Source organism: Schistocerca cancellata, chromosome 6 (genome assembly GCF_023864275.1).
Source record: "Schistocerca cancellata isolate TAMUIC-IGC-003103 chromosome 6, iqSchCanc2.1, whole genome shotgun sequence".
Classification (NCBI taxonomy): domain Eukaryota; kingdom Metazoa; phylum Arthropoda; class Insecta; order Orthoptera; family Acrididae; genus Schistocerca; species Schistocerca cancellata.
The window spans coordinates 337,161,696-337,305,874 of NC_064631.1; the positions used below are offsets into that span (position 1 = coordinate 337,161,696).

At 41.6% G+C, this 144,179-nt stretch overlaps 1 protein-coding gene across 1 annotated transcript; it reads left to right on the forward strand.

Annotated features, from left to right (window-relative positions):
* Window positions 1–99,372: 99,372 nt before the first annotated feature.
* Window positions 99,373–100,953, forward strand: LOC126088316 (uncharacterized). Its single transcript, XM_049906446.1, has 2 exons — window positions 99,373–99,436; window positions 100,484–100,953. The coding sequence occupies exons 1-2, from the start codon at window positions 99,373–99,375 to the stop codon at window positions 100,951–100,953; spliced, it is 534 nt and encodes a 177-aa protein (XP_049762403.1).
* The last annotated feature ends 43,226 nt before the right edge of the window (window positions 100,954–144,179 follow it).

Genomic DNA, 144,179 nt, shown 5'->3' on the forward strand with positions numbered 1-144,179 from the left:
TGAAGTTTTAACTCGTCCGAAATGTTCCCAGTGACTGGTGGTCTCTCCATTACACAGGCTGTTATCCCGTGTTACTGCTATTTCTTAGATTGGTTCGTGACGTGCCTTTTCATGAGAAAAATAAACGTCCATATGCGGCTACTGCAAGATAGCTTGCTCAAGATCATCACATCTATCGGCAATTCAACACGTATGGGACATGATGAAGCGGTAACTCACTCATCCTCCAGAGTCTGCACGAACCATTGCTGAATTTCAATATAAAGTTCAAAGTATTGGGGAAAATTTAGCGCAAGGTGCTATTCGGCACCTATAAAATCATTTACATATGTGAATTACACGGCTGTGTTGCCGTAGAGTGGGGTACGTTGTGTACTGATGCGGCAGTGAGACATATCAGCACGTCTCTGTGTATCGATATCAGAGAGTCCTGTTTTAAGTGTGTTGTGGGTGGTTATATGTGTCTGGGACGGAAGTGCGGCAGTGTTAACTGGTGATGGTTGCTGGTGTGGGCTTTCAGTCTGGAGTCGGCCTACAAATGGAAAAGGGAGCACATGGTCCATTGGAGTGTCTTGAGTAGAAGACAGGTTGTTTACTGGAATTGTGACCTTTACTGTGAGCAATGAGGGAAGCCCTGTGTCGTGCACATTGGGTGCAGGCTATTTAGCTTGTCTCTCTCTTCGCTGATGCGTGCGTGCAGTACGTTGGATGTAGTGGCAGTATTAAATGCAGGCTCTCCCCCTGTCATTGCTTCGGTGCTATGAACCAAATAAGACGCCTAGATGATGGACGCTGCGGACTCACTGATCATGGGTGTTAGATGTCTTCAATCCATTTCCTCGCTGCTGGGTGGAGGGGTACAAGCTACGCCTGTCACTCCCTGCTGGTGTCGATGCTAAGGCTGTGATATTAGAAAGGTGCTCAGCTGCGACTCCAAAAGGTCGATCAAGTGTTTTGTCACCCATTTGGGTCCGTTCGGCGTTGTTTTTATCTGGTATATTTGATGTGATGGTTTTCTACTTTTCTGAGTAATTTTTAAAATTTCATTTTAAAAGGTTACTGACAAGGTGCGGAAATTAGTTAGCCTTTGTTGCACTAATGGCCCGTATGTAACGATAGCTTTTAGGAGGAGGACGAAAAGACGTTCCACGTTCCAGTGTGACTGTAGAATTCTTTTTTTGACTGTGTAAGTATTCTTAGGGAACTTGCATAACAATGCATGTCGTTTGCGGTTTATCAGGAGAACCATGTTCTAAAATTTTAGTCATCTATGCATTATCAGTTTGCACTGGCATACCTTTCGCTAATTACTTTAAGTATGATCGTTATGCAGTACAGTAAACGAAGCAACGGCCAGGATCATTTGTTACTCCACCCCAATTCTATCTAAACAAAACTATGATTACTGTGACATGCCTGAAAGCATTAATTTTTCCTTCGTAAGACGTGCCTGTTGCAAGGATATTGCTTTTTTCGTCATTCAAACGACACTTCGCTTTACTGTGACGAAATAACGAACTGTTTCGCTATTACTAAAGCATACAGTAATTGTTATAAAACGATATACGTTTAAGAAACATTTCATTTCAATAAATTAAAGCCAAGAATGGTGGGCGTCATCTGCAAAGTGACATCAACCATTAATCTTTTTTTTATTATTTTCCTCTGCTAGTTACCTTTGTGAGAATTACAAATACAGCAGTTTAGCTGTCGATACGAACTGTCTCTTATTTAAATCATTAACAATGGGTGACATTTTTATATGGTTTATTTGCTTGTGTGATACCGGACACTAGCACTATACGGCACTGTGGTCTCTTGTCGCCGCCGATCTCGCGCTAGGCAGGAAAGACTGTACAAACAGCTGTCAAAACCGGTTCTTCGTGCAACAAAAACTTGTAACTTCAAAAATTAAAAAAAATACATGTATTGTGTCTTAACAGCTGACATTTTGATACTGTATTTCTTTCTTTGTTTGACAAGTCGGAATGGACCATTGGAGCATTCCCTTGTCATTGGTGTGCACTCGGTACCGCTTCCGTATGGATGTTGTGACGTAACTGGCACTGAATGCAGACTGGCTGCCTGTCATACTTCTGTGCCGTGCACCAAATACGACGCCCTGATGGACGATGCGGACTCACCCGTAAAGGATGCAAGGTGCCGGTTTGCCACTTGTTCGCTGCTGTGTGTGAGGTACGGCACCAGGGTACATGCTGCGGCTGCCTCGTTCCTGTTGGTGTGGATGCTAAGCTGATAGCATCAGAACAGCATGGTGTTCAGCTGCGGCTACAAGAGGACAATCATGTGTGCGAGCGACATTGTTTTGTCGCCCGTTGTGGTTCGTATGGCGCTGTGTTTCTTTTTTTTCTTAAAGTCTTTATTTTTATGTTTTTCTAGTTCACTGAGTTGTGTCAGTCTTGCATACCGCGCTGGAGTTCTTGTTAACGTGTGCATCTCAGTGCGTGGGGCTTGGATAAAAATGAGTTCCCTTTTTGGAATATGAAACTTCTTTTCTTGTTTGCCCCTGTTGGTTGTAGTTACTGTTTAGCTTTGCTTGTCGTTTGTCTACCTCACTCTGTAAATATGTGCTGCAACGGACTTCTGTGTTTTATTGAGATGATAATTTCTGAAGATTCCCGCTATTTCATTACCGTTAAACATTTACTGCTCTGATAGCACTGATGTCTATAACATAGTTCCATATATGTGAAGCTATCGATGTCTGGTTGGTACCGTTCGATTCTGTAAGGTTTAGCGCACCAGTTGCACTAAGGTTAATCAAATTGATGTACATTAGTTATACATGTTTTTATTCTGTAATGGTTTTACGTGAAAACTTGTTTTAAGGAATTTAGTGACTGCTTGTAAAATCCTTTCACGAACCACAAGCAGATAGTATCACTGGTTGGGAAGTCGCAGTAACAAAAAACTTAATTATTTGTCACGGCAGTCTTTGTTTTTACATTCATCATTTGCTTTCTGTTTTGTCATCAACTTTGGCGAATCATTCTGCCTTAACACTATGCATGTCTGAGTTCTGTTATGTTTTGAGCATAATGTGCGAGAGACATCATAGTCACACCTATTTTTCTATCAGTTGTAAGGTCAAGTATTCATTTTCTTATGCTTAAATGTTGTAAAGTATATGTCGTTATGAAGCTGTGTTGTTAATATTCCTCGTCGTACTTTCAAATGTGATGTGTACTTTTAGGTTAAACTGTTGTCATCGGACAGGGTGAAATTCCCGTTACAATTATGCCTAATATTCAGATCTGGTCTTTATCAATACATGATGAACTGAAATTTATGCACTAGAACCACCAGTAACATCCTCCCCACCACTCCCACGATCACCACCTTCTCAGTCTGAACACCTTTTATTGTGACGTGTATGTATCATTTGGTCTGAATTTGTTATGATGAACTACGTGTCACAACAGTTTTCAGTAGAATAACTTTGCGGGTGTTGAAATCTTTCTCAAAAATATAGTTTTCAGAATAAGACATACCGCATGGTAAAAGCGGTAAGAAAGCAAATGAACTTCATTTACTCAGTAACTGGCCACCGGCGTCCATGAGCCCTTGGCATCGAAACAGAAAATTACACTGGAGAATCTTCGACATTATGACGAAGGAGTTCGGGTTCAACCTGCAAAAACATGTGTCATGATTATATCCGAGCTACGGACGAAAAGAAGCATCGCTGTTTCTGTGCTGTGTAACTTTTCATCAACTTTGCGATGTGATTAACTTACAAAGGACTCAGTATCTTTAAAACAATAACACCTTATCAATTATCACTACTTTAAACTAAGTACAAGTACAGCGTGAGGAACTCAGGTTGGTGGGGTTGGACCGATTGATGACCTCTCTGTTTCGTCCCCTCCCCCAACCAATCTAGGTGGGCTTGTACATTGTGTATCTTAATATAGAAAAACTAGAATATAATGTGAGTGCTAATTAGTTTGGATACTGCAATGGAATGGGACCATAAAAGCCTTAATTGCAGTGTATATTTTGACAAAGAAAGGCCAAGCTACGAAAGAAGTTGTAGTGTTGGAATTCATTATTTGCGAAAACCCTTTTGACAAAATACGACACGATAACCTGGTAACGTTACTGGCACAACGTCAATTCTACCAGCAGATTATTAGAATAACTGATTTATTATACTGAAAACAGACTGTCATTATCACGTGCGATGGAGAAAAGTCTGAAGACATTCCGATAACTCGAGAACTAAGGCAAGGACGTGTGTTTCCTCCTCCTATTAAACTATTATTCGAAGCCAATCTTTTGAAATAGAAACTGGTATGAAAGTGAGTGGAAAAGTGAATAATATTGTACGTCATACTGTTGACACACTAGTACTAACAGCGAACATAACACAGATACAGACAGTAAGGAATTGATACTGTCAACAACTTTGGTCTCAAAATGAATTTTAAATAAAATAATTACATGATTTTTAGCATCATAGGGTTGCACTGTTAACACCTTACCCATTGAAAACCAAAATATAAATACCGTGGCATTTGGGTCAATGCTAAACTGGATCAGACTCCGGAAATGACGAGTAGAATCAACCAAGCTTGGGAAATTGTTTTTAAGATGAGATTTTTTACAAACCACAATTTAAATTTGCAAGTAACATTCCGAATGATTAAGTCTTACGTAGTCCCAGTATTCTTGCATGGTATGGAAACATGACCACATAATAAGGCAACAATGAAGAATATTGAGGCACCGGGAACGTAGCTATATCGACGAACGCTAAAAATATCCTGGAGGGTAATAGTTACCGATGAAGAAGGTCTAAGGAAAATTAATATGAATTAGGAACTGGGAACAGTTTCAAAACCTAAAGCCTAGATGATTCTGGCCATGTAATCAGTGGAGAAAAGTACAGTACTCTAACACTGATAACCGAAGAAAGAGATGTAGGGAAAAGATTATGTTTCAAATGGCTCTGAGCACTATGGGACTTAACTTCTGAGATCATCAGTCCCCTAGAGTTTAGAACTACTTAAACCTAACTACTTAAACCTAACTAACACACACAGCGATGACCGAGGCAGGATTCGAACCTGCGACCGTAGCGACCGTGCAGTTCCAGACTGTAGCGTCTAGAACCGCTCGGCCACCCTGACCGGCCAGAATAGATTAGTACAAAGAAGACGAACACCGTGGCCTAGGTGTCTGAGAGAGTGATTCGTATCAACTTTCCTGCATCTGCTGCGATCTGAAAAGTCAATGCCGGCCGGAGTGGCCGATCGGTTCTAGGCGCTACAGTCTGGAACCGCTCGACCGCTACGGCCACGGGTTCGAATCCTGCCTCGGCCATGGATGTGAGTGTTGTCCTTGTTAGTTAGGTTTAAGTAGTTCTAAGTTCTAGGGGACTGATGACCACAGCAGTTAACTTCCATAGTGCTCAGAGCCATTTTTATTTTTTTTTTTTTTTTTTTTGCAAAGCCAAAAATAAGGTAAGCAACGATTCTTGACGTTTTCCCTGCGTAATGAGTATTCCACGAAGTTCCTAGATTGCAGGTAGGTGGCGTCGACACCTTGCAACGATATATCGGCTTACAATCACTTCGCCTTGTTCGCGTGAATAATTTACTTTGCCTGATGTGCAAAGTTAGTGCACGCTACAAAGAAAAATTAAGAAGATTATTTATCACTCACACCAATCTCTAGAAGTTTAGGCGGCATCCGATACGAATGATGTGATTTACTGGTTTATAACACTGCCACATGGGAATGAATTACTTGATTAAGTTCGTGCTGGCAAATCTTGCGCAGCGCAACCTTAATTTGGTCCAAGGTAATTGCAGGTGGGTAATTAATTGTCACTTTGGCGCGCACGCCACGCCCGGCTCGGCGCCATCGGCCGGCCGGGGCTGCGCGTGATCTCGCCGGGCAGCGCAATGGCAGAGGCAGAGGCAGAGGCGCGGCCGGCTCCTAATGAGAAACCAGTGGAGCTGCAGCGCGCGCCCCGCGCCAGCTGGCTCCGGTCTGTTTTGACAAACGGCGGCCGTTCTTTGCAAAATTACGTGGCGGATGCTCATTATTGTTCCTTCATTATCGCGAAATGATGCATGCTGCTCGACTAATGAGCGGAAGTAGGCCCTTACGCCGTAAATATCGGATTATATTAGTGACGAAAGGAGGTGCTGTAAATTCCAATCCTGAGGAACACCGTTATTTTTTCTTACTCCTTTCAGTTTTCGTCACATCATTAAAAATGAATAAAGAAGTTTCGGGTGGAAGTTAAAGAATTGATAGTCCTCGGCCAAAGCTTCAGTTTCGGCCTTCTTATTATAGCGTCTCAATAATTATAGATATTCTTTTGCTTTCATAGTTTATGGTATGAACCGAATTCTCTATCTTTTACTGCAGTTCATTCGAAATGTTTACACGGAAAATTTGTCTTTAGTTACGAGGTAACATTAAATGCCATCGCGGCTTGAAACAGGTACGTCTCTATATTAATTCCCATATGGCTCTAATATGTATCAGCGAATTTTTAGTGATTGAAGATGACAGAAAACATCTTGTGCTCTTTTAACCACATTAATCTCACGTCATATGAGTTGCGGGAATCGCATTGCTTTTCTTTGACGAAAGCCGCCGTTAACTTTGACTAGTTCCTTGCGTAAACCATATACATTGCGGTATGTTTAAATTCGAAGCTGCATTGACATTTTCACTGTTTAGGGCTTGCATTTATATTTTCTCTTCATTACTGATTGTGTTGAAACGTTTTTGCTAGGTGTGGACATGATTTTAGGTTTGGAATTGTGTAAGGATTATAATGAAAAAGTTGATTCACGAAATATTCCTTTCTATGAAAATTGGACAAGTAATTGGTATTTCTTATAAATAAGAACGTAAATACAAAATTATGCATCTACAACTACATGAAAAGCCTGCCTTTCACTCACAACTGCCTTGCACATGTTTAAAAAAACTATTCAGACACTATTATTCTACTATTCCACTCTCCAATAGCAGACAGGTAACAAGAACACCTAAGTCTTCCTGTGCGAGCTCTCATTTCACGTATTATACGTATTACCAAAGTAATTTCAACATACGTAGGTGCAAGTCAAGAATACATTTTCGCATTCAGACCAGACTGTTGGTGATTCATATTTCTTGAAATGAATCGTTTAACGTTACGAGTGTGTGAGCGACTTATTCGTCCACCTATGGCCGATACTGAGGAGAGAGGAATTTCCTTGCTTGCCTGGGCTTGAGACGATGGGACGAGGACGCCCCATTGCTGACACAGGCGAGCGCAGGTGCAGAGACAATGGGTGCCTCGCCTGAAATGGGTAAATCCTAGAGCTGGGTATTTGGACAGCTGATACTCGATTTGCATTTGTGCAGAATATGTTCCAGGAAATGGCTTAGTGCCAGACACTCTTAAAGATGGCCAAGTTGCAGCTCTGCGAGGTTTGACATGAACTACACATGAAATAGTAATGTAAATCTGAATACATTTGCGATCTCAGAAAAATGAGGTGCATCCAGTGACACAACAATATCTCAGTACAGAACTTAGTATCTCATATCGAACAAACATATTCACAATGACCCTCTGAATTAACAAGTTTTAATTGCTTAATGCGATTTCATCAAATGTTACTCTGATGACAGCATTGTCCAATAGCTATCATATCTGAAATCTACGTATCTGTATCTTCTTATTTCTCGATCGATTGCGATCTCTTTTATTATGCAAAAATTTCTCAAAGCGGTGGTTTCTATTCATTTATACAGCAAACGAAAACAGCGTCAATACCTGCCCATGTATTGTCACACTTTTGCTCTTATTTAATGAACAGTTTACTACTTTGTCAGTAACTTTATATCAGTGTTGATTCCAAGATCTGTTAAAAAACTAATTTAAAAGTGGTCAGTCACAAGTGTTAGCAGACATCAAAGTACGAAAGAGAACCAAAAGACACTTCTGTCAAGATGGCATAAATAATTGTTTAAATAATATTTAACGACAATTCGTTGTCCTTTATCGTGAGCACACTTCCGGTGGAATACTGGCGAATTTACTTGTGGACAAACCTATATTTATAGTATTTATAACATTTATTGTGTTTAGAACTTTTTTATAAAAATATTGCTGTAATAGATAAAATTAGTTCGAGAAGTGGTCAATATGAGTGAAATCATCTTTATAACAGTATACGAGTATTTTTCGTTGGAACAGCCTTCAGCCAGTGGAAAAACATACAGTATGGGAATACTATGGGAGTCTAGGGAGACTGGAACATTTCGAGTTATAGCTCCAGGAAGCGATTATAGGCATTTAATGGCGAATGCTAGAAGAAGGCAGACCTGCTTGAGGTAATATTCATCATTCTTTGTGCAGGTACCTGATTCTTCGCGATGAATGTCTGCTATCATGCTATAACTTCTGAAGGAACTTTATATTGGGGAGGCTTGAATGTCCTCCACAGAAGAACTAACTTTTGCCACTTGGTTTTGCGGAACTGAGAATAGACAGGGAATGACATGTCCGTTAATTCGTCAATCATATTTTGAGGTGCTGAATCTTTCGTATATTTTGATAACGAAATAGTTTTGCGAGTCTTTGATCAGTATATAGTTTGGGGATTTCGCTAACATTCTCGTATCGCTATCACGATAACTATACTTCGTTTGATATGGATATTTTTTATCTGCATTTTAAATGAATACTGTGGGACCACTCTCCATTTACTTGGGATGTCCTTTTTCGAATAAACATTATTCAACGTAATTCTGTGTCAACTATATCAGTTAGAGACATTACATCAGAAACCTTGTTAGCGAATTAATTTTTAGTTCTAAGTTTGTATTTCTATGTATTTTATTAATTCGCATTCTAGCCAATGCAAACACTATTTGACTGCACGGTCACAGCTACTGATTTCACATCATATGGTCGTGCAAGACCATCTGTATGATGTCCTACACAGATAACTTGTCATCTGCAAACCAGATGTTGTGAATGTTAACTTTATCAGCGAATTAACACATACTTTAATTACAGAAAACGTGGTTTTGGTGTGGCAAAATATACTGCGCATATATTTCGTTATTACTTAGGTTTTGTTCTGACTGATCCTTCTTCTTTCACGTTCAGAGGGCACTGCACACACATATTGAATCTACTTTATGTAATTTCGGATTACCAACGCCTTTTCCCTTCACAAAACGCGGTGTACTCGATGCTGTAGTGCGTCCTAACCCCATTGGTGTTCATTTTTGAGTCTGGCGCAGAATTTTAATTTTGTTTACATTAATCCCTCTTTATATATATATATATATATATATATATATATATATATATATATATATATATATATATATATATAATATGGAGCTTAGATACACATGTACACACTATATATATATATTATTGGTGTTTTGCCCTTAAAGAGCGCATTTGGACTAAACTACATGGCTAGTTCTTTTTGCTGCCTTCCTTGCTCCCAAACTTCCCTCATTCACTCGCTGTGTTCCTATTTCCGGTCCTCTGTCCATGCTTCTTGTCGGCTTTGTGTCTTCGGCTTCATCTTGATTGCCTTTTTGGTTGCCCATATTTCTTTCATCCTCCGGCTGTGATCTTACTTGCGTTCTTCGGTCCATTTTACGCCTGTTCGTTTGTCACAATGTATCTCACGTAGTTTACTTTCCTTAATGATGTTTCTGAATTTTATTCTGTCGTTTATTGTGTCTGCTGTTATGTTGAGTTGGTTCAGGTCGTTTTTTACCTCTGCCACCCATTTGTTGTTTCTAGTGGTTACCCAGTCAACGATCTGTTTGGTCAGCCTGTGTGATGGCATTCTGTATAGGTGTCCATAGAATTGTAGTCTGCGTTTTCTAGTCTTTTCTGTGATTGTTTCCGTATGTTTTTATAGTTCCTCTGTAGGTTTCTTGATCCATATTCCATTGTTGTTAGTTGCGCCAAATATTTTCCTAAGTATTTTACGTTCTAATTTTTCTAGTTGTCTGATACGTGTATGCCCTAGGATTAGTGTGGTCTCTGCCGCATATAGTGCCTCGAGGAGCACCACCGTGTCGTAGTGGCGTAATTTGGCTTTTTGTGAGATAGACTTCTTGTTGTAATGATTCCACACTACTTTGTATGCCTTGTCCAGTTTAGTCTTTCTTTCTTCGTTTGAGTCTCTGTTATGTCCACTCATTTGTAGTGTTTCACCGAGGTATATGAAATTTGCCGTTTTGTAAATCGTGCCATACTTTGTGTTCAGAGATGAGAGTTTCTTTGTGCTCATAAAATGTGTCTTTTCGTAAGAGATCTGTAGTCCAGTTTTGGAAGCGATTTCGTGCAGTTTTTCAATAGCGTCTTTTGTTTCCTTTATACCTTTCGTGACAATCGCCAAATCGTCTGCAAAAGCCAGGCATTTAATCTGTAGGTTTCCTAAGGTTATCTCCTGTTGTGATGTGTCCCATTTTTTATTACCTTATCTAACACCAGATTGAAAAGGAGAGGTGAGAGGCCATCGCCTTGTCGGACACCTGTGCGAATTTCTAAGGGCTCTGATAGTTCCCCACAGAACTCTACTTTGGAGGTCGTGTTGGTTAAAGTTTGCTCTATGATAGCCCGTGTTTTTTTGTCTACTTTGTATTCTGCTAGAATTTTGAAGAGAGTTTTCCGGTCGATGGAGTCGTACGCCTTTTTGAAGTCGACGAAGGTAATGATCAGGTTCTGTTTGTGTTGTAAAATCATTTTCAGGTTCCAAATTTGTTCTGCACAAGACCGCCCTTTACGGAAGCCTGCTTGGTATTCCCCAATCAAGTGGTCGGCCTGGCATTCTAGTCTGTTCAGTAAAGCTTTAGAGAGGATCTTGTATGTGACCGGTAGTAGGGATATTCCTCTGTAGTTGTTCGGGTCAGTCTTGTCACCCTTTTTGTGTAGTGGGTGTATCAGGGCAGTTTTCCAGTCGTCAGGAATTTTCATGGTCTTCCAGATATCTTCGGAGATCCTGTGGATGTCTTTGGTGAGTTCTGGGTCTTGTAACTTCCAGATTTCCGCGATGATGCCGTCTTTTCCTGGTGCTCTACGATTCTTGAGTGACTTGATTATTTCTTTAACTTCTTCTAGGGTTGGAGGTTCACTATCTGGATTGTACGTGCTCGTTTCTGTCATCATTTCTATCATGGGGGGGGGGGTCCGTGTTGAGCAGTTTTTCAAAGTACTTTGCCAGAATGTCACAATTGTTTTTAGTATTGGTTTCGAGGGTTCCATCCGGTCTTCTGAAGCACAAGTTGTGTGGTTGATATCCAGTCATATTTTCTCTGAACGTTCTGTAGAAGTTTCTTTTATTGTTCTTCGTGAAGTCCGATTCTATCTCCGTCAGTCGCCGTTTATCATACTGTCGTTTTTCACTGCGAATGATTTTGCTTGATTGCTTCTGTGTTTGCAAGAAGTTCATCCAATTATCTTGGGATTTATGGCTACTAATTTTTTTCCATGCACTGATTCGTTGGTCAATAGCTTGGTCACATGTGTGGTTCTACCAACAGTGTTTCCTAGTGCGTGGTGCTTGTGCTAGTTTCATGGCCTCTCGGATTCTTCGTGAAAGTTGTGTCCAGTCTGTCGTTTACTCAATTTTAATTTTGTGGAATATTTGTGTCTGGTTTAAAGTAAGGTATTCTGGATCTGGTGTAACAATTTTGTTCTTCTGGAGCTTTTTCTTGACCAAAAGACGAATCCTGATCTGTAGTAGGTGGTGGTCTGAGTCGAAGTAGCCTTCACATGTGTCTATGTTCAAAATTTCTTTTTGTGAGTCTTTCTGGACTATTACGTGCTCGATTTGTAGTTCTTGCTTTCCGCTGGGGAATTTCCATTTGGTAAGTTTTCATGATGGTTTCTTGAATTTTTTTTGACATAATGGCGAGGTCGTGGCTTTTGCAAAAGTCTATCAGGTGTTTTCCGTTTTTGTTGGTGTCCTTGTGTGCAGTATGTTTTCTTGTGGTATGTCTGTATATCTTTTATTTTCCGAGTTTAGCGTTGAAGTCTCCCAGTATTATTTTGACTCTATGTGCAGGAATTTTTCTGATAGTTTCTTCCAGCGTCGTCCAGAAGTTATCAATTTCGTCCAGGTTTTTCCTGTTGTAGTCATTAGTCGGTGCATGTGCGTTGATTATTGTGTAGGATTTGTTGGCTGATTTCACTGTGATGGTGCTGATTCTTTAGTTTGGTGACGAAAAGTCGATTATGATGTCCGTGATGAACCTGTGTACTGCAACTCCTGTGCCAAAAAGCCGTAGGTTTTTCAGTTGTCTCGATGGTTTTTCTTTGTATATTCTGAAATTCTCCGTGTTGAAATGGTCGTCGTCTGTGAATCGTGTTTCTTGCAGTGCACATATTTTGATTTGAAATTTTTCCAGAGTGTCTGTCAGTTGTTTCATCTTTCCTGTCTTCATCAGTGTGTTCACGTTGAGTCTGCCGATGTAGTGTCTGCGTTTGATCTTGAGGGAGTTTGAGAAGCTCCGATTCTTCTCATGATGTCCGTGAGCCCCCGGAATCCGATGTTCACGACGATCCCAGTCTATTGACTGAAGCCCGGGGTAATGAGATTTTTCTCGTTGTTCCATCATGATGTTTAGTAGTTGGATGTATGGCATGCTGCGGAGTACGACCTGACTTTCCAGATCAGGGGGTTGGTTGAGGCCGCCACTGACATGTGGAGCAGACGCCTTTTATAGCCGCCCACTGTGGGAACAGACGCTACTAGTAGTTTTGGTCCGCCCCGAGTATTTCATTTCCTCGGTACCATCTATATCTAGGAGGCATTCCCCTATCCGCCACCTGGGGAGGCGCTCGGTTGCGGGTCTACTAACCGCCCCGATATATATATTGACTACACGAAAATGCAATATATATATCGAGTGATCCATTTGTAGTGACCAGGCCAAATATCAGAAGAAATATGCCTCAAACGAAAAAACTACAAAGAACGAAACTCGTCTAGCTTGAAGGGGGAAACCAGATGGCACTATAATTGGCTCACTAGATGGCACTGACATAAGTCAAACGGATATCAACTGCGTTTTTTTAAAATAGGAACCCCCACTTTTTATTACACATTCGTGTAGTACGTAAAGAAATATGCATGTTTTAGTTGGACCACTTTTGTCGCTTTGTGATAGATGGCGCTGTAATAGTCACAAACGTATAAGTACGTGGTATCACGTAACATTCCGCCAGTGCGGACGATATTTGCTTCGTGATACATTACCCATGTAAAAATGGACCGTTTACCAATTGCGGAAAAGGACGATATCGTGTTGATGTATGGCTATTGTGATCAAAATGCCCAACGGGCGTGTGCTATGTATGCTGCTCCGTATCCTGGACGACATCATCCAAGTGTCCGGACCGTTCGCCGTATAGTTACGTTATTTACGGAAACTGGAAGTGTTCAGCCGCATGTGAAACGTCAAGCACGACCTGCAACAAATGATGATGCCCAAGTAGGTGTTTTAGGTAATCCGCACATCAGTAGCAGACAAACTGCGCGAGAATATGGAATCACAAAAACGTAGGTGTTGAGAATGCTACATCAACATCGATTGCACCCGTAACATATTTCTATGCACCAGGAGTTGCATGGCGACGACTTCGAACGCCGTGTAGAGTTCTGCCTCTGGGTACAAGAGAAATTACGGGACGATGACAGATTTTTTGTACGCGTTCTATTTAGCGACGAAACGTAAACCGGTAACGTAAACCGGCATAATATCACTATTGGGCAACGGAAAATCCACGATTGCTGTGACAAGTGGAACATCAGCGACCTTGGCGGGCTAATGTGTGGTGCGGCATTATGGGAGGAAGGATAATTAGCCCCCATTTTATCGATGGCCATCTAAGTGGTGCAATGTATGCTGATTTTCTACGTAGTATTCTACCGATGTTACTACAAGATGTTTCACTGTATGACAGAACGGCGATGTGCTTCCAACACGATGAATGTCCGGCACACATCTTGCGTGCGGTTGAAGCGGTATTGAATAGCATATTTCATGACAGGTGGATTGGTCGTCGAAGCACCATACCATGGTCCACACGTTCACCGGATCTGACGTCCCCGGATTTCTTTCTGTGGGGAAAATTGAAGGATATTTGCTATCGTGATCCACCGACAACGCCTGACAACATGCGTCAGCGCATTGTCAACGCATGTGCGAACATTACGGAAGGCCAACTACTCGCTGTTGAGAGGAATGTCGTTAAACGTATTGCCAAAAGCATTGAGGTTGACGGACATCATTTTCAGCATTTATTGCATTAATGTGGTATTTACAGGTAATCACTCTGTAACAGCATGCGTTCTCAGAAATGATAAGTTCACAAAGGTACATGTATCACATTGGAACAACCGAAATAAAACGTTCAAACGTACCTACATTCTGTATTTTAATTTAAAAAACCTAGTTGTTACCAACTGTTCGTCTAAAATTGTATGCCATATGTTTGTGACTATTACAGCGCCATCTATCACGAAGCGAAAAAGGTAGTTCAACTAAAACATTCATATTTCTTTACGTACTACACGAATATGTAATTAAAAATGGGGTTTCCTATTTTAAAAAAACGCCTTGATATCCGTTTGACCTATTGCAGCGCCATCTAGCGGGCCAAACATAGCGTCATCTGGTTTCGTTCTTTGTAGTTTTCTCGTTTGACGCTTATTTCGTGAGATATTTGGCCCGGTCACGATCAATGGACGACCCTATATATATATATATATATATATATATATATATATATATATATATATATATATATTACATGTGTGTACATGTATATTTAAGCTCCATATGTATGGTGCGGCATTATGGGAGGAAGGATAATTATCCCCCATTTTATCGATGGCCATCGAAGTGGTGCAATGTATGCTGATTTTCTACGTAATTTTCTACCGATGTTACTACAAGATGTTTCACTGCATGACAGAATGGTGATGTGCTTCCAACACGATGGATGTCCGGCACACATCTTGCGTGCGGTTGAAGCTGTATTGAATAGCATATTTCATGACAGGTGTGTGTGTATCTACGCTCCTTAGCTGTTTGTGTAGCCTTTTCTGTAAAGTTCCTCTAATGTGTTAAATAATGTGCCTTACAGAATGCAGTGTATTTCTTTAAAACTTGTTTGCCTTCTGATAATGCCTTCTGCAAGCGGAAATTATCTTCTATTGTTAGATTTTGGTATAGGCTGTGCCTGGGTTTCACTATTTTTAAATCCGTGGCTGTTATGGTTCGATGCCACTTACGGGTTATTAGGCGGTCAGCAAATGTGCTATTGGTGCTGTTACTTTTTAGGACTCTGAGGTGTTTTGAGTATCTTGTTTTGAATTGCCTACATGTTTGTCCTACTGATTGGGAAGGGTTGCATGTGAATACACTTGTGATCTGTTGAATTTATCTGTGGTTGTCTCCTGTGTTCTGAGTTTTTTCATGTTGGTGTTGTATGTCCTGTAGCCTATGTGAAATCCATGTTTCTTCAGTATGTTGCCGATTCAGTGTACAGTTTCGCTATTGTAGGTGAGTATATGCCATTTTGTTTCGTGTGTGTGTTGTTGTACTTTGTACGTGGTCATTATTAGTGTGTTGTTTTGTTCTGTATTGTGTAAGGTTTTGTGTGTATGGTACGTTCGGTCTTTTTTCCGTTTACATATATTTTGGTGTAATCTCTCTATCATATAGGGTTTGTAACCAGTTTCCTTGTTTTATTATGGTTACCTATCTTTTGTCATTCTGTTTCCTTATGAGTGTTCTGTTCAATCTGAAGCTTCCGTTCTTGTGTGCTATTGGATGTTTCTGTGGATTTTGAATGGTAGTGCTTGAGGTTGTTGGTGTCCTCAATACTATGAAGTCAAGGGTGTTGTTCGGTTTTCATATGGTGAGATCGAGAAAATTTAGTGTGTTGTTCGTTCCTGTTTCTAATGCGAGGTGAATTTTTGGGTGTCAGTTGTTTATTTCACTGTGTAACTTTTGTATGTGTATATAACGGTAACAGTATATAACATTGTTTATTTTGTTTTATTATATGCATGAAAATCTCGTTCTCTTAATTATTTATGAATATGTTGGCCAGGAGGCCACTGATTGGTGATCCCATTAGCAGTCCTTCCATGTTGGTAATAAAATTCTTTGTTGAACATAAAGAAATTTTGTGCTGTTATGGTCTTAAGTACGGTTGCTATTTCATTAATGTGTGAGGCTGGTGTATTTCCTTGTTGTTTTAGTCTTTGTATGATGATGTTAATTGTATCATTTATTGGAATGCAAGTGTACATTGATGTGACATCAAATGATGATTGCTGTGTCTGAGGTGTCTATGTTCTTGTTACTGTGTTTTCTAGGTTACTATTGTTTTCAAAAGTGTATATTTTCTTTAGTGATGTCTGTATCTTGGCTAGATGGTATTATAGATCATTTTTGAAGTTGATGCTTCGGTTTAAAGGGGTATGTCATTTGTTCACCTTTGGTAAGGATTTAGAGTGGGTGCCTTTGAATTTTTTTGTAATTCTTTTTATTTGGTCTTTTGGGAATATATTTAGATGTTCCTCAGCATCTGTTGAATGTTTCTCTGGTACCTTGCTGTTCTAAAAGCCACTAAAACATTTGAAGGAGCACACACACACACACACACACACACACACACACTCCACACAAACACACACACACACACACACACACACACACACACACACACACTCCACACAAACACACACACACACACACACACACACACACACACACACACACACACACGCACGCACGCGCGCGCGCCCACACACGCGCGCGCACACACACACACAGACACACACACACGCACACAGACACACACACACGCACACGCACACAAATACACAATGGGAGAGAGAGATAACAGTGCACAAAATTCAAATTCTGAGCCACTCTGGAACAAATGAAGGCTGGCAGGGTTAGGAAACACAACAACAGCGAGTACACCGTGGTTAGTGAAGTGAAAAGGCATTGTTAAACCGAAATTACGAAGTACATTTAAAACCAGTGTGTAGTGATCTGAAAACACGAAATAAGAAGGATCAATCACAACAAAATGTGAGTGATAACAAAATATATGCGCAAAACATTTTGCCACACCAAAATCTTGTTTTCTAAAATCATGCGATGTGTTAACTCGCTGATAAAACTCACATTCACAACGTTTGGTTTGCAGGTGACAAGCTATCAGTGCAGAACACTATAGAGATGGTTCTGCGAAACCATAGAATGTAAAATCAAGGTAAGAACAAAAACGAGGATAACTGTCTTTAAGCCTCATTTTGTTGGATCAGTTGCAACCTGATATATGATGACTTTTTACAGTTTGTCAATAAACAAAACCATAGATGACGAAACATGCTTGAGTAACAAGAAAAATAGTGTTTAGCATAAAAGACAGAACATATATCCAATAATTTTAATTGCAAACACGGAAAAAATACAAGACCAGCAAATCCTAAAGATGAATATTAGTTGTGAATGTTGTTTGACATATTATTTACATTCAACTGCTATGGCCTGGTCCTCCCACATAGCAGCTGATTATACTGACTCCAAACTATGGTACAACTTAGTATTTTTCATGTGTGGGTTTATCATTACCACATTTCGTGGCGACATTTATTTCGGATCTTCTGACAGGTCCGATGAGGCCCGAGACCAATTTGCTTGCGCGAGCCCCTTCATCTCAGAGTAGGACTTACACCCTACATCCTCAGTTACTTGTTGCATCTATTCCAATCTCTGTATCCCCTCTAGTATCGCCGAAGTTATCTCCGCATTTCTTAACACATATCCTTCCCAACTTCTTTAGGTAAGCGTTTTACATATGTTCCTGTCTTCGCCGATTTTGCGAGAACCTCCTCATTACTTACCAATCCACCTAATTCTCGACGTCCTTGCAACGCCTGGATTTTTTCCGACTTTCCCCTCTGTTTACGAATCACAACCATACAACGCTGTGCTCCAATCGTACATTCTCAGAAATTTTTTCACGAGGTTAACGCCGAAGATTAAAACAGGCAGATTTATCTTGTTAATAAATGCCCTTTTTGTTATTATGTCTCTGCTTCGTTTGTCAAGCGCTATTTTGCTTCCAAGGTAAAATAATACCTTTTATTTTGTCTATGGTGTGGTACCTGTTGTTCTTCACTTTCACTTATGTTAGAAATGTTATCAGCGTTTCTTATCAGAGATAGTTTCACCCTGTAGTTTGCTCTCTCTCTGGAACCTTTCTTTTATTTCCGTCATTGCAGTTTCGATGTATGTTTTGCAGGGGTGAAACATTACATTTTTGTGTGACATTCTTTTTGAGCCGAGCACATCGTTTCCTGTATTACATTCTTATTGTTTTCTCTTCATTCATTCTCTGTATCTGAATCGTATTTCACTCAAAACTTAGAACATTTTGCATAACTGTACACCGTCGAACAATGTTTCCGGGTAGAATAAACTGATGTTTCTGTATTACTCTTGAATGTTGCTTCTATAATCATCCGCAACGTGAGAACAGTCCATCTGATACCCTTTCCTCCTCGCAAGCGAAACTTATCGTCATGTAACAAATCCCATTTTTCCACATTCTTCTGTATATTATTGCTGTCAGCCAACTTGGATGCACGAGTCGTTAAAATGATTGGGCGACAGCTGTCGCACTTACCTATTCTCGCTAGATTCGTAGTTGTGCAGATGATATTTTTCTGGTAATCTGACAGTACGTCTCCAGACTCATATGTTCCACTACCCAAATTCAACAGTCGCTTGGTTGTCATTTCCTCCAATGTTTTCAGAAACTCGAAGGGAGTATTATTTGTTACTTTTGCCTTATTTGAGTGCAAGTCTTCAAGAGCTGTTTTAAACTCTGCCTCTGTTACTGGATCCCCTATGTCTTTCACATCGACTCCCATTTCTTCCTAAAACACGCGACCAGAGAAGTCCTCACCCTTGTAGAACCTTCAATATAACTATTAGGCCTCTTCTCAGCGTCCCCTGCGCTTCACAGCGGATTTCTTATTGTACTCTTATTGTTGGCGCCGTTGCTTTTTGTCTCCTTTCGACGGTAATTTCTTTTCAGAATTCTCCACATTTTTCCAGCAGCCATTTCGCATTAGCTTCATTTTAGTTCCTGCTCATTTCATTTGTAAACGACATATATTTCTGTATTCCTGAATTTCAGTGAACATTTTTTTGCTTACTTCTTTCGTTGGCCAGTTGAAGTATTTCTTCTGTTGCGCTAGGTGTTTTTGCAGTTGTCTCCCTTGTACGTATGTTCATTCGTACAACTTCTGTGAATACCCTTTTTAGAGATGTTCATTCCTCTTCAACGGCACTGCCTTTTGTGTCATTCATTGTTGCAGTATCTTCACGGTCAGTCTTCAACACCACCTCGTCAGTCCTCGTTACTTTAGTGTCTCACGTCGTTGCACACTGATTCTCCGGCACTACTCTCTTAAATTTCAATCTTCTCTTCAAGGTCACTAAATTGTTATTCAAGTCTGCATCTGCTTCTTGGCGCACGTTGCAGCTCTTAAATTCCAATCTGCTCTTCAAGGTCACTAAATTGTTATTCAAGTCTATATCTGCTCCTTGGCGCACGTTGCAGTGCAGTGTCTTATTTAGGAACCTCTGTCTGATCGTGAAGTAATCCATTTGGAATCTTCCCATACCTACAAAGTATTCCTCCTCTTCCAGTAATTTCTTAAAAGTGTACTCGCTACTTCTAACTAATTTATTTTACTCTTCCCTTTTCTTAAGTTTTTCTTGCTACAAAGGACACAGACTGTCATATCCTTTACCCTTTCAGTAACACTGATAGAAAATGCGAGGACCACTCGGAGATTGAATCTCGGATTTTTCGAAGTTTGGTCTCACACTGATCCGCCTTACCATCAGGGGAAAGTATTACAATGTAAATAAATAGTGTATGAACAGTGGTTAATATTAATAAATTTAATTTGATGTTTGATTCGAGTCTTGACTTGGAGATACACCTATAATGTTCACGCGCCTGTTATACAGGATACTTTGCAATTTCTATTGCATTATAAACAATAACATTGCGGCGTGGTGGACAAGTCTAAGCTGATCTGCTCCTTTATTTAGAAATATTAATTCAGCGGAGAAAAGGTCATAGCTGTTGCATAGTGTTGTTAGTTTCTGTTGCCACAACAATAATCTTCAGATCACACTACTGCCGTGGCATTAAATTAAAAAGTTGTAGTATGTCCAAACAGGCGAGATCAAAATTTAAAGTATCTTCAGCCGAGTAAATATTTCTAAAATAAATCATGTTATTTATGTTAGAGATTTTTAAATAATACTTCGTAGGCAAAACTATGCATGTTGTCATTTGACCGTAAACAGTCTGTTTTAAAGTCATAAGGGCAACAAAATGGTCCTGCGTTACTAACGCTCGTGTGTGAGACTGAAGTTTATTAAATAATCATCGGTATGGTGAGTAAACTTCTTAAGTTTTCTCGTGGTGTATACTACAGGATTTTTGTTCTCTTGGTAGCTACACAGCCGCAGGAAGATCTGGTTACATCGGTGGTACATGCAAGGAAATGATTTGCTGTACACCGGGAATATTTGATCCAATATATCGGAATTTTATGAACAAATACAGTTTGTGGAATCAACGTGGTCTGTGTCATAATGAGCAGTTACTGCGGTTGGTCTGTGAATATTATAATTTTTTAGAGACGCGATTTAGTTACGGGTTTCCTTGAACACGGATATAGACGATTTCCAGTAATTCATTCGCGTGTAAATCTTGTATCAAAACCTGCTGTATTACAATGTACTTACTGAACAAAATTCATTATATTCTGGTAACGGTATATTCTGGAAGAATCATCATCCCGTTCATAACTGCAGAGAAATGTCAAATAACTACATAACAGTGAAGCAAGGTTGATCATGTAATGTACAATACAAACACACAAGATCCATTATATTTCACAGTTAATCACATAAATGTTAGCAGTAAGTACAGAAATGAAGAAAGAAAATAGAAAGGGGCGGAAGTAGATTTGTGGCAGGCTGTTTACATAAGTAACCTCAGGATTTTGTACATCCTGATGTGAATACACTTAACATCACAATATCTCATCGTAACCATTCACTGCACCAGCAGGTAATTTGCTTTGTAGAGACACTACCCACCACATACTTCGTTACAGATGGTGGAAGTCTCACAACTCACACAGCAAACGTGAATTTGCTTACAAACATACATGCGCCATGGAGCATTCTGTAGACCAGTGCGCCGTACATGCCAAGCAGTTACGTAACATGCAAAGCCAGACAGCGGCGGGCATGCCATCTCCTCGTATCACGCGGAGTGACGTCAAATAGCGTCCGTGAACCACCACCTTGCACAGGCTGACATAGCGGTGATGTTGCATTGCATGCTGACACCTTGCAAGTAATACCAAGACACCAGACAGGAGTATCATGCGAAGAAAGAAATAATAACTTGCAGCGCTCCCACCATTGTTCACATAAATATCATCACACGTAACATAATTTTAAACTGTACAAAAAGGTAATTTTATGCTCTATGGGAGGATTCTCAACGAATCTATTACACATTTTTACTCATAATAACACTTCAATGAATTCCTAGAGGAGAGGAAGTTTTGAAAATCATCACAATTTGTTATCGTCTAACAATATACTGAAAGGTGGCTACACTGAGCCACAGCGCCAAAAATCGCGCCAGAGAGTATTGTTCCGCCGCCTCCACTGGTAGTGATTATTGAGACGTAGCGGCAGGCAGTTCTTGCCGAGAAGTTGTGGTGGACACTGCTTGTAGCTGAAGTCAGAGTGAGATGCGGTAGTGGAGAGTGTTGTTCCATGTTTTATGCAGTGGTTTGATGGGAGAGATGATGATGTTCTAATGGGGATATTGTAATGGTCAGAGTGCATTTCGTCAATATATATGGAGGTATTTTCTTTTATTCTTTTATTCTTTCAGTGACCTGAATAATGTGTCATTACAGGTTCAGTCAACAAAGCATCTGGTGTGTGTTCTTGTATTAGAGTGTAATTTTGGTTTTCTTGCACAATTATAGTATTTGTAATTTTCTTTTATCACGTCAGTATAATTGGTATTTAAAAATTCTTGTCTTGTTGAAGAAGAACCGTGCCAGATGTGCGTTGAGTCATACTACCACATACAGAACAGCTACACTTGTGCTTTGTTGGCTTCGTAGATTTTATAGTTGCTGGGGACTTAATTAATTAATTGTATTAACTGAAATTTTCATTTCATTCTTTGTTGTTGTTCTATGCAGTCAGATAGCGTAATAATACTACTCAGGGCCATCCGTTTACGAGACTTGCGTAATCGGACATACAGCTACTAAAAATATTTGCATTCATATTTAATTTTAATTTAGCCCCCATGCACGTGGCGACCGCTGCTTCGGATCGTCCCTTGGAATTCTTCTGATTGTAAAAATAGTAGACAGTAGTATTGTTGTAGTAATTTGTAGTTTAGTAATTGTAGTCTATTTTGCATGTGTAGATTGGTAATTGTCATTCTTCTATTGTTCGTTAATCGTGTTTGAAGGAAGCATTTCGTGTGATTGATATTGTTGGTGATAAAGTGTCATTGTGTGTAATTTTCATATAGTGACGAGTTTTGTATATTTTGTAAATGATTACGCGATCAATGAAAAAGGCAAAAATGATGAATAGTGAGAATAACGAAATTGTTGACATGGCGAACTCGCCAACACAGGACAACAGTATGATGGATAATGAAGTGGAAAACAATGTAATAATTCGGGAAAATAGTCCGGAACCATTTCAAAATTTTTCTCAATCAGAAAATTCACAGAATCCGAGATTAACGATAGAGGATTCTGAAATAGTATCGAACAGAGATAGCCTTACAGCTATGCAGAAGGAAGTTAGTTTTGTGGGAAATGTTAGGGGCGAAAAGAATTTCGAACAACTTAACACGGAGCAGTTGATGAGTGCAATACTAAATTTGGGATCTCGGTTAGAATCACAAATGGGAACAATGGGATCACAGATACGATCTGAATTTAAAACAGAGATAGGTACAATTAAAACAGAGATGGGAACACAAATAGGAACAATTAAAACAGAGATGGAAACAATGGAAACACGGTTAGACTCACGAATAGGGACATGTTTCAAAAATATGAAAGATGAATTAAAGAAAGAAATTAGAGAAGAAGTACAACCGATTTTGAATGCTCACAATAATAGATTAATTGCAGTAGAGATTAGACAAAAGGAACAGGATAGAGAACAGGAAGAAAGAGATCGCGCGATAGTACAAAAATTTTCAGAATTAAATTTACAACGTGCACAAGATAAGGAAGAAATATTTGAGAGAATCGAGGTATCCGTACCGAATGACAGATTAAATAACCTAACACAACAGTATGAACAGTTAGCTACTAAATGTGTTAATACTGAAACGCGAGTCGCGACACTTACGGAAGACGTAAATAAACAGAAAGAAAAAATAGGTGACTTAGCGGAAAGAGTTGAGGAGATTGCAGATAAATTGACAAGTCTTAGTTTAAATGGGGACAGAGATTCAGATGACACAGCTCCATTGCCATTTTCAGAAACCGAAGAGTACCAGAGCATAAATAAACATGTCGAAAATCAGGGAAAATTTAATGAACGCGTGAAAAGGGAATTTGAGGCATTAAAAAAGCAAGTCAAACAAATTGAAGGCGAAATCGTAGGAAAAGACGGCAAAAGAAATTTAGAATCACAGATACCAGAGGGTTTTGAAGAAAATAATTTGTTTCATTTACGGGATGCAACAAGAGAGCGCCAGGCGCGCGGACTTGACAATAATCGACATTGGGACTGGGACAGACGCGGTAGGTCTTTGTCGCCACGAGGCGAAAACTTTGACTATAAACACTTTTTGACTGTTCGGAAATTTAAGATCTTCCGCAATTCTAAGAATGACATACATCCATGTGCATGGTTAGATCAATTTATGTACGCACTCCCACCAAATTGGCCATTAAGTCACAAACTGGAATTTATGTGTGGATATTTAGAAAACGAACCGGCGACGCGGATGCGCGCACTCATTAGAGATTGTAATAATCTGAATGATTTTTATCATGCATTTCTATCGGCATATTGGTCCGAAAACACGCAAGACAGAGTCAAACACAGTCTTATCATGCAGCGTAATTTCAAACAGCCTGAATTCCGCACGCCAGCGGAATATTTTGAAGACATGATTCGAAAGAATCAGTTCCTTTCCAACCCTTATAGCCCGACTGAATTAATTCGCATTTGTTTAACTAAGCTGCCACAATCCATAAGACAAATTGCTTTAGCCGGAAGATGTAAAGACGACATTGAGACCTTTAAGACTTTGTTGCAAGAACTTGAGAATGATAACGATGACGGCACTTCTTGTAACTTTTTCAGTAACAGTAATTACAATAGATTTTCAGAGAAAAGGGATAGTGATCGGAACGGGCGTTATATGGGGAACTTTGAGAATGACAGACGTAACAGACAGGACAATAGATACCAGCCTTATGACAATAACAGACGTTCTAACAGAAATTACACAGACAATTATAATAATGGTAATTCCTACCGGAATGATCAATCATACGGAAACAGTAATCGGTATCATCAAGACAGAAATTATTCATACAGTAATAGAAATTCTTACTACAGAAATAACCAGGGTAGTAGATAAAACAATAATTTCAGAAGTGACAGTCGAAATTACACAAGAAGTAGTTATGCAGACAGACAGGAAAACAGATATTTTAATAACAGACACAACCAAGAATTTATATCTAACAGACAGGAGGGACCTAACTGGCATCCTCCACGTGACAGAACTTCAGAGAGACAAGTGCAAATCGTAGAAATGGATCCGCGGAATGACGCGAATACTCAAAGACGTGACGCAAACAATCGACAATGACTTGCAGCTTCGGCTTCTGGCAGCAATATAGACGGTTCAGAAAGTAATGACACTACGACTTTACACTACGTACGCCTGGAAGACATGAGAGACATTTTGTTAGACGAAAAGGAAAATAATGTAGACGCATTTTTACATCCTGTTATTGAAGTATGTGTGGGTAAGAATAAGTTCACTGCAGTTTTAGATTCTGGGAGCCCATTGAATGTCATTAGTGAATCAGTTTTTCGTATTTGTGAAAGAACTATTGCCTGTCCTGTGTTATCTATTTCTAAAACTACAATTCGAGGAGCGATTTCTGGAAAGGGTGTAGAAGTTAAACAACAGACCAACCTAAATTTCAATTGTCAAGGATACGAATTTTCTGCTAATTTTATTATTGTTCCATTACTCAGTACACAAATTATATTAGGTATGGAGTTTCTTAACGCACATAAGGCAATTTTGAACTTTAAAGAAGGAAGTGTGAACTTGACTGTTGCCGGAATGCCGAAATGTTTGAAATTTTTCGAGTGTTTAACAAGATCTGAGTCAGATACAAAATGTTTAAGGTTTCTTACTTCTGATGTTTTCGTTGAGCATTATGACGACAATGTGTTTATTCATGACAATGACAATAGATACAGCGACGCGATGGATGATATAATTAATAGCGAAGAATTAATTAATGAAAAGGTTAAGAAAGCTGAAGTGCCAGATGACGTTGCAAGAGAAGAGCTGCACCACATTTTGACTTCACATGCTACAGTATTTAGTCATCACACGGGAACTATACAAGGCTTACAATATTTATTTAAAGTAAAAGAACACACACCATTTCGCGGGAAAACGTACGCTATTCCTTTGGCTTACAGAGACAAGGTTAAGAATGAACTTCAGTACATGTTCGATCAGGGCATTATTGAGCCTGCAGTCAGTCCTTATACTAGCCCATTACACGTTGTTCTTAAAAAGGATGGGTCAATTCGTTTGGTTCTGGATTCCAGACAGATAAATAATATCATCATTCCTGAAACTGACCGTCCACAAAATTTAGATGAACTTCTTCAACATTTTCATGGAATTAAAGTTTTATCCACGATTGATATGCGCGCAAGTTTTTGGCAAATAGAACTCCACCCTGATTGTAGAAAATATACTGCCTTTTTAGCCTTTGGTAACTGTTACCAGTTTCGGAAATTATCGTTTGGACTTACTGTATCTTCAGCAGCATTCATTCGCAGCTTAAATGAAATTTTACCTGTTTATCTTCGTGACAATATTACTTCATATGTTGACGACATTCTTATTGCTAAACATTCTTGGAGTGAGCACAACAAAATTTTGGATTCATTATTACGTATTTTTGCAAGAGTTGGCATTACAGTTAACTTAGAAAAATCTGAATTTGGTCGTTCTCAGGTGAAATTTCTCGGTCACATTATTTCTACAGAAGGTATTCTTCCTGATCCAGAAAAATTAGACGCTATTCGTAATTATGCTGTTCCTACCACAAAACGTGATGTTCGTAGTTTCCTTGGTGTCTGTAATTTTCTTAGACGCTTTGTTAGATTGGACAATTTGGCCACACCTCGTTTATGTGAACTATCCGGAAAGAAATCTAATTGGTGTTGGGATGAGGAAGCTCAGTCAGAATTTGAACAACTTCGTGATGCCTTAGTTGCTGCCCCACTTCTTTCACACCCGGATTTATCTAAAGATTTTTGTTTGGCGACGGACTCATCATACAAAGGCCTAGGTGCACATTTATTTCAAGAGATAGAAGAAAACGGCGTTGTAGTACAAAGGACTATTGCATTTGGAAGTCGTGTTCTTTCTAAATCAGAAAAGAATTATTCGATTACGGAACTTGAAGCTTTGGCTGTTGTTTGGGCTTTTACAAAATTTCGCACGTTTTTGTTTGGCAGACATACTAAGGTTTACACCGATCATCGAGCTCTGGAATTTCTTATGTCAACAAAATTAACTCACGGCAGATTGTCACGATGGGCGTTGTACCTACAGGAATTTGATTTTAGTATTGTTTACATACAGGGTTCTTCAAATATTGTTGCTGATGCTTTATCACGTGCACCTATGGGCTTGAAACAAAGTGCTGAAGAGGACTGCAAGGAAAACAATTATTGTTTGATGTATATTCAAGGTGTTGCGTTTGAGAACTTTATTTCGTCTTCGCTCCAGGACATTGCTAAGGAGCAAAATAAGGATCCAATCTGGAAGGACATTAAGGAGAAGTGGAGGAGAAAGGAAAGCGTAGCGGTTAGACAGCATTATTTAGTTCGCAATGACATTCTTTTTAAACGAAAATCGGTCGACAACTCTGTTTGGTTAGTTTGTATTCCTGATGAGTGGGTTAATAAGCTGATTTGGTATACGCATTTCAGTTATGCACACTTTGGTCCCAGAAAATGCTTTCATAAACTACGAGAAAATTGCTACTTCAATAATATGGAAAAACGTATTCGATTTGTTCTTGCCAAATGCAAATTATGTCAAAGGGCTAAGCCGCCGACAGTTTCTCACAGAGCACCGTTGTTTCCTATCATTCCAGCGAAATTAAAGGACATGGCTGCAGTTGATTTGTTCGGTCCAGTGGTTCGATCTACTAATGGTTTTGCGTACATTTTCGTAGCAGTGGAGTTGACATCAAAATATGTGTGTTTTACACCGTTACGCAAAGCAACAGCTCGTTCAGTATCTAATGCTTTCATTAACCATTTTCTTAAAGAAGTAGGTCAAGTTGATAAGGTTATATCAGATAATGGATCACAGTTTCGTTCTAAAATTTGGCTTCGTACTCTACGGCGTCGTAAAATTAAACCAATTTTCATTTAACTTTTTCACCCTCAATCTAACGCTTCAGAGAGATGGATGAAGGAAATCAATAAATTGTGTCGTCTTTATTGTCATCAGAATCACAGAACTTGGGATCAGTATCTTCATATTTTTCAAAACATTCTGAATGAACTTCCTAACGACTCAACTTCTTTACCACCTATACTGATATTAAAAAACAAAGCACTGACAAATCGCATTTCTGAAATCGTTCCTTTTCCGCCTACACGGAAACTGCGGCATTCTGAAGTTGTCAACCTGGCTCTACAAAATATTGCATCTGCGGCTGCTAGAAGAGAGAAATCAGCTAAGCGTCCTGGTCATTTAAAAATCTTGTCAGCTGGTCAGAAGGTGTTAATTAAGGCTCATCGTTTGTCTCACAAAGGAAAAGGCTTGTGTCGGAAATTTTTTCTGCTTTATAACGGTCCATATAGAATTCGCAAAATTATTCTTGATAACACTGTCGAAGTAGAAACTCTTAAATCACGACGCTCTAAGGGAATACATCATATATCTAACGTTAAAATTTTTGTGGAATGATATACTTTTAAAAAATTTTTGTAGAATGACATACTTTTGAGAAACTAACAGTTGTATGTAAACACACGGAGAGTACAAGGATACCGCGCTGTGTTTTGGCGGCGGCATATACTCAAAGCAACAGTCAAGTCTGCGCGCCGCACAAGGCACTCGTTGACCGCAAACAATCACTTCCTACGTCACGCGCCTACAGCTGATCGAGCGCTCAGTGCGAATGCACTGACAGCCGTAAATAAATACACAGTCTAATTTCTCCGACTAAATTCAGTATAAAGCTATAGTGACTTGATGAATTCTGTTATTAACATTCAGTATGTTTCAGGATACGGTTCTCTAAAATATTTAAGAACTTCAGGTAAATTCTGTGCGTGTCCGACGTTAAGACGACTTGCTATCGAGAAAATTTCAGGAAAAATGTCATTTCGAAGAAGAAAGTAATAAACTAAAAAGGTAATTATTAATTGAGTTTATTTTTCAGGTAACATATTTCCACTTAGGTACGTACTTTAGACGTAATTTGCTGCTCGTGATTACGTGATTCATACTTTGTGCTAAATTTCATGTTCTATGAAATTACTTGTGAAGCGACGTGCTTGCATACGTTAACTGATTTTGACAATGATTATTAATGAACTGGATTGTTACTTGTGTATATTATGCATCGCTTGGCTGCACTGCTTTTTCACTGATGTCATATTTTTAATTATGTGCCTGCTGTGCCTATTTATTTAAATTATAATTATCACCTGATTAATTGTGCTGATGTGGTTAGGTATGTAAGTTATACTTTGTGATTTATCTGCTTGCGCCTTCATGTTTACTTATTAAGATACGATGCTAATGACCTGTTTAGTACGTAAGATATATGTTTACTGCTATGCGTATGGATTGCACATTTACACATTTCTGCTTGTTGTCATAACTATACTTTAATTTGGTATATAGCAATGCTGATGTACAGTGTACGGACATAGAGTTTAGGTTACACTATGGTACTAGTTACAGATTGTTCGCTTGGCAGAGCCTCGTTGTAAGAATTGTGCTGCATCCACTTGTTGACATTCTGTTCACTACTGGTATATTTACTCGCTATTGCTTGCCTTGCTTACGCTCAGTGCCTTATATTTGTAAGATAAGAAAATGAACTGCTATAATTCGACGAACGACATTAGTACAAGAAACTTAATAGAAGTCACATGAGCTGGAGGTTTTATGAAAGCTGTATAAATGTATGCCAATAGGAAGGAATCTAACGACATGACATACCAACACAGTTATTACACTGCATTTTTCGTGAGCAACTGAGATAGGAAGTGACACTTGACAGAAGAAATACTCCACATGTTTGCTTCTGTTTGCCATAATTCTTGAAGTGGTGTACACACTGTGAAATATTATGATCATTCACACTCCGTAATCGTACTTAATTACTGAGAGTTATTCGAGCTAAGTCTGTTAGAGGTCATGTATGCATTCTTTGTTTATAATTCATAATGAGTAGAAGATTTTGGTCAGATGGATTACACAGAGGTTGTGTGTTGACAGTATGTCTTTGGATTGTATGGGATGAGGAGGTTTGCATTAGGATTTTATCTGTACTCGATCGAGGAGACTGACTAGAGGAAAGAGTTGTTATGGAAGTGAAATGATACTGGCAATAAGGTTTATATGTATCGATGTATTGAAGAGGTATTATTGAGGTATTGAGATTATATGAAGTTGATTGGAGTTTTGGTGTATAAGAGGTAAAGTAAGTGAGGTGCATATTTTTTTTGTTTTTTATTTTGTTGGTCTATATGGTACAAGGAGGATGAAGATAGCAGACTAGAACACTAAAATGGAAGGAAGATTGTCTACACACACTTTGTTAAATCACTAAGCAGTATGTACTTTTTTTTTTTGAGAGAGGAAGTTGCATATCTTGGCACACTGACAGTTGTTCAGCAACCGTACATTTTTATTTGGCTTGGCAAACATTGGTCTTGACATGATGACTATGACGTTGACTTAACTATTATTGACTGTTATACATTGCTGTCACTACTACTTGATACACATGATGAACATGAAATTTTGACAGAAGTGGATTCACACAGTTAACACAATTCAATTACACAGTAGTACTTAATGTGGATGAAAGATGAGTGAGTGTGTTTTGAGTGTTTTCCTTTCCTAATCCTACCCACCTATCTCCTAAATATTATTTTATTTGTTTGTAGTGGCTTGCACTGACACCCATAAATATTATAGGTTTACTGATGTTTGTGTATTTGTAATAGTAATATGACAATTATCTGATATCATTTGTGCGTTTGTTATGATTTATATGTTTACTGTAAGAGCATTGTAAAAGCATTTGTATGTGCATTCAAACTATTGTTCATGCTTGAACTGTCTGATTAGTGATGGTGAAATTATGGACTGTTACTTGTACTTTTTCTACATGATTGGTGCCACTAGGACATGTTTAATTTCTGCTAATGAACTGTGTGATCAGTGATAGTGAATATGATGGACTGCTCTCTGCATCTGCTCATCATTGCTGGGTGCAACTGATGGAACTGCCTTTATTGAAATGATGTCACTTCCTGCTCTCTGCACCTACTCAACAATACTGGGTGCACAGATGGAGCTACTTCTATGGAAATAATGTCATTTGTCGGTGTCTGCACCTACTCAACAATGCTGGGTGCCACTGATGAACTGCTTCTACTGAGAAATGTGACTTGTTGCTGTGTGTACCTCTTCAACATTGCTGGGTACCACAGATGGAACTGCTTCTACTGAAATGATGTTACTTCTTGCTGTCTGCACCTACTCAACATTGCTGGGTGCCACTGATGGACTGCTTCTACTGAAATGATGTCACCTGTTGGAGTCTGCACCTGTTCCACAATGCTGGGTGCCACTGATGGACTGCTTCTACTGAAATGATGTGACCTGTTGGAGTCTGCACCTGTTCCACAATGCTGGGTGCCACTGATGGAACTGCTTCTACTGAAATGGTGTCACTTGTTGCTGTAGCACCTGTTCAACATTACTGGGTGCCACTGATGGAACTGCTTCTACTGACATAATGTCACTTGATGGTGTCGCACCTACTCAACATTGCTGGGTGCCACTGATGGACTGCTTCTACTGAAATGATGTCACCTGTTGGAGTCTGCACCTACTCAACATTGCTGGGTGCTACTGCTGGAACTGTCAACCACTTGTTGTGTAAACATTTTATGTGAATATTTGTATAAACTGATTTTTTGTGTATTACTGTTTGTGAAAAGTTATGAGACTCGTACCTGTACATATTCGTCATTGCTGACGCTATTGATTGAACTGTTTAACCACATAATACTTGTGTAAACTATTATGTAAAGTCACATGTATGAAAGAATTTGTATTGCTTAGTGTATTTTGTATATTAGGCTATTGAAAGGTCAGTGCAAAGCCAAAATTTTATCTAGTTATATGATATTTACGTATTAATATTATCTTTTATTTTTGTCTGTATTTTTTTTGACGAATTTGGTGGTATTTTCACCAACAATGCTGGCAAAAATACCACCAAATTCTAGCCCGTGGAGGAAGGGCATATGAAAGGTGGCTACACTGAGCCACAGCGCCAAAAATCGCGCCAGAGAGTATTGTTCCGCCGCCTCCACTGGTAGTGATTATTGAGACGTAGCGGCAGGCAGTTCTTGCCGAGAAGTTGTGGTGGACACTGCTTGTAGCTGAAGTCAGAGTGAGATGCGGTAGTGGAGAGTGTTGTTCCATGTTTTATGCAGTGGTTTGATGGGAGAGATGATGATGTTCTAATGGGGATATTGTAATGGTCAGAGTGCATTTCGTCAATATATATGGAGGTATTTTCTTTTATTCTTTTATTCTTTCAGTGACCTGAATAATGTGTCATTACAGGTTCAGTCAACAAAGCATCTGGTGTGTGTTCTTGTATTAGAGTGTAATTTTGGTTTTCTTGCACAATTATAGTATTTGTAATTTTCTTTTATCACGTCAGTATAATTGGTATTTAAAAATTCTTGTCTTGTTGAAGAAGAACCGTGCCAGATGTGCGTTGAGTCATACTACCACATACAGAACAGCTACACTTGTGCTTTGTTGGTTTCGTAGGTTTTATAGTTGCTGGGGGCTTAATTAATTAATTGTATTAACTGAAATTTTCATTTCATTCTTTGTTGTTGTTTCATGCAGTCAGATTGCGTACTAAAACTAGTCAGGCAAGCCGTTTACGAAACAGCGTAATCGGACATACAGCAACGAACGAAAAAAAATATTTTCATTAATATTTAATTAGCGACAGAAAATTAAAAAAGTATTTGCATTGCATTCTCATATCTTTATTTTAATTAAGCACCCATGCAATACCTAAAGTTTTCCCTTGCGATTCGACCTGGCAAGATGTACGTAAAACATACCACGGTAGACTACTACCTTTCGGAAACAACCACTTGCCCGGATTCTCTCAGCTACATGCAGCAGCTTCTGGATGGTGTTCACAGGCATGGACCTCTTCCTGCTACTGCATCCCTTCCTTCAGCATGTTATCCTCATCTGCCAGTAGCCTGGACAGCCAACAGGAAACTGTGCCAACCATGGAATACTTCGTTTGCGTTTGGTACTGGTGGAAACGGCTATCGTTGTATCAACAGCCACCAAAAAATGACGTGCCATCGACACCTACCCACTAATTTCATTACTGCATGTTCATAGGTGAGTTACTTACCACATGCCATAACGGTTGGTAAAAGTCACAAACACAGAAGATGGTCATTTGCAGTAAAATCTTTGAGAACTTCATACAGCTTTCCTCGGGACTATTCCTCAATTTGGTATTTAAATGAGTATAAGCACATACTTTTTGTAATTATTAACTAAAGTTCTCATTAATTTTTAGCTTGTAACTCAAACTAAAACATCTGTTACGTGCAGATAAATTTTTATCTTTTTCAATGTGAAGTTTAGTCTCCTGCAGTCTTGTAATGGGCACTGACCCACCACTAAGTTTTGCCATAAACTTTTACTTTGCATTTAATGAGGCCTTCCCCTTCTGTAATCGGGTATGCAAACGACTGATCACATGAGCCTGAGCAGATCAAAAAATCAAATCAGTCGTTCCTGAAATTAACTAATTAGTGCGCAACGTGTAATTTAAGTTCGTCTGACAAATGACTTGCTCCACCTACTTCCTACGTAAATTTTCAATTAACATAGTAAAATTGTGTAAGATAACGAAGATAACGAAATCTACCATTAAATTCTGAATAACTTACAGTACACAAATGAAATTAATTCTGATTTCGTTCACAACTGGAGAAACTCTTAATTAAGTACTTTGTAATCAGAGCAGTAATTATTATGTAGTTCATTATAACAAATTTGTGCCAGTGAAATAGTTCACATATGAGAACAACAGATTCACTTCACTAAAAAAAAATCGTCTAATGGCGTTAAATAACTATGAAAAATTCAAATTTACTGCCAGACTTGATTATCGAATGTAATAGTTAGAAAAAAGAGATAAATAACTGGTACAAAACAGCTAAATAGTGAGCTCTCTCTGTTACAGTGAACATTCGGGAACATCACACTATCGTTACCTACATATGCAAAATTGACTAACTTCTCAAACAGAGCTATCACTATTTTTAACAATTCAGAGTTTTATGCAGAAAATAAAAAATAATCAAAAATCTGCGCCATTTCAAAGTCGAAAAGCGAGCTACCGAACAAACAACATAAATACTTTTCTCAAAGTTTTCCATTTTTATTGCATCCAAATTATTTTTATACTCTTTCATATTTATTTAAAATTGTAGTAATTTTAACTGTCTTTGATTGATATATTGAACAAACATTACTGATTAACCTGTATCAACTTTGAAGGCTACCTATTGCTTTTCTGATTGACATGATTCTATGATAATGGTAAACGAGCAGGATCATGGCTCAGGCAACAATGACTGGTTTTAATGACAAAAAAAATGGTTCAAATGGCTCTGAGCACTATGGGACTTAACATCTGAGGTCATCAGTCCCCTAGAACTTAGAACTACTTAAACCTAACTAACCTAAGGACATCACACACATCCATGCCCGAGGCAGGATTCGAACCTGCGACCGTAGCAGTCTCGCGGTTCCGGACTGAGCGCCTAGAACCGCTAGACCACCGCGGCCGGCTTTAATGACAAAACTGAGGAGTTAGAGACTTACGTAGCTACCGTTATTTATCTGTTCTTAAAGAAATTCATTACATATGCATTACAACATTTCTACGTTAATCCCAATATGAATATTCTTACAGATTGTCGAGCCGGTCGAAATAACGACATCGGTGTATGCGACAATGCTCCATTAGTTTCAGTCATTATGAGAATAGTCTACTTAATTGCAGGCGATTTTGGGCAGCCTCTAGGTGCTATTTGGAGCTTAATTCACCAGTCCACCTAAGTCGCTCCAGCTGTATCTCGTAAAATATGATTAGGCTTTAAATTGACCAATGTGTATATATACATATACACATCCACTCTGTATCGTGGCTGGTAATTGAATGCTGAGCGCACCTACTGCGACATTAACAAAGCCATAGGCGTTGGCGCCATTACAGTTTACTCTCCTGCAAATACAAAAACACCTATCCTTACCAACATGAGCCAATGTAATAATAATGTACGTAAACTTAAAAAGATTGTTTAAAAATAAATTTGGAAAATACTTATTTTTTTTACTCATGTGTAAAATCTCCAAAATTACAGAAAAGAAATTTTTGTTTGTTTATATTTGAGCAAAATATGGAAAACCGGTCATGTCACTGTGATAGTGTTACAATAGATGAAAACTGCACGCTAGCATCTTACTTTCTGTAGTGAAAATATTTATTTTAAATTCTTTCATCCGTACCAAAGAGCCTGTTAGGAAGAATGATCCCAACATTCACCTGACGTTATAGGAAAAGCACTGATTTATTTGTCCTTCCTTTGCCACGCAAAAGACCAGTGAGGACACGAACTTGTATCATGTTGCTCGTTATACGGCTTCTGTATTCATCGGTTGTCCCGTGAAGTAATATGCCTGGCCCTGCCTCTGTGTGTGCGGCACACGGGTAACAGAAACGACGGAGATTTAAACGTCTTTGGTCCGGAAACCAGGCTTGGAGGGGTTCCCCTTATCCGACCTGCGAGGCGGCCGTTAAAAGATACGACACGACAGCGCTCGGCCCCGTCCTTAATCTCAGAGATTTTCCGCTTGTAATCCAGAAGTTTGCTGAAACAAGTCTCTTTTATTTAGTCTCGGTCCAGATTGCACGCTGTGGAATAATGAATGCAAACTCTTAAGCCGCTTAAGAATGCAATGCCGCCCCAGCGGTACTTAATTCTCTGCCGCCTGCCATTTCAGGTCTCAGGGCATTTATTTTAGCGCATGCAAGCTTGACGCTGTTTAGCTGTCACTCTACTCGTAATTTTTTTTAAAAAAATGTTAAAAAGCACATTATGGAATGGTGCACAACTACAGGGCATACGTGAGAGGAGAATATCGGGATTTATAATAAAAGCATAGGAATTCGGCGTAGTTACCATCAAATGAAATTGCGTGAATAATAATTTTAACCCTTCATGTAAATAACAGTAACAGTAACATTATGTGTCTTCTGGCAAAATTGTTCTAATCTATAAATATAGCTGAACAAATACAAATGTACTTGAGAAGTGGAACAGTGGAACAACGACTTGCAGGACGAGGCCTACAAACTTTTTTTTTTACATCATTTCACCTTCAAAACTATGTCAAAGCATTGGCAAAGCATTGATATGAAGAGGAATTAATGTATCTTACTAATGCCTTCCATTAATGCAAAAATTGAAAAGACGCATAGGCTACGAATGAGGATGCAATTGTAGCTAAGAAAATCAAAACCAAAGACATAGATTGTACCCAAATTATAGTCATGAATAGAGGCACAGCCATAAACTGAAAAAGTAAATAGACAGAAGCAAGATCTGAAAGAGCATGTATTGCGTATGTCACCTCAGACAAATCCTGGAGAAACGATGGAATACAATCACATGGAAAGAAGAAGTGTGGGAAGGTCGAGGAGGAGATAGTGTAGCTGGAAGTGACCACAGGTTTTAGTCTTGATTGGCAGAAGAATAAGAAGAAGACGGTACCTTGCACTGTGATCAAGCACGTTCCAAGACCCTGGTTGTAAAAGTAACTGGTTATTTTTATTCCGATACTTGTGGGGGATCTCAATCCTCTTCTAAGTTTATCAGAGACACCACAATAATGTCACCTTTGGTTTAACAGCTGTATCAGGAAACTGAATGTAATTTTGTATAACAAATAGATGCAGCAACCATCTTGACGCCACGAACAACAGCAAACCAACGCCGATGAAGATATTTCCAGTATCACCCCAAGATTGCAAGCAAAAGAAAGATGAAGAGATACAGAAAGCAGCAAGAGGATACTGAACTGGTAACTCAGCGTGGGAAGGGGACTGAAAACCTTATAATCACGGGGACTGGCAATCGGATGTAGAAGAAAGACTAATGCCTTCTGCAGTAAATTTCACATGCGAATCTTTCAAGAGTCACAATGAGACACCTTCCAAAGGTTCCGGCTAATTACATCACGGCCAGACAGAATTTCCGAAATCGGAAACTAGATTGCAAGGCAGCCTGAGATCGTAGTTTAGTGATGAAAGTCAGACTCAAGTTTAAGAGAATCATCCAGAAAAATCATTGTGGAAGCAAGTGGAATACTGAGGTACTGAGGAATGATTAGACGCGTGTGAGGTGCACTAAGGATATAGACTCTGTGATAAGGAATACCAGGGTAGGCATTTCATCTGAAGAGTAATGTACTTCTCCAAAAAGAAGAACCTCAGATGTTGGACAAACCAATACACACTCCTGGAAATGGAAAAAAGAACACATTGACACCGGTGTGTCAGACCCACCATACTTGCTCCGGACACTGCGAGAGGGCTGTACAAGCAATGATCACACGCACGGCACAGCGGACACACCAGGAACCGCGGTGTTGGCCGTCGAATGGCGCTAGCTGCGCAGCATTTGTGCACCGCCGCCGTCAGTGTCAGCCAGTTTGCCGTGGCATACGGAGCTCCATCGCAGTCTTTAACACTGGTAGCATGCCGCGACAGCGTGGACGTGAACCGTATGTGCAGTTGACGGACTTTGAGCGAGGGCGTATAGTGGGCATGCGGGAGGCCGGGTGGACGTACCGCCGAATTGCTCAACACGTGGGGCGTGAGGTCTTCACAGTACATCGATGTTGTCGCCAGTGGTCGGCGGAAGGTGCACGTGCCCGTCGACCTGGGACCGGACCGCAGCGACGCACGGATGCACGCCAAGACCGTAGGATCCTACGCAGTGCCGTAGGGGACCGCACCGCCACTTCCCAGCAAATTAGGGACACTGTTGCTCCTGGGGTATCGGCGAGGACCATTCGCAACCGTCTCGATGAAGCTGGGCTACGGTCCCGCACACCGTTAGGCCGTCTTCCGCTCACGCCCCAACATCGTGCAGCCCGCCTCCAGTGGTGTCGCGACAGGCGTGAATGGAGGGACGAATGGAGACGTGTCGTCTTCAGCGATGAGAGTCGCTTCTGCCTTGGTGCCAATGATGGTCGTATGCGTGTTTGGCGCTGTGCAGGTGAGCGCCACAATCAGGACTGCATACGACCGAGGCACACAGGGCCAACACCCGGCATCATGGTGTGGGGAGCGATCTCCTACACTGGCCGTACACCACTGGTGATCGTCGAGGGGACACTGAATAGTGCACGGCACATCCAAACCGTCATCGAACCCATCGTTCTACCATTGCTAGACCGGCAAGGGAACTTGCTGTTCCAACAGGACAATGCGCGTCCGCATGTATCCCGTGCCACCCAACGTGCTCTAGAAGGTGTAAGTCAACTACCCTGGCCAGCAAGATCTCCGGATCTGTCCCCCATTGAGCATGTTTGGGACTGGATGAAGTGTCGTCTCACGCGGTCTGCACGTCCAGCACGAACGCTGGTCCAACTGAGGCGCCAGGTGGAAATGGCATGGCAAGCCATTCCACAGGACTACATCCAGCATCTCTACGATCGTCTCCATGGGAGAATAGCAGCCTGCATTGCTGCGAAAGGTGGATATACACTGTACTAGTGCCGACATTGTGCATGCTCTGTTGCCTGTGTCTATGTGCCTGTGGTTCTGTCAGTGTGATCATGTGATGTATCTGACCCCAGGAATGTGTCAATAAAGTTTCCCCTTCCTGGGACAATGAATTCACGGTGATCTTATTTCAATTTCCAGGAGTGTAGGTACAAGGAAGGCCACTGTGAAGAAATCTTGGGAAATACATCAAATACTTCAACTGATCGACGAAAGATGGAACTACAAATATGTCCAGGGCAAGACAGAATTAAAGCGAATACAAGTACCCTGGGAACGTATGAAATAGGAAGTGCAGGGTAGCTAACATTAAATGGCTGCAGCAAATATAGGGAACAATCGAAAAACAAAATGATCTTCGAGAGGACTCACACAGAGTATAGAAAAATCAGAACAATCTGCGTTGAAATTAAAGCAAAGGTGGTGACGTTAAGACTGCAGTGGGAATTTCAGCGTTAAACGAAGAAGAGAGAGCAGACAAGTGGAAAGAGTACATATTAGGTTTCCATGAGGGGCCTTAATTTGAGGAAGAAATTTCTGAAAATGTGCGCTTGGAGCACAGCTGTCGATGGTACTGAACCATGGATAGTGGGAACATCGGAACAGAACGGCATCGAAGTATTGAGCTGTGGTGCTACAGGAGAACGTTGAAAAAATGTTTATTGAAATTACTGCAACCACAGTCGTCTTTCATTTTTTTCTTCAATTTTTATCATCGCATTACCGGTTTGGAACCCCCCAGCGATTCATCATGAGACGGTACATAATTGTTGATTGTCTGCAGCAGTAGGGAGTTGTGTAGCTGTGGAAAGATGTATAAACGAAACAAGTAAGCACTTCCTACTGCTGCAGACAATCAACAAATATGTACCATCTGATGAAGAATCGCTAGGCGGTTCGAAACCGGTAATGGGATAATAAAACTTGAAGAATAAAAAGTCGACTGGCTGCTGTAATTTCAAGAAACTTTTACTCGTCACAGGCGCAGTCATCGTCATCCACTATGCATTATGTTGAAAATTAGGTGGACTGATAACACAAAGATTGAGGAGGTTCTCCGCAGAATCGGCGAAGAAAGGAATGTCAGGAAAACACTGACGAGAAGAAGGAAGGGTAGATGGGTTATACATCTGGGACAGCCTACATGTTACTAGAGAAAACTACTGACATCGTAGCGTCAAAGGACGGCGTGGCGCATGTCATCGATGCGCAAATAGTCGGCGACCACCTCGACACCGACTGGTGTCGCCGGCAGAAGGCGGCGAAGTATGATGTCCCGTCGGTGCGGCGTGCTGTCGGCGCTCTCCGACCCACAACCAGCAGCTTACAGTTCGAGACAGTGACCCTAAACTGGAGGGGGACTTGGGCACCTACATCTGCCCGCCAGCTCCTGCAACTGGGCTTCCGCAGGCGGGAATTAAGCACCATAAGCACGCAGGTGCTCGGAGGGACTACATGGATCTTCGGCCTGTTTGAAAAAATGACGTCGATAAGGCCGAAGTACAGGAAGGGCGTGGGCTAGTGAGTTGGTGTTTCTTAGGTTAGTTTGCCCTGACTCCTGGGGCTTCAGTATCGGGAGCAACACTGTCTTTTTACTAGAGAAAACTACGTGGGAAGACAGAGGTTGGAATACATCGAACAAATAATTGAGGACATAGGTACAAGTGTTCTCCAAAGTGAAGAGTTCGTCTCTGGACAGAAATTCAAGTCAGAATACAGATGACTAAAAAATAATTTTGAAAAATCTTGTTTATTTGTAAGGGTATCATTTATTGTTTATCTATTGTTGATGTCACTATGGCTTCATTATATTTGGACATGTTTTTGAAAGACGTCTGAAGAAGGTCATTGTTGACCGTAACCCGGTAGTCTGAGGACCCAGCCAGTTTTTGATCATAGTCAGAAATAAAGAAATTTATCTTTTATTGTTCCCTGAATCATATGTGCAATTTTCCCACACTACAGGTTGCTCCATTCATTGTAAAATCATTTAATAGGTTATCTGTATAGTTCTGTAAAAACTGTGTATATTTTTAAGATATTTAATATTTGCGGATTGTAATAAGAAATGTAAACGCCTACAAAACACTAGTCACTTCCGCTTCTCAGTCACTGCAGCTCTCAGCTTACGGTTCCACTGTCACTACGTCCTATACAATGTGTATCGTGTTGTGCTAGATTATTTTACTTATTGAGACAAGTGTTGCAAAACAAAACATTAACATATGTTGCTGAATGTAAAGAAAAACGACGTAGTTTACAGTACGAAATAGCAACTTCTATAGCAGACTCTTTAGTTACCACCTGGCCGAAAAAAGAATATTTGGCTAACATTAACGTAATGGTAAAATTTTAGATGAGCGTGATAACACTTCAACAAACATTTACTTCAGCAAGTTGGTACAATGTTTTTCGACATCAATGTACTGGTTTCCTGTCTAGCTCAACTGCGAGAAAGAAAATCCTGTTTAGTGAAGGTGTTCTATTTGAAAACTCCTGGCAGATTAAAACAGTGTGCCGGACCGAGACTCAAACTCAAGACCTGTTCCTTTCGCCGTTAATAGCTCTACCATCTGAGCTAGCCAAACACGACTCATGACCAGCCCTCACAGCTCTAATTCCGTCCGTACCTCATACCTTCAAAACTTCACGCAAGCTCCCGTGAAGACTTTGCAGAATTAGCACTCCTGGAAGAAAGGATATTGAGAAGGCATGGCTTAGCCACAGCCTGGGGATATTTTCAGAACGAAATTTTCACTCTGCATCCTGGCAGATTAAAACTGTATGCCTGATCGAGACTCGAACCGAGTCAGCTGCAGAGTGAAAATTTAATTCTCATGTTCTAGCGTTAAAAGGTTTTGCTTTTCACATTTAACCAAATATAACATTGATGATGATAATTTAGGGCAATGTTTGCGACAAGATAAAGAATGCAACCTTTAACACTAGATTGCGTACTCACGGCAGTTCTCCTTGGCCGTTTTTTGGTACGACTTGGAAAGAGAGAAAAATTAATGGATGATCGCCGATGCGTCGGTTCTTGGTTGTGTTCAGGAGACGTACAGATTGAAACTTCCTGGCAGATGAAAACTGTGTGCCCGACCGAGACTCGAACTCGGGACCTTTGCCTTTCGCGGGCAAGTGCTCTACCATCTGAGCTACCGAAGCACGACTCACGCCCGGCCCTCACAGCTTTACTTCTGCCAGTATCTCGTCTCCTACCTTCCAAACTTTACAGAACCTCTCCTGCGAACCTTGCAGAACTAGCACTCCTGAAAGAAAGGATACTGCGGAGACATGGCTTAGCCACAGCCTGGGGGATATTTTCAGAATTCCATTCTGGAGACGTACAGATTGATTGCGCGAAAATAGTTTCTCAAATGACCTCTTAACCCGGATTGCTTTCACGCAATCAGACTCTTCAACGAAATTACCTAACGGACCTATTTGAATAATAAAAAAAATGGAAATCAATGCAAAACAGTGAAATTTTGTAAAAAAAGTCGTCAGATCGGAAATTGAACACATTAATGGTCTCCCAAATTCAATTTCCAGGAGTGTATGTGTCCATTAATTACTTGTCTATAGTCGGCTCACACGCAGCAGCATATACGTGTCCATTTATTACTGACTGTATTTTTACTACAAAGTACAGTTAACATTTAGTATACACATCAGTCCAAAAATTATTTACAAAGAAATATTTAGTGTCTGTGACTACAAGGCATGACGAAAAGCGTGTCTCTTGTTCGTAGTTTGTGCTTCCAAGGCACTTTAGGTTTATACATTGTTCGAAATCTTGTTATTCTTTTCTTTTTACAGTAGTTACTCTTTTCTCAAGTTCAGCTCTTTTATTCTCTCTCTCTTACGTCGTTAGTTTGAAGACATAGTCAATGTGGCTTCGTTTACGTGATGAACAGTTCGTGTTCAAACTACCATTAGGGAAATTGGGAAGCTTGGTGTTCCCTGTCGTGCAATTGCACATAACAAATCTTAATTGAACTCGCAATTTGCGGAGAATAAGCATAACCCGTCGACAACCAATGTGTCATTACTATCCATTCGTATAGCCTGTATGTATCAATCATGCAACCAGCTCGTAAAATTCACTTCTCTACTGGATAAGATAGGACGGTAAGGATACTAGTTAGAGGAAAACACAAAAGACTTTTACGGAGTGAAGAGATTTGAAGTGACAGTGTTAATGACGTATGATATGATGAGCTTAACATAAATTATTATCACCTTAGTTTTTAATGACAAATAGTATAATTAAATCGATACAGTAGTCTCAGTGTCGTCAGATCCAGCTCTCTAAACAATTTTCTATGCATATCTAAAATTACTTAAACCATGCATTAGCAGTGAACTGTGTCTGTTAACTATCTTCTGTTCCATGTATCGTAAAATTGGTTTTCTAAAAAGAAAATCGTCGTATCTCGAGGACCTGAAATAGATATTTCTAGTACTAAATTAGTTTATTTATAAATGATCTTTGTAAGTATTTCAGCTGCACTGTGCCGTAAAATTGTTATGAGCGTATATGGTTTTCCCCGTATTATAATAAAATAATTGAGTTGCACACTTCTTTCCTGCTACCTGGACCGTTATTGACTTAATTCAGTCTTATATGCTAGGCTGCTGCTTTTTGCCTGCTGCGTTTCATAGGTGGTCTCATAAAATTTGTTGTCACACACTCCTTATGCATAACATAACATTTACCTCATTAGAGTAAACGACCTTAATCTTATTTTTTTCACCTACGAGCAATCATTCTGGTCTGAATGATCATTTTAATTTATTTCATTCAAGAGGGGAGAGCTTTGCTATACTTAAAACTAGTGGTAGCAGGTGGCACTTAGCACGTTCCTACTATAACACTTATTTGTCAGCTCTTTCTGCTGTGGCCGTTCATGGCTCAATTAACTTAAAACTAACTTACAAGACTAACTTACATCTAAGGCAAATCTTGCTCTCCTACAATAAAAGTGTTTTACTTGAGGTGCTCATATAAATTACTTATCTTGTTGTGGCAGGTCAACAGGGTGTTAGTCCTTTGTATTACTCTTACATACGTTGGTACTTCACACATACTATGATAACTTATAGTGTGTGTATATTTTATTTTAGCAGCTTAACTTAACAGATATTTTCAATGGTTCACTCGGTATTTCTTCAAGTCTGCGTGATGAAACAATCCTTTTATTCGTCCAGATACAGGGTCAGCTAATAGATAGCAACCAATGTGCGTCTTTCTTAATATAATATATGGTCCATCATACAAGTGCTGCCACTTGGATTCTTATGATGAATCAAAGATGGTTAGAAGTGGGTCTTTAATAGCACTCGTTCATTTATATGATACGATAAGACTTTGCTAATGTGTTTGTCATGCGCCTTTTTTCTTAGGTTGGCATGAGTCGTTAAAGATATGAGAGCTTGTCTTAACTTGTCGTCTAATGTTACTTCAGGGTGTTGTAATTTTGGGATGGGGTCTACCCATTCACTTCTTTCTAGTCGTTTAGAGACTAGTTCTGATGGTGTGAAACCAGTTGGTGTGTGAGGTAAACTATTAACTATCTCTTCAAAGGGTGTGACGAAATCAATCCACCGTGTCTGCTGGTTTGGTATATTCGTTCGTATGAAACGATTGAACTCTTTGAATACTCTTTCTGTGGGACTACTTTGCGGTCGGTACCGGGATATCAAAATTTGTCTGATGTTGTTGGTTGCAAGGAAATTTCTCCATCGTTTCCCCACGAAAGTTGATGCGTTATCAGATAACATGGCTTCAGGATTGCCAAAGCGAGGAAAATGGTCTTTCTCAATACGTCTAATTAGTGGAAGTATATTAGATGACTTCATTGCATAGAGTCTCACGTGTTTGGAAAAAGATCTAACAATACGACCAGATACTTCACACCTCCTCTTCCCTGAGGAAGTGGACCTGCATAATCCAAGCTGACGATTTGGTTTGGTCTTTCTGTACGTATCGGGTTTAAAGGTAAGTCATTTGACAAGTTGAAAGGTTTCGCCTTTTGGCAAATGGAACAATTTCTTAATAATTGGTGCACCTTCTTGTGAAGATTAGGTACATAGCAGTATGTTGAAATCTTGCGTTTGCATTTTTCTGGGCCATAATGACCCCAGGAGAGGTGAGTGTGCCAAATGAGATGTTCAACACAATCTTTAGGAATACAGACACACCACCTTCCCGTCAACAGAGAAGTTCGGTGAAACAAAACTCCATTGTGTACTTTATAAAATTTTGACAACGAGTGGTCAGGGTTGTTTTGAAGAAGCTGTTTAATTTCTAGCCAATTGCGATCTGTGTCTTGAAGAGTATTCATTTGACGGCAAAGACGCAAAAAGTAACTCCGATGTAGAGGATCTTTCATAAGAAGAATTTTGTGATTAGAAATCTGTTCTATTAATTCAGTAGGCTCCGCAATCCTTCCGGCATACGTGACAATGCATCAGCAATGATGTTATTCCTGCCCTTTACGTAAATAATTTCAAAATCATACTCTTATAGAAATAAACACCATCGAGTAAGCCGAGGATGATACAGTTTGCAAGGGAGTAAGAAGCTCAGTGCTTGATGATCTGAGGACACTCTGATTTTGTGACCATAAATATATTAATTAAGGCGGCGAAAAGACCACAGAACGGCTAATCCCACTAATTCGGTTATCGAATATGATCTCTCACATTCGGTTAAGACCCTACTGGCAAAACTGATTATTTTGACTTCCTCCTGCCCATCAGTTTTGTCTATTTGAAATATACATGCACCTAATCCTTGAAACGATGCATCGCAAGAAATGCAGAAATCTAAACTCATGTTTGGATGAGTTAAAATGTTACTCTTTAGAGGAGCTTCTTTGATCTTGTCAAAGGCTTTTTGGCATTCAGAAGTCCACATCCAGTGGACGTTTTTCTTGAGCAAATTTAACAATGCGGGATTGTTCATTGACTGATTCGGAATGAAGCGACGGAAGAAGGAAGCTAATCCAATGAAACATTTTAGTTGACTTTTAGTGCAAGGCACAGGGAAATTTTCTATTGCTGTTAACTTGCTGGGATCAGGTGAGATTCCTTCCGAAGAAATTATATGTCCTAAAAACTTGACTTCCTTCTTGGCAAATTTGGATTTTTGTAAATTTGCGGTAACAGCCAATTCAGAGAATCTTTGAAAGATATTTTGTAGGAGAGTTAGGCCTACATGTTCTTCGCAGGAAGTCGTTGCTATCAGTAAATCATCAACATAGACGGTGACTTGGTCAAGTAACTCTGGTCCCAGCACATGATGAAGTGCTGCAATAAAAACACCAGAACTAATGTTGAGACCGAAAGGTACTGCACGAAAATGATAGGATCTGCCGGCAAAGATAAAGGCTGTGTACTTCCTCAATGATGATGATAGTTTCACCTACCAATAGCTACTTCGGAGGCCTATTGAGGATAAGAACCTCACACTATTGAATTTTTGTAGTTGTTCCTCCAATGGTTCTGGTCTTGTGCATACTGGAATGATGATTTTATTAATATTCCTTGCGTCCAAGACAAGTCTGACGCTTCCATCGTGTTTGAAAACAGGTAACAACGGGTTACTGTAGGGAGAGTCGGACGGTTCTATGATTTTCCACTTAAGCATATTACGTATTTCTTGTTTGACAGCTTCTTTACGGGACTGCGGAACTGAATAGGTTATTTTGCAAAAAGTATCATGGGGTTTCACTCTCATGTTAAATTCATAGTCTGCTATGATACCTGGTTTTCTGGAAAAAATGTTCACAAATGTTGATAATAGGTCATGTAGTTCATACTTCTGTCTGTCGTCGAGTCCGTCTGTTTCCACAATTTTTATGCGTAACTCGTCGGCAGTTGGTAATAAGTCAGGGTCATTGTTGACGTCACTGAACTGGTCAACCGCACGGTGGTAATGTTACCTGTCACAAAGTCTACGCATTTTCACTTTACGTTCCAGGTTGGTTATCCTGACTTTGGTTCTCATTAGATGTATGACCAGTGTCCTATCATCTAGTCTTAACGTGCACTTACCTTCAGCTAAATCAATGATGGCACGATTTCTTCGTAGAAAGTCCATTCCTAACAAGCATGGCACTGACAGGTTTTTTACTACTAAAAATGTGCACTGTATACAGTCGGATTTAAATTGTATTGTTGCTTGTACTTGCAAGCTAACCTTCTGTACTAGGAACCCTACTGCTCCGGATACAGTACATCCTTGTACAGGAAGTGAAGGAATTTTTGTTACAGAGCACACCTTTTTATATACACACATAGACATAGCATTAATATTTGCACCTGTGTCGATGATGGCAATGATTGGTATATCATAAATGTGAATCAGAGTTGACGCTTCTACTTGGTTTTCCCAAAGGTCGTTGTTTTCGTAGGTGTTCTTTTCGTCTAATAGTTTGTCCCGTAAGTCTCTGTCGTCTTCGTATCTAATTACGTTGCTATGTCTTTTAATGAAGTTGCCCCCCATTGGTTCCGCAGCTTCCCCGTAGAGGCCTAAAGAAGCTGCTAATGGTTTTCCGACTGGGGTCGAGCTGAAATATCAGTTATTTTTACTTGACTAGTATTTCGCGACATACCAGATTGAAAATTTTCGTTCGTATCCCATACGACTTGTGCATCTCTTGATTGCGTGTTATTTGACATCGCGTTTGGTGCTTGGTTCGCCTGTGTGTAGAAAATGGTCGGATTTCCTTGGCCATTATGACCGGGGGTGTCAGGAAAAGCATGGGACGAATTGTCCTGACTATTGTTCCTGAACTGTTGGTTGGGTTGGTGAGAAAATGTCGCATTTTTCGGCTGTGAAAAATTCATTTGGTGAGAAGGAGTGAAGTGACTCGGCTGACTGTACTGTTGTCTGATTTCTCAGATATTGCTTGCGCGTTATAAACAATTGAAACTCTGACACACGAAAATGCCAATATGGCAACGGGAGTGATAAAATAAATGAAAAACACTTATAGAGCACTGAAACTGGCACGGATAGCGGCCATTGTGATTCACTAAAATGCACAACAATGCAAATTCTTGCTAACTAATTCTAACTATTGTAAGGAAATGTGATAGAGGCGGATCTAATAGCAAAAGGAAACAGAAATTTGGAAATTAAATTGCTTGAGGAAAAGGAAAAAAGCGTAGAGAGTGAATGTCACGAGCCGAATGAATGCTCGGTACGCAAAGCTTCAAACGTAATGAAAAATCGTACTCACATTAGTTGTCTTGCGCGCTGCTATTTATTGCTGTTGTGGATTCTTACTGCGATTTTCTGCATATGCGTCCTATTTTTTATCACTGGTTTTGACTTCCAATTTTCTCCAGATGGTAGCATGAAAAAAAAAGAACAAATTAGTTTTTTAGTCACGTTCATGTTCGGGCGCCACATCTAGCGTTAAAATGTTTTGCTTTTCACATTTAACCAAATATAACATTGATGATGATAATTTATGGCAATGTTTGCCGACAAGATAAAGAATGCAACCTTTAACACTAGATTGCGTACTTACGGCAGTTCTCCTTGGCCGTTTTTTGGTACGACTTGGAAACAGAGAAAAATTAATGAATGGTCGCCAATGCGTCGGTTCTCGATTGTGTTCAGGAGACGTCCAGATTGTTTGCGCGAAAATAGTTTCTCAAATGATCTCTTAACCCGGATTGCTTTCACGCAATCAGACCCTTCAATGAAATTACCTAACGGACCTATTTGAATAATAAAAAAAAAATTGGAAATCAATGCAAAACAGTGAAATTTTGTAAAAAAGTTGTCAGATCGGAAATTGAACACATTAATGGTCTCCCAAATTCAATCGAGACACCGCGATAAAGAGCGAACCTGTAACAAAGTTCATTTAAACATAAATATTATTTGTGGTTAATTTAAAGAAAAGAATAAGCATAGATTTTCTGTACAGTGAAGCATCAATATATTTTCAAAGAACAAAGGCGTTAAACTATAAACATTAACAAATTTACAATGAATACAAAACTTACATTTTTATGTTTTTCTCATACATGGAGCAGTCCAACAATCGCTGCTTTTGTATGTGTGATATTTTGTAAAAATGAAATGTCCTGGCGTGCGCGTAAGTATTTTTTATCGTCACAAGGTATACAAAAGCGTTTATTTTTTCTTGGTGATACCGTGGTTTTTCACACTATTTGAAATATAACTTGTAGCGGTGCTACACAACAAATCTTAACAAGTCTGCGACCAAACATCAAAGGTAATGAAGTACATGTTAACATATCGGCGACCAGAAGTACAACTAACTATAAAGCCTCTAGAATTTTCCTAACAAATGATAAATTGTTCTTTCTTCTGTTTCGCAGCTTCTTGCTATCAATCGCTGCGGCAATGATTTTAAATATCTGCGCCCAGCGAGTAATAGTGTTTAAAGGTACCTTTTAAACGCTGCCCGCGCGTCTTGGTATAGGCGCACGTTATTAACAGATTTCGTTTCTTTACTCTCGCGTTGTCATGCTTAGTGTCATTACAAACTACAGCTCGATGGCTGGACTTTTTTCATATGCAAAATATCTGAAATCCAATAATATCACAGTGTCCTATTTCGTTTTCTTTTTCACAGTCGGTTTGAGCTACGATAGCAGGGAATTGTCTGTCTTACATACTGTTTCTCTGTATATAGAATTTGAAACAAAAATAGTATATACAACAATGTGGTGTCTCGCTTTCTTTCTCACTGTCAGTTTTAAGAGGAAACCTCCACATTAGGCAAGTTGTCTTTTACGGTTTGGCGGCTTATGATTAAAGTACTACTGTTCAATCTTAATCGTCCGAAACTTTCTAATGCTATCCGTTTTCAGATAAAAACTGTGTGAAAAAATGTCTTTGAAACTACTATCCTTACAGATACAGCAGTTAGAGAGATCTCGCTCATATCCCGTACACCAGTGACACCAAACGATCCACAGATTGAATCAAGATTTAGTTTTCAGTAACATAGAAGAAAGTTCAAGATATTACATTGAAATACGTTTGAAGTGGCTTATGACCAGAACGTTTTTACCGTGGTCTATTGCATGAGCTTTTTCTCTAATTACTACTATACAATGAAACAACTATTGGTAGTTTGGACAAAATCTGCAGTCATTGTAGGGCCAAGAAATGGAAAATGAAGCTCCTGGTATGTGTTGCTCCGGAGATATTAAAGTCTTTTAGCCACAGCTAGAAGTACCAGAAAGTTTGCTGAAAGAATAAATTCCAGGGTCCTCTCCAATATCAAAACATTTTCGTTGATAACTCTTGGAAGTACAATACTCTAAACGAGTTGTAGAAGACAATTACATGCCAAATTTTCCGACTGAAGGACAGGTTTATCATATAATGGGAGAAATTTATTACCTGAATTCGAGGTTTAAACTCGATGTTCGTTACTCACTGACAGTTCTCAGAGGCCTTGGAATGGTACTATGAGAAGTGAGGCTGTTGAAGCTACTGTCCGCACAGGTCCGATAGCTGGAAAGGTCGCTCTCTTACCCCGTACACCATTGACCGCAATCCGCATTACCCAATCACCTTAAGAGATTTCAATTCCCAATCAATGTTTCGTTTAAAATAACAACAAATAAGGATCCATGTCACACATTCATATACGTTGCAGTTAATTAATGGTCAGAGCGTTTTTCGCACGATCAATTGTATGTTAGCCTGTAAGGTACTGGTAATTGAGAAAACCAACTCGTCCACACAGTATCTAAAAGACGAAAACTCTTATGTATTCCAAAGTTTTATAATTATACTGTGCACAAAGAATTAGAAATGTCTTAAAATGTTAAATACTGAAAACAAGAAAAGACAAGACTTCTTCATTCATATTCTATATGATTTACTGGAATTTCAAGACCGATAATTTAGATTGACGAGAGTCCGAAATCTTTTTTCTGATAATAAATGAAAAGCACCAGTTTGCTTTTGTTCTACAATATTATTTTTATTGCTAACCGGTTTTCGGCTTACAAGGCCATCTTCAGGCATTTACTGAGTATTATCACCAAAGAAGTTAAATGTTAGCAGACAACATTGGAAGAGAAGTAACACATCTAGAGTGAAGTAGGAACATACAGTGAGTAACATCTTTACAATGAAATAGTAAAAACTGAACAGTACATAAATAACAATGGAGTTGACAGGAAAACCTTTAGCACAAAATAAGAATAGCATGCCTACATAACAGTTTCTATTGATAAACAAAACTATTGAAATAAGATAAAATTAGTACTAGGCAAGGCTGCATCAAGAGGTATGAAACATGGAGAGTCATACACAACCAATTAAAAAAAAAATTTTCCTGACACAATTTATAGTGATACTCCACATTACAATTATGTCTGCCGGCCGGTGTGGCTGAGCGGTTCTGGGCACTTCTGGAACCGCGCTACCGCTACGGTCGCAGGTTCGAATCCTGCCTTGGGCATGGATGTGTATGATGTCCTTAGGTTAGTTAGGTTTACGTAGTTCTAAGTTCTAGGGGACTGATGAGCTCAGAAGTTAAGTCCGATAGTGCTCAGAGCCATTTGAACCAATTATGTCTAGTTTCCACGCATATTCATTAACTGTTAAGCATTGCTTGGTTCTCTAGTACGATTACGCTATTACGATGCCCTTGCCAGTTTCTAGATAAAATTTTGTGCTCCTGTTATGTAACATGTCCAAGTCAGACGGATGATGGCAGTTGAGCCTAAATTATTTGCATAATAAAGTGTGTTTCAGTAGTGGCTTATTCGAGGTGTAAGAATTCGTTTCATACAATTTCTTCAAAGTCTGAAGCACAACTTAATAAAAATATTTATTAACATACTCCATGAATTTAACGGGCTGCAGTTGAAAGAGTAACCTTTTGAGAGTAAAAGTAATAGTAAAATGAAAATAGCTAGTGTAAGGAGATGTCAGTAATATAACAATCCAGAGGAGCAATACAGCTTTCAAGTGAATCAGTACTCGTTAATCGGTGGTGAAACAATCATTTGAAATTCGTTTGGCGCAGAGTTAAATTAGCAAAGATAGCCGTCCCATCCAGGATAAATCATGGAAGCCGGTGCTTTCTTGAAAAAAACTCCCAAAGAGCTACCACAATGCAGATAATAATGATGCGTCGTTGTCCCAGCATGGACTGACCACGTAGTCATAGGTACAAGATTTGCATCCTCTTTGCCGCAGATCATGGCCTCTGGCGCTTGTGTATCTGTGGTTTTAAACGACGGATCGAGTACTGTATGTTCTGCCGTCGGCTCGCTCTGAAAATGACCGGAAGTATTATGGCCGAAATATTAGATGAAGGAGTCTATGCGGCTGCACTGGGGAAATTTAGTGAATCAAACAGATCTTTTTCTCCAGGACCGACACTTCCTTACATCGAAGACAGAGGGTTTGCAACATCAGTTTCATTTAGTTGCAGTCGTTTTGTAGATCACACAAATATTTCCAGTGTGAGGAGGTTCCTTTAAAGATAACTGGTTAACGTTTGTGGAAAGGGAAAAAGAGTTAAATTTTGTAGTAAACGATGAAAATGTTCTTCAGAACGGTGAAGATGACAGATACCTAGGTCAGGTGTGCAGTACACAAAGGAAGAAGCTACTCAACTAGCAGAGTACTTGTGGAATGCACATGGGGGTATTTTAGGCTAGGCGGTAGTTTGACACACTGTCATGAACAGTAGCCAATCGATACCCATACAGGGAAATGAGGGGGTAAAGACAGTTCGACTGTTATCAGTAAATTGTTGAAGTATCCCGAACAAAGTTCCAGAATTTGCTGCGCTCCAGGAAAGTTCTCAAACTCAAATTATTCCTGGGACTAAGGGCCGGCTAAAACCCGGTCGAGCTGCTAGGTTTGTTGCCGGCAGATTCGATCAGTATGCATGTGTTACAGATATGCTGCGGGAGCTCAAGTGGGAATCCCTGGAGGGAAGAAGACATTCATTTCGAAGAACCCTACGGTGAAAGTTTAGAGAAGAAGCATTTGGAGCTGATTGCAGAATGATCCTACTGCCACCAACATACATTTCACGTAGGGACCACGAAGACAAAATACAAGAAATTAAAGCTCATACGGAAGCTTATAAATAGTCGTCTTTCCCTCGCTCTAACTGCAAGTGGAATAGGGAAAGAAACGACTACTTGTGGTACAGCGTAACCTCCGCCACACACCGTACTATGGCTTGCGGAGTATGCATGTAGATGTAGATGTACCTCTTTATGACTGTTCAATGGAGTTTCATCTGGGTCATTCATAGCATCAACATATGTATCGACATTTCTCATAAAGACGCATAAAGTATTCTTCAGAAATCAAGCCGGAATTTTTTTTTTCAAATGGTGCTGTTTGGAGTTACGTACTATGGACGACATGGACGCAGATGAGTAGGAACATGAAGCAACTCATATAATTGACTCCAAAGGAGATGTTATTTTAGGTAATGATAAATCTAAAATGCAAATAAAGAGTAGAGGTTTTCAGAGACTGCGTGCACCGGTATCGCTATGTTTTTACTGCGTTCTCTCTCAACAATAGTATCATCAGTAAAGAGTCTCACTTTCCCGACGTCACCTAACACGTATGGAATCGGTAATGATTTGTGAAGCTTTGCAGAAAGTGGTTTATATTTGAAGCTGAGTTAACGAGATGTGTAATACTGTGTTCCTGACTTAACAAAACAGTTGTTGCCTGGAGGTGCGCAGAAAGAGGATAGCGAAGTTCGTCTCATGAGGCAACGCGCTGAAACCCTCGTCAGAGGACTCGTCGATATGTACGAGCGGTGTGACAGCTGGATGAGAGATAGAGGCACCGTGGTGGTTTGTTTACGAGCTGTGCGCCGGCAGGTACAGGAACGCGTCGCAGCGATGTGTCCCTCGCGCCGCCCCAGGAGATTGGCTGTCATTACAGGGAGGATGGAGATCCCAGCCTTTAGAGTTACCAATGCACTGGCTAATTACTTCAGGCCCCAGGAAGTTTTACTCCCTGTAAAACAGTCTGTGGCTTCAGAAGATGCTCGGCAAGCTGTTAACAGATAAATCTTTGTGAGAGCTATCAATAAATACACTCCTGGAAACTGAAATAGGAACACCGTGAATTCATTGTCCCAGGAAGGGGAAACTTTATTGACACATTCCTGGGGTCAGATACATCCCATGATCACACTGACAGAACCACAGGCACATAGACACAGGCAAAAGAGCATGCACAATGTCGGCACTAGTACAGTGTATATCCACCTTTCGCAGCAATGCAGGCTGCTTATTCTCCCATGGAGACGATCGTAGAGATGCTGGATGTAGTCCTGTGGAACGGCGTGCCATGCCATTTCCACCTGGTGCCTCAGTTGGACCAGCGTTCGTGTTGGACGTGCAGACCGCTTGAGACGACGTTTCATCCAGTCCCAAACATGCTCAATGGGGGACAGATCCGGAGATCTTGCTGGCCAGGGTAGTTGACTTACACCTTCTAGAGCACGTTGGGTGGCACGGGATACATGCGGACGTCCATTGTCCTGTTGGAACAGCAAGTTCCCTTGCCGGTCTAGGAATGGTAGAACGATGGGTTCGATGACGGTTTGGATGTACCGTGCACTATTCAGAATCCCCTCGACGATCACCAGTGGTGTACGGCCAGTGTAGGAGATCGCTCCCCACACCATGATTCCGGGTGTTGGCCCTGTGTGCCTCGGTCGTATGCAGTCCTGATTGTGGCGCTCACCTGCACGGCGCCAAACACGCATACGACCATCATTGGCACCAAGGCAGAAGCGACTCTCATCGCTGAAGACGACACGTCTCCATTCGTCCCTCCATTCACGCCTGTCGCGACACCACTGGAGGCGGGCTGCACGATGTTGGGGCGTGAGCGGAAGACGGCCTAACGGTGTGCGGGACCGTAGCCCAGCTTCATGGAGACGGTTGCGAATGGTCCTCGCCGATACCCCAGGAGCAACAGTGTCTCTAATTTGCTGGGAAGTGGCGGTGTGGTCCCCTACGGCACTGCGTAGGATCCAACGGTCTTGGCGTGCATCCGTGCGTCGCTGCGGTCTAGTCCCAGGTCGACGGGCACGTGCACCTTCCGCCGACCACTGGCGACAACATCGATGTACTGTGGAGACCTCACGCCCCACGTGTTGAGCAATTCGGCGGTACGTCCACCCGGCCTCCCGCATGCCCACTTTACGCCCTCGCTCAAAGTCCGTCAACTGCACATACGGTTCACGTCCACGCTGTCGCGGCATGCTACCAGTGTTAAAGACTGCGATGGAGCTCCGTATGCCACGGCAAACTGGCTGACACTGACGGCGGCGGTGCACAAATGCTGCGCAGCTAGCGCCATTCGACGGCCAACACCGCGGTTCCTGGTGTGTCCGCTGTGCCGTGCGTGTGATCATTGCTTGTACAGCCCTCTCGCAGTGTCCGGAGCAAGTATGGTGGGTCTGACACACCGGTGTCAATGTGTTCTTTTTTCCATTTCCAGGAGTGTATATTCACTTATACCATTCAAATGGTTCTTTAATTGGCACAATAACTTGGGAGCAGATCGTTATGTATATATTATTATTTTTAGGCTTATAAGTAAAAAAAAACACTGCAACTAAGTCAAAAATACCTGAAACAGTACTCTTCAATTGTATACGAACTTCTCTTTCACATAAAAATAGATATTTTTGTAATACTTTACGTGAAAAAATATTTTAAAAATTTTTGCTTAAAACACATAATTTGTCATTTCTGTTCCGATTTTTAAATTTAACCGAAAATCTCGTTCTTTGCCGTATTATGAGAACGCGATTGGAGTGAACTATATTCGTAAACTTATTCCGTAATGAGTAACATCCATTACACGTGCAGTATCGCTCTCTGAAAGGGAAAAACCCTTATTTACGATGTGGACGGCTGAAGCGAAGAACACGATACTCTTCAGTCATTGAACTTAACTTGTTTAAAGCAGATTGTTTATACACTACGGTACCTTAAAGTTAATGACTGACGATATAATGCCGAAAGTAAAGTGTTGACTCTCGTTTGGAACGATACGTTGCCGAATGTAGCTGCATCCTGACAAGTGGATGAATTCTGATGTATCTAAAATGTAGGGAATTCGTAAACGCAGACTAGCGATCTCAAGCCTTGCAGCATTTAGCAGGTAGTCAACATAGAATTTCCGCTTCACGCAACACTTCTAGACGAGTTGTGTCAGGCGAAGCAGCTTCCCCTTCTCATATCCTAGTTTGCAAAAATTCCGAATATTATGGAGATATATGCAACGCTTTTCTTTCGTGCGGTATTGCTTTATATAAACTGAAAAGTCCAGCGCTCAGAAACTTTCTTGAGGAATTCTGAAATCGTGAAGCAGAAACACTAAGGAAACTCACTGTGCCTGTCTGTTACGGAGAATAGCTGAGAAAGCTCAGAGCAGAATACGAAAAAAAGGTTAAAACTTGACGAATCACCAATGTCTAGCGGTAGGTATAAGGAAAATGCTGTGATAGTTGTGCTATAAAATGATGGAATAGTTTCCAAGTGGCAGTTTCTATTAGCATGAAAAGAAACATCAGCATCGAAACATGTAACAGTGGTTCGGTTATTCAGTAATCTCTGCGTTTGTTATGGCTGCATGGGGTGAAATTTGATAGTGTTTTCCTGTTACTTACGGGTGCTGCTCCATACGTGAAGAGGGCAGCCGAAGGCCATTTCGTAATCTCCCACACATGAAATATCTTTGCATAGTACATGTTTCACATAGAATATCTGAGATGCACATTGTATCCTAAAGTGGACAAATTGATCTCAAATGCAAAAATCTGTTTGTGAAAGCGCTAACAACAACGAATTTGTTCAGAACTTATACTTTCATCTAGATCTATAGTTCATCGTTGGGGGACATGGCTGGAAGCAGCAGTGTATCATGCAAATAATTTTGATAATTTGATAATGAAGTTTCATGAACTAAATAAGGAACGACGTTTCTACAGTCGTGTAGTACACCACGCAAACAATTTTGTAAATTTGATATTGATGTTTCATGAACTAAATAAGGATAACGCTTCAACGATTGAAATTCTTCAGAATTTACTCAACGGCAATACGCTGAACTGTCATACATATATGCAAATTTGAGTTTCTTATTTCGCTCCACCAAAAAATTATAAACATCGATTCTAGCGCACTAAAATCTTAAATTTCTTTCTGTCTCTCCTGATCTCGTTGTATATTTGGTTTCCAGCCCTAATCTTCCTTCGTGAACGAAAGAAGTAAGTCAATGTTATTCTGCCGTGATGAACCGTGAATGTCATGATTCACGTATCTATGCATAAGGCTGTATGTATGAGTATTTTGCAGGTTCTATGTGGGAATATTTATTATTAGCATAAAAAAATTGTTCAAATGGCTCTGAGCACTATCGGACTTAACTGCTGATGTCATCAGTCCCCTAGAACTTAGATCTACTTAAATCTAACTAACCCAAGTACGTCACACACATTCATGCTGGAGGCAGGGTTCGACCCCTGCGACCGCAGCGGTCGCGCGGTTCCAAACTGTAGCGCCTAGAGGCGCTCGGCCACCCCGGCCGGCTAATAGCATCCATGGAAGTTTTCAAGAAGACGCATGATGACGGTACTTGGTTAGTTTTTCATCCTACTGCTATAACGTCAATCAACTATGACCATTTTAGCTCGACGCTTGAGTTATCGCTGAACTTCAGGCTATCACTGAATAATTTTTAGTAGTGAGTGATATATGGTCCAATGTCTTCTTTTAAATAAATTATATTTAATAACTTGAAATTTTGTAAGCCTTTTAGGTGGTAGATCCTTCCATATAGATCAATAACAGGACATGTTTGACGGCTTCATGTCTCGGAACTTCGTAAAATATTAAAACTCCCAAAGAAATAGGGCTAAGCGGAAAAATTAAACTCTTCAGATAAAAAGTTTGTTCGCGCATTTTAGCAGCACAAAATTTATTTTCACGTTTTGTATTAGTATAAACATACAGTTAACAAAAATGTTGCTACCCAGATTGAAGTTATACGGTTTTCCAATAAGTCAGAATGCGCACAACCTTCCTGTATAAGGCAGAATATGAAACTGTTTACTACATTTGTTACGTTCGTACAGCTGTTGACGTCATTTTTCAGTTGCAATAAGAATTATGTCAGGGAGTGTGAACCAAGTGGCTGTATCTTCTCGCGTTCATTCGCCGTCAGCTAAAGATGTCCCTCCGACGGACGTGGCGATTCTCTGATTCCAGACATGTACATAAAGCCGCGCTGCTTCGGTTCCCTCTCGTTCGACGTTAGCCATGAAGCATAAAGTTGGTTCTTATTTCCTAAATGATAGCATGATTTTGGGCATGTGAGACGGACAGTTATTCTGTTGGAAGATGCCACTGGCATAGGAAAGATTGTAAGCATGAAAGGATGTACTTTGGTCGCAGTTGTCGCAGAACACAGCCTTACAAGGCCAGTGTTTGCATTATTGTCGACATTTATTTTTTGAACGTCAGGCCGCGGTCCAGGGAACAAGTCTCTGCCGAACCGTTTCGTCTTCTAATGCTGGAAACATCATCACAGGCCTTAAAGACTCAGAAAGCAATTACAGTCTCATATAAGCTCAGCAAGCCGAACTGTTTGTAAGTATCCAAGCAACGGTCGATTCGTGACGTCCTCAGACCACTGCCAAAGCCCGAGGAGTCGTGACGACGTATATTATGGAGCATGTGGTAGGGAAGAATAGGTACTGTTTGATTTAGTTCTACGGGTCCCAACTTGTCTAATTTCAACCCCTCTTCTTTCCTTTTAAATTTGTATCCGTGCTTTTGAATTTCTATAGCTTTTCTGTATATCCTAGAACGTTAATAAGAGTTTTTGAAACCACAGCATCAGAGAAACGAATTTACGAATTTGGTAGTTCCTTAGTCTCAGTGCATGAGGTGCTATGCTGATTTATCTGTCTTGCCCAGACGACAACTGCTCTTGTGTTCTTTAAAGCGTGTGTTAATAAAAGGTTTTCCATTCCACAGCGTGGTGATACAGGAACCAGTATGCAGAATAAAGAGAAGAAACAGTCCTGGCTGTGATGTTCAAATTACTGTTTATTTACTCACCAATTATGGCGCGTTTCGCCTTTTTAAAGATATCTTGAGACAGGCTGATAAATGTTGATAAGCAAGTTATTCAAATCTATGACAAAACATACGCAAAAATAAATTGCCTTCGTCGTGTACAAGAAAAGTAGTCGTGACAAATTTATCAGCTTGTCATGTATTAAAGCATAACATCTGACACCTTGCCGGGACGCGATTTGTTTTCCAGTGAATACAAGGCAGGATCAGGCCTGTGTAGTCTCTTAGTATACAGTGATCGTAGGACGGAGAACGACGCTTTTAGTATGTTTACTATTTGTCAGATTGTACAGGCCTGATCCTGCCCTGCATGGAGCACATAACGCGTCCTGGCAAGGTCTCGAGTGTACGTTCGGATGTTATAACACTCGACGAAAGATAAATTTGACTCCACTATCTTTTATTGCACATGACGAAGGAAATCTATTTTAGAGGATGTTTTATCATCGGTACCATAGCTTGCTGATGAACATTCATCAGCCTATCTGAAGATGTTCTGAAATAGACGAAACGTGCGTCGGTGATGTATTTATAGAAAGCAGTTTCAACATCACAACCAAGACGGTTTTCTTCTCCTCAGTGGGTGTTGATGCTTTTCTTTTCTCATCACCGAAAATACATGAGCTTTTATAAACTCTTGCTGTGGCAAAGCGATGGGCGTCGGTTCTTTGTAGTGTCCAAATCACAGCGCACAGGTCTTATTGGTTTAAACATTGTATCAATACGGTGTTTTCTGAATAGTCAGCTGATGCTGTCTGTGACATATTTTCAGATGGAAGAAATACTTTCCTTTTTGTTGGTTCTTTGGCCGGCCGTTGTGGCCGAGCGGTTCTAGTGCTTCAGTCCGGAGCCGCGCGACCGCTAGGGTCGCACGTTCGCATCCTGCCTCGGACATAGATGTGTGTGCTGCCCTTAGGCTAGTTAGGTTTAAGTAGTTCTAAGTTCTAGGGGACTGATGACCTCAGATGTTAAGTCCCATAGTACTCAGGTCCAAGCCCGCCCGTTTGGCCGTGCGGTCTAACGCACTGGTTTCCGGGCGGGAAGGAGCGCCTGATCCCCGGCACGAATCCGCCCGGCGGACTTGTGTCGACGTCCGGTGAACCGGCCAGTTTGTGGATGGTTTTATAGGCGGTTTTCCATCTGCCTCGGCGAATGCGGGCTGGTTCCCCTTATTCCGCCTCAGTTACACTATGTCGGTGATCGCTGCGCAAACAAGTTCTCCACGAACGCGTACACCACCATTACTCTATCACGCAAACATAGGGGTACACTCGTCTGGTGTGAGACGTTCCCTGGGGGGGTCCACCGGGGGCCGAACCGCACAATAACCCTGGGTCCGGTGTGGGGTGGCGGAGGGGTAAAGTGGACTGCGGTAGTCATCGTGGGGTTGTGGACCACTGCGGCTGCAGCGGGGACGGAGCCTCTCCGTTGTTTCTAGGTCACCGGTTAACATACAATACAATACAGTACTCAGATTCATTTGAACCATTTGTTGATTCTTTATTATTTGAAGCCCTAATGCCTTTACGGTGTAGTGGCCTATTTGTCTCATTGTTAGAGTAGCCGTATCTTCTGGGACCAGTTTTAAACGACTGTGTCCTTCTGAGAAGAAATGTGGTTCACAGATTATTTTAGATCGCCCCTATAGCTTTTTGATAACTCCACTTTTCTGCTTGCCAGGGTGATTGGAGTTTCTGTGAAGGTACTTAGAGACGGTGATAGAGTTTTAGGTCATAAAAGTTTGCACAAACCCGATCACACGGCCAGATAACTTCGCAGTAACTCCAGTCTCCATTTGTGGCACATGTTTCTAACAGTCGTTCCTGAATGGCAGCGTAGCCCCAAACCATCATTGAGCTAGTGCAACAAGATACGCGATTTAACCGACCAGGCGATACGTTTTCATTGACCCACGTCTCTATCTCGATGATATTGTGGCCACAGTAATATTGGCACACGATGTCGTTGTGTGAACATCTTCAACAACGTATACCGAACGGTGTGCTCTGGAACTTTTATTTGTGGCTTCACCAGCAGTGAGCTCTGTCCTGTCGTAAAATATGTAACAAAAGCGCTGCGTATCCGGCTTTATACAGAGAGCAAGTCTCCAGCCTCCAAGTTGTGTGATGAGGGGTAGACGTCCAACACCTTGTCGTCTGCTCGTGACTCCTTCGTCCTACAACCACGGTCCCCTAGATTCTCAGGGAAGTAGCACGACGAAGCCTTACAGCCTCCTTATGTTCGAGATGCTCGCTCAGAGGCGGCGCATTATAACCTTCTGTCCATTGTCAAAAACGCTTATCTGTATATCAACAGATTTTCCCATTTGTAGTCAACATCGTTACTACTGTGATTCCAATTTTGTCTCTTTTTCGCTCATATACTTTTCTTAACGCGTCACGTGCCATAACACCACCAGGAGGCTTTCATTCTCGGTGAAGACCGAGCTCAAATGTATTGGATCCTCACTGTCTTTACCTTACGTCGTTCAGGCGGCAAGGACAGCACAGTACATTGCATTGACAGGTATTTATGTGTTTATATAAACCGTAATCGCCTTCATACTTCTAATTTTGTGCTTCAAGGTACGGTTTGAAGTATTTACGCATCTCTTGTGGTTCACCGTTGTTGGTCAGCCAGCCGGCGGTGGAGTGGCGGTTCAACCCAGTCCCATCTGCAGCTCGGTGTGCGGGTGGCGGGGGAGACGTGGGAGGACCGCGGCGGCGGTAATTGCTGCCAGTTCAGCTAACGGCGCCCGCCCCGACGCGCACGGGGTGCAGCCCACCCCAGCCACCCCCGTCTTTCCTCGGTAGCCACCCTAATTTGCGGTTCGGTGAAAATCGCCGTCACGATTGTACGGCCGCCTTCGATCGCCGAACCGAACCGTGCCGCGTCGGCACCACCCGGAACTGCCCCACCCGGCGATTGGCCTGTCTCGTCCCGGCCGTCTATCCGTCTCGCTCGAGAGAGCTTCAGCCCTCGCGCCGCAGAAGACACTCTAGAGGAGACTGGAATTTAGCGTGCCTAAGCGACGTTCACAGTATACGTAAAGTAGAGCGTGTCACCAAAACACGAAGCGGTTTCCAGATTCTGCTAGTCAGCGTTTTGTAAGTATAGGTGAAACTGTTGTTGTTGTGGTCTTCAGTCCTGAATACTGGTTTGATGCAGCTCTCCATTCTACTCTATCCTGTGCAAGCTTCTTCATCTCCCAGTACCTTCTGCAACCTACATCCTTCTGAATCTGCTTAGTGTATTCATCATCTCTTGGTCTCCCTCTACGATTTTTACCCCCCACGCTGCCCTCCAACACTAAATTGGTGATCCCTTGATGCCTCAGAACATGTCCTACCAACCGATCCCTTCTTCTAGTCAAGTTGTGCCACAAACTTCTCTTCTCCCCAATCCTATTCAATACTTCCTCATTAGTTAGGTGATCTACCCATCTAATCTTCAACATTCTTCTGTAGCACCTCATTTCGAAAGCTTCTATTCTCTTCTTCTCACAACTGTTTATCGTCCATGTTTCACTTCCATAGATGGCTACACTCCATACAAATACACTCAGAAACGACGTCCTGACATTTAAATCTAAATTCAATGTTAACAAATTTCTCTTCTTCAGAAATACTTTCCTTGCCATTGGCAGTCTACATTTTACATCCTCTCTACTTCGATCATTATCAGTTATTTTGCTCCCCAAATAGCAAAACTCCTTTACTACTTTAAGTGTCTCATTTCCTAATCTAATTCCCTCAGCATCACCCGACTTAATTCGAGTACATTCCATTATCCTCGGTTTGCTTTTGTTGATGTTCATCTTATATCCTCCCTTCAAGAAACTATCCATTCCGTTCAACTGCTCTTCCAAGTCCTTTGCTGTCACTGACAGAATTACAATGTCATCGGCGAACCTCAAAGTTTTTTCCATGGATTTTAATACATACTCCGAATTTTTGTTTTGTTTCCTTCACTGCTTGCTCAATATACAGATTGAAAAACATCGGGGAGAGGCTACAACCCGGTCTCACTCCCTTTTCAAACACTGCTTCCCTTTCATGTCCCTCGACTCTTATAACTGCCATCTGGTTTCTGTACAAATTGTAAATAGCCTTTCCTCCCTGTATTTTACCCCTGCCAACTTCAGAATTTATAAGAGTGTATTCCACTCAACATTTTGACAAAAGCTTTCTCTAAATCGACAAATGCTAGAAACGTAGGTTTGCCTTTCCTTAATCTATTTTCTAAGATAAGTCGTAGGGTCAGTATTGCCGCGCGTGTTCCGATATTTCTACGGAATCCAAACTGATCTTGCCCGAGGTCGGCTTCTACTAGTTTTTCCATTCGTCTGTAAAGAATTCGCGTTATTATTTTGCAGCTGTGACTTATTAAACTGATAGTTCGGTAATTTTCACATCTGTCAACACCTGCTTTCTTTGGGATTGGAACTATTATGTTCTTCTTGAAGTCTGAGGGTATTTCGTCTGTCTCATACATCTTGCTCACCAGATGGTACAGTTTTGTTAGGCCTGGCTCTCCCAAGGCTGTCAGTAGTTATAATGGAATGTTATCTACTCCTGGGGCCTTGTTTCGACTCAGGTCTTTCAGTGCTCTGTCAAAGTGTTCACGCAGTATTATATCTTCCATTCCATCTACGTCCTCTTCCATTGCCATAACATTGTCCCTAGTACATAGCCCTTCTATAGACCCTCTATATACTCCTTCCACCTTTCTGCTTTCGCTTCTTTGCTTAGAACTGGGTTTCCATCTGAGCTTTTGATATTCATACAAGTGGTTCTCTTTTCTCCAAAGGTCTCTTTAATTTTCCTGTAGGCAGTATGTATCTCACCCCTAGCGAAATAAGCCTCCACATCCTTATATTTGTCCTCTGACCATCCCTGCTTAGCCATTTTGCACTTCCTCTCGATCTCATTTTTCAGACTTTTTGTATTCGTTTTTGCCTGCTTCATTTACTGCATTTTTATATTTTCTCCTTTCATGAATTAAATTCAATATTTCTTCTGTTACCTAAAGATTTCTACTAGCCCTCGACTTTTTACCTACTTGTTCCTCTGCTGCCTTCACTACTTCATCCCTCAAAGCTACCCATTCTTCTTCTATTGTATTTCTTTCCCCCATTCCTGTCAGTTGTTCCCTTATGCTCTCCCTGAAACTCTCTACAACCTCTAGTTCTTTCAGTTTATCCAGGTCCCATCTCCTTAAATTCCCACTTTTTTGTCGTTTCTTCAGTTTTAATCTAAGTTCGTAACCAGTAGATTCCGGTCAGAGTCCACTGGTTCCTCAATCTCTGTCATACCATTATATAATCTATCGGAAACCTGTCAGTATCTCCAGGCTTCTTCCATGTATACAACCTTCTTTTATGATTCTTGAACCAAGTGTTAGCTATGATTAAGTTGTGCTCTGTGCAAAATTCTACCAGGCGGCTTCCTCTTTCATTTCTTACCCCCAATCCATATTCAACTACTACGTTTCCTTCTCTCCCTTTTCCTACTGCCAAATTCAGTCACACATGACTATTAAATTTTCGTCTCCCTTCACTACATGAATAATTTCTTTTATTTCATCACACATTTCTTCAATTTCTTCGTCATCTGCAGAGCTAGTTGGCATATAAACTTGTACTAGTGTAGTAGGCATGGGCTTTGTGTCTATCTTGGCCACAATAATGGGTTCACTATGCTGTCTGTAGTAGCTTACCCGCATTCCTATTTTTTTATTCATTATTAAACCTACTCCGGCATTACCCCTATTTGATTTTGTGTTTATAACCCTGTAGTAACCTGACCAGAAGTCTTGTTCTTCCTGCCACCGAACTTCACTAATTCCGACTATATCTAACTTTAACCTAGCCATTTCCCTTTTTAAAATTTCTAACCTACCTGACCAATTAAGCGATCTGACATTCCACGCTCCGATCCGTAGAACGCCAGTTTTCTTTCTCCTGATTACGACATCTTCTAGAGTAGTCCCCGCCCGGAGATCCAAATGGGGGACTATTTTACCTCCGGCATATTTTACCCAAGAGGACGCCATCATCATTTAACCATACAGTAAAGCTGCATTCCTCGGGAAAAATTACGGCTGTAGTTTCCCCTTGCTTTCAGCCGTTCGCAGTACCAGCACAGCAAGGCCGTTTTGGTTAGTGTTAGAAGGCCAGATCAGTCAATCATCCAGACTGTTGCCCTGCAACTACTGAAAAGTCTGCTGGCCCTCTTGATGAACCACACGTTTGTGTGGCGTCTCAACAGATACCCCTCCGCTGTGGTTGCACCTACGGTAGAGCTATCTGTATCGCTGAGACACGCAAGCCTCCCCACCAAGGGCAAGGTCCATGGTTCATGGGTGAAACTATTTAGAGATAATTACTTGTAGAAATAGAATAACCAGCAAGCTTTGAAAAATTCTTATTTGTGCGAAGACGTTTCAGCCACGCTTAATTGGCGCAGTGCATCGCTACATGAATGTATCGATACCGGCAATGTTCTCATCAGATCAGCTACAGATCGCCTATTTGGCTACACGCAGTAGGCAAACTTCCAACCTGCACGTTCTGTAATGGGGCTTGGAATGCATTGCAAATGCGGCGGCTGCCTTTCTTTTTCTCTAGCTACCGACCTGCGCCGGCTTCGAGCCGGTATGACTAAGTACCTGCCCTGAGCAACTTGTAGCGGTAATAAATTACACTGCCGGGAAAAAAATTAGTGCACTCTTTTAGACGTTTCCAGGTCACTTAAGCTTTTTGTTACAGCAGTCCACTTGGATTTCATGAAATAATTACATTTACTAATTACATTTACGGATCAAAAGCACAATCAGTTCTGAGGTACCATGTACCCAACAGTACTGAAACACCCATATTAAGGAGGGGGTTTAGACTACACGGGCGGAATGTATGTGCTGACTCTGGCATCCAGTCCATTGCACAGGTGGCGCATATTCTCCTGGGATACATTATGCCACGCCTGCTCGACTTGTTCACGTAGTTGTGTAAGAGTTGTTAGGTAATGAGTAGCATGAGTCACTTCTCGCCCCATCATATCCAACACATGCTCTGTTGGAGATGAGTCCGCAGATCGTGGTGGACAGGAATGTTGTTGCACGTCTTGCAAAGCATATTGATTTCCATTGGCAGTGTGTGGGCGAGCATTATCCTGTTGGAACAGTATACCACCTTCCTGTTGAAAAAACGGCAAAAGAAATGATCTAAGAATATTCCGCTCGTAAGGAGTGCTGGTCAGCGTTCCTGCTTTCATTGCCAAAGATCACGGCGCGCCCTTCCATCTTCTATGTAATCTTCTGACAGCAAAAGTCGAGTGGAAAATGAGTTAGAGGTGTGCGTGCCCGTATTCCCATTGCTAATAATTGGTTCACAACAGCCTGTGTTGATACATCTGGGCTCACACGCCCTCGTATCTGTGCTGGTAGCTATACGATCTGCCACTGCTGCCATTGCAATACGACTATTGTGGAGGCTTCTGTGCTATATGGACGTCCAAAACCTCATCTAAGGGTGTCAAAACGTCTACGTGACCACTGATAACGAGCATCGTTGCACTGCTGTGCAGCACGTCCATCTTCTCCGAAAAGATCAGCCCGCCTCTCGGAAGGACATAATTTGATACCTTTCAAACTCGTTCAGATGGCTGTACGAAACACGAATGCGTCTCCAGGCTTCGTTGCCTGCTTACTTCACACCCTTGCACCACATTGAGCCTTCTGCCTATGAACATTCCGTTTGAAAAAGTAGACACATATTGCACTCTTATGGCTATGCCACTCCATCATCTTTGGCGGAAGTCACATTACACACTCATAATTACTATTATCGCAAATTATATACAAAATTCTTCCACTTGATTATATATTAGTGAAAACTGTATCTCCCTATAGGAATTTTTGATATTAGCCTTCACACATAGGAAACGTAGGAGGGACTTTAATTTATACTGTACAGAAATATGGTATAAAACCCCATTTCCTTACCATCCAACACAAAGCTAACAACAGACTCCACCTCCTGAAACTCCTGTCTGGCTGGAAAAGGGGGCCCGACCTCATTCCCTTTCTCCACCTTTTCCTTGAACACATCCGCACGCTATATATTGTCCGCCGCCTTGATCACCCTCACACCTTGGGGTCTCCCTTCCTGTCCACCCCTAGCCCGTTGCCGCGCCTTTACCGTTGTGTCCCACCCACTCTTCATCTCCACACCCTCCGCCTCCTTTCTCAACGCAACTTGCACCATCTACCCCTCCCAGATGATGAGCTTCGCCCTGACATCTACTCTTCCTACCAACTCTAACCCCATCTTCCTCCAGCCTCCTCCTCAGGGCTCCCTCTCGTCCCCTTCCCTTCTACTGAGCGGCTTTCCCCTACTACCCCCCTCCCTCTCTTGTGCTCCTCTTCAGTGTCTTTGTACTATCTCCTGCCTTGTCTTCCCTTTTCATCTCCTGCCCCATTTGTCTCCTGCCTCTTAGTGCACCCACTGACGCCCCTCTCTTTTCATCCGTCCCCATCCCCTGCTGCACCTTGTTCTCCCTCCTTTTCCATCCTCTCCAGACTTTCCCTCGGCAGGTTCCACCTGGCAGTTTTATTCTTCATCGTGTATGCTCCAAGTGGGTTTAAAGTGTGTTGTACTGGAGTGTTTTTAATACTGTGGCCAACTTTTACCCTGTATGTGTGACTTCAGTGTCTTTTTTGCTTTCTACGAATCGCGAACTGTGTTTTTTTAACTTTATATCGACTTTTTTAATTGTTCCAGAATGAACGTCTCCATGTCAGTGTATTTTTACCTCCATTATCTCCCTTTGTTTTACGTCCCTCTTTTTTATCGCCTTATATGTAACATTTTAGTCTTGTATTAGTTGTCATGTCACTCGACTGAAGAGCGGCGGATAATACCGCTGACAGCACTCCCCTGCCCGTATGGGGCAGGGGAATCAAATCACAATATAGAAAAAAAATGCTATAAAACGCCAACTGAAGATGGGAGAAAGCCCCAAGCGAGGACTCACATATATAAAACTGTATAAAAACGTGTTGTTTACGGTAAATCTTCAAGCAACTTAATGCACAGTTATGGAGGTCAAACATACTGCTTTAGCAGTGACTGTGTTCTGTAGTAATTCATAAAAGCGGTGGTGATTACCTCTTATGGGTTGTGTTGAAAGTTAGGCTCATACTTTGTTTCTCGATCACATAGTCCAAAAACATTAATTAAATTCGATGTCGTGTCAGGTCTCCAGAGGACTTAACAGAATCATATAGCTATTCTTATCAACGCATAATGTAAAGGTTCAGCCAGTATTTTTTACAGGGACGCTGCACACTGAAACCCGAAGTTCGGCAGACACGGAAGGGAAAGTGTCACACAGTACAAATAGCCTGAGCTAGTAAACACGTTGACGATACGAACAGCGCATCTCTCGGACCTTGGAGGGCGAGAAGGAACTTTCCGCCCCGGGACTCTGCCGGACATATCGAAACCAATATAGGTCCACAGCGACGAAATGTCCGCGAAGACGGAAAAATAAGTTAGAGAAAGCGGATGCGAGGGCTGCATCCGAGCAGGGCAGACCTTCGAAATGGGTATTTAAGGGCATCCACGAGCAGCAAGAAGCAGAGTCGTCGCAGAAGTTGAAGAGGGCACAAGCAGACGAGGCCCGGCAGCATCGAGAAGGTAGCAGCCGCTACTGATGAGTCTGTAGGAACTGCAACTACGAGAAGACGGTGATGCTCTGGTGAAAGGAACTACAACTGTCAGTTAAGTAGCAGTGTTGCATTGGAATAGTTTTGAACAGGGACAGTTTGTCTCTGTCTCAAGTAGCCTCTACAGTTACTTTCAGCCATAGAAGGAACAAGCGACTGGCTGGTGCTTGTCTCCTGTGAGATAGGACAAGGGTCCATTATTTAAACGAAGAGTGAATTCAAAGGTGGTAGTTCTCGTGAGTAGTCGTTTCCCACATAGAGTGAGAAGTGGAGATTCTAGCTGAATCTATTGAAGTGTACAGAGTAAGGGGAAGGGTCTGACACCTCACATGTCCTTTGTGATATTAGTTCAGTAAATTCCGTTAAAGGAGAAATCTAACCTTACTGTTTTGACAGTTCAGTGCTGCCAATTCCCCCTTGTACCCGCTACCTATTGAAAGTATTGCCTAATGTATCTACACCTCCTACACGCCCTTAGACAATCCAGGAGATTCAACTCTCTCTTACCTCCGTAATAAAGGCTAGTTACAGGGAACCACAGACCTATAATTGTCGTCAACGTCCCGATTGCGCCACGCAGGCTCAACCAACTCTGTATTGGTATCCGGGACCTGTGCCGGGACGCGACAAAAAAATTTTTGGCGCCAGGTGTTTGGTGGTGCCGTGTATGTGTAAATCCATAATACCAGGGTGGGGGAAAAATAAGGAGCAGCAGACAGTTGTACCACCGAGTATCACCGCGAGAAGAAGAGGCCCGTACGAGTAGCAGCGCCCAAGACCCGGCAGACCAGAGGAGCCCAGCAGCCCAGCGAGAGATCGGGCAGCAGAGCCAGCAATAGGGAGGCCTAGTAGAGCCCAGCGGACGGGACGAGCGGCCGATATTACATAGGTAATGTTCACTCCACGACGCCGGTTCGTGCAGACTAGAGTTAGCAATTCGGACTGTTTGTAGCAAGTCTACAACAGGGAGACATCTGGAGCACGACAGATTGTCAGTACAACAAAGCAACAGCACATAGAAACCCACTGGTAGCGGTGTGCCCAGTAACAATGTGGCACCAGTTCACGTTCGCCGGCCGAAGTGGCCGCGCGGTTCTGGCGCTTGCAGTCTGGAACCGCGAGACCGCTACGGTCGCAGGTTCGAATCCTGCCTCGGGCATGGATGTGTGTGATGTCCTTAAGTTAGTTAGGTTTAACTAGTTCTAAGTTCTAGGGGACTAATGACCTCAGCAGTTGAGTCCCATAGTGCTCATACCCATTAGAACCGTTTTTGAAGTCCACGTTCGGTGTACATCATCACGATGAACGTATCCTTCAGTGGATGCTACAAGGGGAGCGGAAGTTACAACATTACATTCAACGTTGGTAAATGGGTTCAGCACCAAGCGTGACTGCCTACACAAGACGATCACGTTTCGATCGCGTATCCGGGAATTTTGGTAGCAGCCATGTTGCATCCGTTGAATGTGCATTATCTGCGGAATATCCGTGACATATTCTTTCAAAAAGATAACGAAAGAACACATGTTTCTCTTGCTGATCTGACGTATGTCGACAGAGAGAATGGTCTTGGTCAGTTCCTCACCACTGAAAAAAGATGTGTCACGGGCTACCGAGAGACTTCCATGCCAAGAAGACAAAGAAAGAAGTACTCGTATTAAATGTGGTTTATGACAGGGATGTATTTTTTCGCACCTACTGTTCAGTCTATACAATGAAATATCAATGACGGATGTAAGAGAAACGTTCATCGGCTGGATTAAAATTCATTGTGACAGTATATCGATGCTAAGATTCATTAGCCGCCTGAAATTCAAAAGGAACTACTGGATGTTTTCAATGAAATGAACAGTCTAATGAGTACAGAATATGGACTAAGAGTAGCACAAAAAAAAAAAAAAACGAAAATGATTAGTAGATATAAGATTAGCAATAAACTTAACTTCACAATTGGGCACCACGAAGTAGATCAAATCAAGGATTACTGCTACCTTAATAGCAAAATAACACATAACCGACGAAGTAACAAGGAAAAGTTTGCTACTGTTACACTTCAGCCTTAATCTGAGGAAGTAATTTCAGAGAAGCTACGCTTATAGCATTACATGGTAGTAAGTACAAACTGAGAGAAAACCGGAAAAGAAGGGAATTGCACCGTTTCAGATGTGGTACATAATACACTGAAGCACCAAATAAACTGGTTTAAGCATGCGTATTCAAATATAGACATATGTAACCGACAGAATACGGCGCTGCGGTCGGCAAAACCTATATAAGACAAGTGTCTCGCGTACTTGTCAAATCGGTTATTGCAGCTGCAATGGCAGGTTATCAAGATTTAAGTGAGTTTGAACGTGGTGTTACAGTCGGCGCACGAGCGATGGGACACAGTATCTCCGAGGTAGCGACAAAGTGGGGATCTTCCCTTAGGACTATTTCATGACTGTACTGTAAATATCAAGAATCCGGCAAAACACCAAATCTCCGATGTAGCTGCGGCCGGAAAAAGATCCTGCAATAACGGGACAAACGACAACTGCAGAGAATAGTTCAACGTGACAGAAGTGCAACTCTTCCACAAATTGCTGCAGATTTCACTGCTGGACCATCAACAAATATCATCGTGCGAACCATTCAACGGAACATCATCGACATGGGCTTTCGGAGCCGAAAGCCCACCGATCTACTCTTAATGACTGCACGACACAAAGCTTTACGCCTCGCCGGGCCCATCAACCCTGAAACTGGACTGTTGATGATTGGAAACATGTTGCCCGGTTGGACGAGTTTCGTTTCATATTGTATCGAACGGATGGACGTATGCGGATATGGACACAACCAACCTCAGGAATCCGTGGACCCTGCATGTCAGCAGCGGACTATTCAAGTTGGTGCAGGCTCTGTAATGGTATGAGGCGGGGGCAGTTGGAATGATATCGGGCCCCTGATGCGTCTAGATACGACTCTGACGGCTGACAGGTAAGTAAGCATCCTGTCTGATCAACTGCATCCGTTAATGTCCTTTGTCTTTGGGCAACTACAGCAGGACAATGCGACACCCCGCACGTCCAGAATTGCTACAGAGTGGCTCCAGGAACTACTGAGTTTAAACACTTCCCATGGCTATCAAACTCTCCAGACATGAACATTATTGACCATGTCTGGGATGGCTTGCAACGTGCTGTTCAGAAGAGATCTCCAGCCCATCGTACTCTTACGGATTAGTGGACAGCCCTGCAGGAGTCATGGTGTCAGTTCCCTCCAGCACTACTTCATACATTTCTCGAGTACATGCCAGTGCCCTCCGCGATATTAGGCAGGTGTACCAGTTTCTCTGGCTCTTCAGGGTGTACGGATGTTGAAAGTTATGTGGACTGATAAGGGATGAGGATGTTCTCCTCAGAATCGGTGTAAACTGGAACATGTTAACAACCAATACAAGAAGAGGAACTGGACGATAGGACATACATTATGACACTAGGAATAACCACTGCTATGGTAGAGGCAGCTGTAGAGCGTAAAAACTGTAGGAAAGAGGGAGACAGGAGTACATCCAACGAATAAGTGAGGACGTAGCGTGTATGTACTACTACGAGAGGTTAAAAATCTTCAACATTTCGCGCCCCTGTTAGCAGCTGTATAAATATTAATTTTAATTTCTTCAGAATAAGAGTAACTACCGTTTGTCCATAGTGGACATCGTCAAGCTAAAACTACAAATCCATAAATTATCGTCAGACAGACGATGTACACTATGGACAAACGTTAGCTACTTTCTGATGAAGGTTGGGTTATCCCGAATGAAACCTAGGTCAATTCTAGTTAACGGTGCAACTGAGGCTGTTGATTATTAAAATTAATACTATGAGAGATTCGCAGAAGACAGGAATTCCTGGTGAACAAATTCGAATCAATCTGAAGCCCAAAGATTAGTATGTATAAGAGTTGAAGAAGCATGGAATGACGTAATGCTCACTGTTTTGCCTGGTACAACTTAAAATTACTTAATTCGATATAATTAGAATGTACCCCTCTGTTGGCTTAATATTGATGTTAGTTGACTTAGACATGAACACAGGCTAATACCTAAAAAACCTCAGTAATATAATATTATTTGCAAACAAAACACAAGACTCGCAAAACATACAGACCAAATCACTTGCAACGAAAGCTTGCTTCCACTCAGAAACGTTCTTTTGTTTCAGTTGCAAATCGTGCGAGTCGTGATGTTTCTCCGTGGTTCAAAATGCAGTGGCGCCTCTAGCGCAAGATTTTAGGAACAGCTCTTGTCATATACATCAGCTCCCCGATATTACTCGACGTTCTCATACCCACAAACTTATACAGTGAACAGAAATTAAATGAAAGAGTCGATGAGGCTATTATTAGTGAAGCTACAGTGATTTGAATTGATATCAGTTCAGAACATTAGAAATACCGAACTTCATTTGAGAAACGACGTAACGTAAATTTTTCAGCCTTTGAAGGGGCTCTTTACCAACAGACCGATCTCGTTCGAATGACGTTTTCCAGCAGAGCTTGGTGTAGCAGCAAATAAATACATTGGAGTACCGTGACATGAAAAATGAAGCACAGTTTACCGAGCGATAGCATCGCCTGCAGAGGGAGGCAGCGACCGTAGAAAATAAAATTTTGTCGCAGCCGCAAGTCGCATACAACTTTCCTTTACTGTAACATGTTCGCTCGTCAGACGCAGGCATTTTCAGAAATGTGGTAGCCAGCGGCCACTCGTTTAATGATTCTGGCAGTCTACAGTGCCGACGTTGACGTCAAAGAGACGACTGCTCGCTGTGTAGGAATATCGCACGGAATACGTAAACGATAACAGTAGTTTAAAAGATGTTATAGTCCTACGTGTGTATATTGGCACTGCACACTGTCGTAATGAAGAATTATTTTATCTCTTGAGTAAAATTACTTGTAGATTAGTAATAACATTACCCACGTTGGGCGCCCAAAAGCGTATTGAATTGAGAAATCTTTTGATCTCTTGCATAAAATGACATGCAGGTGGCTAACCACATTGCCTCATGCTGGGAGCCAAAACTGTGGTGCATCTTTCAAAATTCTCTGTGATATCACAGTGCATGTTAATTACTTATGAGTTCGCCCCATTCTGGGAGCCAATTACTGAGCGACATCAATAATAGCGTGAAGTCAAACAGGAAATTGTTATGAGATTATGGGAGTGATAAGCGGTTTTTTTAGACGAATAAAATATGAAATAGCTTATGTTACATGTCTTTTTTCTACGTGAAAATTACATATCGCAGGGCCGCTTTGACTGGGCGTGGACACGACTCATTTATTTAAGGGGAAGTAAGAGGAATGAATCATCCCTCCTTGTTTCATGGTCATTCGTCCTCTGGTGATGTTGGCAGCAGACGCTGAGTCGGTACGGTGCATCACCTCGTAGCAGAGGTAGCGAGTCGGCATCCCTTATTGGCTTACCGTGGCCTGTTGGCGTTTGTGATTTTTAAGCAACCTTCTTACTGTACAGAACATTTTTAAGCGAGCTGACTCCATTCGTAGTGTTTAGTTTCAAGCGCTTCCCTGTGTGAATTCTTGACAGTTACTGTCTATGCTCCATCCCAGTGTCTGCAGTAGAGATGGGGGATCCGCTCTTGAACTAATTCATAGAGTTGAATCTTTCAAAGGAGTGAACAATCAGTGATTCAGAAAAAAAGAACGGTAGCTCCAAACGTTTCCCACGGCAGAGAGAGAGAGAGAGAGAGAGACAGAGCATATCAGCAGCGCCTCGGCTGGTCAGAGCACAGTGCACGCCACACAACACAGCCAGCGCCGGCCTCTGCCCTGCTTCTACCTTGGCTGCCTGCATTGTGCAGTGCCCCATTGGATTTTGTGTTTCACATATGCCGTGCCGTCTCTGTGCGTCGTCTGCCGCCTGCAGTGTCTGGCGCAGCTTAACTTCGCATCGCACTCTGTCGGCGATCGTTTCAGTCGCACGTCCTGCCCTCTGGGCAGTTGATGCGAGCAACAGGACAGAGAGCCACCTAGTGGATAACATAGGAACTACTTGCAACAACCTGCTCGCAAGGGAACGGACGATTTGTCTCGGAGCGGGTGAGTTCACAGCTCCCCCCACCCTCGGAACTCGCCCGCTCAACGCTCACCCCACTGTCTCGACTCTAGCCAGAGCGTTGAGCAAAGCGACTCAGGTGTCACTGTGGTCTCTGCGGTCTCAGCTCACGCAGTAATACAGCTCGCGGCTCGACCTGCTCGACTCAGCGCCTCTGCATCGGAGTTCGTCCCTACTGGATATTGTTCTTCGTAGTAATACCGCTATGTATATTACATTATTATGTTATGTATACATCAATTGTTTTTATTTTATTTTTATTTGTTTAAACTGATTAGATTAGGTTCCTGATGACTCCTCTTACTATAGGATTTTTATTATGGACACTCGAATTTACACTTTAATTACGAGCGAACCGATAAACGTATCGCAAAATGTGACACACCAATATTTTCCTTGTTTTATTCTGCGTAAGGCTATATGCAGCACTTTCGTTTTACAGTCAAATTTATATTTTTTTTTCTTATTCTGGTACGGATTTTGCGATTTTAGGCGTCTTCGGAAGGAAACGTTCACTTTAAAAATATATGGCTTGCGATGTATTTGTATGAGGTTAATGAAATTTTAATACATTATAGCCAAATATATTGTTAATGTAAATCTCAAGTTACAACATTTTCCGATCACCCAAAAAACCACGATAGTGCAAAATATATCAATAATCAAAAACTTCGTCATATCGTGGAAATTTCAATAAACAATACGAAATTCTTACTCATTATCTGTGTTACTTCAAAATAGGATCAAATAAGATCAAAATACAGGTATAGTACTGGAATAAACCAAGTTTAAAGGGCAATGTGCTTTCCATTTATTTTCTATTGTAAATGAGTGGTGAGTCATGAAAAAGAGCTAATTCATTTCAGGGAGTGAACAGTGCTGATCCAATCTCTGAAAAGAACAGTTTTGCCCATCTCTAGTCTGCAGGCGTTGCGGAGTTACCTGCGCGTTTCACATTGTCCACCAGACTCATCGCAGGGTGACTTTTGTTAAGCGAGGCTAGGGCATACGCCGGGCTACAGCGTGCGTGTATCTGCTCTATTGGGTCGGACTTCCCCTTCGTGCATCGCCGCCTGTTAACATCGTGCGAAACTGGATTCCCTGCTTTCAACAGCTGTCACCTTAACAAGTAGCCTAACTGACCATGCGTAACCGCCGGCCTCAGACTTTCATTTTTTCTGATGATTCTAATCACAACGTCCGAAAACTGCAACCATACGTTCTCAAACACGGTATGTGGTAATAGCACCACTGTGAAAATGAATGCGTTGAATAACAGTAGCATCCCACCCACAACCGTTATAATTATACTGTAGCTTCATTTATTTTATCCACGTAGATACATTAAATTCATTGCAATGCATATAATTCATTTCACGTGTATATAATTGCTCGTTAAACGCTACGTCGCGATACACGCAATAAAACACTTAAGTTGGCAATATTTGAAAGGCAGTTAACTGAATCACTCCACTCTTCCATAACGGTTTTACACGTAGGATGTTTGTTAATAAGTTCTTCGTGAAGCGATGAAACAGCTTTTCTGCGATATTGCTCATTGTGTTTACCTATATCTTTTTACAAGTCCTTTCGCATTACAGGACTTCACTGCTGTCGCCAACCAAGGAACGCAGGTTTCCTTCACAACGTGAATATCTACAAAGTGTCCGCCTGCTTAGCTGGGTGGTTACGTGCTTGCTTCCCATGCAGCAGGCCCGCTCTCGATTCCCGGTCGGGTTGGGGATTTTCACTGCTCGTGGACTGGGTGTTGTGTTGCCCTCACCGTCATTTTGATCCTCATCACCGGCACCCAAGTCGCCTATTTTGGCGTCGACTGAAATAAGACTTGCACTCGACGACCGAACTTCGCTGGATGGGGCCTCCCGGTCAAAAATGCCGTACTCTCATTTCATATCTACAAAGTCTGAAAACAGGGATCGAAACGACTTTTTGCGGTGATTCTGAAGCGGACTGCGTACGCACAGAGGTGACAAAAGTCGTGGCATAGTGATATGCCACCCATCGAACATTTATGGGACATAATAGAGAGGCCAGTTCTTGCACAAAATCCTGTATACCGATAACACTTCCGCAATTTTGGTCGGTTGCAGACGCAGCATGATTCATTATTTTTGCAGGGGACTTCGAATGACTTGTTGAGTTCAAGCCACATCGAGTTGCTGGACTACGCCGGGCAACTGGACAACTAACAAGATATTAGGAGGTATCGGACGAATTTTGTATCCTCATCGTATGTATCTATTAGGCGGAGAAAAGTAAAATTGAGAAAATACAGAAGATCTCATTAATATCGTGATTTATGCTCAAGATGGCTCAAGTTACGTCACTCTTATTTACAGTACTGGCCATTAAAATTGTTACACCAAGAAGAAATGCAGATGACAAACGAGTATTCATTGGACAAATATATTATACTAGAACTGAGATGTGTTTACATTTTCACGCAATTTGGGTCCATAGATCCTGAGAAATCAGTACCGAGAACAGCCACCTCTGGCCATAATAACGGCCTTGATACGCCTCGGCATTGTCAAACGGATGGTGTGTACAGGTACAACTGCCCATGCAGCTTCAACACGATACCACAGTTCATCAAGAGCAGTGACTGGCGTATTGTGACGAGCCAGTTGCTCGGCAACCATTGACCAGACTTTCTCAATTGGTGAGAGATCTGGAGAATGTGCTGGCCAGGGCAGCAGTCGAACATTTTCTGTATCCAGAAAGGCCCGTACAGGACCTGCAACATGCACTCGTGCATTATCCTGCTGAAATGTAGGATTTCGCAGGGATCGAATGAAGGGTATGGCCACGGCTCGTAACACATCTTAAATGTAACGTCCACTGTTCAAAGTGTCGTCAATGCGAACAAGAGTTGACCGAGTCGTGTAACCAATGGCACCCCATAACATCACGCTGGGTGATATGCCAGTATGACGCTGACGAATACACCCTTCCAATATGCGTTCACCGCGATGTCGCCATACACGAATGCGACCATCATGATGCTATAAACAGAACCCGGATTCATCCGAAAAACTGACGTTTTGCCATTCGTGCACCCAGGTTCGTCGTTGAGTACACCATTGCAGGGGCTCCTGTCTGTGATGCAGCGTCAAGGGTAACCGCAGCCACGGTCTCCGAGCTGATAGTCCATGCTGCTGCAAACGTCGTCGAACTGTTCGTGCAGATGATTCTTGTCTTGCAACCGTCCCCATCTGTTGACTCAGGGATCGAGACGTGGCTGCACGATCCATTACAGCTATGCGGATAAGATGCCCGTTATCTCGACTGCTAGTGATACGAGGCCGTTGGGATCCAGCACGGCGTTCCGTATTACTCTCCTGAACCCACCGATTCCATATTCTGCTAACAGTCATTGGATCTCGACCAGCGTGAGCAGCAGTGTCGCGATACGATAAACCGCAATCGCGATATGCTACAATCCGACCTTTATCAAAGTCGGAAACGTGATGGTACACATTTCTCCTCCTTACACGAGGCATCATAACAACGTTTCACCAGGCAACGCCGGTCAACTGCTGTTTGTGTGTGAGAAATCTCTTGGAAACTTTCGTCATGTCAGCAGGTTGTCGGTGTCGCCACCGGCGTCAAGCTTGTGTGAATGCTCTGAAAAGCTAATCATTTGCATATCACAGCATCTTCTTCCTGTAGGTAAAATTTCGCATCTGTAGCACGTCATCTTCGTGGTGTAGCAATTTTAATGGCCTGTAGTGTAAAAAGCCTTTTTGGTAATGACTGAGTTTTCCCCTCGACCACACTTCCGCATTTCCAACAAACTTTGCAGGAAATTTTCTAAAGTAGCCAATACAGAACATCTGCTTGTTTTATGTTTCACTAATTTGAAATAAAGCACTTCAATACAACCTTTTCAGTAAAAGTCATGGAGGTGCTTTGGATATGTCACTCGAACATCAGGAACTATCTGAGTTTTAGCACTTACTGTAATATAAAATACGACATCGTTTTGAAAAGTAATCACTCCGAATTTTGAATGGAAGATTCTTAAAGGTATTTTTTAAAAATAAAGCAAACGTTATTAACATTCTACATATTTATTCTTAATATCTAGGAATTTGCAGGTCTCTGGCGCTATAAGGCTGCGCTTTCAAGGGTGTAACATGGCGGTGTCTAACGATACTATGTCCGTGCGTAAGAAACAGTGTGCTGTAATCAAGTTTCGAATTTTAAGAGTTCGCCCCCACAGCGAGTACCGTCTCCTTCAGCATGAGAAAGCCGGACCACACACGAGCGCTGCTACATCTGCAGCAATCCGATCCCTTGGGCTCAATCTGATCGATCACCCTATTCTCATCTGTTTCCAAAACTTACATAACATCTTCGAGGAGTTCACTTTGATAGGGATGAAGCAGTGCAGGCATAGGTAATACCGTGAATCCGTCAACAGAGTCAAAGAGTCTGCAGTGACAGTATCAACAAACTGGTATCTCGTTGAGAGAAATGGGTTTCTCGCCGTGGTGACTATCTTGAGAAATAAATTTGTTGCCATTCGGAGATGTTACTGTTCAGCACTCCGTCGTAACTACTAACATAACTATACGTAGTGGCTTAAAAGTGCAGAGCGAACAGTAGCCATTCTTTAAACTGTGCTGCACTCCTCTTATTTATTTCGTAATTTTAACTTTTTTCTTACACTTGCAATGACGCCGAAACCACCATATGCCAGACAGTGAAATCGGTATCTAACGCTGTATATCGACAGAGTATCAACTCCGATGTGGTCTGTGCTGTGTGCTGTCGTCCAGGAGAATGTTCATAAACGGTTAGTGATAGGTGACAAATGATCTACAGAGTACAGGAAAAGGGTAACTGTGAGGGTCTGTTGTGTAGAGCTCCGGTGGAACGCTATGCAGTAGCGTGTGATAACGATCCAGAAACCCTGGTTTTCGTCAATAAGTGATGAATGCTCACGAACTCGCAAAGCATTCCTCGTTATCGTGCTTTATTTGCAAATATGTTGATATATTGCACCTTGTCTTTAATCGTCAAGGAGCTGGGTAGCTTTGTTCGCCCCCCCCCCCTCCTCCCCTCTCCCCCTGTTTCCGGAGCATTCTTACATTGTGTCCTAGAGAAAAAAAATTGTTCACTTTAGGATCTCGGAATTGTGGAACCTACGTCTATCAAGTTTTCAGTTCATAAAACAAATAAGAATAAAAGTCAAGAAAAAGTTATATAAAGGTAAAAATAATATTAAAAAACATGAAATAAAAGGAAGCAACATAGTACCACTTGCACGTGAGGGACCAACATAGTGACAGGCGAACGGAAGGTGTCGTGGCCAGGCCTCGAGTTTCGACCCCTGTCCGCCTTGTATCCAAGCAGCCTGAAGCTCACTGTCATTTCATTCCCGTAAGGAAGAAAAATTTATTTATATAGCGGTAGCATATAAATCATAACGGAGAAAAAAAAGGTGGGGAAGTTGGAAGCGGGTTAGATTGTCGTACCGAAGGCCCCGGGTTCGAATCCTGGTCTTGCCGGTTTTTGTACTATAGTATGCGTAAAACTGTTATATGGAACAACATGTTCCTGACATGTAAAAGGATTGTTCGGTATTTATAGAAGTGTTGTCTTGACAGTCCGCTTTCGCTTCGTTTGTTTGAAAATAGTAAACCCATAGAGGAAATTTGTGGTTTCATAGAATAAATACAAATAAACAGAAAAGAAAAGTATAGAATCAATTGCAACACACTTGAGGAAGTATTAATAGTAACAATAACAATAATAATAACTGACTGCTGAATAGCTGCACCGTCGTGCATCTATTGGCTCCGCGAAGTCCTTTTACTTCTCAGGGACACGTAGACGGTTATTCTTTTCTTGTGCTCCGTGGCTCGTGTGTTACCTATCACCTACAGTTTACGCATTCGCATAACATATATCGGTGTTCTGATTGATACTCTATCGATATATAACGTTTGGTATCTACCTGACTGTCTGCCATCTGGAGGTGTGGGTGTGAGAAGTAAGCGACTTATGTGAAATGTTTTAGAATAGTACTAACAAGGGAACCTCCCCATTGCACCCCCCTCAGATTTAGTTATAAGTTGGCACAGTGGATAGGCCTTGAAAAACTGAACACAGATCAATCGAGAAAACAGGAAGAAGTTGTGTGGAACTATGAAAAAATAAGCAAAATATACAAACTGAGTACTCCATGCACAAGATAGGCAACATCAAGGTTTGTGTCAGCTCAAGAGCGCCGTGGTCCCGTGGTTAGCGTGAGCAGCTGCGAAACGAGAGGTCCTTGGTTCAAGTCTTCCCTCGAGCGAAAAGTTTACTTTCTTTATTTTCAGAAACTTATGATCTGTTCGTTGGTTCATTGACGTCTCTGTTCACTGTAATAAGTTTAATGTCTGTGTTCTGCGACCGCACCGCAAAACCGTGTGATTATTATTGAAGTCGCGAGCTATATTTGCTGGATTCATATTGCCTACGGAATACATCTCACGTATTTAATGCACTCTCGTCCAAAGTAGTGAACAGTCAACTGCCAGCCAGGGAGCCTCGTTAGCAGGAATACTCTCTCTTCCGTGCGCTGTAGTCGAGTGACGTCGTGTGTTTCGATGTTCGTTTAGGTGTAGCGCCCCATACTACGGCGCAGTTATCTCGCATCGGACGGACAGATAATAGTTGTCTGAAAATAAAAAGTTAAACTTTTCACACGAGTGAAGACTTGAACCAAGGACCTCTCGTTCCGTAGCTGCTCACGCTAACCACGGGACCACATTGCTCCTCGGCTCACATTGTCCTTGATGTTGCCTATCTTTCGCATGGACTACTCAGTTTGTATATTTTGCTTATTTTCTTCAGTTCCACCCAACTTCTTCCTGTTTTCTCGATTGATCTGAGTTCAGTATTTCAAGGCCTATCCACTGTGTCAACTTGTAATAAATCTGAGGGGTGTGCGATGGGGAGGTTCCCTTGTATGGAAGGCTGGCACTACTCCATGCGTTTCACTCTCCCAAAACATTCAGACACTTCCATTTTTATTTTCTGGTCAATTTTGTTGGTCTGCTCCCTTTACTTGCATCAACAGAAATAGCACGCTTGTCATGCAAAATAATTCTATATCAATACTACAACTTGTCGTCACGGGTGTATGTAGTACTGTACGAGTGGCACTGTGAGTCGATTATTAGCTGGAAAATTGAATACCGCATCATTCGTGAAGTTTACACGCTATGCCTGTGCTCTCGTGTTCTCTGCATTTCCCTCCAGTGTAATCAATACGCGAATCGTAGTGAACACTGGCGGATTGTTTGCGAATGCTGCTTCAGTAGCGTTCGCTTCCATCCACTCTGGTGTAAGAGATGCTTAAGTGCACAGCACGAGAAAGGCAGGAGAGCGTGTTTGAAAGCCAGTCCACCAGAGTTCTTGTATGAACATGTTGGAACACGCATTCGAGGAGCTTTTATCTACTATGGAACACACATTGCAAAATTATCCTGGTACTGTGTAGCATCTCCATTTCCACCGATCTGAAACTTACTTTACCACGTAACAGTCTGTCTGTTGCAAATAAAGGAACATTTCCAAACTAACCGAATCTTATTGGGAAGAACATATAACTTCCTACCAAAGTAACAGTACGACTTCTCGCTTCTTAATTAAACAGTTCGTGAAATTAATTATTGGTGCAGTTCATTAAGAAACTGTTAATAGTTTCAAGCGACAAAAATAACAATTTCTCAATACAGAAAGGACCCGTCCATACTGACGAACTACATTCTTTTATTCAACTAATTATTAGAAGAGTAAAATTCATAATCAGGATACTCGAGTATGAGACTACTGGGTAATAATATCCTCCCCCAAATTTTTCAGTCCGTAGAAAAAATAAAAGTTCATGCGAAAACACTTTGCCCACAGGTTCAGATAAATACAGGTATGAAACCATTATGTAACAAGTACTGAACTTAGGACTCACATATAACATAATTTTCTGTGCCATCCCCATGATGTTATTGTGAAAATTTACGAAACTAGTACGGCGATATAAAAACAATGGTAATAACGAAAGTATTGCTAAAAGCCATAAAGACGATGTGTGGAAATTATTGCAGTGAAATATTGTAAAATAATGTAGAAAAAGAACAATGAAAATTACTATGTATTTTAAGGATAATCAGTGAACAAATATAAAAATTAATAGACAGTCCTCTAACAAGGAAGAAAGAGAAAAAACTAACTACTCTTCATTTTGTTCTTGAATGTAGAAGGACGTCATTGACGATTCGTGATGAGAATGGTATGTGTTTGTAAGAAAACGAATTCTTATCATAATAATAATTCTATAAATGTGTAAACTTGTGTTTCCCTTTCAATAGTGTAGGTAAAGGCATCCCATAATAATTACTGAATATTTGCAATTTTCGTATGCTGAGTTGATATTGTTTCAAAGACGCCATTACGGGCAATTTTACAATTTTAAGTTTTTCTTTACGCCACACGGCTTAAAACTAGGTACTCACTCACTGAGAATTGTCTGCTTAAGTGTTTCACTTGAAAGTGAATTAATATTTCATTGCAGAAACAAATTTTGTGTTAGCACGGATCAGGTCTCACACGATTCACTACATAACAAAAAATTGTAATTCAGATGTAAATAGAAAATAGCTTTCAAAGAATTTTAATCAGTTCTATAACAAGATTTCAATGTGATGTCACAGAAAGCCCAGAGTCTCTTCTCATTAACAGAACAATGAAGCTGGTCGGATTTTAATGTGCGCGACATTTAGCTTTGCTACGAAGGTAATCCCAAAACTAAGGTCTCCTATTTTTTATAAGTACATAGACCTGTTTATTTCTACAATGGTTTACATCAGTTTATGGCTTGAACATTTAGCTACTTTTAGACATCATTATCATTTCTGTATAGGCATTTTTGTAGACGCTGTGGCAGTTTTTGTATGCTCATATCGTACCAGTTCGCCGCCATGCTGTTCAGAAAATTATGAACCTCTTCTTTCAACTCGTCGTCGGGGCTGAACCGCTTTCCGGCTAAATGTTTCGTCACCCGTGACTATTGAGTCCAGAAAGTTGTCCTGTTCGGCTGCGAGGCGGTGAAGAAATGCGCGGGAAGCATCAACTCGTTGCCACATGTGGTCCTTAGCATGCGTGGCACCCATCTAGCGCACACCTTCCGTTAGTGCAATGTTTCCGTTAAAATTCTGTGAACGGTGCTTCGCGAAACCTCAGGAACCAACGTGGAGGGATCATCCAGGGTGAACCGCCGATCTTCACGCATGCTTTGCTCAACCTTCAACACTGTCTCCTCAGAAACTGACCGTCTCCCGCTCCTTTGTTTGCCGTGAATTCCGGTCCGACCAGCTGCAAACTCTCTACACCACTTACGAGCATTTTTGACATCCATGCACGTCCCACCACTTTCGTCAACTGGCGATGGATTTGTCGACGCAGTGCCCTTTGCGTTCAAAAACGGAATAACTGCTCGCAATTCGCACTTGGCGGCAACAACCAACGGGAGCTCCGTTCTCAACGGCTGCCAAGCCAAGACTGAGCGCGTCAGCGCGGCGTGCGCATGTTTACACACAGCGCGTGAAGCGCTCTTCGTAACACAGAGTTCTGTACTTAACACAGAGTTCTGTACTTATAAAAAAATTGGATTTCTTACTTTTGGGATTACCCTCGTAACATAAGTTCGGTTGTTTTTGAAAAATGCTACAAGCCTACCATTTGCATTATGCTCATACAAATTTTTCGAGGACTTGTACCAGACATGACTCTAGAATGAAAAAAAATGTCATTTTTGTTGCAAGACTTCAGCAATTGGTTATTAAGTGGTTATAAAATTAAACTTGTCCTTCACATCACCTAGTAAGACGAATAATCTGTCGACTTGTTCCTTTCTGAAACGTGCTGTTCGTTGCAAACTAATGGATACAGATGTCCACGGTCTTCACGTCTTTTCATAAAATCATAGGGAAAGTCTTCAGCCGATTTCATTATTGAGTTATTTTTTGTTTTCATTTTTTGTTTTTATCTTCAGTTGCTCCGCATATCTGTGTACTAGATTTAAGAAATTATCTTTACTCAAAAGCATAAGCTGCATATCTACTCGTATTATAAGATCAAGTGTTGTAACTTTATTGAGTAATATATTATAGTACTGTTTAGTGTGAAGAATGTTCCCTCAGAACTTTGACAAAATATTTTCATATGTGTCTGACACTACCCGGACTGTCTATACTGTAATAACGTTGTCGTACACTGAAGATAGTTACTGAACATTTTAGAAATAACCAGATTCCTTACAGAATAGAACTCCCATCCATAAAACGGCTACAAACGCCTCATTATAAATGAATTAGAGTGTTAAATATTTTATGTTAGGCATGAAAGAGAGAAAAAGATTAGACAAGATTTGAAATTACGTTAGTTGCTGAAGTTTGCGCTCCATCTTAAGCAAAGCCATTTTTCACATACCTCAGTGATTATGACGTCTTACATCCTGACCTATATGTCGTACAATGATATAATTTAGCAGGAGCATTAAGTGATATATGTAGTTACTGTTTGCAATCTGCGTTGCGAATAGAATTGGTAGTGAGGAAGCAGCAAATTGAAACGTCCTGCCCGATGCAGTGTTATTGCGAGCCATTTTAGCCAAACCTAGTTTTCCATGCATCTAAATGTATTGATGTCATATTTCCTGAACTAAGAGTCGTACAATGATACCATTTTGCAGGTTATTCAGTGGTATAGCTATGTGAATGCTGGCTTCAGACTGTGTTGCGAATAGGTTTGGTCTTAAAGAAGTTGATAAATTAAAACCTCATACCTGATGCTGAAGTTCGACAGCATGAGCAGTGAAAATGTAGCGAGTGAAAAACTGTATTTCATTTCATCATACTGCGAGGGACGTCAGCGAGAAAAAGTTTAGTAGAGATTTAACATTATGAAGTTTGTTGGGAGACGCTAAGCGTTCTCTTTCTCAAATACAGTATGAACAAAGTTCGGATGTTTTGCGCGCTGTCACTTGCACTGCCTCAAGAGAAAAATGCAGTTTCGAACGGAGATACTTGTCTTATCGTGTTGAACTTTTAACATACAATTATACGTCTTAATGAGCAGATGATAACAGTATTTTTAAATTTTTTAATTCGGTCGTCTGTTGGTCCTGGAAGGCGTCACACAGACAAACTGTAAATGGCAGTGAATTCTGGGTTTCAGGTATCGTGATAGTCGCTTACGTTAAATAACAAAGATTTTGCATACATACAGCATGTAAGTAATTGTGCAATAACATTCTCGATCGGTTGTAATGATAACTGCTGCTTCATACCGCACTATTGATAATCGAAGATGCGTTATTAACCTCTCTTCCAGGCTCACATTCTTAATTATTCGTCACTGACAATTCTGCAGTAAACTTAAGACGTCGAGGTAGACTACTCTTCCGGGCCCATCTCTCCTAATTATCGTTCCTTTTATTTGATTCGTTACCTCGACGACTGGCAACACGCAGCTCTGCACCCGTATTCAAGGCAACTAACTCTGGAAATGATAATAAAAAAAGACGAAATATGAGCTGGTAGGGTGTGTCAATGTCAGTATCTAACTCGTGCACCGACGAAGGGAGGGAAGGATAGGTACTCGACCGATGTAAGGGCATGAAACAACTAGGGTCCGTCTGCCATTCCAGCGCTGCACATCTCGAGGGTTTCAAGTGCTGTTCAGGAACAGGTCTGAGGGCGACACACAAGCCGGGTCTCTGAGCAGACCTGAAGAACCTGCAACTCCGTGCTTTGAAGGAGACGCGTTCCAGCTCTGTGAGCTGCCACAGTTGAGTGCCACTTCTGTCCACACTACTTGTCTCAGTTTCTATTCCGCTGTACTCACAAAGAGGTCGACAGTTGCAGCGCAATGCGGCCAAGGGCTTAATGTAGGCCTTTCTACTCCGCTGACGATAGACTGCGAAGATACAAGGACCGTACTAACGTTTAGATAGGGATAACGGTTTCTGAAAGATTTCTGGATTCACAAGAGACCCCAAATTAGGGCACTTACCTTCTGGATTATGTAATGACGTACTTCTGCCTCTTTTGTTTTATTTCGTGTTCAGATTTCATGATTTCGATGAGAGAGTGAGTGACGGAAGTGGAGTGATTATTTTTTATGATGTAAGATGTGGTTGTTACGTAAATTTCATTTTATAAGCACTATTTCTGCAAACATTATGTATTATTTTGTAAGTTTTTGTCTGTCTATTGGGATATCTGTAAGATTTTCATATTTTCATCTGTGACTCGATCACGTTGCTTTTAATGACCAAAATATTTAACTCTTCCTTACGCTGGTGGTAGTGGCCCTATGACGTCACATGACACAAGTTCACGATGTTTTGACGGTATTATGGGCCTATTAGATTATTAGCACTACAGTGATCCCACGAATAATGGGTATACCGTACAAGCTGTGGAAACATAACCGTTGGAATACACACTCGCTTTCCTTCTTCCCTATCCATAATCTTATTAAACATTTTATTTAGATCTACTTTAGCATGTGTGACTTACTAATGTTATTCCGTACATTACAGATAATCGTATTCCAGTATGAGTACCGTGGCTGTAACTTGGACATTTTTTTTAACATAAATCTACTACCTCGTTCTTAAAAGGTATGTTTTGTATAACCATTATTTCCAAATTCTGATTCGATTGTTCGAATTTCCTTTGCCACCTTTTCCTTTTTTGCCCAAGGTATTGAATGTGATGCTATACAGAACGCCTAGTGAGGGTATATGTCCATCTCGTACTCATAATCCTTTATAACACCAGGTTTTTTATTAAAAACATTCCCATGATTCCGAAGTACTTCAGCTAATTCGTACCTTTGGTAATTACTTAGATATTCGGATTCTAGCATTTTCATTTTTATAAGTTCAAAAAAAAAATGGTTCAAATGGCTCTGAGCACTATGGGACTCAACATCTGAGGCCATTAGTCCCCTAGAACTTAGAACTACTTAAACCTAACTACCCTAAGAACATCATACACATCAATACCCGGGGCAAGATTCGAACCTGCGACCGTAGCAGTCACGCGGTTCCGGACTGAAGTGCCTAGAACCGGACGGCCATCGCGGCCGGCTTTATAAGTTCATCGACGTCTGACGCTCCTTGATCAGTTAACGAATATATGGGATCCTTGTTGTTGAAGTAGAGTATTCTAGCTTCATTACTTCGTATTTTAATTTGGTTTTATATTATGTTTTGAAATTCCAGTTTCCGTACTAACGGTAACTCAACAACCCGTCCCTGATTGTTTAAGGGATACACACCCTTCTCAGTGTCGAACGTTACGTCTCGTTCAAGCATAAAATTCCATCCGCAAATACATGGGTAAGTTAAATTAAAAGCCAACAAGAAGGTGCTAATAAGTCGTTCCCCTTACGCTAATATTTCTACCTGTACTTGGGCCTTTATAGGTACAGAATGTGTTCCTAATGCTCCATATAAAGCTCAGTTGGCTACCGGTAATACTGGAAATTTTGTTTGCCATTTAAATATTCATAAAGTCCCATATACATCACATTAAAAGTTGCGCCAGTGTCCAACAGGATGTTAATATCTTCATCTAAGATTTTAACTTAAACCATGGCTTGCACCAGTTCAATAGAATTATTACCTAATTTTCTTGGATTACCTTCTCTAACATCCAAACCATTATTAAAACTCAATATTCGTGCCTTTAAAATTTTATTGCCTTGCGTCTCTTCGTCAGTTATACCGGGAAGGCTCAGGGCAAATGGTATTAGTTTGTTGCATCTGTTTCGTGGTTACCCGTTTCATTGAGTACCACCACTTGAACCCCAGAATTATGACCATTCCATTCATTGTTACTGTTAATAGAGATGTTCTCAGGCATAGACATTACGGGCGTTGGTACAAATTGTCCGTTAGCTGTAATAACATTAGTGGGAGCCCTCCAAAGAATATTCGGTCCATTACCCACTGAACACGCCTGTCTTCGCTTAAATTGCTGCCCCGACTGTACTTCGTACTTTCGTTTTCTATTAAAACCGTTTGAATTGTGTCCATTCTGATTCTGGTGATTTCTGTTGCTATATTCATCGTTAATACTGCGATTTTGTCCATTACTTCCGTAATTGTTATTAGAATTATTCGGTTTATAATTTTTATCTCCAGACTGATTACCGTTATCCTGATTGTTATACTTACTATTCAGGTTTCGATTAACATAGTGACCCCTTTCCATTGTCTCTCGGTTTACTATTACTGTTATTGCCACTACAACAATTATTTTGTCGAGAGTTGTAAAAATTAGTACAGAGGAACTGGTTCCCCATGCTCTTAGCGTCTTCTTGAATTACGTCCAGGGAATCAATAACTAACAAAAATAGCAATATCGGCATCCAGTATGTTTATTGATTTCTCACGTAATCAATTCTAATAACCTTTCAGTAACTAATAGGATTATCCCAGTATCGAGTTTTATTGATGTACTTTTCAAAGTACTTTCGTAATGTCCCATTTTTATGATTGTAAAATTCCGTACTATAAATTTCATTCCTTGATCGATTTTGTTTGCTTTGTGACCAATATTTCGCGATGAATTATTTTCCAAAATCACTGCATGTTCTGCAACTTTCAGCCGCTTCCGATGGCCACAATGAAAATTCTCCACTGGTCTTCGACACTATAAATTGTATTTTATCTTGTTCCTTCCAAGATCTGGGAAACATACTTATGAAAATCTTTATAAACACCATTGGGTGCCTAAAAGTTTTGTTATTCGAAAATATTTGAAATTATTTAGCTTTGAAAGTACTGTGTTCATCCTTAGAGGATGAAACAGTCCCCTTACGATAATAAAATCGATCTTCAAGATCCGACTCATCGCTACTTCTACCGTTACTATGTTCGTTCTCTCGCCACTTTCGCTTCCTAACGGGTGACTGATTTCCCTTTCTTTAATACATGATTCTAGGTCATTTTTGTTGTTGTTGTTGTGATCTTCAGTCCAGAGACTGATTTGATGCAGCTCTCCATGCTAGTCTAACCTGTGCAAGCTTCTTCATCTCCCAGTACGTACTGCAACCTACATCCTTCTGAATCTGTTTAGTGTATTCATCTCTTGGTCTCCCTCTGCGACTTTTACCCTCCACGCAGCCCTCCACTACTAAATTGGTGATCCCTTGATACCTAAGAATATGTCCTACCAAGGGATCCCTTATTCTAGTCAAGTTGTGCCACAAATTTCTCTTCTCCCCAAATCTATTCAATACCTCCGCATTAGTTATGAGATCTACCCATATAATCTTAAGCATTCTTCTACAGCACCACATTTCGAAAGCTTCTATTGCCTCCTTGTCTAAACTATTTATCGTCCATGGCCACACTCCATGAAAATACTTTCAGAAACTGCCTCCTGACACTTAAATCTATACTCGATATTAACAAATTTCTCTTCTTCAGAAACGCTTTAGTTGCTATTGCCAGTCTACATTTTATATCTTCTGCACTTCGACCATCATCAGTTATTTCGCTCCCCAAATAGCAAAACTGATTTACTGCTTTAATCTAATTCCCTCAGCATCACCCGACTTAATTCGACTACATTCCATTATCCTTGTTTAGCTTTTGTTGATGTTCATCTTATATCCTTCTTTCAAGACACTGTCCAGTCCGCTCAGCTGCTCTTCTAAGTCCTTTGCTGTCTCTGACAGATTTACAATGTCATCGGCGAACCTCAAAGTTTTTATTTCTTCTCCATGGATTTTAATACCTCCTCCGAACTTAACTTTTGTTTCCTTTACTGCTTGCTGAATGTACAGATTGAATAACATCGGGGATAGGCCACAGCCCTGCCTCACTCCCTTCCCAACCAATGCTTCCCTTTCATACCCCTCGACTCTTATAACTGCCATCTGGTGCCTGTACAAATTGTAAATAGCCTTTCGCTCCCTGTATTTTACCCCTGCCACCTTCAGAATTTGAAAGAGGATATTCCAGTCAAGATTGTCAAAAGCTTTCTCTATGTCTACAAATGCTAGAAACATAGGTTTGCCATTCCTTAATCTATTTTCCTAAGATACGTCGTAGGATCACTACTGCCTCACGTGTTCGAACATTTCTATGGAATCCAAACTGATCTCCCCCGAGGTCGGCTTCTACCAGTTTTTCCATTCGTCTGTAACGAATTCGTGTTAGTATTTTGCAGCCGCGGCTTATTAAACTGATAGTCCGGTAAATTTTCACATGTGTCGACACCTACTTTCTTTGGGATTGCAATTGTTATATTCTTCTTGAAGTCTGAGGGTATTTCGCTTGTCTCACACATCTTGCTCACCAGATTGTAGAGTTTTGTCAGGGCTGGCTCTCCCAAGGCTATCAGTAGTTCTAATGGAATGATATCTACTCCCGGGGCCTTGTTTCGACTTAGGTCTTTCAGTGCTCTGTCAAACTCTTCACGAAGCATCATATCTCCCATTTCATCTTCACCTGCATCCTCTTCCATTTCCATAATATTGTCCTCAAGAATATCGCCTTTGTATAGGCCCTCTATATACTCCTTCCACCTTTCTGCTTTCCCTTTTTCTCTTAGAACTGGGCTTCCATCTGAGCTCTTGATCTTCATAGAAGTGGTTCTCTTTTCTCCAAAGGTCTCTTTAATTTTCCTATAGGCAGTATCCGTCTTACCCCTAGTGATATACGACTCTACATCCTTACATTTGTCTTCTAGCCAACCCTGCTTAGCCATTGTGCACTTCCTGACGATATCATTTTTGAGACATTTGTATTCCTTTCTGCGTACTTCATTTACTACATTTTTAAATTCTCTCCTTCCATCAATTAAATTCAATATCTGTTCTGTTATCCAAGAATTTCTATTAGCCCTCGTCTTTTTACGTACTTGATCCTCTGCTGCCTTCACTATTTAATCTCTCAAAGATACCCATTCTTCTTCTACAGTATTTTTTTCCCCATTCTTGTCAATCGTTCCATAATGCTCTCCCTGAAACTCTCTACAACCTCTGGATCTGTCAGTTTATCCAGGTCCCATCTCCTTAAATTCCCACCTTTTTGCAGTTTCTTCAGTTTTAATCTGTAATTCATAGCCAACATATTGTTGTCACAGTCCACATCTGCCCCTGGAAATGTCTTACAATTTAAAACCTGGTTCTTAAATCTTGGTCTATACAATCTATCTGAAACCTTCCAGCATCTCCAGGCTTCTTCCATGTATACAACTTTCTTTCATGACTCTTGAACCAAGTGTTAGCTGTGATTAAGTTATGGTCTATGCAAAATTCTACTAGGCGGCTTCCTCTTTCATTCCTTACCCCCAATCCATATTCATTTTCTACGTTTCCTTCTCTTCCTTTTTCTGCTATCGAATTCCAGTCACTCATGATTATTAAATTCTCGCCTCCCTTCACTACCTGAATAATTTTTTTTATCTCATTATACATTTCATCAATTTCTTCATCATCTGCAGAGCTAGTTGGCATATAAACTTGTACTACTGTAGTAAGCATGGGCTTCGTGTCTATCTTGGCCACAATAAAGCGTTCACTATGCTGTTTGTAGTAGCTTACCCGCAGTCCTATTTTTTTATTCATTATTAAACCTACTCCTGCAATACCCCTATTTGATTTTGTACATATAAACCTGTATTCACCTGACCAGAAGTCTTGTTCCTCCTGCCACCGAACTTCACTCTTTCCCACTATATCTAAGTTTAACCTATTCATTTCCCTTTTTAAATTTTCTAACCTACCTGCCCGATTAAGGGATCTCACATTCCACGCTCCGACCTGTAGAACACCAGTTTTCTTTGTCCTGATAACAACGTCCTGCTGAGTAGTCCCCGCCCGGAGATCCAATGGGGGACTATTTTACATCCAGAATATTTGACCCAAGAGTACGCCATCATCATTTAATCATACAATAAAGCTACATGCCCTCGGGAGAAACTGTGGCTGTAGTTTCCCCTTGCTTTCAGTCGTTCGCAGTACCAGCAAAAAAAATGGTTCAAATGGCTCTGAGCATTATGGGACTTAACATCTGTGGTTATCTGTCCGCTAGAACTTACAACTACTTAAACCTAACTAACTTAAGGACATCACACACATCCATGTCCAAGGCAGGATTCGAACCTGCGACCGTAGCGGTCACGCGGTTCCAGACTAGGCATATAGAACGTGTGACGTGACATGACAATACAGCGCGACACGCACGTGCCGCACGAGTCGCGCTGGTCCAGCGCATGTTGCGACGCGTGCACCATACTTCGCACGCGCCGACTGGCGACGATCTGCGCTGACATAACCGAAGCGCGCTCAACCTATTATCTTCCGCAAACGATTTTACAAAAACTATTCACTGAAAACATTTGATTTTTGCCTTACTTGTAGCGTTATATGTCAACTTCGTGGCGAAGTGTCCATGATCTCGCTAATGATAATTCATATTGTGATGTATACATTTTAGTAAGACACTACGAAAAACTCAAAAAGTTTACAACAAAGAAAAAAAAATTTGGGGTCGCTATGATTTTGCGTTTGGTGAGTATTACTCCATATGTTGCTGCGTATGAAATTTAGCTAACATGCTGAATTTTTGTTTAGACTTGGGAGGAGGTCTCTATCGACCTCCGATCTTGAGAAAATGGATCCCATGTAGCGCGTTCACTTCCGATCTCACTCCCCCGAAAATTAAATACTCGCAACATCTCCATCTCCTAAACCGATCGAGACATCGAAACGAAAGTTTGGCGAATGATATCACACAAGGAGGAGAGTGTTTTGCCAATTCATAAACACACAGAACTTTCCAATCTGTGGCGATATATCAGTTCTTATACTTCCCTTCTTATTTATTTCACGCCAGTGACTGTAATTTTTTGAGTTATCGACAGCTAGCGAAACAAGAGCTTCCTGGTGTGAAAGTAAACATTAAATTTCTTCCTTTATTGCACTGCAAACCGACACTATGAGGTATTTCGTAAGCTATTGAGCTCTGTGATTGCCAATTACTTGTTTAATGAGGCACTCCGTTTCGAAATTTTGTCTCAATAGCCGCTGTGAGATGAGTTTGGAAAATTACACTGTGACAAAGGAAGTACAATTAAACCAGTCACCAAGAGAAATGTGGGCGTTACTCACAAACGGTGATGCTTCTTCGAATGAGAAAAGGTTAACAAATCACACAAAAATAGATTGCCAGTTCTGTTGGAATTTTGGTGGAATTCCCGTAACCCATCGTATTTTTAACACTGAACGACTGGAATGGAAACTTACCAAAGGATTTAATTCCTTCTCTTGATCTGAACAGTATTAAAATAATGACGAGCGTCCCTTCAGGCGGAATGATAAGCAAATGCCAGATACTGGTTACTCACCTAGGGCTTGCCAAACTGACAATGCATGATTGCCAATAAAATAGCTGTTATTGAGATAAATAAATAATTGATCTGTCGCACAACACAATGGTCAGTGTATTGTCAGCAGCGAAGGATAATGCGCGCGACAAGAATGCACAAACTAGCCATGTGTGCCTTGTGAGATGGGGTTCGAGAAACATTGTCATGAAAGTAGATCTGCCTTTGTCAGCAGCACATTTCAACAAATTAAATATATCTAATCATAACGCTCTTTTAGGATAATAATACCGACCATTTTCTTAATTTGTGTAGCCTTTTGTATTATTAGTTTATTAATGCTGATAATGTGCATGCAACAATTCAAATGCTTTTTCTCATCAAGGCGAACCAATTAAAACATTGTTATTTGCGACTGCTTTTCGACTGTTTCTAGCTTGCAGTGGAAATGTGATGTTCACATGCATGTAGTACAGTGTGTCGTATTACATTATTATATCGATAACAGAGTAATCACAGTAAGACTTCTATACTTCAGATCTTTTTACCAGGAGCACAAAGGGATTACACCTGTGGAGATTATCCCTTTCTAAATTTTTGCACCAGATCGTACAGATACGCCAGCATACTAGGCAGTGAGAAGATAACTTTGTTTTACTTTCCTGCATTGATTTTTAATCACACGATTTTATAATATTCCTTGCTTCCTTTATTCACTACCCTCTGTCCTTGCTTGCGGTCTGAAAACATCGCGGATGCGTATGATACAGTTCCAGCGGGCAATAGCTCATCAGATACTGAAGTATGCATTTTTCTTGACAGAAGAAAAACAAAACTATACAGATATAAATAATAGAAAAATGTAATGTACTAACGAAGAAGGCTGGAGCGTTTAAATGGAGAAAGACGAAACACTGCCCAAAGGCAATAAAATTTAGTACACAGTAAGGCAAAATATATCGTATGGGCAATACTACCACTGCTCATACGCGCCGTTCCGATGTGAGCATATGGCCGCGCTACTTTTCCACTCCCCGCCTCAAATTTCCCACGGTGCTAGCGAGGCACGCTCGACGCGCGGCGCGAGAACTGTGCCTAATAGGCTAGGCGCAAATTGAGACGAATAAAGCGCGTGTGGCGCGACGCAGCGCAGCGCGCGTTTTTGTAACATCGCAGTTTCAAATGAGACCGCGCAAATTGCGACGCGACGCGACTGGGACGTGACACGCGCCTGCGCCAGGTCGCGCGGCGTTAGGCTAGGCGCAAATTGAGAAGCGTATAGCACGTGTGACGTGACACGACACTACAGCGCGACACGCACGTGCCGCACGAGTCGCGCCGGTCCAGCGCATATTGCGACGTGTACACCATACTTCGCACGCGCCGACTGGCGAAGCTCTGCGCTGACTGAACCGAAGCGCGCGCAATCTCTTATCTTTCTCAAACGATTTTACAGAAACTATTCTCTGAAAATATATGATTTTTGCCTTACTTGTAGCGTTATATGTCAGCTTCGTGACGAAGTGCCCATCACCTCGCTAATGACCATTCTTATTGTGATGTACACATTTTAGTAAGACCCTACGCAAAACTCAAAAAGTTTGCAACGAAAATTAGGGATCGCTATGATTTTGCGTTTGGTGCGTATTACACCATATGTTGCTGCGTATGAAATTTAGCTAACATGCTGAATTTTCGTTTAGACTTGGGAGGAGATCTCTATCTGCCTCCGATCTCGAGAAAATGGATGCCATGTTGCGCGCTCACTTCCGATCCCACGCCCACGAGAATGAAATACTCGCAACACCTCTCGTATCTCCTAAACCGCTCGAGACATAGAAACGAAAGTTTGGCGAATGATATCACACAAGGAGGAGAGTGTTTTGCCAATTATTAAACACACGGAACTTTCTTATCTATGGCGATATATCACTACTTATACTTCTTTTTTTATTTATTTCACTCCAGTGACTGTAATTTTTTAAGAGTTATCGACAGCTAGCGAAACAAGAGCTTCCTAGTATGAAAATAAACATGAAATTTCTTCTTTTATGTTACTGCAAACCGATACTATGAGGTTTTTCGTAAGCTATTGAGCTCTGTGATTGCCAATTACTTGTTTAATGAGGCCCTCCGTTTCGGAATTCTGTCTCAATAGCTGCTGTGAGATGAGTTTGGCAAATCACATTGTGTCAAAGGAAGTACAATTAAACCAGTCACCAAGAGAAATGTGGCCTTTACTCATAAATAGTGATGTTTCTTCGAATGAGAAAAGGTTAACAACTCACACAAAAACAGATTGGCAATTCTGTTGGAATTTTGGTGGAATCCCCGTAACCCATCGTCTTTTTAACAGTGAGCGACTGGAATGGAAACTTACCGAAGGATTTTATTCCTTCTCTTGATCTGAGCAGTAAATAATGACGAGCGTTCCTTCAGGCGAAATGATAGGCACATGCCAGATACTGTTTACTCACCCAGGGCTTGCCAAACTAACAATGCGTGATCGCGAATAAAATAGTTATTATTGAGAAAAATAAACAAATGATCTTTCGCACAACACAATGGTCAGTGTATTGTCAGCAGCGAAGGATAATGCGCGCGACAGGAATGCACAAGGTAGCCTTGTGTGCCTTGTGAGGTGGAGTTCGAAAAACATTGTCATGAAAGTAGATCTGCCTTTGTCAGCAGCACATTTCAACAAATTAAATATATCTAATCATAACACTCTTTTAGGAAATTCCTACTTTCGTAATAATACCGACCATTTTCTTCATTTGTGTAGCCTGTTGTTGTATAATTAGTTTATTAATGCTGATAATGTCCATGCAACAATTGAAATGCCTTTTCTCATTACGGCGAACCAATTAAAACGTTGTTATTTGTGACTGCTTTTCGACTGTTTCTAGCTTGCAGTGGAAATATGTTGTTCACATGCATGTAGTACAGTGTGTCGTATTACATTATTACATCCATATCAGAGTAATCACAGTGAAACTTCTATACTTCAGATCTTGGACGCTTTTTACCACAAGCACAAAGGGATCACACCTGTGGAGAGTATCCCTTTCTAAATTTTTGTAACAGATCGTACAGATACGCTAGCTTACTAGGCAGCGAGAATGTAACCCTGCTCTCCTTTCCTGCCTTGATTCTTAATCACATGATTTTATAATATTCCTTGCTTCTTTATTCACTACCCTCTGTCCCTTCTTGCGATCTGAAAACATCACGGAGGCATAGGGTGCAATTCCAGCTGCCAATGGCTCATCAGTTACTGAAGTATACATTTTTCTTGACAGAAGAAAAACAAAACCAAACTATGCAGATATAAATAACAGAAAAGTATAACGTGCTAACGAAGAAAGCTGGAGCGTTTAAATGGCGAAAAGCGAAACACTACCCAAAGGCAATAAATTTCAGTACACAGTAAGGCAAAAATTATCGTATTGGCAATACTACCACTGCTGATATGAGCCGTTCCGATGTGAGAATATGGCCGGGCTGCTTTTCCCCTTTCTAAATTTTTGTAACAGATCGTACAGATACGCTAGCTTACTAGGCAGCGAGAATGTAACCCTGCTTTCCTTTCCTGCCTTGATTCTTAATCACATGATTTTATAATATTCCTTGCTTCTTTATTCACTACCCTCTGTCCCTTCTTGCGATCTGAAAACATCACGGAGGCATAGGGTGCAATTCCAGCGGCCAATGGCTCATCAGTTACTGAAGTATACATTTATCTTAACAGAAGAAAAACAAAACAAAACTATGCAGATATAAATAACAGAAAAGTATAACGTGCTAACGAAGAAAGCTGGAGCGTTTAAATGGCGAAAAGCGAAACACTACCCAAAGGCAATAAATTTCAGTACACAGTAAGGCAAAAATTATCGTATTGGCAATACTACCACTGCTGATATGCGCCGTTCCGATGTGAGCATATGGCCGGGCTGCTTTTCCGCTCCCCGCCTCAAATTTCCCACGGTGCTAGCGAGGCAAGGGCGACGCGCGGCGCGAGGAACTGTGCCTCAACCACAACGCCGCGCGACCTGGCGCAGGCGCGTGTCGCGTCCCAGTCGCGTCGCGTCGCAATTTGCGCCGTCCGATTTTTACCTGTGATGTTACAAAAATGCGCGCTGCGCTGCGTCGCGCCACACGCGCTATACGCGTCTCAATTTGCGCCTAGCCCGTCGTTGAGGCACAGTTTCTCGCGCCGCACGTCGCACGTGCTCGCTAGCACCGTGGGAAATTTGAGGCGGGGAGCGAGAAAGTAGCCCGACCATATGCTCACTTCGGCACGGCACATATGAGCAGTGAAAACACTGCCCATACGATAAATATTACCTGATACTCTGTACTGAATTTTAATTCCATTGGGTAGTGTTTCGTTTTTCGCCATTTAAACGCTCCAGCTTTCGTCGTTAGTGCATTATATTTTCCTGTTATGTATATCTGTAGAGTTTTGTTCTGTTTTGATTTTCTTCTCTCAAGAAAAATGCATAGTTCAGTAACTGGTGGGCCATTGGCCGCTAGAATTGTATCATACGCCTCCTGGATGTTTTCAGATCACAAGAACGGACATAGGTTAGTGAATAAGGAAGCAAGGAATATTATAAAATCATGTGATATAGAAGCAAGGCAGGAAAGTAAATCAACGTTATCCTCTCGCCTTGTAGTATGCTGACATATCTGTACGATCTGTTACAAAAATTCGGAAAGGGATAATCTCCACAGGTGTGACCCCTTTGTGCTTCTGGTAAAAAGCGTCCAAGATCTGAAGTATAGAAGGCCCACAGTCATTACTTCGATATGGATGTAATAATGTAATAACGACACACTGTACTACTTGCATGTGAACATCAGATTTCCACTGCAAACTAGAAACAGTCGAGTAACCTTCACGAATGACAATGTTTTACTTGGCTCGTCATGACGAGAAAAACATCTCAGTGGTAGCATACACAGTATCAGCATTAATAAGCTAATTATGTAACAGGATACACAAATGAATTAGTGGTCGGTATTATTCCGAAAGTATGAGTATCTTTGAAAATATGCGGCGATTTGATATATTTAATTTATTGAAAAGTATTTCAGACAACAACAGGCAACAATCATGAGAATGTTTTTCGAACGACGTGAACTCTTCCACAAGGCACACCTGACTAGCTTCTGCCTACTGACAGTACACAGGCTATTCTGCTGTGCAGCGGGCATTGTGCAGTGGATGAATAGTTTACTTCTCACTACGGCAGAAGAAAAATTAATAGAGGCAGTGAGGGAACACAGAGAGCTGTATGACACAAAACAGGCAGACTACATGAAGGTCAAACTCAAGAACCGGATTTGGAGTGATATAGCAAAGGATCTGAATTTGAAAGACGGTAAGTACTGCAATATTTATTTCACAACTTTTTAGTTAACACATATCACTGTGTACTTCGCTTGAGCACATAACCTGTGGAGCACAATAATGGTACAATAATTGGAAGTTGCTATATTGTCAATAATTACCAAGCAGGACTGACTGATGTTGCCATGGAACTGCTCCGCAAGTGCTGAAATATTCAGTGAAATTTTTCCTCACTTTGAAGGCAGTTGATGAAGTCCTCCTCCTGTTCCCTTGCACACGAATTAACTGAGTTGCTGGCAACGGTTCGATGTCATTTAAATCATGTGCAACTACTACTGAAGACCGTAAATAGTTGTGCAGAACGGAGGCTGCTTTCACAACATCTTTCACTGTGTCGACTTTAGTTTCAAATGGTTTCCTGAACACACGGAAACGTGATTATAGTATACCGAAAGCACATTCCACAGTTCGTCGTGCTCGCTGGCATTGAAGACCTGATGTTCGTAATTGTCGGTAACCTGTCTCTTAGGATATGGTCTCATAATGTTTTCCGACAATGGGAAAGCTTCATCTCCCACAAACACATACGGCATTGGATCAGAAATTGTAGGTATTAGTTCAGGAATGGGAAGTAATAACGTGTTTTTTTCTCATTTTCTTGGGCAAAACACTGTTAGCAAATACATGTCCATTGTGTTTTCCATCGACTGCACCAACGCAGTGTCGGAATTGCCATCTATGTTCAAACCGTGAAGCGACTGATTTCCATGTCTGTGTTGTAGGTTCTGCTAAATTCTTTGGTTGCATTTCTTTCCATACAGTGATAGCTACTTCTTTTACAATATTAGATACAGTTCGATCTCCCAAGAGATAGTTATACGCCATACTTTTGTAGCTGTCACCGGAGGCTAAATATCTGAAACAAAACGAAAGTATATTGTTAATGTGGAACGATAAAAGCAGATTGCAAATATGTCTTTATCCAAACACTATAAGTTAATATTGCTTATCTTTATTTTTTCTATCTATATGGGACAACATTAATGCCTTATTAGTTATACGTTGTTAATTATTGCAGGGGAAGAGACAAAAAATTCGTGGCTGAAGCTGAGAGGCAGCTATCGAGATGCACGACGACGACAGGTGAAATATATGAAAAGCGGAGCTGCTGCTGAGAATATCAAGCCGTGGAGATATCAAAACCAGATGTCATTTCTTGAACCTTTTATGACAGCTGGTCCACGTGATAGTAATCTACGTGATGACAGTGATCACAGCTCACAAGCTACAACTAAAACATCAGCAAGAAGTGATACACTGGAAACCGAAGAATTAGAAGATAACGACTCACTCGACAATGAGGCGAATGAGCAAAGTCAAGATATTAATAACTACGACAGCAACGAAGTATCTAGTAGGAGCATAGGAACGGAGTGCATAGACACATCACACCGCTACTTCAACTCCAGTTATTCAAAGAAACCAATCAAGGAAAAGAAAACAGGAAGACGTTGTAATTATGCTAAAACAATCAATGCAACAGCGTGAGGACAGAGCAAGTCAAAGAGCAGAAGAAAGAAGAGCGTTGGAGTCACACTGTATCAAATATGACCCTCTTTACAATTTTTTTATCTCTATGTATCAGCTGACTAAAAACATGCCTCAAAGTTACCAACACAGAATGAGAGGTCAACTTTTCCAGGCTGTGTCACTTGCAGAAGAAGAAATAATGAACGTAAGGAGCCAGACACCTTCGATGTCATCTTCTTCAAATAATTCAGCGCCATACAGTACAGCACCTTTTTCTCACTCTTCATCGCCATATATATCGACTGATTCAGACCGACAGACAGCGTCTCACTATTCAGAACATCAGCAGATGGAAGATTTGAAGGTCGACACAACTGAATCCGGTTTGTCTAATATCACCGATTTTGTTCATCTTTTTCAATAAATCTGATGGGACCATCACAATTATGTTTGCTTAAGACTTTAATTCTTTTTTGTATCAGCATTTTGCGTATTTTTCGTTTTCTTTTCTGAGTAGTTTGAGCTGCACCGATCCAGATTTTCATTAATTATAAATTAACATTCTTTGTTTATGAACATGTATTATTGCAATAAAACACTAACAAGAGAAATTTGGTAAAAAAATTTTAAAAACCTACTCCAGCTAGCAGAACGTTTTTTTTGTCAAGGTGAAATTCGCTTACGACCTAGCTTGTATTGCACTAAGTTGCGTGAAAAGTGTACAGGGTGTTGCAATTCGTTGACAAAATTAAGTTATTTCCTGGTGCCCTTGACGAATCTGCTTTGGCAGAATTGCAAAGAAAAACAAAAGGATTTTTAATGCTTCAATATTTAAGAACCACTTATTAGGTTTACATTTTTCTTATTCTGATCCGTAGATATATTCTGTGGCTAAGTTCTAGTACATAGTTTGTTAATTTAAATATCACAGTGATTAAGCAGTTGCGAGGAAAGTGCAAGTCCGAAAAAATTCTCCCATCAATGCGCTCTTTTGCAGTACGCCGACTAAACCATAAGAGCAACAGAACTTGATTCAGTATTGATTTGTAGACCTCAAAAAGACTACTAAATAGTATACAAAAGCATATGTTTACCTTTTACAACAGTCACACTCGACATGTTTGTATTATATAATATTGTGCGAGGCACCTTCCTAATACAAAAATGGCCATTGCATTTCAACCGTGAAAGAAAACGTATGCTCTCGACGACTTTTATTTAGACTGTTTGAGTTCTGGTACTATGTACCTTGATGTAGATCATATGCTTTAGGCATAGTATAACTAGAGAGCCTACTGATAGCGAACATTTTAATTTATGTGGCCGGTTAAAAGACGGCTGAGCGTAAGCATAGCTAAGATATCTCCCGATTAAACCAGATTTCAAACAAAAAACACCATTAAAATCAATCCGTTAGTTTCGGCGCTACGATGCCCTCCCTCCTCCCCGCTCACACACACACACACACACACACACACACACACACACGTAGGAGTCAAACTTATGTAACACCCATCGATTCTGTGTAAGGGAGCTGAAAATAAAATTCCTAGACACAAGGGTGCAACAATTTATAATTCATTAGATAAAAAATTAATGTCAGCGTTCATCACTTACCTCAAAAATACTGCCAGTTTTTGTACAGTAGCAATTGGCTCCTGTGCATTACACCCATTTGAATCAATAGCGTGCTTTACTATTCCATGTACTTCAGAAAACTGCTTTCTGGTCATTCTGAAGTAATTCGTGAAATCAGTGTCACTCATCTTGGTCGTAGTTTGAAATTGTCCACATGTTTTTCTTTCATACAAAATATATTTATTTGTGGATTTGAATTTTTTATTTATTAATGAATAAAGCAACACTTCCTCTTCAGCGTTAGTATCCGAATCTGATTCGGAACTCAAGTCTAACAATAACATTTCTCTTACTCGCGAAACACACATCGTCAGTCTGACAAGCAGTAGGCCGGTATTCGGAGTCTGGCACGCGCGTGTCACACCGACTAGGGCACACTCGTCACATACGCGTCTCAATATGCGCAGGACCACGCGACACATGTCGAACGCGCGCGCCGCGCGGCAAAATCGTGTCACGTCCCACGTGCTAGACTCGTCTCAATTTGCGCCTCAACCACAACGCCGCGCGACCTGGCGCAGGCGCGTGTCGCGTCCCAGTCGCGTCGCGTCGCAATTTGCGCGGTCCCATTTGAACCTGTGATGTTACAAAAACGCGCGCTGCGCTGCGTCGCGCCACACGCGCTATACGCGTCTCAATTTGCGCCTAGCCTGAAGCGCCTATAATCGCACGGCCACACCGGCCGGGCAGTACCAGCACAGCAAGGCCGTTTTGGTTAGTGTTACACGGCCAGATCAATCGATCATCGAGGCTGTTGCCCCTGCAACTACTATAAAGGCTGCTGCCCCTCTTCAGGAACCACACGTTTGTCTGGCCTCTCAGCAGATACCCCTCCGTTGCGGTTGCGCCTACGATACGGCTATCTGTATCCCTGAGGCACGCAAGCCTCCCTACCAACGGCAACGTCCATGGTTCATGGGGAGTCATTAACAATCTTTAATACCTCTTTCTTAAATTCTTGGTCTTGATGATCTCGTTGTTTCTGTAATTCTAACATCTCCCGAAAACTATTTCCGCAAGTTCGCGTCGTTTCTCTTGTTCAAAAATTTCCTCTCTAAAGGCTTTATCTCTAAGACCACATTGTTTATGTAGCTCTAATTCCTCCTGATTTGATTTCACTAGTAATTCAAACAGCTTGTTGATACTGATATCTCCAGATCGCATATTGTGCGAACATCGTCACTTTTGGTATCTTGATTGCTCCTCACCAAACTAATTCTACTCATATTTGACATTTAAGGTTCCAACAAATCCTCTGTCCTTTTAACATCCAAATTTTCCACACGGTTTTCATCCTCTCTCGTACTTTCACAAACTCCCCAGACTTGCGTCTAGATTCGATCTTAAATGGTATCCCCAATTCAGAACAACACTAAAATAATAATACATAGTAAATAAAATATAACTACTCATACAGTTTTTGCGTCACGAACTTGACTTATTTATCCGCGTAATTAAATTTAAAAGGAATCACAATGAGGTACTGTTCAGCCAGTAATAAAATATCTTTACACATGCAAGTCCGAGCCGTAGTAACACAAGTTAGTTATTTCCTACCTGACGTACACTTTCTGACGTCTTGCATTTCCTGGAGTTAGGCGCCTCGTTGTCGGCCTCACTTACAGATGCCCTCTTCCGTCCGCAATTAGCTCGTGTCGTTGGGCGTGCGTCGTGGGTTGTCGTAGTGGAGAATATGAAACATATAATTAGAAGTTTTCAGTCACTGTTCATTAGGCAATCACAACAATTATATTTCACCACTGTTTATTACGTAATAATTTTTTTCGGAGCTTTTTTTCGAGTCACGCTTTGGACGCCAGTTGTACCCGCTTCTCGTTATAGTCTGCAGCTCGTGGTCTAGTGGCTAGCGTTGCTGCCTCTAGACTACGAGGCCCTGGGTTCGATTCCCGACCGGGTTGGTAATTTTCTATGCCTGGGGACTGGGTGTTTGTGTTGTTCTCACCATTTCATCATCATCATCATTATTCGTGACAATGGCTAGATTGGACTGTGTATAAAATTGGACTGTGTAAAAATTGGAACTTAGTACGGGCCCTGATGACCGCGCAGTTGAGCGCCCCACAAACCAGACTCCATCACCCTCATTATTTTCGTTACATCTACATATCAGAAGTAGCAGCCATGAACATTTTCCCTGTACCGGCGACTAAATTTCGGGTTTTCACAATGACAATTAATGCTGAGTTTTTGTATTGTCGATTACCGTTCATTTGTTGCTGAGTTACCGAAGGTAAGATAGTTTATAACGTCTGTGGATGTCTTTTATTATTTCAACTTCCTATTTACGACATTTCTACTTATCCGAACTGTTTTTGATTTTGTATTATTTCAATCCGATTGGACGTGAAATGTTAAATATCTTTTAAGTCACAATTTACGCTTCGAAATATTTCATAATCGAACCTTCTGTCATTCAGAGATACAGTTTGCAACTTAAATATGATTATCGTTGACTAATACACACTTTAGTTTCTTATTAACAACATTTAATAGTAATTAAATGTTAATGAATGATGGCGTTTTGTACGTAAGGGAAACGAGTGTTGAGCTTACAATTACTCTCAGTAATTAGGGCAAATATAATGTACGCGATTTTTATAGTTCATCACTCAAAGACATTGAAGCAAGGACTATGCTCCATTAAGATACTTCAATACTGTCATTCAGACTTCGTGCGTAACGTGTGTCCACAGGACATGTGGCCTCTAATTGAAGAAGTGTCATGATGATCTCTCCATTGGCAAAACATTCCGGAATAGTCCCCCATTCGGATCTCCGGGAGGGGACTGCTAAGGGGGAAAAAGATTGAATAATCTACGAAAGGATAACGTTCTACGAGTCGGGGCGTGGAATGTCAGAAGCTTGAACGTGGTAGGGAAACTAGAAAATCTGAAAAGGGAAATGCAAAGGCTCAATCTAGAAATAGTAGGGGTCAGTGAAGTGAAGTGGAAGGAAGACAAGGATTTCTGGTCAGATGAGTATCGGGTAATATCAACAGCAGCAGAAAATGGTATAACAGGTGTAGGATTCGTTATGAATAGGAAGGTAGGGCAGAGGGTTGTGTTACTGTGAACAGTTCAGTGACCGGGTTGTTCTAATCAGAATCGACAGCAGACCAACGCCGACAACGATAGTTCAGGTATACATGCCGACGTCGCAAGATGAAGATGAAGAGATAGAGAAAGTGTATGAGGATATTGAAAGGGTAATACAGTATGTAAAGGGGGACGAAAATCTAATAGTCATGGGCGGCTGGAATGCAGTTGTAGGGGAAGGAGTAGAAGAAAAGGTTACAGGAGAATATGGGCTTGGGACAAGGAATGAAAGAGGAGAAAGACTAATTGAGTTCTGTAACAAGTTCCAGCTAGTAATAGCGAATACCCTGTTGAAGAATCACAAGAGGAGGAGATATACTTGGAAAAGGCCGGGAGATACGGGAAGATTTCAATTAGATTGCATCATGGTCAGACAGAGATTCCGAAATCAGATACTGGATTGTAAGGCGTTCCCAGGAGCAGATATAGACTCAGATCACAATATAGTAGTGATGAAGTGTAGGCTGAAGTTCAAGACATTAGTCAGGAAGAATCAATGCGCAAAGAAGTGGGATACGGAAGAACTAAGGAATGACGAGATACGTTCGAAGTTCTCTAATGCTATAGATACAGCAATAAGGAATAGCGCAGTAGGCAGTACAGTTGAAGAGGAATGGCCATCTCTAAAAAGATGAAGTTGAGAAGGAAAACATAGGTACAAAGAAGGTAGCTGCGAAGAACCCATGGGTAACAAAGAAATACTTCAGTTGATTGTTGAAAGGAGGAAGTACAAACATGTTCCGGGAAAATCAGGAATACAGAAATACAAGTCAGCCGGCCGCGGTGGTTTAACGGTTCTAGGCGCTCAGTCCGGAGCCGCGCGACTGCTACGGTCGCAGGTTCGAATCCTGCCTCGGGCATGGATGTGTGTGATGTCCTTAGGTTAGTTAGGTTTAAGTAGTTCTAAGTTCTAGGGGACTGATGACCATAGATGTTAAGTCCCATAGTGCTCAGAAACCATAGAAATACAAGTCGCTGAGGAATGGAATAAATAGGAAGTGCAGGGAAGCTAAGACGAAATGGCTGCAGGAAAAATGTGAAGACATCGAAAAAGATATGATTGTCGGAAGGACAAAGTCAGCATACAGGAAAGTCAAAACAACCTTTGGTGACATTAAAAGCAACGGTGGTAACATTAAGAGTGCAACGGGAATTCCATTGTTAAATGCAGAGGAGAGAGCAGATAGGTGGAAAGAATACATTGAAAGCCTCTATGAGGGTGAAGATTTGTCTGATGTGATAGAAGAAGAAACAGGAGTCGATTTAGAAGAGATAGGGGATCCGGTATTAGAATCGGAATTTAAAAGAGCTTTGGAGGACTTACGGTCAAATAAGGCAGAAGGGATAGATAACATTCCATCAGAATTTCTAAAATCATTGGGGGAAGTGGCAACAAAACGACTATTCATGTTGGTGTGTAGAATATATGAGTCTAGCGACATACCATCTGACTTTAGGAAAAGCATCATCCACACAATTCCAAAGACGGCAAGAGCTGACAAGTGCGAGAATTATCGCACAATCAGCTTAACAGCTCATGCATCGAAGCTGCTTACAAGAATAATATACAGAAGAATGGAAAAGAAAATTGAGAATGCGCTAGGTGACGATCAGTTTGGCTTTAGGAAAAGTAAAGGGACGAGAGAGGCAATTCTGACGTTACGGCTAATAATGGAAGCAAGGCTAAAGAAAAATCAAGACACTTTCATAGGATTTGTCGACCTGGAAAAAGCGTTCGACAGTATAAAATGGTGCAATCTGTTCGAGATTCTGAAAAAAGTAGGGGTAAGCTATAGGGAGAGACGGGTCATATACAATATGTACAACAACCAAGAGGGAATAATAAGAGTGGACGATCAAGAACGAAGTGCTAGTATTAAGAAGGGTGTAAGACAAGGCTGTAGCCTTTCGCCCCTACTCTTCAATCTGTACATCGAGGAAGCAATGATGGAAATGAAAGAAAGGTTCAAGAGCGGAATTAAAATACATGGTGAAAGGATATCAATGATACGATTCACTGATGACATCGCTATCCTGAGTGAAAGTGAAGAAGAATTAAATGATCTGCTGAACGGAATGAACAGTCTGATGAGTACACAGTATGGTTTGAGAGTAAATCGGAGGAAGACGAAGGTAATGAGAAGTAGTAGAAATGAGAATAGCGAGAAACTTAACATCAGGATTGATGGTCACGAAGTCAATGAAGTTAAGGAATTCTGCTACCTAGACAGTAAAATAACCAATGACGGACGGAGGAAGGAGGACATCAAAAGCAGACTCGCTATGGCAAAAAAGGCATTTCTGGCCAAGAGACGTCTACTAATATCAAATACCGGCCTTAATTTGAGGAAGAAATTTCTGAGGATGTACGTCTGGAGTACAGCATTGTATGGTAGTGAAACATGGACTGTGAGAAAACCGGAACAGAAGAGAATCGAAGCATTTGAGATGTGGTGCTATAGACGAATGTTGAAAATTAGGTGGACTGAGAAGCTAAGGAATGAGGAGGTTCTACGCAGAATCGGAGAGGAAAGGAATATGTGGAAAACACTGATAAGGAGAAGGGACAGGATGATAGGACATCTGCTAAGACATGAGGGAATGACTTCCATGGTACTAGAGGGAGCTGTAGAGGGCAAACACTGTAGAGGAAGACAGAGATTGGAATACGTCAAGCTGATAACTGAGGACGTAGGTTGCAAGTGCTACTCTGAGATGCAGAGGTTAGCACAGGAAAGGAATTCGTATTCGTGGCGGGCCGCCGCATCAAACTAGTTAGTAGACTGATGACCAAAAAAAAAAAAAAAAAAAAAAAAAAAAAAAAAAAAAAAAAAAAAAAAAAAAAAAAAAAAACGCTTTTACTTTCACAAAGCTATGTGTCCAATTCGTCTCTTATATTCAGTTTAACGTCCCTTAGTATAGTCCACAGATCCTATTACCGGTTATTCGGCATGTAGTACAATTTAATACTGAGGGAACACCCAGTCATCACGAGGCAGAGAAAATCCCTGACCCCGCCGGGAATCGAACCCGGGAACCCGGGCGTGGGAAGCGAGAGATATTCTTAGTCCGCGACCTTAACGGCAAGAGTCTGTCCCTTATAAATTTACTATAGCAAGTTTTCTTGCTGTTTATTAATCGTTCCCTGATCCCGTTCGTGCATGCCACACAGAAATGCCAGCTATATCGCACGCTTCAGCTAGGTAGACTTATTCAGAGCGTAGAAAACAAGACAAGAGAACTAACAATACCGGCGCATGGTTTATATTGTAGAATTTAGAAACAAAAGTAGGTATGTTGGGCCCTCTTTGATTTCCCTCAGGCGCTACTTTGCTGCTGGCGTTATTCTGATAAGAGATCATGTATACCGATAATGTAATTAAAACTTGTTCAGTGTTATTAATTGTTTCCCATATTATCGATCACCTCTCCCTTACGTAAGAATAAGCCTGATAGTATTGTTTTCAATTGAATGAGCTGTTATAGTATCCCCTGTCAGTATTGCATCTTGCTACGATCAGGAGTGCCGTATCACTCCAACTGCACACGCCCCGCACCATTGAAGAGCCTCCAGCCCCTTGGTGACATGCGTGGTCCATGGATTCATAAGGTTGTCTCCGTACCCGTATACGTTCCGCCGTTCGATACAATTTGAAAGGAGACTCGTCCTACCAGGCAACATGTTTCCAGTCATCAAAAGTCCAATGTTGGTGTTAACGGCCCCGGTGAGGCGTAAAGCTTTGTGTCGTGCAGTCATCAAGGGTACACGTGGGGGCCTTCGGGTCCTAAAACCAATGTCGCTGATGTTCGTTGAATGGCTCTCACGCTGATCCTGCTGATGGCCCAGCACTGAAACCAGCAGCAATTTGCGGAAGCGTTGCACTTCTGTCACGTTCAACGCTTCTCTTCGGTTGTCGTTGGTCCCGTTCTTGCAGGATCATTTTTGGTGTTTTACCGGATTCCTGATATTCACGGCGCACTACTGAAATGTTACTACTGGCAAATCCCCACTTCATTGCTACCTCGGAGATGCTGCGTCCCATCGCTCGTGCGCCGACAATAACACCTCGACACTCACTTAAATCTTAATAACCTGCCATGTTGTTGTTGTGGTCTTCAGTCCCGAGACTGGTTTGATGCAGCACTCCACGCTATTCTATCCTGTGCAAGCTTCTTCATCTCCCAGTACCTACTGCAACCTACATCCTTCTGAATCTGCTTACCGTATTCATCTCTTGGTCTCCCCCTACGATTTTTACCCTCCACGCTGCCCTCCAATACTAAATTGGTGATCCCTTGATGCCTCAGAACATGTCCTACCAACCAATCCCCTCTTCTGGTCAAGTTGTGCCACAAACTTCTCTTCTCCCCAATCCTATTCAATACTTCCTCATTAGTTATGTGATCTACCCATCTAATCTTCAGCATTCTTCTGTAGCACCACATTTCGAAAGCTTCTATTCTCTTCTTCTCACAACTGTTTATCGTCCATGTTTCACTTCCATAGATGGCTACACTCCATACAAATACTTTCAGAAATGACTTCCTGATACTTAAATCTATACTTGATGTTAAAAAATTTCTCTTCTTCAGAAACGCTTTCCTTGCCATTGCCAGTCTACATTTTATATCCTCTCTACTTCGACTACATTCCATTATCCTCGTTTTGCTTTTGTTGATGTTCATCTTATATTCTCCCTTCAAGACACCATCCATTCCGTTCAACTGCTCTTCCAAGTCCTTTGCTGTCTCTGACAGAATTACAATGTCATCGGCGAACCTCAAAGTTTTTATTCCTTCTCCATGGATTTTAATACCTCCTCCGAATTTTTCTTTTGTTTCCTTTACTGCTTGCTCAATATACAGATTGAATAACATCGGGGAGAGGCTACAACCCTGTCTCACTCCCTTCCCAACCACTGCTTCCCTTTCATGTCCCTCGACTCTTATAATTGCCACCTGGTTTCTGTACAAATTGTAAATAGCCTTTCGCTCCCTGTATTTTACCCCTGCCACCTTTAGAATTTGAAAGAGAGTATTCCAGTCAACATTGCCAAAAGCTTTCTCTAAGTCTACAAATACTAGAAACGTAGGTTTGCCTTTCCTTAATCTTTCTCCTAAGATAAGTCGTAAGGTCAGTATTGCCTCACGTGTTCCAGTATTTCTACGGAATCCAAACTGATCCTCCCCGAGGTCGGCTTCTACTAGTTTTTCCATTCGTCTGTAAAGAATTCGTGTTAGTATTTTGCAGCTGTGGCTTATTAAACTGATTGTTCGGTAATTTTCACATCTGTCAACACCTGCTTTCTTTGGGATTGAAATTATTATATTCTTCTTGAAGTCTGAGGGTATTTCGCCTGTTTCATACATCTTGCTCACCAGATGGTATTGCCATTGTAGCCATTGTAGCAGCAGTAACCGATCTGACAATTGCGTCAGGCACTTTTTGTCTGATATAGGCGTTGCCGACTGCAGCGCTGTATTCTGCCTCTTTAAAAATCTCTGTATTTGACTACGCATGCCTATACCAATTTTTGTGTCGCTTCAGTGTAGAAGACGGCACATAAGAAACAGGAAAACCGCTGTGTGCATTACAGCCGTGCAGTGCGCGCTGGCTTCGTGGTCAGAGTAGTGCCTCTCTGGTTATCGATGATCGTCCGTGGTTTAGTCTTCCGATAAGAGACGCTGGTGTGATGGTCTCTGACTGGAACACTATTTAGAACGCGCGGCTTATCGGCTGCCCTCGAGTCCTTCAAGTTTAGTTCCGCTGTGGAGCGGGGATGCACCGCTAGGTGTGGTCACGCGGCTGCTGGTAGTGTGACAGAGCGGGTGGGCGGTGTTGTGAGGGGCGTTTTGTCCGCTGTGATTGTGCGGAGCCGGCGTGGTCGCTGAATACGAGTCGGACTAGTGTAGTACGCGCGACTCTGAGGGGTCAGATTCCACAGGTGTTCACAAACAGAGATGACCTTTTGTTTGTTTGGTTGGTTTGATGGCTACAAGGACGTTTAGTGCGCCCCGTAGCCTGGTTGTAGTAGAAGTACGAGACAGTTACGTTATTATATACTATTCTGTTAACTGATTGCAAGACTGAGCATCTATGTTATGAAACATCTGGTTGGTGTGAGTGGTTTGATAATGGTAGTTTGCCCACGTGGTATTCGCCTAGTTTTTTCGTCAGTTAAGAAATGCCTTTAACTTCAGTTGGCTGTAATTTAGTTTGGCGTTCATAATGAAAGAACTACCATGTCCCGTTGTTGTTTGGCTGTAATTTAGTTTGGCGTTCATATTGAAAGAACTATCATATGACGTTGTTGTTGTTATACCGTATTTTAAATATTTTTTGCCTTAAAGAGAATTACTTCTTCTTGGTGATTATGTAAAGATTAGCTGGGTGGATGATCACTGAATTGTTTATAATTCTAATACGGTTACGTGGGCTGATCCTGTTGCTTCTCGTAAACCGAGAAGTTATTTGTGAACAAGCTGTCGACTTACTGAGCGCGTATGGAATACGAGTGACTTGCTAAGCTGTTTGCACTGCTGCTGCTTCTGAATTGTTTCATAAAGTGAAGTGCTCTTGTTTGTATTGGTCAAATAGTTACTTCTTACGTGAAGTTCTGGAAGTAATTCAAATTTTAGGTTTGTTAGGTTGGCGTGAGAGGAAACAATCACCTATTGCTTTAATTCACAGACAGCTGAATTAGAAAGGTTTCAGACGTTTAATGCCAAGGGATAATTCTAATACCTGAATTGCTTTTCATTGAAAACTTTCGGTGTGTGTCGGTTGGAGGGTTACGAATGTTTATTGCCGTTATTGGTTCAAATGGCTCTGAGCACTATGGGACTTAACTTCTGAGGTCATCAGTCTCCTAGAACTTAGAACTACTTAAACCTAACTAACCTAAGGACATCACACACATCCGTGCCCGAGGTAGGATTCGAATCTGCGACCGTAGCGATCGCGCGGTTCCAGACTGTAGCGCCTAGAACCGCTCGGCTACACCGGCTGGCTTATTGCCGTTATTAAACATCATAGGTTAGCGCTGTGACTTCTTGTCATGTTTGATCGTAATAGTTTTATGTTAAAGGTATCATAAGTTGTTCAAAGCAGAAGGACCAAGAGACGGACTGTTATAATACCAATATTGTGGCACATAACCCCCCCCCCCCCCCACCCTTAGAAGTTAAGTTCTGTTGTTTATCCTTGCTTGTCAGTGGATTTGCTAGGATTGTATCCGTCGTTTAACTGATTATCTTGAGTGGTCTCTTGATCCAGTCGTTTGTGAAATTATGAGTTGTTATTATGAATTCTCAGGAGAAAAGTCATGCTTGAAGATTCTTGGAACTCTTTGTACATATTATTTATTGTCAATATTATTTTACTGTCAGCAACAGGAGTTGTAAAGTTAATAATATTCTTTAGTGCTGGCTATCAGAGTTTGTTTAAGGTTTTCGGAACTGACCATCTATACCCAAGTGTTTAAAAGTTTTGTAGAGTAACAATAAATCTGTTTTTAAGGTATGTTTGTAAAGTGGCTTGGCACCTTACCGCTCCCTTCCCGCCCCTATCATTTCAACTGTTATCAGTGAAGTATATATACATAAGCAGATGTACTGCTGCCCCTTTGTTTCTGCTAAGCTAATAAAGGATTTTGTATTAGAATTTGCACCCAATGTTGCTGGGTTTCAATTATTTTATCAGTATTCGTTTAGGGCTTACTGCAGTTTCATTCATTATTACTTATTCACCCTAGGGTTATGGTCATCTGAAAGACTTTTATTGTTTTTCTAACTTTTGGCATGTGTCCTGTTTCATCACAAGAGAAAGAACAAAAATTAAATCTATACCTATAATTTTCAGGCAGAAGATTCTTGTGAGGTTTTTCAAATTTTTCACACAGACCCTTTTATATGATAACAATTGTACGCCGAAACCGGTTATGGTTGTATCATAAAAGAAGTGATTCTATGAAAAATAAAAAAGATAATGCCTCAGAATAAATCAGTCACGGTCTCTGAAATAGGAATATCGTTGTTCCCAGAAGATTCTCACTCGATGTATTTATTGTTTCGCTGCTCATCCTCATTTTCTTCAGCCATAATTTAACTGTAGAAAACTGATGACATGAGAAGCTAGAGGCTGCAATTTGCATTCACCCCATCCGCGTTGCAGGATACTATTAGATTCTCCGAGAATAGATGATTCTAGCCAGCTGCACGAATTCATATTCGGATTACAGATTTTCGTTTTGGACATAAGCGTGCGAGCAGAAGGTACTGGAAATATTAATAGTAACAATCCGTTTTTATTATGCAGCAGGAACACTGAACGGAGAAGACCATGTTTCGAGACCAAGTTCCTTTTTTCCTAGTTTTCACATTTAGTAATGATATAAACAATTCTCGTGGAGGAATATATTGGTGTGGATACAATACTTAAAAAACGGATTAAAAACATTCTTGACCGAAATAAAATATTTGTTTGAAACGGTTACCTATTTGTAACCGTGGTGTAGGGGTAGCGTCTTCCATTCACAATCAAAACGTCTTCGGTCCCGGCTTCGAATCCCGAAGCTTCTTAAATTTTGATTAATAATTAGCATTGGCGGCCGAAGACTTCCGGAATAGGAAGTCACCCTCAGTCTGCCAACGCCCTTGCCAAAGAGGGCGGTGGAGCGGACAGTGGTTCAGGGCACTCTCTTGTCCTATAGGGTGGGAAACTGCCCCTAAAGGCGGAAGAATCAAGAATGATCCGCGGCATGAGGATCCAGAAGGCAATGGAAACCACTGCATTAAAGACACGTAACGTGTATCAACATTACATGTGGCCTGTAATTGAAGAAGTGTCATGATGATCTCTCTATGGGCAAAAGATCCCGGAATAGTCCCCCATTCGGATCTTCGGGAGGGGATTGGAATAGGTGGAGATTACCATGAAGAAAATATTGAATAATCAACGGAAGGATAATGTTCTATGAGTCGGGGAGTGGAATGTCAGAACCTTGAACGTGGTAGGGAAACTAGAAAATCTGAAAAGGGAAATGCAAAGGATCAATCTGTATATATTAGGGATCAGTGAAGTGGAGTGGAAAGAACACAAGGAGTTCTGTCAGATGAGTATAGGGTAATATCAACAGCAGCAGATAATGGTATAACAGGAGTAGGATTGGTTGTGAATACGAAGGTAGGGAAGAGAGTGTGTTTCTGTGACAGGTCAGAGACAGAGTTGTTCCTATCAGAATCGACAGCAAACCAGCACCGACAACGATAGTTCAGGTATACGTGCCGAGGTAGCAAGCTGAAGATGAAGAGATAAAGAAAGTGTGTGAACATACTGAAAGGGTAACACAGCATGTAAATGGGGATGAAAATCTAATAGTCATGTGGAACTGGAATGGAGTTGTAGGGGAAGGAGTAGAAGAAAACGTTACAGGAATATATGAGCTTGCGACAAGGAGTGAGGGAGGAGAAAGACTAATTGAGTTCTATAAAAGTTTCAGCTAGTAATAGCGAACACACTGTTCATGAATCACAAGAGGAGGAGGTATACGTGGAAAAGGTCGTGTGACACGGGAAGATTTCAGTTTAATTACATCATGGTCAGGCAGAGATTCCGAAATAAGATACTGGATTGTAAGGCGTACTCAGGAGTAGATATAGATCACAGAATAGTAGTGATGAAGAGTAGGCTGAAGTTTAAGACATAAGTCAGGAAGAATCAATACGCAAAGAAGTGGGATACGGAATGACGAGATAAGCTTGACGTTCTCTAAGGCTATAGACACAGTAATGAGGAACAGCTCAGTCGGCAGTAAAGTTGAAGAAAAATTGACATCTCTGAAGAGCGCCATAACAGAAGTTGGGAAGGAAAACGTAGGTACAACGAAGGTAACTGAAAAGAAACCATGGGTAACAGAAGAAATACTTCAATTGATCGATGAAAGGAGGAAGTACAAAAATGTTTCGGGAAAGTCAGGAATACAGAAATACAAGTCGCTGAGGAATGAAATAAATGGGAAGTGTAGGGAAGGTAAGACGAAATGGCTGCAGGAAAAATGTCAAGAAGTCGAAAAAGAAATGATTATCGGAAGGACAGAATCAGCATACAGGAAAGTCAAAACAACCTTCGGTGACATTAAAAGCAAGGGTGATAACATTAGAAGTGCAACGGGAATTCCACTGTTAAATGCAGAGGAGAGACAGCGGATAGTTGGATAGAATTCATTGAAAACCGCTATGAGGGGGAAGATTTGTCTGATGTGGTAGAAGAAGAAACACGAGTCGATTTAGAATTGATAGTGGATCAAGTATTAGAATCAAAATTTAAAAGAGCTTTGGAGGACTAAAGATCAAATAAGGCAGAAGGGATAGATAACATTCCATCAGAATTTCTAAAATCATTGGGTGAAGGGCAACAAAACGAATATTCACGTTGGTGTGTAAAATATATGAGTCTGGCAACACAGCATGTGACTTTCGGAAAAGCATCATCCACACACTTCCGAAGACGGCAAGAGCTGACAAATGCGAGAATTACCGCACAATCAGCTTAACAGCTCATATATCCAAGTTGCTTACAAGGATAATATAGAGAAGAATGGAAAAGAAAATTAAGGATGCGCTAAATGACAATCAGTTTGGCTTTAGGAAAGGTATAGCACGAGAGAAGCAGATCTGACGTTGCGGTTAATAATGGAAGTAGGACTAAAGAAAAATCGAGACACGTTCATAGGATTTGTCAACCAGCATAGTTCGACTATGTAAAATGGTGCAAGATGTTCGAAAGTCTGAAAAAAATGGTTCAAATGGCTCTGAGCACTATGGGACTCAACGTCTGAGGTCATCAGTCCCCTAGACTTAGAAATACTTAAACCGAACTAACCTAAGGATATCACACACATCCATGCCTGGAAATTCAGAAAAAAGTAGGTGTAAGCTATAAGGAGAGACGCGTCATATAGAATATGTACAACAGCCAAGAGGGAATAATAAGAGTGGACGACCAAAAACGAAGTGCTCGTATTAAATAGGGTGTAAGACAAGGATGTAGCCTTTCGCCCCCCTTTTCAGTCTGTACATCAAGGATGCAATGATGGAAATAAAATAAAAGTTCAGGAGTGGAATTAAAATTCAAGGTGAAAGGATATCAATGATACGATTCTCTGATGACATTGCTATCCTGAATGAAAGTGAAGAGCAATTACATTATCTGCTGAACGGAATGAACAGTCTAATGAGTTCAGAGTATGGATTGAGAGTAAATCGATGAAAGAAGAAGGTAATGAGAAGTAGTAGAGATGAGAACATTGAGAAGAGTATCATCAGGATTGATGGTCACGAAGTAGATGAAGTTAAGGAATTCTGCTGCCTAGGCAGTAAAATAACAAATTATGGCCGGATAAAGGAGGACATTAAAAACAAACTAGCTATGGGAAAAAAAGGCATTCCTGGTCAAGAGAAATCTACTAACATCAAATATGGGCCTTAATTTGAGGAATAAATTTCTGAAAATTTACGTCTGGAGCACATCATTGTGTGGCAGTGAAACATTGACTGTGGGAAAACCGCAACAGAAGAGAATCGAAACATTATAGATATGGTGCTACACACGTATGTTGAAAGTTAGGTGAACTGATAAGGAAAGGATTGAGGAGTTTCTCAGCAGAATCGGAAAGGGAAGTATTATGTGGAAAACACTGATAAGGAGAAGGGACAGGATGATAGGACGTTTGTTAAGACATGAGGGAATGACTTCCATGGTACTAGAGGGAGCTGTGGAGGGCAAAAACTGCAGAGGAAGACAGAGATTGGAATACATCCGGCATATAATGGAGTACGTAGGTTGCAACTGATACGCTGAGATGAAGATGTTAGTACAGGAGAGAAATTCGTGGCGGGTCGCATAAAACCAGTCAAGACTGATGACTCAAAAAAAAAAAAAAAAAAAAAAAAAAAAAAACAAATAAAAATGGTTACCGGTTTCGGTCAGAATGTGACAGTCTTCAGTTCATTTATACAATCATGGTAGCTGTTGGCCCTGAATGGATCGCCTTGAGCACTTTAGCAAAAGCACAAATTTATTATAGAGGTATAGCTACAACTGATTGGCTCACTACAAAGTGAAAATTGGTACCATTTCTGCACAATACATGCGATATCTCAACTGTTGAGACATCAGTATAACGTCAACTGATGTTGAATGAATCTACTCTCGTGCTCTCTGAATAATGCAGCAGTCTACGCAGTACTGCAGCATTGTTACCTATCCTTGAATGGACGATCTCCAACGTTCAAATCTGTTCAGTCCTGCGGCTGAAGGAAGTGTGTGTTTGAATGCTGCCATATGAAAAACGAGCGGTTTGCTCCCGCTTTTCAAAATGCCACTATGGCAAGTCAGTGAATACCATCCCAAGATAATTTCGTAGAAAAGCCTAGCTTGCAGTTGGAGGTAACTACTGAACTGCGTATATCGCATCCTGATGTCACCACAGACGAAAATATTCAAATGTTGCGAAATACTGCAAGGTGGAGTACGCAAATACTGTACTCAACTGACAGAGCAATAAGATCTCGGGGAATTTCAGCAAAATACTGTATGATGAGACGTCTCTCTCAGTATAGCAGAAACATGTTTCTAACACTTACGTGATATGGGTGTTCACAGCCTATACAGCACAGAACTGCCCAACCTGGTAGCAGCTACAACTGAATCAAACTGAGCTTGGATGACACACGCGGATACTTCATTCTATAATGCTGCAACTGTATGCCACTCGAAGTGGTTGGCTAGATGTGACGTGCCAGTCTCTCTACAGTCCAAGACCAGATATTTCTAGTGGCTGAGAGATTTGGAGAACTCAGTGACCTTTGCATCGTTATCGGTCAGGACAGCAAGGCAACTTCACCTCGTTGAAATATTTCACGGAGGCTTTTAAGATACGGAACAACTACATTGGGCACCTTAAGGCCTGATTGAGTCTACCGGTCTCTCGTATCCCTTCCTGTATAAGAAAATGACACAAAATAAAAAAGCGACAGAGGGAATAATAAAATCGAAGAAAAATTACGTTCTATGTCAATCAAAGATTTTATTAGTCGTCGTAAGAGGAAGCTAAATAACTATCTCGAAAACAATGCCTGGATTCTGTGATGGAGACCTTATTTTGCGAGTTCTAGATATAAAACTGAGTATTTCGCGAAGGCTGATACTGACCTCAGTATGAGCGAGGTTTCGAGACGGCCGCAACTGCCTCCGGAAGCCGTCGTAAAACCTGGATGAGGGCAGCACCGTCGCGCGACGTATAACGTCCTTCACCTCCGTGGATGCAGTCGTTCGTGAACCGAAAGCGTCCTCTACCAGAGCACTCTCTGAATAGCCCCCCCACCCCCTTTCTGACTGCACCGCATGCCTCTCCCACATCGAGCAAAACACTGAGGCAGTGAAGAGCTGGGAACTTTTATGAGTCTTCAGTTGAGTAATGTAAACAGAAAGGGGACAGTTACAAGGAGCGCAACTTGTCGAGTGTCATTACCACATCCGGTATAGCCCACGTTAGCTGTCGTTCGAAGTGCACTGTAGCGAAACTAGGTAGAGGTGGTGCAAAAGTTTTTAGTATTTTTTTATCGCCATCGTCATCATCTTCATCAATAACCTTGCGTATTTCATAATGTTGTCGACAAACCTTCCATTAGGTTGTCCTCTCCACCTTTCCCAATCAGTAAACGATATTTTGACATTCAGTTATCAACTTACTTGCTACCTATACGATCCACACATCTCTCTCTCCATGTCCTACACACCTCAAGTTTCTTATCGTTATGATCCTAATTACTCATCCATTCTGTTTTCTTGTCATTCGAAGAAATTTGTGCATCATCAAAATACTCTGCCTTTATTGTAAGTTTGGTTTGTATTCTAGATAAATGTTTTCCCTTTAACTTATGTTCACAGAGCTGTGTTCCCGCTTCGTAGCGGCAATACATTGTTTCTTTATTCCTCACTACATAATGGCTTAACACGTCGAAAATAAATTGGAAAGAAAGAAAATGTCTAAATAAATAACAACCAAAATGAAAAAACGACGCATTTGTTGAAAAGACAGATGCTGTACAATTATTTCCTATTTCTTTAATGCGATGTACGTATGAAATCATAAGACACTGCCGTTCATTTTCTAACTCTTTCCGGGTTTAGTAAACCATATTAAGTGTGAAGCATTAAACAAAAAAAAAAAGCGGAGAAAACACTATGTTACCGAACGAAATGGGAACACAGTTTTGTGAACGTAAGAAAAAGTGCAGTAATTATAAAAATAACAGCTTCTTTACGTTATGTGTTTCCGTTACTTTTGGTTTACAAGTGCAAGTGTCCTTGCTTGATGTCTCCACAGTTAGTTGATGCACATATCGCAAGAAATGTGTAAAGATATAACGTTGATTAATGAATAAAAGTGAATGTGGTCTAAGAAATCCATATACGTAAGCAGAACATCAGTAAAACTATCCAGATAGCTCATGCCTTCTATTTTGTGGCTCAGTCTGTTCGATGGTAGTTGTACCTGGTTGTTTTTTAAAATAACTAAAGGATTCGATTTCCTCTGTAATTTTCATTTTCTTCTCTTTCTTCGTGCGGGTTGGAGCTCGTGGTAAAAGCTGCGGGCCGGTCGTTCGTTGTTGATGGGACGCATCGCAAACTCACTTGGGTTACTTTCGTTAAATTTCTTTCGGGTGGTGTCCATCGTAAATGTTCAGAGCAGGTGTTTGTTGATTATAAAATGCATCGCGAATGCACTTGGTTTATTTTCGTTGGATTTCGTGTGTTATTTCAATCGAATCAGAAAATTACTCCCCGTTTCCCCACGCATGTCAGGTTGCATCTAGGAGAACCTGTGTTCTGTTTAACTCCTTGGGACAAGTAAAGAAAATTTCATTTACAGATTGTTAATTTTTCCGAAAATACAAACTGTGAAAACTGATTAAAGTAAATTCGGAATTGGGGATAGGTCAAGGAGGCAGATTACCATATTGTCTACGAAAAAAGTTTGAGGATGATTGGCTACAGTATGTCTGAGCCAGTCAGGACCGAGAGCGTCGCACGTTCTGGAGACGAGAGATATTTATATACTCTCATTTCGTGGAGTCGCACTTAATATGGCTTTATGAGGGCGTCTTTATTTAGTTGTACTAGAAAAATTGTTGAATTTTCCTTCGTTAATAAGGAGATTGTTTCGGAGAATGATAGATATTTGGCGAATACAACGTTTCTGGAAGACTCGAGAATTTATGAGAAATTTTTCCTTTTCTTCTCATTAACTAAAACACTGTGTAAGTCATGCTGTAGCAATTCAAAACTTCAGGTTACTCATTGTCAGTGAACTGTGTAGCGAACATACTAAAAGGGACAACCCTCGTTGAACTTTCAAAACGTTTGTTAACTGTTGCATTCTGCAGTTATTTAAGCAGCTTGTCACCTGTGTGATTATGTTGGCCGTTATGAAGAGAATGCGCTAAGTGCATAAACGTGGATAGTACGAACAATAAACAAATATATGTTTTTACATCAGGAAATGTGTGTTAGTACTGACTTGTTAGGGACCGCTGTGTCGTTCAAATGAGAATATAATACCAACACTTTACACAAGTCCTTGTTTTATTCAGTAGCAGGAAATAGGATATTTTATGCGCCCTGCTACACGTATAGTGTATTTTGTCTTTTACACAGCCTTTACAGGTTGAACGACACTATACGTCGCTTCTGGTCAGCCCGCAGTTCTAAGGAAAATCACAGAGTTGGGGAAGGAAGGAAAGAAGATTGGGTTTAACGTCCCATCGACATCGAGGTCGTTAGAGACGGAACACAAGCTTGGATGGTGTCAAGCATGAGGAAGGAAATCGGCCGTGCCATTTCACAGCAACCATCGTGGCATTTCCTGGAGCGATTTAGGGAAATCACGGAAAACCTATAGGTGGATGGCTCTCGAATGCGAGTCCAGTGTCACAGAGCTGAGTGAATGTCAATAGACAGATACAATCTGCGCTGTTGCATGCCTATCTGTCCAACAGTATCCTGACAGTTATTATTCTGAACTCTGTTGGCGACAGTTTCAAGAAAGCGCTTGAATGTGGAGGAATAGTAGACTATTCTTCCTCTTGAGCCGAAACGAGAGAAAGTTGTGATGTTGAACGCTGCGGTCTGGAGTGACGTCAAAATTTAATTCATATCTTTGTGCTTCATTGTTGACACTACACATTATGGAAGGTAATGTTGTACAGACATTCGCTAACCCTAAATTCTTCAGTCGGATTGTCACAAGGTATAGTGTGATACATTGCTCCAAATCTCTCGTTTCAACTCATGCACTGTCCACTGGTGTCGTTCAGTACCGCACTCTAAGTGCCGCTTATCACTGACTACATAAATGTGTCGCTTATGAGGAGCATTTTTGTAGCAGGAAAGTTGTAACAGTTTTAAATTTGAATCTGTCACCTAGTATGACAAAGAATCTGTCAATTTATTCCTTGATGAAACTTGCTGTTCGCTGCAAACTCGTGGTTATAGCTGTCCTCAGATTTAATCTCTTTTCATAAAATCACAGGAATAGTTTCCAACCGATTTCATTTTTGTCTTATTGAAACGATGTTTTAGTTTCAGTTGCTGCTCATATTTGTGTATCAGATTTAAGAAATTATCTTTACTCAAAGATATAAGTTAGCTACTTGAATTCTCTCAAAAGATAAAAAATTGAAACTTATAATATTCTAAAACAAGATTCATAGCCATCTCTTCGTAAAGCTTCGTGTCTATCACTTTGTCACGTAATGTACTTCAACGAAGTGAATATTACTCAGTCGCTATCTGACCATCATTTCGAGAAGTCTGACATTTTCTACGGCTTCTTTCATGTTATTTTACTCCATTTTTTAACTCTCTACACGAGTCACTATGCTGGCTGGACTGCTGGAAGCATTTTGTAACCCTCGAATGATTCATTTCGCTGATTTCATGCTACTGTCTAGTCCGTCTGTACATGTTCTCCTGATGTTTGTTTAGCCTTGTTTCTTCATGTTTTCACTTCACAATCACCGCACCAAAGTTTATGTAGACCGCTTTAGTAAGTTTGAAATGTCCGTGATGTAGTTGCTCCTTAGATGACGTCCAGTCGACATTCACTGAGCTCTCCTGTTCGACCAATGCTGCTGTCACTGCATCTTTACCGACAAGACAATACTCCCCATCTCCCTTTGTACTGGCGCGTCCGGCTGTTTGACATCTATCGGTCAATTCCGCATTACATGGGGTTGTGTGAGTACTTTTACTCAAGATGGTGTATTGTCTGTAATAATTCCACATGCTGCACGATTTACTCTTGGCACCGCGGACTAATCCGATCTCGGACGACGATGAAAGGGGCACTTCCAGCCGAAGTACAGCTGCTGGTACGTGGGGGCGTGAAGGCGGCGAGTCATTAATTAGCGTGATGAATTATTTCTGAATGCAGAAAGCGCGGTTCTGCTATTCGGACCGTGTGGCGGGCGGAGCTCTTTTCTGCCGGTCATGAAGATTAATGACGCTCTGCGTGACGGTTGTGTTGACGGCATGCACCTGTCGCCTGGGCGGTGGCAGGGCAGTGTGCGGGGGTGGCGGTGGTTCTCGGCGGTAATGGGTCGTCACCAATTGGAGCGAAAATGAGGAGGAAATTACAGCGCAGCACTCTGTGCGGAATGATCTGCAGATAAGACGACGCGTTCACTTTATAATCATAAGTTATTTTACGAGGTGTGAGTATAAAACAATGGGCCTCCTGCTGCAAAAATTTTCATTGAAAAATATATATTCAATTATCGTCACTTTCATTATATTCTTCCCCTCCATTGCAACAACCCTTCATGCGTATTTTCCATTGATGGAAACAGTGCTAAAAAAATTCTTCTGTGAGATTCTTAATGAAGCGGGCCGCTTTCCTTTTACCGCTTCAACAGACTGTACACTTGTTCCTTTCAATGCACATTTGACCTGGGGAAATAGATAAAAGTCACGTAGTACTAAGGCAGGCGAAGAAGAAGGGTCAGGTAAGGCTGAGATGCCGTACTCTGTTAGAAACCTCTTAAAACCGAGCGCGGTATGAGCCGGTGCATTCCCTTGATGAAGAACCCATGACACGGTCATCAGAAATTCGAATCTTTTTTTTCTTATTTTCTCACGTAACTGAGCAAGATACTCAAGGTAGCAATGATGATTAACAGTTTGACCTTGAAGACTCCAGTGAAGATGCACAACTTCATGAATACAACAAAAAAATCACCATCGTCTTTAATCTAAATTTGCTGGTACGATTGTTTTACGCCGGCCAGTGTGGCCGAGCGGTTCTAGGCGCTTCAGTCTGGAACCACGCGACTGCTACGGTCACAGGTTCGAATCCTGCCTCAGATGATAAGTCCCATAATGTTCAGAGCCATTTGAACCATTTGATTGTTTTTCGCTCTTGGCGAATTTCGACCTTTCCAGTGAATGGATTGTTGCTTGGTCTATGAATCATAAGCGAGAAACCGATTCGTCACATGTTATTACTTTTTCCAAGAAATTAGGTTGAGTTTCAGTCGCATTCAAAGTCTCAGTAGAAACTTTTCAAGAACTACCTGTTCGATCGTGAGGATTTTCGACATTAGTTTCACAGACACTTTTCTCGTGTTAAACTGGTTAAGTAAAAGTCGTCTTGCACATCCTGTGTCAATTCCTACTATTTCAGAAATCGATTGAATACTCAACCGACAATCAGATCTAATCAGATTATTTACCTTTTAGATAATTTTATGCGTTTTTGATTTTTTGGGGTGTCCGAGGCGTGAGTCATTTTCAGCGTCTTCTCTGACTTCTTGTGAACGCTTGAATCGCACGATAGCTCATACTCTTGATAAACACCATGTACTTCTTTTAGTAGCACATAGATTTCAGCAGTAGTTTTTCCATGTTTTATGTGAAACATCACGATATTTCGTTACTTTATTATTACACTTAACATTTTTCCAGCAAAACAAGGTAACGGATCTTTTTTCAAATGAAGGCATCTATAGACACCAGAGATGCCGCATTCGACTCAGGAGGCTGCACGCTTCACAGCTATTGGTCATTCATCTTTGGTGCATGCGTATACTCTGTGACAGCATCAGTTCCGTTATTTTATTGCTATACCTCGTAATTACGTATGTTAGAATGCATTTAAAAGTGAAGGAGAAGAAACGAAATTATTAATGTCTGTGCAATGACGTTGTAACTCAGTCAGAGACGAGAAATAAGAGAAGAAAGATCATTTTAACAGAATGGACGATGTCCTGAATGCAAGCTGTAACGTGAATAATAAAGTAAACAATGGTTATGGGGGCATTGTTGAACGAAGTCAGGTGATACTGAGTGAACTATAATTTGATTTAAAACGGTTCCATTCCACCGCTACCAGGTTGGACTGTTCCCACCACCAATTCACCAATGGGAGCCTAGCATCATTGCCTCACACTGTTTTGGAATTTCCGATCACATCCCTACTAGATCTGCGAGAGGAAGTATTCCACATGCAAAAGTTTCCCCTAGTTCAAGAGAAAACTAAACTCTATCCCTGTTTGGAACTAAGAACATATTTGGATGCGCTGAGTATAACAACTGACATATCGTATGAGAATTTCACTATATTTACGTGAATGTTGCAGATTTTATTTGTTTACGGGTTAAATCATGACAAAATTGGTCTAAAAACGTCGTTTTCCAGAAGTTTCATGGAAAACAACACTAACTTGATGTGATAAGCCGCTCTGGAAACATCCATTTCTGGGCATCGCGTCTTGATAATAAAAGTATAACAGTCAGTTCAGTAGTTTTCACGATATAATTTGGTAAGTTGAAAGCTCTTTTCTTGGACTAAATATTTCATACGTTTCTAAAATATTGTCATGGCTCTTGCCCTAATTAAAATTAAGAACATCCTTGGAAGCGCTATAGAGATCTACATCGTACAAGTATCTCACGTTTTTTACGTGATTTCTGTAGGAGGCAGAGAATATAAGGAATTTTTTGTCGCCGCCGAGAGAGGAGTTCTGTGATGACTATCTGCAGACAGCATTTAGTTTTAAAGACTGTAGATTGGAAAATGTTGTGCTGAAAGTAGTGGAAGCTTTCTAGTGTATGGGTGACAAAATAACTGACGACGTGTAAGTAAAGAACATATAAAATGTGGAGTAGCACTAGCAAGAAAAGCTTTCCTGAAGAATAGAAATACGTTAATTTCTGACATTAATTGTTACTGTTAGTTACAGTCCATCATGTGCCGTTTTCCATGCAAAATTTTAGTCTCAAACATTTTCTTCATTTGGTGTAATTTTAGTGTGAATTTTTTAAAGGGCGGTATCATGTTTCCACCTCAGATGCTTAATTACGAAAGTAATCACCTTACTACCTTTCACACTGTGGGCCAATTCCGATAATAACGATCATTCTCAAATGCTATGCGAGATATTTTCGGTTCCTACAGCACCTGGCAATGGCATTTACGGTCAAGATCAGCCAAATGCGCGAATGTAATAAATTGAATAGTTGATAATTAAGATTTCTTCAGTCTCACTTTATCCTCGTGGCCACACAATTACTGACTTATGGAAACAAAATGAAGTGACAACATTTTTTACAAGAGTAGTAAATACAGTTCCAGTTCTTATGAAGAGTAGCACACTAAAACACACAAGTCCACTAAAGAAAACTGAGTCACAGAGTCGTAAGCAAAGTAGATTCTATATATTCAAAGTTGGCTTGTAGGGCGTTGTCCAGGAAATAGACACTTGTGGACCACTGTAGAGCTGTCGATGATGAACGCACACAATTCGTAGCCAGGTCGCTGATAACACGCAGACAACTCGTCGGTGAGTGGCCGTGCAGCCTCGTAAATGCGCGACGAGCGGAGGGATATTGTCTCGCTCAAGTTCAGTGTCCGTGACTGGCGTTGTAAAGTAGTGCGCTCGCTGTGGCTCCGCCTGACCTTCAGACATGACTGGGCCGAGAGAGATAACACTGTCGCTTGGATACAGCAGTTAGGAAGTCTTTTCTTCAAGTATATCTTTGGGAAGTAGCTACACACAGAAGTCAAAAATGTAAACGTTAAGTGCAACAGACAAAAAGAGAACAGAGGATTTTCAAATATGGCTATACAGAATAATAAATTGAGAGTTGGTAATTTGTTTATGGAGGAATGTGTGTGGGTGCAAACATTGACTACAGTAAGCAAGTTCGCTGGAGGTACACGCCAGTAGCGATGACTGCACAAAACAGATTAGCGCAGAAATTTGCATTAAACTAATCTTAGGACGGATAATTACAACACAAACAGCTTCTGCGTTTGCAGAAACATGATGGTAGTAGTACAATATCCAAATGCTGAGTGCTGAAGCTGTAAGAAAAAGTGGAGCTGCATACAAGATGATAGATCGACTAGGTATTTTAAACACTACTTTTTACTTTTACATCTAGAGGATTCAGTCATCGCAAAATTGTTTGCTTGATAAACGAATCTGTAACGGATGAATTCTTTAATTAATAGTTTAGTTTGATATTCCATAGCTTCTGCCGAAAGCCTAATGGGTCTATCAAAAACGCCATTACAGCTTTGAAAACTCATGTATATTTATTTATTTAAATGGGAAACATACCTTTTTTTTATTTTATAATGAAGTACTTCAAATTTTTTATATGATACCTGAGCAGATCCGAAGTGACTTCCACTCGTTATGTGGCACTCATCCCAACAGAAATCCATTTCTTGCCAAACTCATTGCAATATGTCAGGCATCAGGCATGACTGGTTCAATTACGAGGTAGATTTTCGCTCTTAGCTCAGGTAGAGAAGGTTGGAACACACAAGGTGGCGAACACAAGCGGTGGCGAATCCACAAAGGAAAATGTCAGGAGGCGGCAGGCACAGTGAACGTGTGGGACATGCAATTGGATCCCCTTGGCCTGTCCATTTGCCCGGAAAGTGAACATTCAGGAACTACCGGACGTCGGAGACGTATTGTGGTAGTGCATCTTGCACAAACTGCACGCTACAGTCTTGGTCAGCAACGTCAGTCTTCGTCGATTTTGTAGGACTGTTCAGGAAGCTTTCTGTCACTTGCTGTACGACGTCGTCAAATCCACGGGAGCGACCTGTGGATTTGTTGGGTCTTACTGAACATCCAGTTTCAGTGAAACACTTATGCCAGTCGTAATTAGTAGGATTTTTACCATATTCCGTTCGAAAATTACACTGAAAAGTTATCACATACCTCCGCTCTTCAAACCAAAACACACAGCGAGCACGCTCGGAACTGGTAAATGCAGCCATCTTTGCTGCAACTGCAGCTAGCGTTTGCAGTGACGCCATTCTGTACTAGGGTACCACGTCAGTCAAAACGTGATATATTTTCCTTAAAGACGGCACCAAGACTAAGTCTGTAACTCGTACGAATAAGTTTGTAAGAATTTTCAGAGTCATAAACTCCTTTTTGATACACTTTATATACTTTTTTGGCAATAGCACATCGAGCTACCGATTCATAACTTTGTATCTAAAGTTTATTTCGTTGTTTACCACGAGGAATAGTTAGCAAGGGTTTTCATACTAAGCGTTTCAATGTATATTTCTATTGTACTTTCAATGGAAAACAATTTAGGTGCAAACGTTGTTAAATTTATGAACAAACTAGAGGATCTAGCACTGTTTAACAAATGATAAGTATGTATGGGAACTGGACATACGTCCTAATCAAGGGTGTCCGCGGGAATTGTTTCAGGTCGCAAAGTTCGGTTCTCCATTCCACTTTGAAGGAACAGCACTCGAAATTACAATTAATCTTAGAAAATGTGAATGACAGAGTCTCCTTTGTTTATGTATTTTTAATTGTGTATAAGGTATTTCTTTAAATATAGTTAGCTAAAGGAAACAATTTCTTAGCCTTGTTTCACAAAGCTTATTATTATTATTATTATTATTATTATTATTATTATTATATTTATTATTATTATCATTATTACTAATTATTGTTAATTTTTTGTACACAACACAATTTAGAAATTCAAAATAAGGAACATTTTCGTTTTTTGAGTACTGTCTGTTAAGAGTATGAACTCAGAACTACCAGTTCGTGAATGAGCAACACACAATGGGTGGACAAAATAAGTGGAAAGAAGAAATACACAATACATTATCGTGCCTAATATGATGTAGGAAACCAGGCGGCATTCAAAAAAGAAATTTACGTCCCTTTTCAATACAACTGTCCAAATTCGTCTCGTTTTACATGCATGTTATCTGAATGTATTAACAGGGACAGTAAGACATGAAGAACAGCCAGCACCCCAGCAGCAACAGCACCGTCCTAACCTTTACTAACTGCTACCGCTATGCAGAAGTGGTGCTAAGTTATACCTGAAATGTTGGTTATTCTTCGTGTTTTACTGTCCCTGCTAATAGCTATACATATTTAAAACGTATTATCACACGAGATAATTTTGGGAACACTCTGTCGAACTGCCACGTAATATTCCACTTCAAAAATCACAGTATGTGCAACGGGAAACAGACTGACAATTTCTGTCGACACTCGGCGTTGCATGAAAGATTTGGTGACCACTACATGTTTGAGCTTACTCCAGCTACACATTTCAAAAATGAAATTGTAAAAAGCTATAGAAACACCAGAGGAAATCCGTCTGACAACTCTCCGGGGAGACATCCTCTATATATACTGCACAACAATTAAACGGTCACTTTTTCCAAATCCCGTAATTGTATCCCTTTCGACGCGGAAGTTAGTACTCAACGACCCAATGGGTGGGGTGGTTGCCACTCTCTGAGGCTCCTCCGTGACGTTACTGAGTGGCGGAGTATCTGCAATGTTTCCCTTAGCCACCCATAATAAAACAGCGTAATTTCTACGCTTAGCGTCGTGGTCCTGACCTCCGTTACAGAGGCGTCGAGAGAAGGGCTTCAATGTGGGTAATTAGGAGGTTTGATGACCTCTTCATCGTGTGACATGCCCGCGATAGCGTTAATCAGAATTGTGGTGAAGTTTTATGCTAACGTGACGTCATTGCCACACCTTACACATCACATGAACTTCTGAGCTCTGACCTTTTTTTGAAGCGTCGCCGAGCCCGAGTCCTTAGGTGCCCGCAGGAAGGCACAGTTTTGCGGCATTACAGTGGAGACCTGTAGATACCTTCGAGACAAATTTCAAACTTCTGCGCTGCAACTGGATACAATTACGGGGTTTCGAAAAAGTGACCTTTCGTGATGGTAAGTTCCTATGGGACCAAACTGCTATGGTTGTCGGTCTGACCCTTCGTGTTGCGCAGTGTATGCACTATTGGCCATTAAAATTGCTACACCAAGAATAAATGCAGATGATGAACGGGTATTTATTGGACAAATAAATTATACTAGAACTGACATGTGATTGCATTTTCAAGCAATTTGGGTACATAGATCATGAGAAATCAGTACCCAGATCAACCACCTCTGGCCGTAATAGCGACCTTGATACGCCTGGGCATTGAGTCAAACAGAGCTTGGATGGCGTGTACAGATACGGCTGCCCATGCAACTTCAACACGATACCACAGTTCATCCAGCCGGACTTGGAAATCCGCTCTGCCCGCCATATCCACAATGCCTCTGGTCCCACCTACCTCATGTGGGTCTTCTCTGAGTCCGCCCCCTCCATCGACCATCTCCTCACCCAGGGTGCCCTGTATACCACCGTCGCCACCCTGTTGAATCCTCCAAATCCCCTCCCCAATCCAACCGTTGCCAGTGGTGCCTGATGTACAATTTCCACCTGACTCTCAACTGCAAAAACCCGCCCACCTGTCTCCATTGCAAGGCCTCCCACTTTCTTAAGAACTGCCCCAACCTCGCTGCTCCTCCTTCCTGTAACACCTGCAGTGGCCTCCATCCCACCCACTCCCACAAGTGTAAAGCTAAACCCCCTCCAGCCACCCCTCACCTTACAGTCCCTGTTCGTCCCGTTGATCCCCCTGTCCATCCTAACAATTCCCTCTGTCCACCCCCTACGGCCGAAGACATCATCTGGTTCCTTACCGTTGTACTCCAAAACATTCACCCTTTTCAGCGCCCCCACACCTTCCAACAAATCTCCCTTGCTGCTCGCTTCATTCTCCACCTGAACACCTTCGCCACTTACTCCCACAACCAAGCCCACTTCACCTTCACCTGCTTCAACACCCTAGTTTAAGTCTCTTCCCTTCCCTCTCTTCCCCCCCCCCCCCCCGCTCCTTCCCACCAAGGTACAGCACGAGTATCACATCCTCTTCCGGAACATTCGCTTCTTCCACTCCAACAAATACCTCCTCATGCACACCCTCTCCCACCACCAGGTCGACCCCTTCCTCTTGAACGAAACCTTTCTCCAGCCCCACCATTCTATCTGCACCTCTTCGTATATCCTCCACCACACTGACACTCCTGGTCCTCGTACGCAGGGTGGAGTCACGATTGGCTACCTTAAGCATATCCCTGGCCAGCCACAACCTCTCCTCAATGACCCCACTGAGCACCTTATCCTCAGCGTCTTCTTCCCCTCCCTCACCATTACCTGCGCTCCACTGCTCCTCTTCCTTATGACTTCATCTCGCACATTGACCGCACCTTCTCCACCTATGTGATTGCCGCCGACCTCAAAATCCATAGCCGCACTCCTGCCGCACTTCGCCAGCGGCATCAGTTCCTCTCCACGATCCAAGGTAACCTTGTTCCTCATCCCCAGCACACCCGACCCGAAAGTGACACCACCCCAATGTTGTCATTGCCTCCGCCAACCTCCTTGGGCGTATTGCCGTCGCCGTCCTTGACCCCACAAGTAGTGATCACCTCCCTGTCCTTCTCACCATAACGTCTGCTCACTGCCCCCCTCCAGCTCCGCACCCTGCACTCCCTCCCAAGGTCGTCCATGACTATCACTGTGCCAACTGGGATGCCTACCGGGACTCCATCTCTACCCAGGTCGAAAGCCACCCTCTTACCCGTCACCATCCTGACAACATCATCCAAGCCTCGTCCTTCCTTCAGAAGGTAATTACTGACGCCGTGGAGGCCCATGTTCCTCCTAAAACCAGCCAGCGCACCATTCCACTCTCCCTCCGCAGGCTGTCCTCCTCCTCCATGAATCCCGCCGCCTCTATCGCTCCTTCCTGTGCACTCGTGGCAGGGATACACTCCAACGCCACCGGCAAATACAGCGACACGTACGGAACCTTATTACTGCAAAGAAACGCCGAGACTGGTGCCAGATCTGCACATGACTCAATGCCACCCTCCCTATCAACTCCTCCAACTACTGCTCAGCCTTCCATTGCCTTACTGGTTCTCTTTCTGCTCCCCAGTACCCCTTTTCCATAATGTTCGCCCCCTTCCTGACAGTCTCAGTGAGGCCAACCACTACACTTCCCACTTTTCTGAGGTCTTCTCCATCCCAGATGATCCGCACTTTGATTATCCTCTTTTCCCCACCGTCATGAAACGTGCCGATACCTCGGTCGCTCCAATTGCTCCTAGTCTCCAGTACTTGGGGCAGTTGCCCCCCTCCGACATAAACACTCCCATCACAGCACAAGACATTAAACTTATCAAATGGTTCAAATGGCTCTGAGCACTATGGGACTCAACTGGTGTGGTCATTATTCCCCTAGAACTTAGAACTACTTAAACCTAACTAACCTAAGGACATTAAACACACCCATGCCCGAGGCAGGATTCGAACCTGCGACCGTAGCAGCAGCGCGGCTCCGGACTGGAGCACCTAGAACCGCACGGCCACCGCGGCCGGCATATTAAACTTATCCTCCGGTCCAAACACGGCCCCTGGCCATGACTGTGTCATGTACTGCCACCTTCGAGAAAGCCCTATTCCTTCCTGACTGTCCTCGCCCGTCTCTATAATGTCATCCTCTCTACTGGCTTCTACCCTGACCTGTGCAAGACCTCCCGCATCCTCTTATTCCTCAAACCCAACAAACCCCCTTCTGCCACCTCTTCCTATCTTCCCATCTGCCTCACCTCCATCTCCAGTAAGGTCTTTGAATCCATCCTCTCCCATTGTATCCATCAGCACCTTACTCAACACCACCTCCGCCCCTTTACCCAGTGTGGCTTCCGACGCTCCTTCTCTGCTGAAGACCAACTCCTAAACCTCGTTCACCTTCTGTCCCTCCAGCTCAACTCCCGTCGGTCCCCCATTTTCGTTTCCCTTGACCTCCAAAATGCCAATGATAGTGTATGGCATCCTGGTCTCCTCTTTAAACTCCAAACCTACGCCCTGCCTATCAGTTTTGTCTGTCTGGTCGCTTCCTTCCTCTCACACAGTCCTTCCTATGTCACCCTCCACAACACCAACTCCCGTATCTTTTATCCCACGGCTGGCATCCCCCAGGGTTCTGTCCTCTCCCCTCTCCTTTATATCTTGTATACGGCTGATATGCCCAAGCCACCCCCACCAGTCCACCTTCTCCAGTATGCTGATGACATTGCCTTCCTGGCTCTCTACCCTACCCTTCAACGGTCCCAACGTACCCTCCAAACCCACCTTAACCAGTTCACCACTTGGTGTAACCAGTGGTTCCTCCATCTCAACCCTCCAGAGCCAAGGCAATCATCATAGGCCACACCACTCGCTCCTTTCGCCTCCATGATTTCTACCTCACCCTTTATGGTAGTCCCATCCAGCTCACCCCCACCCTGAGATACCTTCACCTCACCCTCGACTGACACATCACCTGGACCACTCATCTTCAGACCGTCCAGCAGAAAGCCCATTCCCGCCTCCGTCTTCTGAGACTCCTGTCTGCCGGACATGGGGATTGCACCCTTCTACAGTCCTCCACACCTACAAATGCCTCATCTGCCTCATCCTTTGTTATGCCAGCATTGCCTGGATCTCCGCCCCCACCCGCTTTTAAAAGGCCCTCCAAATCCTTGAAAGCCATGCGCTCTGCCTTGCCTTCCGTATTCGCCTTCCTTCCCCCACACGGCTCCTGTATGAACTGATTACCTTCCCCCACCTCCTCCTGTTCCTCCAACATCTCCGCATCCTTTACATTGTCTGCAGGCTTGATCCCCCCCACTCTCTGGTTTCCTCCCCCCACCCATTGCCGCGCCTCTATGGCTGTATCCCTCTCTCTCTCCACCTCCACCCCCTCCAACTCCTTCATCAGGGAAATTTCCAGCGCCTCCCCCTCCCGGATGATGAACTTCGCCATGACATCTACCCTTCCTTCCAACTATAACCGGGCCTTGCTCCCCCTCCTCCCCAGGGCCCCCTTTTTCCTCTCCCCACCTTCTCCCAGAGCGGATTTTCCTCCTTGCCCCCCCCCCCCCGAGACCATGCACCCCATACTTGCCTCTTTCCTTCCCACCTCCCTCCCTACTGGCCCTCTTCAGCGCGCCCCTCACCCATCTCCTCCCTCTCTTCCCCCACCTCCGTCCCTCCCTCCCTCCCTTCTTCCGGTCTCCCTCAACTCCTTGCGCCTGGCAGATCCTCCGTTTTGATCATCGTCAGTGTGCTATGTCAGTGTTGTGTTTAGTGCTGTTTCTTCTATGCGTCAAGAGGTGTGATTTTAATTGTGTACTGCCTTGAGGTTCGACGTCAGTGTTTATTATGTGCTACGCCATCCATCGATACTTTTTATGCTCCAGTCATACTGTGCCTTGTGTTCTTTTCACTGTCGCAGTGTGTGGCCTTTTGTGTGCGCTACTTTTAAACAGTTTTTTATCTCCATTTTACAGTCGCCCCTTTTTTGTCTATTGCCTTCCATGATGTTCCCCCTTTTTTATATCTATGTTCACCTTATTCTCTCCTTTGTTATTTTTAAATGTCTTCTATTGATTGTTCTATGTCTTTCGGCTGAAGAGCAGCGCATATGCTGCTGCCAGCCCGCCCCGGTGGGGAATTGAAATACAATAAAGAAAAAAAAAAAAAAGCAGTACATCCAGTTCCTCGCCGAGCTAGGACCAGCTCCGACGGACCTCACCTACCCTCTTAATGAATGGTCGGTTACATGTTATTTGTTTTCTTTGTGTGTATGTAGTGATATTTCGAGAAGTGTAGTTCAGTTTTAATAAACGACATTATACTGAGTGTTCTACAATACTGAGTATTCTTCAGGCGCCTTGCCACGGTTCGTGCGGCTTCTCCTGTTGGAAGTTCGAGTCCTCCCTTGACCATGGGTGTGTGTTGTCATTAGCGTAAGTCAGTTTAGGTTATATTAATTAGGGACCAATGACCTCAGTAGTTTGGTCCCTTAGAACTTACCACAAATTTCCAGTTTGCTTACAATGTATTTGCTTGTAGCTTTTTAAATAACCCACGGAAAACCTAAATCTGGATGAAAAAATAGTTTTATGCTGTGTGTAACCGCTGGAGAAGTAATCCATGATTGAAAATTTTTAAGGTTTTAATGGTCACTTGTTGACGCTTGCAGGGTGGCGAATAATGTGTGGTTTGACACCTATATAGCGAGATATTTTACACGATACAGTCGCACGGCTTCTGATCCATTACAATTGGCTGCGCCATATATCAAACGCTTCTCAGCAATTTCGCGGTACATGTAGCTAGCCGTATTACTACCAACGCTTTCGCGGCATGAATGGCACGTTTTCCGTGCCCTCCGCGCACGTTTGTATAACAACGCCCTCTCGTGGCGTTGCGACCTCCCGTTCCGGTGTGATTACTGATCCTTGTGGTATGCTCGATGTGCCACGTCAGTTTGTAAACGTTTTTTAGAATCACTCTATATGTAAGTATACATGCAGCTTGTCCTAAACAGTAAGTATGACAGTGATAACAGGACAACAGTATTGGCTTATCAAAATAAAGACATCAGATTTGTTTCTTTACGGGGCCAGCTTTCTAGTTTGCATCATTTAGTAGGGTAAGTCAGTTAGAGACTTGAAAATATAAATGCGTATAGATAACTTGCATACAGTGGAAATAAAGGAATTCGATGGCAGAAGGAGGAAGAATTCCATTCGAGTGAGTGAAAGTTATCAGATTAGGGTAAAGCTGCAGTAGGGTTAATAATAAATTACCAAATGGGAATGCGGGTGATCTATTATAATCAGTATAGCGAAAGCATTGCAATAGCTATGACAGATGGGAAGCAAAGACTCAACACTTTAGTTCAAGTGTATTTGCTTACTATGAACTAGAACTTGAAGAAACATATGTTGAAATGAAAGAAGTAAATCAATTGTAATCTGATTATAGGGAACAGGACTTCAACGGTAAGGAAAAGATGGAAAGGGAAAATAGTAATACGTGGACTGCGGCAAACGAATTTCGCATAGAGGACAATGTAGCAAGAGTCTTTGAAAGAAGACTGTATACTCAGAGGACACCTAGAGACACGGGAATGCCTCAAATTATATAATGGTAACACAGATATCCGAAATTACATTTTGAACTGCAAAACGTTTCCAGGGTTGGATCTCGACTCTGATCATAATTTATTGGTTTTCACCTGCAGTTTAGAAAAGCAGAAGCGGCAGAAAGCTGGGAAACTAAGGATATGTGAGCTGGATAAATGGAAAGAAGCACAGATTTTTGAGAGTTTCAAAAGGCAAAATTGACTCATTCTGGCTAAAAAAAATACGGTGGAAGACTGATGGGTAGCAGAGGATGAAAGAGACTAAAAGACGAAGCCCAGTAGAAATATTTGGATAACACATGACGTAAGAATATAACTGTCTATTACAAAAATGCAGTAAATATAGCAAGCTAAACGAAGTACTGACATCTAAAAATGGCTTCAAGACTTTAAACATGACTGTAACAGCAACTGCTGAAATTCTTCACGGTAAATGATGACAGCCAAAACAGTTGCAGGAGAAAGATTCATTAAAATTCTTGACCAAGGTTTCTTTATATATAAATATACCTTCATCAGAAGTAAAATATCCTGTGTCCTAGTGTCAAGCAGATGAAGCTTGCGCAATCTTTATCCTTCAACAGTTTTGTCTGTCATCATTTACCGTGAAGAATCTAAAAATGGCTTTTACTGGAAGTCTAAAATGGCAAAACAGGAACGTCAGAGAAGAAATACGTAGCTTTACAAACATGACTGCTTATGAGGAACATAGATGCTGCGTGCAGTGAAGTTAAATAATTCTCTGCGAAAGGAGAAGCTTCTGTACGAAATTGAAAAGTTCACAAATCAAGCTTCGATGAGCAAACGGAATGGGGACAGCGAGTAGAAAGGGAGATTTGATACAGGGAGAAGAATTGGATGGGATACGACACCACAGTAAACGACATTTGCTTAAAAGTGCTGATATCCTTTGAAGGAACCTGGTATGCAAGAAATGCAGGGTGACCCAGGAGGATGGGCCAGTACTCAGATATTTGACAGGAACAATCATTCGGGGCACAAATGTCTAGTAAATATGGGCTTGAAGTCCATACCTTAAAAGGTATTAGCACATTTTCTCTACTGTCAAATACATCAATTCTACTGAAAAAGTGCGCGTAACTCTTAAGTTATTTTAGAGCTCGTGTTTGCTAGACAATTATTTCTTGTGTTGGTCGGAACTACCTCTTCCCAAAATATTGAAGACAAAGAGCTTGCAGTAGAAGAGTTTTGTTTCACAGTATCGAAGATGAAGAAGTGCTCATAGCTCGTAGGCTATGCATTTTAGAATCCATGCTTAGTAGACTTTTGTGTGGAACGGTCGTTCGTGTCATATCCCCGAATAGTGATCATTTCACCTGGAAGACACTGTTTGAGACAGGCGTACTACTGTCAGACTTCAGTGGTAATCTAATATTCCTAATTAAAATGAAATCCGGTGCTCATAGACGTGAATGTGAGTTCTCATATTCGTGAATATTACCGAACCGTTAGTCTGAAAAGTCATGTTTACAAGATACTTACATGCATTACTAACGGATAAATGGAAAGGTAACGAGCAATTACAAAAGTCGAAGGACATGAAAGTGAGACAGTACTTCAGAAGATAATGTGGCTTGATTGTAAGCCTCTCCGACATACTTTTCAGTATATACACTTAGCGTGCAGTAAAGGAAAACAAAGAAAAGTTTGGAAAGGAAATGTTTATATATGGAGCTTTTCGACGAAATAGAAGTTCCTCCATAGAATGAAAATGACTTGGAGGATCATGTAAACGTAGCAGGCGACTTTCAGTAACAACATAACTGATGGTTGAAACAGATGGTTCAAATGGCTCTGAGCACTATGAGCACTATGCGACTTAACTTTTAAGGTCATCAGTCGCCTAGAAGTTAGAACTAATTAAACTTAACTAACCCAAGGACATAACACACATCCATGTCCGAGGCAGGATTCGAACCTGCGACCGTAGCGGTCGCTCGGTTCCTGACTGTAGCGTCCAGAACCGCACGGCCACTCCGGCCGGCTGGTTGAAACAGAGAGCATGTGAAATGTAGTTTCAGGATAGCAAGAAAATATGTTCCTGAAAAAGAGATAAGCTTTAATACCCAATATAAATTTAACTGTTAGAATTCTCAGGCCTTGAATGGAAATGAAAGGTGGACGATAATGCATACAGACAGAAATAGAATAAATTTTCTTTTTTCTTTTTTTTTTAATAAGGTTCTAGAGAATAATTAGACAGATTCGACTGTGAAAGAAAATGTAATTATTCGAACTCAGGGGGAAAAATTTGTGGTACAACTTGACGAAAGGAAGGGATCAGTTGATGAGATAAAACTTACGGAATCATGAAATAGTCAAACTAGTAATGGGAGAACATGAGAGTGTGAAAGAAACTAGATCGAGGCCAGAGAGCACAGACTAGGGAGACTACATGTAACAGCTTCAATCGCACATAGGCTGCGATATCAAGTATCGACTCTGACTCTGCGAATACTGTGACTTATTCAGAACTGAATCGGAGTTGAAACACAATAAGTGAAAGAATTCATAACCCTTCCTCCGTGGCCAGTCCACTTACACTAGGGCCCAAAAAGTAACACTACATAGTTCATCCAGAACATCTACGTATCCGAAGTCAAGTGGCAGTATGCAAATAAGTCTTCTAATGTAACCTTCTGGTAAGAATCAAAGTCCGATGGTGACGGCGAGCTTGATGATAAGTCAGGCGCTCTGGCAAGCTCCTACACTATTGCGGAGAAACTGCACAGACTACTCTGTACCGCAAACACTGAGGAAGTGTTGCCAGTCAGGACACACTGGACATGGTGCAAGAACTTCCTGGCGCAAGAGGTGGGTTCGCCAGTTTAAAGGGTGGCGGGAAGTACTGACGTAAAGGAAGTAACAGCAGAATTTGTTAGGGGAGTTCAGTCACTTCGGACGTGTACTAGTCACTGGATGTCAGCAGAGTAAGGGCTGGGAAGCACGTAAGAGATTTTTGCTCTCAGACGTTTTGGTACTGGAACCATGAAATTTACTTTCAGAATCTTTTCTTAAAGAATTTATTTACTAGCGATTCATCAGGAACATTAACACACTATGTGAGCTTGGAAGTAGTAGCCAAGGAGTAACTGATGGAAACAAATTAAATTTCAACCAGTGGAAATTTAAGTCATAAAAGCCTTTTCAAAACAGATTTAAAATTTATAATCAGAAAAGCACCCTCGAAATATCAAGTGACAATTTAACAAATGTGAATTTTATTCCGAAAAGCTTTTTCAAAACAATTTTAAAATTATAAGCAGAAAAGCACCCTCAAAATATCAAGTTACAATTATTCAGAGGCAGAATAAAAATTTTTTTTTGTTACAGTAGGAGCCTTCGGGCTGAGAAGCTTCCGCTCCCTTTCTACACGGCCGTACTCACGACCACTCACAACGACCTCTGAAAAACTACACTGGTGCAAATCTGCAACACACCAGATTACTTTAAACTAAAATTTTTAACAACTCACACAAACACATTAACTATGCACCCCGTAAGAGGGATGGAAATGGTACAAACACTCATACTAAGAACTTATTATTTGCCACCAAATGTGCAATTTATTTTTAAAAAGGTCTCTTACGATGGAAGAGTGGCAACTTTATAAAAATGACTATTTAAATAAAACCGATGAAATTCAGACTTACATAAAGTGTACAACATGCTCTACATTACATATATACCGCCTCGCAAGATGATAGGCAAGATAAAAACATATTTCAGGAATTCGGCGTTTACTTTAATTCTATAAATTCGGTAACACCGAATCCGACAAACATGACAGAAGCAGCTATTAACGTACGGCAGACAGACAGACAGACACTAACTGCCTAACAAATGCGGACAAGAGACCGACAAGCAAGCTGGGGGCGAGAGGGTGACCAAGAAAACAAGCAGAATTTAACAAGTAAATGAAACAACATATCTCCAATCAATTAACTTCTAACAAACTGCGATTTCTAGCGAAGACCTGGCGCAGCACCCACAACGCTCCCCCTAACCGTCCGCTGCCAGCCGCTTCAACGGACGCAGGAAGGCGCGCCGATCTCCCGTCTCACGGCGTCGCAGCTCACCCCGGCCAGTCCGATGTCGTGGGTTGACTCCTGTTGCTCTCGTGTCGGCAGCGAAGGCACTACGCCTCGCTATACGGCGCGGCTGCTGGACTCACGTGCGACCTCACGTACGCCGACGCTCCAGGCGGATAAGTCATCCTGTGTCCCAGTGCGCGACCGATCAACCGATCAATCCAATCGCCAATGCCCATTGCCTGCGCAAACTCGAGCAGACTGGCGGTCTAACACATACCAGCACTCCGGACGACAGACAGACACTAACCGCCTCACCAATGCGGGCGAGAGACAGACCCAGACTAACTTGGCTGACGAACTGACCAGACTCGCCGAGATCACAGACTGACAGACTGTCCTCCTGGCTGACCAACTGCCTCCGACTGACTATCTGACCGTTTTCCAACCATCAGATCCAACTGCACGAACAACAGAGAATATCGGCCGATCACGAGTAAACCAAGATACCAACACTTTCGTACTTGGCCTAACCAAGATCAAGGCATCAAACACCACTCAAGACAAGTCACAACTGTCAAATCATTACGGAAGAAGGCTGCGGGTTCTAGACAACAACACACACCACTTGCTATCACACGTGTGAACGAATGAGGAAACAATGGCTCTGAGCACTATGGGACTTAACTTCTGAGGTCATCAGTCCCCTAGAACTTAGAACTACTTAAACCTAACTAACATAAGGACATCACACACAGCCATACCCGAGGCAGGATTCGAACCTGCGACCGTAGGGGTCGTGCGGTTCCAGACTGTAGCGCCTAGAACCGCTCGGCCACTCCGGCCGGCGCTGAGGAAACAACAGTCCTCAAATAACGAACCAATCGTAACAGTCGAGATTTTAAAAGAAGTCACTAATCACTCAACTTGAGGTTTCTGCTTCTGTGGAAAGTGAAACGTCGCTCTCTCAGCTAGTGCCTCCAAATGCAACCGCGCGTGCCCACCGCCAAAAGCCCCGGCCTGGCTTCGCGCTGTGGAGACGACGTCGCTGCTCAGTTACGACGATCCAAGAAGGTCCAACCACATCCCAACTCGGAAAATGGTGTTCATCCTGAAGATCCGAGACGTCATCGACTAAGACGACCGGCCGTGCAAACGACCAATGGCAGCCCGCTTTCGCCGACAGCGGTCCCGGCGACTACTAACACCATACGGACCCGACTGTTGCTGGCTGCCATTTCTTCCCGACTGATCCTGGCGTCAGTGATCAAAGACCACATGTCGAAATCCGACGACCAGCCGACCGATCGTCCAACGGTCTTCCGTTTGCGTCGACCACGGTCCCGGCGCGTACTTGCATCGTGCGGACATGCCTGCTGCTGACTGCCAACTCGTCCACCCGCGGAGTAACAAGGAACCCGACTCAGTCCACAACCCAACAGCGACTGAGACTTAGAGCCGACCGACTAACATGCGAGTGTCTACCTTCTGACTGACTCTGTCGTCTCACTGCACCGACTCCCAGGCTGAGCGACTAACCCCTAGCCGAGCTCATAGCGCCCCTTAAATGCACGTGAACAGGCACCTTTTCCCCTTTCCCCGCAGAGGGAGACACCAAAGCTGCGATTGCCACAGCGGCGCCACCGCCAGAAACGGAAGGCGACTGCTTTACACTAAACGCTGCGGCGAGCTCTTCAAAACAGCAAATTTTACTACGGCTCAGTACTATTAGGTAGTACTCTCAGAGTTGTATACTCTAGGGACGATATGTAATGTCTAATACTCAGCTGCGAGTATTTTCGTAAATGCCTGAGAGTGTTGCGACAGCAAATGTCCGAGGTGTTCACACGCAGGAGGCTGAGAGAGCCTCTGAGATCTGAGAGACCACTCAGCGAGATTTTTCACACTAGGAGAAGGAGAAGATTGCAATGGAAGGGTTTCGGGCTGCAGCTGCACGTCTAACACTTTTAGTGGCAAAGGAGAAACGCAAACCACCGTGTTCGTGTTGGATAAGAGATTGGATTAGGCTGCGGAATGATTTTGGAGCATGCAAGAATCACACAGTGTAAGTCGTAATGGAAGATCCATAAGAATATTAAAATTTTACGAGAATGACAGGGATGAAGATAAAAGAAATATTCCTTATAACTGGTCCCAAAATTGTCAACCTAGACACCATTATGAGTAAATCTCTTGATGTTAAAGATACTAACTATAAGATTTTTAGTGAGGTACTCTTACTCTCTTTAGTATTTGGTAAAGTAACAATTACAACAATTACGGTGAAATAACATTATACTATATTTTATCTTCGTATCCATTCGCCTCCAAAAGCCAAATAGGGCGGATATCTGGTACATAAAGCTTTTACGGGCTTATATTTATTAGAACGGTTTTACTTGTACTGGCTTAAGAAATCACCTGAATTTCTGTTCGTCAACAGACAGTATTATAAAAGAAACAATAAATACCTGTCATTAAAAATTATACCTACAGCTGTATCACATGAAATTAAATGGCAATTTTTCGAGCTCCAAACTTATTAGTTTCAAATATAACTTCACTTGTATATCTACTTTAATTAATATATGTTATAAAACTACTTTACCTGTTTCATTAAACTGTGGATATTGTTTTAAATTTCTTCTCTGGAACGTCAAGCTTTTTGATTGGTTTTACTTATATGGGAAGCCCTCGATTCTAGGGGCCTTAGTCTTACATATTGACATACAGACCGTTGCCGGTACATGACATGTGGAGATACACTGAAGAACCAAAGAAACTGGTACACCTGCCTTCTATCGTGTGGAGCCCCCCGTGAGAACGCAGAAGTGCCGCAACACGACGAGGATCGGATTCGACTAATGTCTGAAGTAGTGCTGGAGGGAACTGACACCATGAATACTGCAGGGCTGTCCATAAATTCACAGGAGTACATCTCATCTGAACAGCACATGCAAGGCATCCCAGATATGCTCAATAATGTTCATGTGTGAGGAGTTTGGTGGCCAGCGGGAGTGTTTGAACTCAAAAGAGTGTTCCTGGAGCCACTCTGTAGCAGTTCTGGAATTGTTCCCACACTTATTGTCTTATATACTTGTTGCCGACCGCAGCGCCATATTGTGCCCGTTCACATATCTCTGTATTTGAATACGTATGCCTATACCAGTTCATTTGGCGTTGCAGTGTACCGTTATTGACTATTGTTAATGTAAAGTTTGTTGTCCTTCTGAGGAAGACGGGTTTTAAACCTTCAAAACCATGGTAAAGGTTATTTGGAAACCACTGTTTATTGCAATTAGTTGGCTGTCTATTACACCTGCTGTTCTGCGGAAGTAGCCATTTCACCCTACAAACTCTGCGTCGTATCTCTGTTCCTGCAGTTCGGTAACTGTACATTCTATAACGCTGACCTTTCCTCGTACAAACGATGTTCGAATGCTAAAAAGTAATGCCTCTGGATTTCTTAGGTGAAAACTGATAAGGCTGTTTAAATAAAAAAGACGTTAATAACACTCTACTTCTTTACCCCTCCTGTCTACATATTTAATTCTCAACGTAGTCAACCTGGCGACCAATATATTTCTTCCAACGGGAGACCAGTTAGTTCATACCGTCGCTATAGATCGTTTGAATTTATTGACGGAGCAACAACCTCATGTCTGTTGCCCCGCTTCATATCAATCAAAGTGAAGTCCACGAAGGTGTTCTTTGTGTTTTGAAAGTTGGATGGTTCCAAGTCGAGAATGTATGGATGACAATCGATGACAGTGAAGCAAAGGCGTCGGATTGTTGCAGATGTCACGGTGCTCGTGTGTTGTCTGGCATTGTCATGGTAAAGGAGAGCGTGAACCATGTGTGGACTAATTCTTCGAATTCGAAACTCTATTACAGGAGCTGTTTCTCACTTGCAGTCGTGCTTCTGGTTGCGTTACACTCTATCATCTTACACGTTACAAACCGTAACCCTTCAGCGGT

What these genes read in the sequence shown, in the direction of transcription:
- LOC126088316 (XM_049906446.1), top strand. Translation starts at nt 99,373, where the DNA reads ATGAAGGTCAAACTCAAGAACCGGATTTGGAGTGATATAGCAAAGGAT. An exon ending in GGATCTGAATTTGAAAGACG is followed by an intron (nt 99,437 to 100,483) that starts GTAAGTACTGCA and finishes TAATTATTGCAG; the next exon opens with GGGAAGAGACAAAAAATTCG.